Genomic DNA, 104,775 nt, shown 5'->3' on the forward strand with positions numbered 1-104,775 from the left:
CCAACCTTCTGATCAACAAGTCCTAGGCTCTGTGGTTTAACCCACAGCGCCACCCGTGTCCCGCTAACACAGTAAGCGTAGGTAATTAAAAAGGAGGATTTATTGCAAAAACAAACAGATCGCTCCGGATGGCTCTAACGCAGCCGGCGGCATTATCACTCAAGATGACCCTTCTGAAGACTCCTTCCGGTGTCTACAGAATATATTGAACTGTCGCCCTTTGCATCTCGTTTTGCTTCCGATCTAGCAGCCCTCCCATTCGCCGACTCTTCAGACTTATTGGATTAGCTCCAGCCTCTTCCTTTTCTGACCCAACTATCTCTATGCGTATTCACTCCTGTTTGTGCTTCCTGAGAGATTTGACTGCGTTCCAGCCCGCTCTCCGCTACAGCCTTATCATCCTGCCATTCAAGGTCAGAAGGAAGCGAAGCCTGCAGCTGTCGGCTCTCCTCTGCCTGAGTGAAATCCCAGCCTCTCTGTTCCTCGCTGCTTTTTGCAGCCCGCTGCAAAACTTCGCTTGGAGCTGGCGCATTCATGACACTATCCTTTATAGCTTTAAGAGTTCTAAGATGTGGTCAGCTTTTGTAACCAAGCTCCTTCCTAACAGGTGGCTAAGGATTCGTCCTCCAACACAGATCGTTGTAGGCTTGGAACCTCAGATCTCTTGAGCCCTCAAGAAACAGCGTACTCTCCAAGGGTCCCCATTCTCCAGGGAACACCCCAGAATTACTAAAGCCACCCCAGCTTCTGATTTGATCCCAGAATGTCCCTGTTTTCCCTGCCACTGCAGTTGCCACTGAGCTTGATGAGCATGAGTTGGTGCTTATCCCATGTGGCAGTGGTGGCTAACATCCCATGGTGTCTCCCTGGCCACAGCTGCTAGCCTTCTCCCTTGGACAGCTTATAAGCGGCTGATGAGGAGCGTGGGAGGAAGTGGAGATCTATATGTGGGCCGCCTTTCTGCAGTTTTGTTTTGACTGCAACACTTTTTGCTTTTGTGTGTGTGTTATTGGTTTGTTGTGGTTTTGTTCTTGTTTTTTTATTACAGGGAGGTTTTTCTTTGTTTTAAAGTTCTGGGCACCACAGTTCAAGAAGGACACTGACAAACTGGAACGTGTCCAGAGGAGGGCAACCAAAATGGTCAAAGGCCTGGAAACGATGCCTTATGAGGAACGGCTAAGGGAGCTGGGCATGTTTAGCCTGGAGAAGAGGAAGTTAAGGGGTGATATGATAGCCATGTTCAAATATATAAAAGGATGTCACATAGAGGAGGGAGAAAGGTTGTTTTCTGCTGCTCCAGAGAAGCGGACACGGAGCAATGGATCCAAACTACAAGAAAGAGGATTCCACCTAAACATTAGGAAGAACTTCCTGACAGTAAGAGCTGTTCGACAGTGGAATTTGCTGCCAAGGAGTGTGGTGGAGTCTCCTTCTTTGGAGGTCTTTAAGCAGAGGCTTGACAACCATATGTCAGGAGTGCTCTGATGGTGTTTCCTGCTTGGCAGGGGGTTGGACTCGATGGCCCTTGTGGTCTCTTCCAACTCTATGATTCTATGATTCTAAGTTTTGTTGGAAGCTGCCCAGAGTGGCTGGGGCAACCCAGTTAGATGGGCAGCCTATAAATAATAAAATTATTATTATTATTAACTTTATTGAAAGTTCAAAAATACATAATTTTATGTGCGCTAAATATGGTGGGACGTAAATAAGAGAGAGAAAAAGAGAAACAGAACCCGTGTAGAAGGGAAAATAAAGGGGGGTGAACCCAAAACTATATACATTATAGTCATATCTCGGGTTGAAGTAGCTTCGAGATAAGTATTTTTGGGTTGCGCGCTGTTGCAACCCGGAAGTAACGGAGCATGTTATTTCCGGGTTTCGCCACTCACACATGTGCAGACGGTCAAATTGATGTCACGCACATGAACAGAAGCAGCGAATCGCGACCCGCGCAGACGTGGGTTGCGTTCGCTGCTGGATGTGAACGGGGCTCCGGAACGGATCCCATTCGCATCCAGAGGTACCACTGTACAAGGTTGTTATTGTACTTCACCAGATCTTAACCTATTACAGTGGTGCCCCGCAAGACGAATGCCTCGCAAGACGGAAAACCCGCTAGACGAAAGGGTTTTCCATTTTGGAGGTGCTTCGCAAAACGAATTTCCTATGGGCTTGCTTCGCAAGACGAAAATGTCTTGCGAGTTCCTGCAGGGTTCCCCCCCCCTCTTTTCCCAAGCCGCTAAGCCGCTTATCAGCTGATCCGCTAAGCCGCTAAGCAGCTGATCCGCTAAGCCGCTAAGCAGCTGATCGCTAAGCCGCTTAACAGCTGATCTGCTAAGCTGCTTATCAGCTGATCCGCTAAGCCCGCTAATAGCGCTAATCCGCTAATGGGCTTGCTTCGCAAGACGAAAAAACCGCAAGACGAAGAGACTCGCGGAACGGATTCTTTTCGTCTTGCGAGGCACCACTGTACAGTATTTTTAAGAACGGATTCCAAATATCATTGAATTTGTCCATGGCAAGTCTGTGTTTATAGGCAAGTTGTTCATATGTTGTGAGTTTGTATAAGGGATATATATTATTATATTTTTATGTATCTTGTGTTTTATTTTGCATTTTTAAGTTGTGAACCGTCCCAAGATCTGCGGATGACGGACGGCATACAAATTTAATGAACACAATAAAAAACAGCCAAACAGTTGCTTGGTTTTAATGACACCTCCGCTGTACCTTCCAAACCTTCGCTATACCTTCCAAACTCCCCCACCCTAGACACCCTTTCCAGTTCCATCCCCAAACCAGGTATATGTTTATTAAGGACCTTTTCCACTGGACCTGCCCCCCCCACGCCCAAAGAACCTATTCAATACCAGAGATATTGCAGCAACAGGAATCAGAAGTGGGGAGGGGGAGTACTGTTGCCCTCTTGGGTTTCCCATAATGGGCAGCTGTTGAGAGCAGAATGCTGAACCAGATGGGCCACTGGCCTGATCCAGCTCCTCATACGTCCTTTAGGATAAGGAAGTAAGCACAACACAGGAGAGAGAGAGAGAGAGAGAGAGAGAGCGAGCAAAAGTATAAATAGTTTCCTTTTTAATTTCAGCACAAAAAAGAGAACTCTTCCACCAGGTGTTCCACGTGATAGAAAACAGCAGAGGAGACAGGTGTCTGCCAGATGTGGGGAAGGACCAGGAGCCGGGAAATGGGCCTGATGACTGCCAACACCCCTCACACCAAGCCTGTAAAGCAGGCATAGGCAAACTCCGGCCCTCCAGATGTTTTGAGACTACAATTCCCATCATCCCTGACCACTGGTCCTGTTAGCTAGGGATGATGGGAGTTGTAGTCCAAAATAGAGAAAACCTTACTATAAGCTTAGGGAGGCCCGTTTGCCCTTTGCTAAATCCTCCCCTGGATTCCTTTCCTCCCTCCCTATGCTATTAGAAGCTCTGGGCAAGCATGCCCAGATGTACACAGAGGCTGAAAAGAGGAGGCCCCAGTCCTTGGGGGTGAGACAGGCTGCTTCAGGTTGAAGTGGGCACATTGGTTTGGTCCTGCATCTTGTTAAACTGGGTGCTTCTTGCCAAAACGCCACCCGCCCAGCTCACCTGCCCTTCCTGCCCATAAGGGCGTTCCTTCAAGCTGCTTGGGCTCTACTTCTCTTCTGCAGTGGTGGCTGGAGCCCAATGGGCGAAAGGCAGGGAGCCCAACAGTAGGTGGCGCCAAGGCCAGAGCCAGGCAGAGCCAGCTATTTCTAGCTAAGTCTTCCAGCTGAACATAGAGGAGGAAGCTAACACAGACAGGATTGCTTGTAAGAAGGCAGGCAGGGTTTTGTTTTTCCCCAGGGGGGTTGCAGGCTGATATTGGCGGGGCGGCGCCCAATTTGCCCTACCGGACTGGCCTCCACTGTAATCTTCCCTACCGCCAGCTAAACATGCAAACAGGCACAAGGCAGTGTGAGAATTAGGAGTGGGGTGGGGGAGAGAAAGTGGATCCAAACAACCATGAACGAAGGCAGGCTGCTGTTTATAAGGGGTGGGGGAGAAAGACCCTCTGAACCTATCGGGAAGACTCTCCGCCTGGGAGTGGCGGGTGAGGACAAGGGGCTGTACACAAGCCCAGCGGCGCAAGCTCTTCACAGCTGCAGATCCAGAGGGAGGGAGCGCTGCCGCCGCGAGGGCTCCCCACAATCTCAGCCTGGGTGTGAAGGATTTGGGAGGAAGAGAGATCTAAGGGTAAGGGAGCAGGGCTGGGACATTGCTGAGTTGCCAGAGTTTCACAGCTGCGTGGTGAGCTCTTGGCGCAGTGGCTGGATTGGGAAAAGGCCACCCTCACACTGCCCAATTCTGTCAACATGCCTGGTAATGTTAAATCAGGGCGGCTAAGCAGATTCTTATTGAGTCCACCAGCCCTGATCACTGGCCACAGAGATGGGGGTGTCCAGCAGCAACCTGGAGGAGGACCACAGTTCAGTCCCCGCTCCCTTGCTTCACACACAAGTTAAAAACGACAACATTGAGCTGTATGGGAGGTGCGTTGCGACTGTTCCCAGGAAATGCCAGCCAGGGTCTCCAGTCCAGCATTGCTCAGAGCATTTTTTGCACAGCAGGATTGACAAAACGGGGGTGGTAGCGAGTCTTGGAAGGCACAATTGGCAGTAGCTGGGCCAGAGGAAGAAAGCTTGGTCAGAAATGGACACACACACACACACACACACCTCCCAGCCCAGGTCTGTAACAGAGACAGGGACTCCCAGGCAGCTGCCTCTCTCCAATTGTGGGGGACGCCCCTCCTGAAGCCCCAGGGGACCCCAAAGCAATTGTACAGAGCCTATCTGCAGTCCCGTGCGAAGAACCCAAGGTCAGGATGGCGAGAGGAGCGCAAGGCTGAAGAAAGATGAGAATGGCGACAAGGAGGAGACGCCGGGGACACAGCAAAGTGCGGGACTCCACACGCCGGGCGTTTTGGCGTTTGGCTTCACGTCCGCGGTCTCCCAAGGGCAACGGCGCTGGGAGGCTGGCGAGAGCCTGGTGCACAGCAAGGTCCGCAGCACCCAGCGGCAAAGTCACGTCTGCGCCAGGGGCAGCTCCTCCAAGCCTTCCTTCCCCAGGCGATATCGGGCCAGATCCTTCCGTGTGACCAGACCCACCACCTATAGAGAGAAAAAGGCAGAATTTCAGGTCACTCGGGAGCGGCAGAACCAGGCCCTGAGCAGAGGTGCTTCTAGGCAAAAAGGTAAAGGACCCCTAGATGGTTAAGTCCAGTCAAAGGCGACTATGGGGTTGCGGCGCTCATCTCGCTTTCAGGCTGAGGGAGCCGGCGTTTGTCCGCAGACAGCTTTCCGGGTTATGTGGCCAGCAGGACTAAGCCTCAACGGGACACTGTGTTGGAAACCAGAGCACATGGAAACACCGTTTACCTTCCCACCGCAGCGGTACCTATTTATCTACTTGCACTGGTGTGCTTTCGAACTGCTAGGTTGGCAGGAGCTGGGACAGAGCAACAGGAGCTCACCAGTGTCACACGGATTTGAACTGCCGACCTTCTGATAAGCAAGCCCAAGAGGCTCAGTGGTTTAGACCACAGTGCCACCTAAGAGGTGCTTCTAACCCAGAGGTACCCAAATGTGGAGGTGCTTCAGAAGCTGCTAGACTCACATTTTCCCTGACAAGTGACCATGTTTGCTGAGGCTGATGGGAATCTGCTCCCAGACTTTGGAACTCCATCCCTGGAGAAGCTAGACCAGGGGTCAGCAAACCTTTTCAGCAGGGGGCCGGTCCACTGCCCCTTAGATCTTGTGGGGGGCCGGACTATATTTTTTTTTGGGGGGGGGGGGGGAATGAATGAATTCCTATGCCCCACAAATAACCCAGAGATGCATTTTAAATAAAAGGACCGGCCCCCAGGCCTTAGTTTGCCTACCCATGAGCTAGACTGCCTCCCTCCTTGCTGTCTTTCCCCTGGCAGGTAAAGACTGTTATTCCAACAGGCTTTTGGGAACTGACTGCCTTTTAGAAAAGGGCTTTTCGTTTGTCTGTCTGTTTCTGCTATCAGTGTTTTAATAGATTGGCATTTACATTCCATTACAGTTTACCCTTTAGCCATTATCTTTTCTATGTTTCTATGTGTTATATGTGCTTAGCTAGCTGCCCAGATCACTTGGCTAGAGCGCGGCGATGATCATGCCAAGGTCGTGGGTTCAACCCCATACAGGTCCTCCTGCACTGCACGGGGGCTGGACTAGAGGACCTGGATGGGGCTCCCTTCCAACTCTACACTGCTAAGATTCTATCTGCGTTTGTTTTAAACTTCTGTGAGTTGCCTTGAATTTTGGTTCTGAGAAAAGGTGGGATAAAATGAAACTAATACAGTCATACCTCAGGTTACAGACGCTTCAGGTTGCATTTTTTCAGGTTACGGACCGTTGAAACCCGGAAGTACTGAAACGGGTTAATTCCGGGCTTCGGCGATCATGCTTTGCGCATGCACAGAAGCGCTGAATCGCAACCCGCGCATGCGCAGACACACAGCTGCGGGTTGCGAATGTGCTTCCCGCATGGATCACGTTCGCAACCTGAGTATCCACTATAATCAATTCATTAGGAAATAATAATAATAATAACAATAATAACAATAATAAAGTAAAAAATGTAAAGAAGACAAAAGGCTACATTAATGCCTGGGTCAGACTACTGGTCTATCTAGCCCAGCTGTCCAGGATCCCCAACAGAGAGGGTCTTCCCCAACCCTACCTGGAGAGACAGGGACTCAAACCTGGGACCCTCCCCATGCAAAAGGTGAGCTCTGCCACTGGGTGTCAGGCTTCAGGGAATCCGATCCCTCCCCTGCTGGCAGCCAGCAAGGAGATGAACAAGAGTTCTTACCAAGTAATTTATTCCATAGTTCACAGAGAGATACAAAAGAATACAGCCTCCCTAAAATAATGGCGTTGCTCTGAATAAAATCCCACCCGCTCCATCTCTCCTATCCTACGTCATCCCTGTGATGGCTAATCTGAGCTTTCTGCCTCTGAGCCTTCTGTTCTCCTACCCTCAATGCCTGCCTGGTCCTGGGAGGGGGGGGGGGTCAGGAATGCTCTCCAAGAATACTGAGTCTGTCAGCTGCCTCTCCCCAGTGCTTCGTCTTCTTCTTGCCCCTCTCCCAATATTTCCCAGCTTCTCCCCTCTGCAGCCTCTGAACGATGCCCTTCTGCAAACCACTGTTCTAAATCTATACTGTCCTCCTGTTCTTGGGAAGGTTCAGGAGAAGAGGCGGGTGGCCTCCACCATTCCTCCTCTGTCCAGCCACTGACATTGGGCTGCAAGACCACTTCCTTGAGATCTCCTGCCATCTCGAGCAAGATGTTTCTTCCAGCCTTGACTCACCTGGTTATGATTATCCACCACCACGAGGTGGCGCAAGCCCAGGGCCCGGAACAACTTGTAAACCCTCGTTAGGGTGGCTTCCTGCAAACCGGGGAAATCATATTAGACAAGAGAAAGGCAATGAGTTTCCCCCACCCCCACCCCAGTAAAACGAAAACAACCCAGGATGCTGTTACGGGACGAGGAAGCCCTCGTCTCCAGCAGCATCCCTCCCTTGAGATGCCTTCAAAGCAATAGACGTTGCCGCCCTCAACCCGGTCCTACCAAGGGCACGGTGTAAGGTGAGGGGTTCATGAATTCGGTCAGGTCCATCATGCACTCGCGCTCGTCCTGGGAGACGTGGATCGACTGGATGGGGGGGAAGCGGGGGTAGGCGTCCCGGAAGTCCTTCAGCTTCAGCCGCCGCTGCACCAGGGACAGGTTGGCTCTCTCCACGAAGACCTAAAAGGGGGTCAGGCATGGTGGTGGCACAGGGCAAACGGACAGGGATGCCCGCTAGCCCAGGCTTGCTGCCCTCTTCCCTGGGGTTCCCCCAAGTCCTCCTGCTGCCTGGGGAACCCTCCCATCCTGCAGAGAGGGTTGACTCCAACCGCACCACGACTTGAAACCAAATGTTGGATTAGGCGAAAACGTGCCTCTTCAACCAGGCCTCGGGCTGATTTAAAAAGGGGCATCGGATGTCAATGCTTTGCGGGAGGGGAGGGGGGCTTATTCGTTTTTGGTCTTTTTTATTATGCATTTTGTGCTTTTTTAAATTGCGATTTTATGCTGCGAATTTTGTTTTTTTTTATATTGTGATTTTATGCTGCGAACCGCCCCAAGATCTACGGACAAAGTTTGGTATACAATTTTAATAAAATTGTTATTGTTTGTTGTTGCTGCAGTTACGGGACTCTCTCCTGCAGGGAGACAGTGATGGCCACCAACCTGGAATGGGTTTATTACAGTGGTACCTCGGGTTACAGACGCTTCAGGTTACAGACGCTTCAGGTTACAGACTCCGCTAACCCAGAAATAGTTCCTCGGGTTAAGAACTTTGCTTCAGGATGAGAACAGAAATCGTGCGGCGGCAGCAGGAGGCCCCATTAGCTAAAGTGGTACCTCAGGTTAAGAACAGTTTCAGGTTAAGAACGGAACTCTGGAATGAATTAAGTACTTAACCTGAGGTACCCCTGTATTATTATTATTATTATAATTATTATTATTATTATTATTATTATTATTCTAAATTAAACTTGCATACCGTCCTTCATCCATAGATCTTGGGGCTGCGCACTCCATTAAAAGGCAAGATAAAAACACCAAAATTACATAAGAACAAGAACAAACTGGGCCAATCGACGGAAGGCTTCTGCCCATCATTGCTATGCTCTGTTTCCATAATCGGAGGCAGCAATTCTTCTAAAGTTTGCTTGCTGGGAACCGCAGGAGGGGAGAGGGCTCTTGTGCTCGGGGGTTTCCCACAGGCATCTCGTCGACCACAGTGAGAACAGGATGCTGGACTAGGTGAGCTCTTGGGCCAGATCCACAGGGCTCCCCTTACGTCAGCGGTTCTCAACCTGTGGGTCCCCAGATGTTGTTGGACTACAACTCCCATCGTCCCTGAGCTCTGTGGCCTTGCTAGCTAGGGGTGATGGGAGTTGTAGTTCAACAACATCTGGGGACCCACAGGTTGAGAAAGGCTGCCTTATGTTCTTGCGACTTCTGTTTGCACACTGGATATTCCCTTCTGCCTCCTCACACCACACACACCCCAGATCTGTTCTGGAGGGTTGGGGGGAACCCCAGGAGTAGATGGGTTAAGAGGCGTGCAGAGGAAGAGGAGGGGGAGCTCCGCCACCACAACCAGAAGTCGTTTTGCTCACGCAGTGACTTTAAGTCACATACGACCCAGAGAAGCCGACCAGTCTGGCAGCAGAGCAGGAGTGGGGAACCTGCGCCCCAATCCAGATGTTGCTGGACTACAACTCCCATCAACCTGACCACGCTGGCTGGGGCTGATGGGAATTGTAGTCCAACATCCGGAGGAGGACCAGGTTCCCCATTCCCTGCAGTGCTTTGTTTGATTGTTTTTATTTAACCAAATTTATATACCCCTTGATTATAGGGAAGAACTCCAAGCGGCTTCTGAGATATATTCAAATTATCAATAATAGTCGTTCAAAACATTAACAGCGAAAGAAACTGAAACATGCCAGAGGAGATGCTCTGTGACTGAGCCGCGGCCCTCACCTTGTGCTTCAGGAGAACAATCAGCTGGGAGCGCAGGATCAGGCCTCGCAGTCCCGCTGCCTGCAAGGAGAGAGGCTGTCATTGGGGTGCCTCTTGGCCCCAACAATTCCCCACCCATCCTTTCCACATGATTTTAGACACCAGGAAGGACAACCAGGCATTTAAACATCTGGGCTGCTGCTGTTGTTTCCCCTGGAGCTTATTTCAGAATTAGTTTGTTGTCATTTTGCGGTTTTCTTCGCTCAGAATTATAAACCTGCAAGTACACTGTACGAGCGATGGGAATCAATCTGGTAAATTGAAGATCATGGGTTCAAACCCCGCCTGTGCCTCAAAAAATTGAAGAGTTGTTACCTTGCCCTGGTGGGCATGCAAGACAGATACTAAAAGAAGGGGCTTGTTTTCCCAAGGCACTGTAGTGCAGTGGTTAGAGTAATACACTACAACCTGGGAGACCAGGGTTCGAATCCAGCCATCCAGCCATGAAGCTCACTGGGTGTGTGACCTTGGGCCAGTCACCATCTCTCAGCCTGACCTACCACACAGGGCTGTTGGGAGATTTAAACGGGACACTGAGCTCTTTGGGAGACAATAAAAGGGTCCCCTGACCATTAGGTCCAGTCGTGACCGACTTTGGGGTTGCGGCGCTCATCTCGCTTTACTGGCCAAGGGAGCTGGCGTACAGCTTCTGGGTCATGTGGCCAGCATGACTAAGCTGCTTCTGGCAAACCAGAGCAGCGCACGGAAACGCCGTTTACCTTCCCGCAGGAGCGGTACCTATTGATCTACTTGCACATTGACGTGCTTTTGAACTGCTAGGTTGGCAGGAGCAGGGACTGAGCAACGGGAGCTCACCCCGTTGCGGGGATTTGAACCGCCAACCTTCTGATCGGCAAGTCCTAGGCTCTGTGGTTTAACCCACAGCACCACCACACAATGGCAGTGCATAAATGTAATAAATAAGACAATACCTAATACATCTTACGAACACACGTACGCATTTTACTCAAGTTCCGCAAGTGGGCCTTAAAAAATGTAGGAGCCTGCCTTAGCCGGACCTTTGCTCCATCTAGCCCAATACTGTCGACACTGGCAGTCAGAAATGGCCTTCCAAAGGTGTCAAACAGGGTTTTTTCCCAGCCCTACCTGGCGATTGGACCTGGGACGATCTACATGAGAAGCAGGTGCCCTCTGCTGAGGCATGGCCCTTTCCTAACCTTTTCTCCAAGAAACAGGGTTCCGAGCATCAAGGCACCCAAGTCAGTTCCCGCCGCCCTACCTGATCGCTGCCTGGAATGCTCTCCACCACAGGGAACCCGTTGTGGTTGGACGACGTATCACTGAGGATGTCCACAATGACGCCCACTTTCTCAATCCTTCGGAGGGAGGTCACCGGGGTGCTCATCACTTCTCTGCAGAGGGGGGGAAAATGAAACAACACACAGAGATCACGTTAAAAGCCCACAGAGGGAAGGAGTGTGGACTGCGGGGCCTTCTCTGTGGTGGCCCCCTTCGTTGTGGAAATTCCTTCCACACACAAAGAGGAGCACCTGGCTTCTCCGGTACACGGCTTTCGGATAATGCTGAAGACACAGATCTGTTACCCTGGCCTTTTGACTCGGCCCCCTACACTCCCTCTTTAAACAAGCCCCTTTGTTCATTGTCATGGGGACTAGCATCTTGCTTTGCTGTTGCAGGAAGGTCTTAGAGCTCATGCCTTGCACTCATAAGGTCCTAGGTTCAGTTCCCAGCATCCCCAGGCAGGGATGGGAAAACATCCCCCACCTGAAAGCTCAGTGAGTTTGATGGTCCAATGTTCTCACTTGGTATAAGACAACTTCCCAGATTAAAACATACAAAGAATGAGGTCTCCCTGAATTTGTCAGGGTCAGATTTGGGTTGTGTGCTTTCGGGACTCGATTTGTTATTTGTTTCAACGCTGGATTTTAAAACGCTGCAACCCCGCTGCTGATGTAGGGTGGGATGGTATATTTAAGAACAGTAATACCACCAGCAGCATTTTTGGTTTTTTCCATACACCGAGAACCAGTACAAACCCTGCTGTGGCCTGATCCTGTCAGCTTACCTGGCGGTAAACGAGTGGGATGTGACAGGGGCTTCCCAGTGCAGGAAGGGAACACTCTGAAGCTGGATGTGCATGTCATACAAACCCTGGAAAGAGAAGAAATTGTGAGCTGGGGCACACCTGGTGGGCAGGGCCAGATATAGGTTTGGTGAGGCCCTAAACTACTGAAGGTAATGGGGTCCTTTATATGCCCAGCTGTCCTTTGTCAACAACAAATCCTACAGGTACCAGAGAGGACCCGCAAGTGGGATAAACAGTCTTAAACTCGCAAATCGACAATAAAACGTTATTTTGGTTCCATTTTACCGTATGTCTGTTTCAGCAGCGATATTGTAAAAGCCCATTTTTGTAAGTTTGCAAATTTAAGCTGCACTTTTAACTTTTCACGGTCGGAATTTGCGAAAATAGTGTGGCTTATATTCAGGCCAATACGGTAATATGTACAGCAGGGCTGAGGAAGCTTTCGCAGCCTGAAGGCTGCATTGCCTAGTGGGCAGTCTACTGGGGGCATAATGCCCCTGGTTTGCGGAGCTAGAGTTTAAAGGGGCAGAACGATGGCTGTGACCCTTACCCAGGGCTGGATTGAGGTTTGATGAGGCCCTAAGCTACTGAAGGTAATGGGGCCCTTTATATGTCCAGCTCTCCTTTGTCAACAACAAATTGTCGCTGTTTTTTGTGTTGTATATATGCTATATGGTAATTTATTTTTTTAAATCTGAGTCCTCCAAAACAGGGGGTGTCTTATACACGGGGGCTTGTTATACACAAGAAAATACGGTGGCTGGTTCACAGTTTGGCCTTTCTTGGTGCAGAATGTATTTGTTAAGAATTATATCTGGCCTTTCCCCCAGGCTAACCAACCAACCGCTAAACCAAGCAGTGCCATGCAGAATGAAACGTGGAATATGTAAAACCTCCAGGCCTGTCCTGTCCTCTGGGTCACAAGAACAGCCCTGCTGGGTCAGACCAAGGCGGGGAAATCTAGCCCAGAAACCCTCTTTCCACTGTGGCCAGTCACAGGCCTCCACGAAGCCCACCAGCAGGGCACAGAGGCAATTCTGCCCCACCGAATGCTGCACCCCAGCGACTGGCGTTCCGTGGTAGAGTCCCCCTGGAGAGGGAGGTTCTAGGTGGCTGGCACGACCAGCAGCCGCAGGCAGACCCTCACCTCGACAAAATAATCCCCCACAATCTTGGCCGTCATCAGCACCAGCATGATTGGGAAGCCGTAGGTGACGTTGCCTGTCGCCTCCATCATGATAACCGTCAGGCTGAGCGTCATCCTCACAATGCCCCCTAGGAAGACAAGACTGGGTTGGACCTCAAGGATGGCCTCTCCCCATATGAACCAACCCGGACCCTGAGATCATCCTCTGAGACCCTCCTTTGTGTGCCTCCTCCTCGAGAGGTCCAGAGGGTGGCAACATGAGAATGGGCCCAGGACCTCCATAGGCACTGCCTAGGATTGCACCCGCTAACACAGCGGTTTGACTTCACCCCAGGAAGCACACTCCATTGTCTCTCGAGCCAGGTAAAGGTAAAGGGACCCCTGACCGTTAGGTCCAGTCGTGGACGACTCTGGGGTTGCGGCACTCATCTCGCTTTATTGGCCCAGGGAGCCGGCGTACAGCTTCCGGGTCGTGTGGCCAGCATGACTAAGCCGCTTCTGGCGAACCAGAGCAGTGCACGGAAACGCCGTTTACCTTCCCGCCGGAGCGGTACCTATTTATCTACTTGCACTCTGATGTGCTTTCGAACTGCTAGGTTGGCAGGAGCAGGGACTGAGCAATGGGAGCTCACCCCGTCGCGGGGATTCGAACCACCAACCTTCTGATCAGCAAGTCCTAGGCTCTGTGGTTTAACCCACAGCGCCACCCGCGTCCCCTCGAGGCAGGTAGATGCCCACAAATCAGTAATGTGTGCTATTTTAAGAACATGTCTTAATGTGTTTTATGTTTCAACAGGAATATGTTTTGATTTTATGAATCCAATTATTATTTAATTTTTTTGATTTCTAATTTCAAACAGTGAGGAGTGGTTCCTGTTATCTGCTTTAAATTTCATTAACTCCCCTTGTGCTGCTGTGGCCTACCAAATAATGCAATACGTGGTTTTTTTATTCATACTGAGCTACTGTCCTTCCTCAGAGCAAACCTGTAATTAGTGCCATAGCCGTTTTAAAAGAGCAGGACAAAGCTGAACCCCTTTCTGAAAAGGTTCTAAAAAAAAAAAAAGACTGAACGGCTAAACCAGCAGTGAGAAAGCTGGTTGGACTCCAGCTCCCATCGGCCCCAGCCAGTGTGGCCAATGGTCAAGGATGATGGGTGTTGTAGTCCGATAGCTGGAAGGCCAGAGGTTTCTCATCCTTGTGCTACATAGACACAAAGCAGATATAGTTCATTATAATCTAATCTAATCTACTGTATTTTTCTATGTATAAGACTGTTGCCCCCCAAATTTTTTAAGTTTAAAATTGGGGGTCAACTTATACACGGAATGTTGCAATTAAATATATAAATAAATTTATTTCTTAATTTTGGGCTCAAAAAATAGGAGTCGTCTTATACACAGGGATGTCTCATACACAGAAAAATACGGTAGTATAATATAATTTCATTATTAATCTGCCTTGATTGCCTCAGCCACTCTGGGTGGCTCCCAACACAATATTTAAAACACATCAAACATTAAAAACTTCCCTATACAGGGCTGCCTTCAGATGTCTCAAACTACTCTTGGGAATCACAGCTCTGTGAGGAGAACAGAATTCTTTTAACAAAGCATACCTTTATAAGCCATAACTCCCAGGGTTATTATTATTATTTGCAGAAGGAGCCATGATTGTTTAAAGCAAGATGAGGATGCTTAAATGCCTGGTGCAGACGGGGCCCAGGAAAGAAAGTTCGGTTAAAGGGTTAAAGCCTGACCTGCACCGTCCCACTGGGGCAAGACCCACCTTCCCACTTCTGAATAAGCTGCGCCCCTTTCTCCTCCCTGCCCCAGACGTGCATCACTCACCCAGCTGTGCCGCGGCTCCCATCAAGGCATACTTCCCTGGGTCGGCCCAGATCTGAAAGCCCCAAGAGAGAGGAACAGTCAACGCTCAGGATAGCGGGACTAAGCAGGAGGTCGGAGGGTCTCCGCTCCAGGCCCCCTCCCTCCCCAATTCACTGGAGAAATGGACCTTTCACACCGTGAACAGCAGTAACCAACTGGGGCATGGCATCTGCCCCCTACTTGCCTAGACCGGTGGTGGTGGATCTCTAGGCCAAGGGGACGGTTAGGTGTCATGGACTGATGGGTTGCAGGGGAGGGGAAGGGGAGCCACCAGCTGGGGAACCCCCAGGGGAGGAAGGCTGGCTTGCTGCCCATCTGACTGGGTTGCCTCAACCACTCTGGGTGGCTCCCAACAAAATATTAAAAACACAACAAAGCCTCAAGCATTAAAAAAACACTCTGTACAGGGCTGCCTTCAGAATGTCTTCTGAAAGTCAGATAGTTGTTTATCTGCTTGATATCTGACAGGAGGGCGTTTCACGGGGCGGGCACCACTGCTGAAACTGCTTTATTTTGAACTTAAAAACAGAAAGCGTAATGCTGGTGGCCAACAAAAGGGGTTCAAAGACTCTCTCAAAAAATGTAGTATAAACACCGGCAACAGGGAAACACTGGCCTGCGAGCGCTCCGATTGGAGAATAGCCTTTGCCAAAGGTGCTTTGAAGATGCTCAAACTCAGGACGAAAGGGAGAAACGCGCTAAGAAGAAGGCACGCTTGGCAAACCCTCACCGTGATCAACTCCCGCCCGGAAACCTATGTCCCCACTGTGGAAGGACGTGTGGGTCCAGAATCAGCCTCCACAGTCACTTACGGACTCACTTTTAAAACTGTGTTCATGGAAGGCAATCTTACTTGGCTACGAGGGATCGCCAGATAAGAAGACAACGACCACTACTGAGAAGACCCTCTGCCTGGTTCCCTGTAACCTCACTTCTCGCAGTGAGGGAACTGCCAGGAGGCCCTCAGAGCTGAAAAGCTTCCACTTCTTCTTCCTGGCGAAGATCAAACGCCCTCCGTCTCCCCAGCTCCCCTCCCACCCGTGAAAACCAGGGGCTTGTTTTCTGCAAAGGTTCTTCGGACCGTAATGGAGTGGGCGGGTGGGGAGAGAGGATCGAAACCACAAGGTGAGGGCAACTCACCCAGCCGCTGGTCATGTAGGAGAGAGAGATGCCAAAGAGGCGGCCCCAGGCGGCCCCGATCAGCAGGGAGGGGATGAAGACACCTGCCGAAACTGTTAGCCCGTAGGTCCAACAAGCCAGGAAGAAGTACATCAAGGTGAAGAGCCCCAAAGTCATGGGGTCGTACGTGCCTAAGAGGGAGAGCAAAGAGCATCACTCCCCACAACCTGGGACCAGCAGCAAGATTGGCTCAGCAATGCGGCAGGGTGCTCCCACCTTATTACAGGGGGCATGCATTTTAGCCCCTCAAAGAAGCAGGTCTCAAGAGCCATCTTTGGGTTTTTCCTGGTTCCAAAAATTAGGTTGAAGCCACGTTTCCCAAACTTGGGTCTCTAGCTGGTTTTGGACTACAACTCCTATCAGTGAGTTGTAGGACCAGTGGTCAGGGGTTATGGGAACTGTAGTCCCAAAACAGGTTGAGACCCAAGTTTGGGAAACACAACGACATAAACTCTCAAAACATCGACAAATAATACTTATCCACTCTTAACAATTACAATAATTACTGAACTACGATCAATAAAAAATAACTGCAAGTCACAATGCATAAAATACAGTCGTAGCTTGGATTTCAAAGGCCTTGGCTCCCGAACAATCAAAACCCGGAAGTGAGTGTTCCGGTTTTCGAATGATTTTCGCAAGCTGAACGTCCGGCGTGGCTTCTGATTGCAGGAAGCTCCTGCAGCCACTCAGGAGCCGCACTTTGGTTTCTGAATGTTTTTGGAAGTCAAACGGACTTCCGGAACGGATTCCGTTCGACTTGCAAGGTACGACTGTATCACAACACATCTAAAACATGTCCAAATCACCCTAACCTTCCCTGTGATAATACCATAGCTGCCAACTTTTCCCATTTCTTGCAAGGAATCCTATTTGGAATAAGGGAATTTCCCTTTAAAAAGGGGAAACGTTGACAGCTATGGATAATAGCCGCTAGGGCAGCTCTATGTGCCTTTCCTAATTAAAACATTGTGTGCAGCAAAACAAATCATGGACTTGGGAACAAATCCCAAGCTGGGCTCTAGGGTACTGTGAAAAGAAAATTCAATTCCTTCATCCGGCTCCTCTGCCACAGGAACATCAGGTAAAGCCTTTATAGAGGAGGAAAGCCAAGGACTGTTGCAAGCCCCCTGCCGTCCCGTTTTAGATTTCAGGAATGCACATTTAGGCTAAACGTTTGGAGGGGGCGGGAGGAAGGAGAAGAGACTCATTAACTGTGGGAGCAGATTAAGCGATGGAACAAGTTGCATCTCCCACAGAGCTGGAGAGAGCTCTCCTTCTTCGGAGGCATGCAATTTAAAAGCAAATGAAACCCACCTCGAATACAAAAAAAAACCAAACCAAAACAATTCACAGTAATTCAGGTAGATCACATAAATTTCCAGGCCCAATTCAAAGTGCTGGTTTTGACCTATAAAGACTGTAAAAGGGGTGGCTATAGGAATGGACAACAAGAAGTGAAGGATGAAATGGATACAGTGGTGCCCCGCAAGACGAATGCCTCGCAAGACGAAAAACTCGCTAGACGAAAGGGTTTTCCGTTTTTTGAGTCGTTCCGCAAGACGAATTTTCCTATGGGCTTGCTTCGCAAGACGAAATGTCTTGCGAGTTCTTGCGAGTTTGTTTCCTTTTTCTTAAAGCCGCTAAGCCGTTAATAGCCGCTAAGCCGCTAATAGCCATGCTTTGCAAGACGAAAAAACCGCAAGACGAAGAGACTCGCGGAATGGATTAATTTCGTCTTGCGAGGCACCACTGTATTAATGAAGAGTTGATGTGGCTACAAGAGAAAAAGATGGACATATGTTTGCAACTGGAGCCGGAAACCTGATTTTTTAAAAAAAGAAACTATATTAAATTAGGTAATTTGGTTTGATTTGTAAAAATTTGGAAAACCAATAAAAATAATTTGGGGGAAAAGACTGTGCTCAGAAGATAGATAGATGATAGATAGATAGATAATTATTGTTTGTCTGTGTATCCATCTAAACATGCTGTCACCAAAATCAGTGGGGTCTTGTTGGGAGGGGGGAATAACATTTGCTGGTCGTGGAGCTAGATTTAGGCCCTGAGACAGGAACTAGCCAACCCTGCTATAGAATATTAGGAAGAATACATCCCCCCATCGATTGGCGATGGTTGGACGCTGCTAGTTGGGGAGCAACCGACCTGGGGGGTCATGAAAAAGGCGGACGACACTCTTCTCTGGTGTGTTGAAGAAGGCGGCAGCCATAGAGTTGTATTCGCCATCAGGACAGAAGAGCTGGCGGGGAGAGGAGAAGTCGTGTTACTGCAGGCACAGTAAAAAGTAAAAAAGGAAAGGAAAGGAAAAGAAAAGAAAAGAAAAAAGAAGCGGGGGTCCAACACCACAGGCTGCTGTTCCTTACGAGCACTGGATTCAATATTATTATTATTATTATTATTATTATTATTATTATTATTATTATTATTATTATTATCATCATCATCATCATCATCATCATCATTATACCAGCCTATACCTGGAGGTCTCAGGGTAGTTCACAGAAAAGATGACAACGTATATAATCAGAATAAAAACAACAACCCAATAAGAGCCACATTTTAAAAGGGTGTAGGATGTCAAACAGAACAACCAAAGGCCTGGTTGTCTGGTGGGCACCAGGTGAACATCCCTGGGGAAGGCATTCCATGGATGGGGAGCCACTGCAGAGAAGGTCCGTTCTCGTGTTGCCACCCCCCCCCCGGACCTCCTGAGGAAGAGGCACACAAAGAATGGCCTCAGAAGATGACCTCAGGGTCCGGGTAGGTTCATATGGAAAGAGGTGGTCCTTGAGGTATTGCAGTCCTGAGCCGTTTAACATCTGGGGCAGGGAACGGCTCAGAGATTTGGTTTGAGAAGGGCTTGCAAATAAACCCAGGGGTGTTATCAAATCGCAAATGTGTGTACCAGCCTGCTGTCCTCTCGTAAAAGCACTGCTCACTTATGAAAGGAAGAGCCATTCCCCCACACCCCAAACACACACAGACACATTTTCAAAAGCTTCTCTGCATGATGCCAGAGAGTTAATGTCTTGCTTGCCAAAGCTACATGCAAACTTGGGCTCACTGCCGGGGGCAGCGGCTGCGCAACTTTGCCAGCTGGATGCGCCCAGCATCTCACCAACAGCGGCTAGCTCCCATTGGGCTGAAAGCAGGGAGGTGGACAGCAGGGGGAGCCACAGAAAACAACAGCAGCAGATGACTAATTGTCCGCCATCTTCCTCCCTGCCGCGCTCTACAAGGGCAAGGCTGAAGTCGTGTGTACACATTGCGCCTTGAAAACACATCCGGAACACATTTTTGCCTTCAGAGAATTCTGGGCACTGTAGTTTGCCCCTCACAGAGTTACAGCTCTCAGAGACCCTTAACTAGGGCCAGGGCCTTTTCAGTACTGGCCCCGACTTGGCGGAACGCTCTGTCCCAAGAGACTGGGGCCCTGAGGGACGACATCTTTCCGCAGGGCCTGCAAGACAGAGCTGTTCTGCCTGGCCTTTGGTTTGGACTCAGTCTGACCCTTATGTTTCCCTCCCCTTATGGTTTTGATCTATGGGCTACTATTAAAATGAGGCTGCATTTTAAATTGCATTTTAACCTGTATTTTAAATTGCCCCCCCCCCCATTATGTATTTACTGCAATTTTACTGGTGTTAGCCACCCTGAGCCCGGCTCTGGCCAGGGTATAAATAAAATGTATTATTATTATTATTATTATTATTATTATTAAAAAACCCACAATACCCAGAATTCTTTGAGGGAAAGAAAGTGCTTTAAGGGCATAGTGTTGAGACGAAGCTGAAGGAAACTCATTTCCTTTTTGTGAGCGAAGAGAGAGGCGTGTGGGGTCCAGTTGACAGAAGACTGAACTTGGTGAGAAGGTGCCTAACGGACCTGCCTACACTTCTCTCCTGCCTCAAGCCCCCGTTGCCCAAAGGCATCCATTCTGGGAGGCAGCCGGCACCCACAGTCCCCCTCTGCCACTCGTTTCCCACCTGGAGTGAGTAGGCCATGCCGCTGCCTTGCAGGGGCTGGCAGTCTGCCGAGGTGTAGATCATGACAAAGGCCACAGCCGCTGTCACAGCGCCCACCAGCATGGCCTCGATGACCTGCAGGCACGGCCGGTGGATATACCTGGGGAGTTTGAAGAAAAGAAAAAACACAAGGGGTTAGGGAGCAGGGCCGGCTCAACGCATTTTGCCACCTGAAGCAACGGACAAGATGGCAGCCCCTTCTCCCATCATCCAGCCCGGACACTGAGATCCAGCGCTGATGGCCTTCTGGCTGTTCCATTGCTGCGAGAAGTGAGGTTACAGGGAACCAGGGAGAGGGCCTTCTTGGTGGTGGCACCTGCCCTGTGGAACGCCCTCCCGGCAGATGTCAAGGTAATAAACAACTATTTTACTTTTAAAAGACACCTGAAGGCGGCCCTGTTTAGGGAAGTTTTTAATGTCTGATGCTGTATTGTTTTTGATATTTGGTTGGAAGCCGCCCAGAGTGTCTGGGGAGACCCAGTCAGATGGGTGGGGTATAAATATTAAATTATTATTATTATTATTATTATTATTATTATTATTATTATTATTATTATTATATTCCGATTCCAAATATGGAAGCCAACTGGATCTTGCTTTGAGACTGGAGAGACAGGAGCACCCTCCATCAGTCACTGGGCGACCTTGGGGGCCAGTCACTGACGCTCAGCCTAACCAACCTCACAGGGTTGTTCTGGGGATTAAATAAGGAGGGAGAGGTGTGTGCATCTCACCTTGAGCTCCTTGGAGGAGAGGTGAGAGGCAAATGTAATAATAAAAAACTGAGTTAAGGAGATGAGTGGCAGCCTGTGATTCATTCCATCTGTTTCCAACAGGTACACACACACACACACACACACACACACACAAACACACCCCACACAGTCCCAGAACTGTAAGTCCTAAAAAGGAGTTCCTGCCCAGGCACTTCGGTTATTTCCTTTAGCTAAAAATTAAGATGGCCTTTCTCCAGACCTGGTTGCTTTCCAGCAAGGTGGGCGGCTGCAGAGCTGAGCTCATTTGCTCCCGTAAAAGCAACCCTCGCCCCAAAAGGGAAGCCATCTGGGGAAAATAAGCAGAGGCCTGACAAAGGCAGAAGTGTGCCAGACTTTATAAAAAAAAGAAGAACGCAAACAAAAGTACTATCGCAGGTTTCCGGCTCCAACAAACATCCAGGCAGGAATGTGAAGCAGCCTCTGAAATGCTGGTTCAGCCAAATTCTGGGCGGCTCAGCTCAGCGACGCCTGTGAATGGAGCTAAGCTCCGAACCCTGTGTCAAAAGAAAGGGCCCGGCGCTGTCAAAAGCTGAAATGCAAAGCCTTTTAAAGAGGCACCCATTGTTGGACGTGCAGCAGTTGGCTTGAGCCATCCTGCAATGGGTTTTACTCCAGTCCTTGCCCTGGGTCTGAGGTTTGCTGCTTGTTATATTCCGGGTTACCTTCTGCCAGGGTTTTTACCTGATGCGGAACATCGTCAGCCAGTAGTTCAAGGCGTTGAACATGGCTCCAAGAACTCCACCTGCAGGCAGGAGGAAGAAAAACACCTGACAATAGGTCTTGACAGAGTCAGAGCAAAGAACCAGCCGCTCAAAACCACACAAATCAGGACGGAGGAAATTAGCAGTGTAGGTTGCAGAAATCCCATAACTCTCTCTTTGGGGCAGCTGTGTATAAATGATGCATCTGACTGGGATGAAGGCAAGGTGGAGAACAGTTTTGCAAAGGATATCCTCTACATTTCCACTCTGCTGTTAGATCATGAAAATCCTACGCCCACCCCAGACATAGGGTCATGTCTTCCCCCTCCATCTCCCCTTCTTCTGGGGCTCACAGTAAGCCAGCAAATCCCCCCAAGTTCCACAGAGGAAAGTTCTTTATTGTGTGCAGGGGCCGAGGTATTAAGGAATTAAGTTCTTTGCCAGATGCTGGAATCTCTGCAGAAATGCAGAGGATTGTGGAGTCAACAGAGCACAGAGGAGTTTTGCCCTGTGAAAAGACAGGCACAGAGAAAGGACTGCACGCCCCAAAATGGCCTTTGGGCTGATAACAGACACAGCTCCTTTCTAGCTGTTGACCATGACAGATTTGCTGCTGCATTACTGGTGGAACTTATTTCTTTTTTTAAAAAAAGGGGGGGGCCACATGCACACTCCCCCAACCTCGGAGTAACATCTGGGGAAGGGATCGATGCACAAACAGGGAAGTCACATTATCGTATTGCTTAAATAGGAGCGCTTACCCACCACTCCCATGAATATGAAGATTGGGATTTCTTGAAAAGTGTACCCCATCTTCTGCAAAAGGAAGAAAGAAAGCAGGTGTGAGCTCCAGAAACTGTGACAGCAGTAAAGCAGCTCAAGGACGGGACTGCCTTCTACTGCGCCACCATGTTTTCACAATATCATAGAACTGCAGAGCTGGAAGGTACCCCCGAGGGTCATCTAGACCAACCCCCTGCAATGCAGGAATCTTTTTCCCGGAGGATGGGACTCAAACCCACGACCCTGAGGTTAAGAGTCTCGTGCTCTACCAAATGAGCTATTGGGAACATAGGAAGCTGCCTTACGCTGATGCAAGCCCATTGGTGCCACTTAGCCTACACTGACTGGCAGCAGCTCTCCAGAGTTTCAAGAAGGGGACAATACCCCATACACACACACACACACACACACTCACTTTTCAATTTAACAACAATAATCTTCCTTTACGTTTGTATCCCTCATTTCGACTTCTTACAGGGAACCAGACAGAGGGCCTTCTCAGTAGTGGCACCCGCCCTGTGGAACACCCTCCCACCAGATGTCAAAGAGAAAACCAACTACCAGACTTTTAGAAGATATCTGAAGGCAGCCCTGTTTAGGGAAGCTTTTAATGTTTAATAGATTATTGTATTTCAATATTCTGTTGAAAGCACCCCAGAGTGGCTGGGGAAACCCAGCCAGATAGGCGGGGTAAAAATAATAAATTATTATTATTATTATTATTATTATTATTATTATTATTATCCTCCTCCTCCTCCTCCTCCTCTCCACTCCTTCTCTGGTTACGTAGAGAATTCGTGTGTGGAGGCCAGAGGAGGCGGCAGCAGAAGAAGCAAAGCTTCGAACGGGCGTTGCCTTTTACCTCAGAGTCAAACCGGCCGAAGTTGATGAGTCCAGGGCTGGACAGGTCCCAGGGATTCCCTTTGTAAATGCTCAGGATGGAGTTCAGGGTGAAGGTGGAGATCATGGAGGCAAAGAACTGCAGAGAGAGAGAGAGGAGCGGTGAGGAGCATGCCCAGAGTCGGTCTGTCCGCCGAGGACTCACCTTGCAGTCCCCCCTCCCCCCTCGGAAAGCTCTCCCAGCCCCCCAGACTCACAATCCTCCAGGTCAGGAACTGGTTCCAAAAGGAAGCACCTTCTTCCAAGCTGAACAGGACACCACCTGGTGGGAGGGAAAGGCAGAGCCAGTGAGACTTGGCTTGTCCGCCCGGAGGCAAGAGCTGAGCGGCTCAAGGTAGGAACACCAAGCGCTGATTCAGAACGGGTCTTTTCTGCGGTGGCTCCCCGTCTGAGGAATGCTCTCCCCAGGGAGGTCTGCCTGGCGCCTTCACTGCATACCTTTAGGCGCCCCACCCAAACGTTGCTCTTTAACTAGGCCTCTGGCTGATCGACATCTAATGCCCTTTTAAATGGATTACAGTCATACCTCATTTTACGTTTGCTTCAGGTTGCAGGTTTTCAGGTTGCGTACTGTGGAGACCAGGAAGTACCAGAAAGGGTTACTTCTGGGTTTTTCCACTTACACATGCGCAGACGCGCAAAATGACATCACACGCATGAAGCAATGAATCGTGACCCGCGCATGCGCAGACGCGGGTTGCGTTCCTTTCAGGTTGCAAACGGGGCTCCGGAACGGATCCCGTTGGCAACCAGAGGTACCATTGTATTGGTTGTTTCTGCTATTATATTTATTATGTATTTCTTGGTTTTTATATTGTAATTTTATTTTGTGAAACACCCTGTGATCTGCAGGTATAGGGCAGCATACAATTAATGACAACAACGACAACAACAATTTATGGCTGTGTAATCGGAGGGGAAAACCATGGTTTTCCCCGTAGTGATGTATGGAAGTGAGAGCTGGACCATAAAGAAGGCTGATCGCCGAAGAATGGATGCTTTTGAATTATGGTGCTGGAGGAGACTCTTGAGAGTCCCATGGACTGCAAGAAGATCAAACCTATCCATTCTGAAGGAAATCAGCCCTGAGTGCTCACTGGAAGGACAGATCCTGAGGCTGAGGCTCCAATACTTTGGCCACTTCATGAGAAGAGAAGACTCCCTGGAAAAGACCCTGATGCTGGGAAAGATGGAGGGCCCAAGGAGAAGGGGACGACAGAGGACGAGATGGTTGGACAGTGTTCTCAAAGCTACAAAAATGAGTTTGACCAAACTGCGGGAGGCAGTGGAAGACAGGAGTGCCTGGGGTGCTCTGGTCCATGGGGTCACGAAGAGTCAGACACAACTAAACAACAACAACAATCAGAGGGGGGTGCCTTCTTAAACCTAGATAATGAGGTGCTGGGCTTTGGGAAGGAGGCGCGAGGCTCTGGCAGGGTCTTAAGAGTTTCCCCGGCTCTCTATTTATTTATTCATTTCCCCTGCCCACATAAGGTTGCAGTCGAACAAGTAAAGCAAGAGGAAAGCTGCATGCTTACTGAATTAATATAATGAACTTCTCTAGTATTAGCATCATTATCACCACAGTTATCACCATGGCTCATAATGGATTGCAGTAAACGGTTTTGCCAGAAGACACAGACGTTCTGAGACGCTTGGACAAAGCAACCAGTAACAGGAATAACAACGATGCTTATCGTCATCAATAATACTAATGAAGTGCAGCCAACACCTCTCTAGTTCTGCCCGTGGGAAAGAAAAGGCGCTTTACCGACAGGAGCCCCAAAGGCAGCCGAGACGCCAGCAGCAGCTCCGGCGGAGACGAAATCCCGCTTCTCCGTGTCCCTCCGGAAATATTCAAAGATCTAAAAGCAAACACAGCCCGGAATGGATTAGAACTTGGGAATGGGTCTCTTAACACACACGAGCGCAAAAAGCCCTGGATGCTCTGCAACCCCTAAGTAACTCAAGCAATGCCGCCCCCCCCACGAATGAGCCCATCACGAAGACCACCAGCAGCTTCCTTTGTGTACTGTGCAGGATGCTAGCTTGCCAAGACGGCCCAGGACTGCGAAGCAACTTCGGTGAGGGAGGAGGGCAACTGCCTCAAACCCCTTCCTGAAAGGGTTCCAACGGCCATTAGGTCAGCTGTCCAAGGAAATGAGTGGGTAAACAAACCAACCCCTGTGCTGCAAAATATCAGTCAGCAATATCAAAAGCAACACGATGGCCAGAAACAATGTGAAAAATTTATGGAATACAGTAATTCAAAACTTCAAAACAAACCAACTGAAGTCTCTGAAAGTCCTTAAATGACTCACGGTGACAGACTTTTCCCGGCAGATAGCAAGCTGTGAAGCTTTGTATAATCAGCAAATGTCCAATTCTGATGTCCAACTCTGAACTCTGCTGAACAGTGTTTCCAGATAACAACTACTGTTTCGTTGAATTCTTCATCAGCCGATTAGTTCAACACTTGCAAGTAGAAAGATATGTAATTTTTTCATTAACCAATTTGTTTTCGAATAGATATAATGAAAAATACTCTGGAACAGTGCTCATGCGATTATGTAGTCAACTGTAGTCACATAATCACATGAGCACTGTTCCAGAGTATTTTTCATTATATCTATTCAGAAACTTTCAGAGACTTCAGTTTGCTAGTTTTGATGCTTTGAATTATTCCATAAAGTTTTTCACGTTGTTATTGTTTCTGGCCATGAGTGTGGCAGCAACAACTGCCTTCCTCTTGGTCCAGACAATGTCACTTGCTCTGCTCACAGATCTGATGGGAGGCTTGTGTTGGCCTGTTGGTTGCTCTCCCAGGCAGTCAGCATCTGCACAGGCAGAACTAGGCAACTCTGCTGAAAGAACTGTGATGTTAAAATCAGGTGTCTGAACTTGCTACTCCCCTCTTCCCTCCCCATCCCTTTTTCCTCGCATGCTATGTCTGTTTATGCAGTTTCATGCTAGAGGGCAGAGACTCTTCTGCGACGCAGGTTCTGCAACCTGAGTATGCCCATTTGGTTAGCGGGTGGGGTGCAAATGCTTTAAGCTTGAGAAGAGGGAGAGAGGCAGGCCTCATACCTGCCCCCTGGCATCTCCAACATCTGTTACCAGGATCGGGGCTATGAGAGACAGCGGCAGCCGCCACTCAGTGAGGAGGTCCTGGCCTGCGGGGGCTGGAAACCCAGCGCAAGCAACCCACTTGTAGGAAACGAACCTTGAAGTCTCTCTTCAGAGAAGTTGACCGTCCTTGAGATATGCCAGCTGCGATGACAGCTCCAGAGTGAATCATCGGCCCTTCCTGAAACCAAGAGAAGCAGAACTTAGAGGGAGGTAGAAGCTGGCTTGCAAGACTGTGCTCCAAGCAGGGCCGGATTTAGGTTTGATGAGGCCCTAAGCTCCTGAAGGTAATGGGCCCTTTATATGTCCAGCTGTCCTTTGACAACAACAAATTGTTGCTGTTTTTTAGTGTTGAATATATGCTATATGCTAATTTGTGGACCTAATAGGTATCTAAAGCCATTTGCACCCAGTCCATGCAGATTGTAGGCACCCTATATATAGAAAGGAGCAAACCAGTGATATTTTAGTGAGTAAGCTAGCAAGCAGGGGCCTTTACTTACATCATAGGAGCCTACACAACACAAAACACTGTTGCTATATGTAGGTTTTATTTTTTTATTTTTTATCTTACATTAATTTGATTTTTGATTTATTGTTATTCACGTTTTATACTATATTTTATGCTGTTTTTGTTGCATCAATTAAGTGTTTTATATTTGTTGTTAGCCGCCCTGAGCCCAGTTTCCTGAACTGGGAAGGGTGGGGTATAAATAAAATTACTATTATTATTATTATTATACCAGATGAGCTACTGGCCTGACTTGGCAGGTTCTTATGTTGGCGCAACATCTCCCTAAACACCGATTCTGATCGCAGCAAAACAAGCTGCCTGAGGCAAAGTTTTCTTTTCTTTTCTTCCCCTTGTCAAAGCCACGAAGCACGACTCGTTCACCACGATCCTGAGGTGGAAGTTGGGTACAGGCCAGTAACAAATGGCAAGGGCAAAGGCTAACGAAGAAGCGCCGTTGAGAGCAATGGCTGCCAAGCAGAAACCTTCCCAGGATGCAATGCAAAATAGCCGGGAGGTGGAATTGTTAGGTAGGAAAGACAGTAGCAGATGCCTTTGGGGGTGAAGTTTCTGCTTCCTCTCCTCAGTTACCTTTCCGACCGCCAGGCCTCCGACCACAGAGAAAATCACACCACAGACTTTAACCACCAGCGTCTACAAAGAAAGGAGATTTTGTTGTTATTGTTATTATTATTATTATTAAGTTCCCATTTTGGACTGAACTCTGGGCTCCTATGCTCAGTTCCCTCAGCCGCAAAGCGCTGAGCTGACGCAAGAGAGGAGTCCACGTTTAACCTTCAAAGATCTCGCCAGAAAAGAAACAGGCACCGAACCAAAACACGGACTCTCGTTCCAAAGGAAGTGAGGCGAGATAACTACTCCCATCTTTGTCACCAGACAAGTGAACTAGTTCGCTGATCCTTATTTCCCTCACAGAGCTACAATTCCCAGAGCTCCCTGGCAAGAGGGACTGACTCTTAAAACCGCTCGGGAACTGTAGTTCTGTGAGGGAGAAAAGGGCTCTCCTGGAAACTCTCGGCACTCTGAACAAAACACACTTCCCAGAATCCTTTGGGGGAAGCCATAGTTGTTTAAAAGCAGCATGATACTGGCTTCAAATGCGTAGTGCAAATAGGGCGCTAGGTGAAAAGCAGCAGATCCCATAACGGAGACAGACACGTCTAGCAACATATTTGGATGTGTGGCAGAGAAATGGGCCATTTTTCAGGTCCAGTTTTTTACACACACACACACACACACACACACACACAAAATATTCTCACTAAGGAAGTGGAGGGGCAACTTTCCCTCATAAAAGTCTCAGGTGGATCAGGGGAAAGGAGGGACACTCTGAAAATGGCCAGGCACAACCTGTCCTCCCTCTCTCACCTTCAGCCGGACCACGTGGGGGATCTTAACTCCATTGAGGTAGCACTTGATCTGAGGTATTCCACTACCAGCTGCCACAGGCTACAAGAAAAACAACAACAGGGAAAATAAGTTTGCTTGGGTGTATTTCTGTCATTCGAACAGCTCCGAGACTGGGCAGTCGCTACGTATTACCCTCCACATGCAAATCGTAAGAGGCAGTGTGGCGTCACGGTTTGGATGCCGAACTAGGGCCTGGGTTCGAATCCTCCCCTCAGCTGCAAAGCTCCCTGGGTGACCTTGGGCCAGTCACTGCCTCTTGCAGTATTAGCTACCTCACAAGGTGGTTGTGAGAGTTAAAATGGGGTGTGTAAAGCGCGTATGGCTCCTTGAAGGAAAGGCGAGGAAGAAACGGGATCATGAAACTCATTGGGAGCATCACCCTTTGGCAAGGCGCGAATTGCAAAATGGCGGTGCGGGCGAGAGACCCAGGCAGAGGCCTTACCTCAATAAAAGCAACGATAACGGCCCCGACCATCACAATGCTCGCGTTCAGCGTGGCCCAGAGCAGCAGAGAGAAGGACAAGCCGCCTGTCTTGGTGAATTTGTCAATATCTGAGGAAAGCAGGTTAAAAGGGGAAAACAATATCTGGCCATGGATTTGGGGAGAGGGCGGGATGTGTGTAAAATAGGCATGGGTGATATATCGACATATCGCCCAGGACCGGTATGAGGAGCAGACTGCAATACTAAGCGGTATATCGGTGATGAAACCGTTATGCTCCTGAGTCCCTCTGCCAGGGGCGCAGCTTCATCCAGAGGGTGCTGCTAGCAAGGGGATTTGGAAGCACGGCGGTTTCACCAGTGATATACTGCTGAGTGAAATATGTATCACGGTCTGCTCCTCATACGGAGCAGAGGGAGAAACAAGCTGCATCGGTTCCTCCCTCCTATTTGGGGACTTCCCTGGCTTTTTTCTGGCCCACGTAGGACCAGTCTGGATAGTTGGCCTTGGTGAAGATTTTACGTTTTCATCCCCAAAAGTTTTTGATTTGAGTTTACTGAAATGAGGCTGCATTTTAATGTTGTATTTTAATCCTGTTTTTAAGTTGTATTTTAATCAATTGTTTTTATACCTGGTGTTAGCCGCCCTGAGCCCGGTCTTGGCTGGGGAGGGCGGGGTATAAATAAAATTTATTATTATTATTATCTTCAAACTGCTCAGCTGATGGGCGCCCGATTGCTGCTCCCTTCTGCCAAGCATTTAGCGGAGCCCCCAGTCTGGCACTGGCTTGCCCAAGCTGGCAGTGGGGTGGGGGCTCCGTGAAACTGTCCCCCCTCATCTGAGCGACCCCAATCGCTCAGCAGGGGTGGGTGGGAGGCTTCTTCTATGCCCCAGCTGCACAAAGCCTGATGCTGCTGTGGTGTCAGATCGCTCAGATTGGGGGCCGGAAGAAGTCTCCCCCCACCGCATCTGAGCGATCTGATGCTGCAGATGGAGTGGGGGGAACTTCTTCTAGGCTACAACTGAGCAAACCCCGATGTTGCTGAGGTTTCAGGGCTCACTCAGCTGAAGTGGGGGGAGTCCTCCAGCCCCCAGCTGAGCAGCAGCCAGGGCCAACTACATTGGCCCTAGCCTGCGAGGCGCTGGGGTGAAAGGGCCCCAAGTCCGGCAGTGAGAGCAGCGGCCGTTTCACCCTGTATCTAGCCCATGCTTCCTCCAACTTGGCCCTCCAGATGAGACTACAATTCCCATCATCCCTGACCACTGGTCCTGCTAGCTAGGGATCATGGGAGTTGTAGGGCAAAAACATCTGGAGGGCCAAGTTTCAGGAAGCCCGGTCTAGCCGGCTGGAGCCAATGAAGCTTGTTTCAACATTGTGGTATATCGCCAAACCGCGACGTCTGGCTGGCGACATACAGCGCAATGTTGAAATATCTAACGTCGCCCAGCCCTGGTGTAAAAGAAGGCAGGCCTCAGCTGGATACAGTCATGTTAGTATGGGAATGTGTTTTATACTTTTTCACCTACGTCCACCTGGTACACTGCAGATATTCTGAACTCCAACTCCCATCAGCCCCATGCTGGCCATCCAAGCTATTCTACCACCTTCAGGGATGGCGGACGACACAATTCTGTCTGATTCCACAGCACATGGCGAAGGAGCCCTCCTGTCCTTCGCCCGCAGGCAGCAAAACGCCTCATGACGGCCCTGCACCAGGGTTGTAGGAAGGGGGGGGAGGCGGGGGCGGACCGCCCCGGGTGCCCTCACTGAGGGGGGGTGACATTCGGCGCACTGCCCGCCCATGACTCCCAACCCTGCCCCAAGCCCTCGGGGTAAGGGGGCAGAGCTGCGCCACTTTGCCGGCGGCATAACCCCCTTCCCCCTTTGTTCTGACAGCTTGGGGGAGGTTTGGGAGTTGCGGGTGGGCAGTGCACCGAATGTCCGCCATGGGGGGCTCGCTCCACCCCCATGAATGGCTTGCTCTGCCCCCGGCTGCAGGGTGCACGCGCCGCTCCGGGCATCAGAGCAGCTATCCCGTGCCTGGGAGGGCACCCTCCGCGCCATGCCCCCCTCGGGAGCGTGCCCACTGTAGGCAGCGCGGAAATATACTCTGCGGCTGCCCTGCACTCAAAGGATACTGCCCTTCACCACTTTGTATTTCAGGCCAGCAATGTATTCCACCACAATGTCGATGAAGCAAGCAACGAGGCCGGTGAGGATCCCGATCATGGCGCAGATGACCCACCGCCGAATCTCCACCGTCCGGAACGCCTGCGTTCGAAGAAGTTGCAATCAGAGCGGTCTGCCTTATTAGGCTGCTTCTTACTGACACAATTCCATTTATGAGCGGCCTAATATAAATCACTTCTTTATCTGGGGCATAATATTCGACTTTCATCTTGGGAAAGGCTATGGGAAATGGATTTAAAATTTTCGGCGTGCTGTGCGTTGGAAAGAAAATTATATGAAAATGATAAATACCGTTGGTGTTTGACTTACTAGCTAGCAAAAATGTATAAGACAAGTACAAATATCTGCTGGAAATGTAAAGAAAAAGAAGGCAGCTTTTATCATATGTGGTCTTGTAAGGTAATAAAAAGCATTATGGGAAATGATACATAACAAATTGAAAAAAATGCTTAAAATAACTTTTATAAAAGTTATTATGTAGCTGGATGATGGCTTCCATTACTGACATTTTTTGTGGATTTTCGCATGGTTTTTATTGCAATGCATTGCTCTTTCTTCCCGATTTTACGCGATGCTTTAAAATGTTTTGTAAGTCACTTAGAGGCTCTCTGTGTAGCAAGCGACTAATAAGCTGACTAAATAATACTGGGCTGTGTCAAACATGAGTCATATGGAGTAGAAATCAAGGGATATTACATTATTTTCAATGTGTCTACTCTGAGTAGAATTCAGTTGGATATTGCACATCAACAACAGATTAGGTTCCGCTGTATTTTTAAAATGTGGACTTTTGGATGTGGGGAGGGAGGCGTACACATAACGAGATCTGAGATTTTGCAGGAGGAGCCCCACAGCAATCCTTCGGCCCTGGAGATGGACTGACCGTATGTTTGATCCTCTTCTCTTCATCCAAGAACAGCTGGTTCTCACAGTTGTCATAGTCCAAGCTCTTAACCAGCAAAAAAAGAGAGAGAAGGGAAGTGAGAAAATAGAAACAGGAAGCCAGGGGAATGCAGCCTGCTCGGGAAAGGCTCACTTTGCCTCAAAACTTACTAAAAGCAGCACTTTCCAAGATTGCACCATCCCACCAATGCCCTCATGCAGCCTTGTATTCAAGTAGTAGTCGCCTGATCGCCATAGGCGAACAGGAATTCCATGGAGGGCGAATCAGTGGAGGAAGGACAGAATGTTCTTTACCTCCCTTGCGCCTTGCACTGAGCAGAATTGAAGCCTCTTCCCCCTTGCCCAGCCCAGAAAAACAACCAAATGCTGCAGCTTTTTATTAGTTTAACCAGTTGAATTATTAGTTAACAAGATTCGTATACATCCAGAGGGTTACAGGATCCACATCTCTGTGCAAAATAAACAAACAAGGACGAGCAGACCTCTCCATAACCTTTGTGGGTTTATTGTTTGCAAAATCTGCTGGATAGCTCTCCCGGGTGGTGGGTAGATCTCCCAGGTTATAACCAACGTTCCCACCATCGCACGCCAGTTCCTTTCCAGTTGGAACCTTAAGCTGGGTGCCCACCTCGTACTTGAGAGAGAGGACTTTCTCGCTGTGTGGGATCTCATTAGGGTGTGCCCGAGGCGGATCCATTACCTGCAAGAAACAATCGTCACGATTCTTAACGGCGCCTATCAAAAACTGGGTTCGTTTTATTTTTTTATTTCACGAAATCAACACGCCACCTGATCGTAGGAAACCTCAAAATAGCTTGCAAAAATAATAAGAGCAGTGAGATCATTCATAAAAGCAATTAAAACATTCGAAAAATGGAAACCAGCAACAGACCCCCAAAACACCTCAGCATTCTAAATACCTGGCTAGGCCTTAGGTTTCAGGGCTGAGGTGCAGCCTTCTCAAACTTGGTGAGCTCCAGATGTTCTGGAGCCTGCGGCAGATGGGAACCGTAGTCCAGAACATCTGAAGGGCACCAGGGTGGGGTGGGGGTTGTCTTATCAGCCCTCAACTTGGAAGCACAACCTCAGGGCCGGGGGCCAAATCTGGCCCTCCAGGCCTCTCCATGTGAACCTTGGGAGGGGTGTGTGTGAGAGAGAAGAGAAACTATCCTAGTGCATAAATAGGAAAAACTGCATGCGTTGCCACGCCAATTTTTGCTTCTGGCCCCGCCCACCAGCGACATGCAGTCCTCAGGAGGTTGTCCAGGAAGGAAGGTGGCCCTCAGGCTCAACAAAAAGTTTCTCCCTTCTCTAGAGCAGGGGTCAGCAAACCTTTTCAGCAGGGGGCCGGCCCACTGTCCCTCAGACCTTGTGGGGGGCTGGACTATATTTAGGAAAAAAAATAATGAACGAATTCCAATGCCCCACAAACAACCCAGAGGTGCATTTTAAATAAAAGGACACATTCTACTCATGTAAAAACACGCTGAGGGCTGGATTTAGAAGACGATTGGACTGGCCTTAGTTTGCCTATCCATGCTCTAGAGCAGTGTTTCTCAACCTGTGGGTCCCCAGATGTTGGTGGACTACAATTCCCATCATTCCTAGCCAGCATGACCAGTGGTCAGGGATGGTGGGCGTTGTAGTCCAACATCTGGGGACCCACAGGTTGAGAACCGCTGCTCTAGAGGATGCCCGAAATGTCCCCTCCGAGGCAGTTTCTGAGTGCTACCCAGCGGCCTCTTGGCTGCCCCTCTGCAATGCTCACTTACTGGTTCATGTTCGTCGTCGAGGTCCACGTAGCTCATGCGCCCGAGTCGCAAGGAAGAAGAGGATGGGGTGAGCTGAGGGGGCAAAAAAACAGGCATGTCAGTCAGTCAGTCAGAGGAATCAGCTACCAGGCCTCAGGTAAAGCCTCATCCTTAGATGAAATGGCAAGTTATTTTCATGGTCCTGTCCTTCCACAGTTGGTTACCAAACCCTTGCCATTTGGACTGCTGTGTTTGTAAATGGCTGGGTTAGCTGCATATGTGGATAGGAAGGCAACAGGAATACAGTGGTACCTCGGGTTACAGACGCTTCAGGTTACAGATGCTTCAGGTTACAGAGTCTGCTAACCCAGAAATAGTACCTTGGGTTAAGAACTTTGCTTCAGGATGAGAACAGAAATCGCCCGGCGGCAGCAGCGGGAGGCCCCATTAGCTAAAGTGGTGCTTCAGGTTAAGAACAGTTTCAGGTTAAGAGCAGACCTCCGGAACGAATTAAGTAATTAACCTGAGGTACCACTGCATTTAAAATAAATGTTACTACAATTAATTTTATTTCTCACGTACCGTTCCCCCAAGGGGAAGGTCACAAAAGTTTTAAAAATCAATATTAAAAAGAATCTAAAACAAACTGCAAGGACAAGAAAATTGTTGATAGGTTTATTATCTTTTTCGTAAACCACTCTGAGGTTTTTGTTTACAGTTAAGCGGTGTATAAATTCTATTAAATAAATAAAATAAATATGAAGAGGGATGGTCCTGTGAATATATATGTTTGTGTGTGTACATACATACATACATACATACATACGTGTGTGTGCGCGCGCGTGTACAGTGGTACCTCCGGTTAAGTATTTAATTCATTCCGGAGGACCGTACTTAACCTGAAACTGTTCTTAACCTGAAGCACCACTTTAGCTAATGGGGCCTCCTGCTGCTGCCGTACCACCGGAGCACGATTTCTGTTCTCATCCTGAAGAAAAGTTCTTAACCCGAGGTAATATTTCTGGGTTAGCGTAGTCTTTAATCTGAAGCGTATGTAACCCGAGGTACCACTGTATTCAGTTAAACATCTGGCTAGTTCAGATGACAACCATGAGCTAGGGTAAGAACACTGAGAACTTAAAGAATAAAAGTCACTTTATCCAGGGGCAGTCCACATATGTATTGGCCTATTCCAGCCTCTTTTCCTTAATGGTGACTGCTTCCGCTCAGAAAAAGCCTTTTGGTTCCAGAAATGTATTCTGATTGTACAGATAAAATAAACCAATAGAATTCTACAGGATGTGCTGCTAGTGTGTGAAAACAGTCCAGATCCAACGATCCCAAGGCATGCATCTCTAGATTACAGAGATGTCAGGTGCCATACTGGCGCCCAGGCATCTTCACTTGGTTGCAACTGGCTGATAAAAAGGTAAAGGGACCCCTGACAGTTAAGTCCAATCACGAGCGACTCTGGAGTTGCGGCGCTCATCTCGCTTTACTGACTGAGGGAGCCGGCATTTGTCTGCAGACAGCTTCCAGGTCATGTGGCCAGCATGACTAAGCCGCTTCTGGTGAACCAGAGTAGCGCACGGAAACGCCGTTTACCTTCCCGCCGGAGCGGTACCTATTTATCTACTAGCACTTTGACGTGCTTTCAAACTGCTAGGTTGGCAGGAGCAGGGCCCAAGCAACAGGAGCTCACCTCATCGAGGGGATTCAAACCGCCAACCTTCTGATTGGCAAGCCCTAGGCTCTGTGGTTTAGACCACAGCGCCACCCACATCCTAGTGGCCAATACCTAGTGGCCAAAATGCGCCTGGCTAATTTCGAACACTGATCTGCATCCCCTCCCCCAATCTGTGGCTTCTATCCAATGCTAGACCCCTTGAAATTAACAGACATCACTAATTTATTCTATCCATTCCAATGGATCTACTCAGAGTAGGACTTCATCAGATGCACTGCTTTGTGCTGTTGTCCTTTTATATATTATTAACTGCGCGTCAACCTGGATGTTATGAAACCCAAGGGAGGGGCATTGAAATAATTTTAGAAGGGAAAAAACAGAAGGAAAAAACAAAACATGTAACGCTGAAGGAATTTAAGACATCATAGTTCAGATATTCCGTCTCCTTATGCAACGAAAACAAAGCCCACGGAAGTCTTTTTGTCAACCGCTTTGAGGTTTTATTACAATCAAGCAGTATATAATTTTTAAGAAATAAAATGAAAAAGCAACAATCTATGTCAACTGGAAAGGAGTCAACATCAGCAAGTCACAGCTTGCTAGTTTGAAAGACAAGAACTTGAATGAGAGGCGCTGAATTTCCAGTTCTTGGTCATGGGTCACTCAGTTCACTGCTAGCTTAAAAAGGGGGTTAAAGAATTTTTAAAATGCTGGCTGATAACTGCTGGACAGAGGAGTTGCTCTGCACAGCATCAGAGCACTTGGGAAACAAAGAATTCAAGGGAGCACAAACCATCACAATTCCCAGCATCTGATTATGTAGACACACACAGAGACAGCATTTCACCTTTCCAAGTCAAACGCGGCATCCTAAAATGGACGGACTTGGCTCCCAGTTCCCTAGAGAACTTCCTGAGCAGCCAGGAAGAAACTCAAACAATAGCAAAGCTTTGGGGCAGAGGGGCACATCTGGAACAAGACAATCTCCTGGTCTTGGAGGTGTACGATTGGGGTGGGGGGCAGAGGCCCCAAAGCTCAATTTGGGATGCAGAGATGTGCAAACATAATCCCCATATTTAGGCCGTGCGACAGTCTGTTCCGGGAGCGATTCCTCCTCAATTCTTAATTTATTAAGTGGGCTGGCAAACTGCCAAACGAGCAAAATGACGTGCAAACTGTTCACAATCAAGGAGATCTAAGGCAGTGTTCTTCATCCAGGCCTTTTATGATAGATTCCCTGATGCTGGAGCTCTTAGTTCTGATCATTCAAGATCTCAGAGGTAGAAGAAAGCACTCTGTCAAGCTCACTTAGGGGAAAGAGGCAATTCTTGAGCAGCAGGAATAATACTAACATATGCACGTGCTTTCCCCCCCCCCCCGCCATAGTCTTCCAAAAGCAGCTTACAACAATTTTGTTGTTGTAAATACTTCCCAAAAACAAAAAGATCTGCAGAGATAAAAACGGTCTCAGAAGGCCAAAAACAACACATTTATTGTGGGAAATTTCCTCTTTCGAGGTAAGGCACGTGAAGCCTGACTACCAACATGTGACATTCCAAAATATAATGCAACACTTTGACTTGGTTAAGAAGGGAATGTATTTTAGCTAGGGGGGTAAATCACAGCGTTTCATATATTTAACCACACTGCTGCCAGCTTGACCTCATGAGACTCCAAAAGAACAGAGACAACTGCCTTGCACTCAGAGCAAGATTGGGAACGATCAAATCAATTGTTGAGTGTAAAGTCTCCGTGTTTATAATGTCAACACTCAGGGGAAGCTGTGAGCTGCTCCTTCAAAACTCTGAATGGGCTGAAACAAGAGGGTGGTTATTAAAACTTGCAGAGACACAACTCACTAGCTGGGAGCCTGAAATGGGGAAATGCCCAACTTTTGCAAAATTGTCCATCAGCTAATTGCTACGGCTTTGGGTGCTTTGAGACCAGAACTATTCAGTCCCCAACACCCAGCTGATGATTGGTGCTGAGAAAAGGTCACTATCTATCAGTGTTAGAAACTGACATATGAAAACTAGGAGCTAAATGGCACCTTAAACCTAGGTTACGGGCGCAACAACTGAATGTCTAGGCGCAGTTTTTTAATAACAAGAATACAAAATGAATGAACTGCAGCTAAAATCTTATGTTCATTTTTCACATGGTCTAGTCCTTCCCCTGCTCACCCCCCTAATATTCTTAAGAGGGTCTCTTCTCTGGTCTCCAGAGAGTAGCTAGAAGGGGAGACGCAGAAAAAGGCCCTCCTTTCCTTCCACTCTGCAGTTTTAATCTGAAATCTTAGGAGCAGTATTGCGTCCAGAGCTCCCTGGGCCAACCTAATGTAGCTCACAGCATTGGTGTAGTTAGGGGGGACAGGGGAGAGCTGCCCCCCAATCAAGTAAATAAATAAAAATACTTAACTCAAATAGAAACTGCAGAAAGATTTTGACAGATTTTTCTGAACAATCGGGGTCAAAAGAAAATAATTTGAAACCACCGCTGTTGAGACATTTCATTCTGAATCTGCTAGACAAAGCCAGGAAGAGAATTTGGGTGTCCTGCCCCAACCCCAAACATAAATCCTGGCTACACCCATGGCTCACGGGGTTGTATAAATGAGGAGGTGGGGAAAGTAAAGTATGCTGTCTTGAACTGCTTGTTAAATGCAATAAACAAATGAACACAAGAAGCAGGCATAATTGTGGCCAGACCAATGGCCCGTCCAGTTTCAGACAAGAGATGGTCATTGCCATAACATTAAAGTAACAGTCTATTCTTCATGCTTCGGATTAATGGTCTAAATTAAATAAGCACATAGTGAATCTGATCATGGGTCTGCCTATCTGCACCAACTGGAACTCTGGGTTTTTCAACAGGCAAAACCCAGCCCTACCTGGATGCCAGACGTTGAACGTGAGACCTTCTGCATGCAAAGCAGATGCTCTAACCACTGAGCTTAGAGCCCCTTCCCTATAGACAAGCAAGCAGTACGCTTATAACTCACCTCTGAAACCATCTGGGGAATCTGGGGAAATGATTCTCGTCTAGGTCAGGCTAGAGCCAAGTTGTGCCAGGACGAAAGAGGGAGCAAATCCAGGAACCAGACTCAGATGCACCTGAATGTGGAGGCTGCAGACCCCGCTCAAATTCATTACCTGAGAAGTGGCCACCCGTTTCCCCTGACGTGTGAGGGGGAAGCACTTTGCACATGCTCAGAGCACGCTTTATACTTGCTTTTACTTATTTGTGTATTCAGAATGTTTATATGCTGTCCCCTCACCCAAGATGACAAGGCACCCGAGACGTCATGCGTGTCACAGCTGTGCCATGGAACTGAGAATGCACCCTGGGTCCAAGCAAAGGTGACAACGAAGCCACAAAAGAGCAGGTGACACGGGCAGCCCCTATGCTCGTGTCGTAGGATTTTACGGTTGAAAGGGACCCCAAGGGTCATCTAGTCCAACCCCCTGCAATGCAGGAATAATGCAGACAGACTCGTCCCCACCCCACCCCCAGCAGTGTTCAGGTCCAGCTGGATCAGGCCAGAGACCCTTTTCAACCAAGCATCCTGCCTCTAGTAGGGGCAGCGGCCAGTCACACACACACACAAGCAGGCAGACACAGACTGCAGCAGACACACACACCCTGGGCAGTCCAGAGGCAGCCACACAGGGGGATGACTGCCTTAAGAAGGGGCTCCTGGGCTCACTAGCTGCTGAAACAACTCTCCGGCCTGGAGGCGAGCCTTTCAATTCTTCATTCCGGAAAGGCACTCTGGACATGCTCAGGAACACCGCCCCTCCCACTCCCACCAATCGAGCCCTTGGAGGGGTCGACTCCAGGCATCGTCTCACAGCTGTCAGGCGGATGAGCGGAGTTTTACAACCATAACGTCCCGGGGCAGCAGTAAAGTAGACTTCGCCTGCTGCTGGAGGCTCCCCGGCTCGGCGCTCACCTGGCGGGGCGGGGCGGCGGCCCCTCCGCCCGTGCCGTTGAGCAGCGGCGTGGCCTCGCCTTGGCCCTCCGCCTCGCCCTCCCGGCCGGACCACGACACCATCTTGGCCACGTTCGCCATCGCCAGTCCGGCCAGCGGAGACAGGAGGCCGGGGATGCCCCGCGAAGAAACCACGAGCCAGCGGTCATGTGACCCGTCCCCGCAGCCGGCGGAGGGGCACGTGACTCGCCTCCAAAGCCCCGCCCCGACTCCCCTTCCCGCGGCATCATGGGAGTTGTAGTCCTCAGGATTCCCCCAACACATGCACTTTTTGTGTGCTTTCATTCCTGGGCAGTATTAGTATAGGCTTTATTTTCACTTTTAGCGCTTATCATTTTAACAACGTTTTAAATTTTTAATCTGACCAGTCTTGGATCATGCTTATTTTTTTGCTTTTATCCTGAGCATGTGCAGAGCGCGGGAATCGTTGCAGCAGTTCCTGAGCCCCTGTGTCTTTTCTCTCTGAAAATAAATAAAAGCACCCTGTGAGAGACATTGACTCCCAACAAAAAATTATGGCAGTTTATTTAATTTTTTTTAATGCTGTGAACCGCCCTCGGATCTTCGGAGGAAAGGAGGCATACAAAGTTAATAAATAAATAGCGGACTCTCCAAGTGTCCCTATTTTCCAGGGACATCCCTGATTTATAGAAGTCTTCCCGGTTTCTGATTTGATCCCAGAATGTCCAACTTTTCCTTAGGATGTCCCTATTTTCATTGGAGAAATGTTGGAGGGTATCGAGTTATCCAACCCCCGAGCTGTCTGAAGGCAATCTTGTATAGGGCAGTTTTTTAATGTTTTATTATGTTTTTATATATGTTGGAAGCTGCCCAGAGTGGCTGGGGCAACCTAGGAAGAGATGTGGTATATAAATAGTAAAATTACCATTATGGAATGGGACATCCCTAGTTTCACTGGAGAAATGTTGGAGGGTATGAAACAGACAATTTCAATGCAGAAAACCAGCCAGGTGACAACTTTGCATGATTTATTCCTGAATTATGTCTGCTCCCATTATAGATGTGATTAGTTGTGGCTGATACCTTGACAACCTTCGCCAACCGGATGCCCCCCCAAACATCTGGAGGGCACCAGGTTGCCAAAACCTGATTCATAGGAACACCCAAAATAATCCCTGCTTGGAGGATCTGAAACTTTGATATACTTTGGAGGGTTTTGTGAGATTCTGAGTGTCTCCCGCTCCAGCCAGCCACGGGTAATCCCCAGAGCATTTTATTTTACAAATCATAAATGAATTAGGCAGCGCTCAAATGGCACTCATAGGTTTTAAAGCACATTCGAAGCACATTCCCACCTCCCTCAATGACTTCTAGGCAATGTAGTTTACCCCTCAGTTAAAACTCCTGGCAGCCCTTCACAACTACAGTGCACGGAATTATTTGAGGTAAATAATGTGCTTTGAATGTGCTTTAAATGTATAGTATGCATGCACCCACAATCTGAGAGTCTTCACTGTTGCTCGCAAGATCTGCCAGCCATTCTCCTGTCCTGCTGCTGCAGAAGGATGGGTCAATCTATGGGTTTTTCTCCATTTCTTATTCCCCCCCCCATCTCAAATTTAGTTCTCCACATTTGCAATTACTATTTTTCAAAGTCCTCGTGTGTATTCTCCCAACTAACACATTTTTGTATGCACTTGTCACTAATCGCATATCTTTGCAAAGCCGTTTGCCATAATAGAACACACTTTTGCATATTATTTTCGCTCATTTTGGCATGCTTTATCCTAGTCTTATGTGTTTTCTGTACTTTACTTTGTATTTGAGTTCACGTACTGCTATGAATTACGTAGATTTGAATGTGAACTGAATCAATTCCCCCCACCAACCACCTTGTTCCTGTTCAGAAGCGAGAGGCCTCCCTGCTCCCCAGCAACTCCTTTGAACCGACCCATCTGTCTGGGAAAAACCTGGTGAGGGTGGAAAGTCCAATGACTGGACATGAGCCAGCAGGACGAATGATCCTGAGTCACCAAGACACCAACCTGACCTTCCTGCCTCTCGCTTCCATTTTTCTCCTTCCAATCACTTGCTTTCTGCAGACCTTGCTCCGTTCTCAAAGGCGAGGGAAAGAGCACAAGAAGCGGCTTTGGAAACAAGGCTAAGGAAGGAACCTCTGCCTCTCCTGATCTAGTTGTACTCCAGCTCCCATCAGCCTTAGCCAACACGGCCATTGGTTGGGGTTGATGGGAGTTGTAGTCCAGCAACATCTGGAGAGTAGCAGGTTCCCCACTCCTGACCTGAGTGGATGGATCTGTCTTGACAGCTGTTAATTCATATTTACTTAGAAAATGGATGGGAAACCTGTGTCTCACTGTGGAGCCTTCATGCCTAGTAGCCATCAATAGCCCTACTTTCCATGAATTTACCTAATTCATTTTGAAAGCCATCTAGGTTGGTGGCCCTCATTGCCTCCTGCAGGAGTGAGTTCCATAAAAACATAGAATTGTAGAGTTGGAAGGGACCCCGCGGAATCATCTAGTCCAACCCCCGGCAATGTAGGAATCTTTCTCCCCAGTGTGGGGCTCAAACCCACGACCCTGAGATTAAGAGTCCCACACTCTGCAAAGATGTCCTTCCTTTTATCTGTCCCGAATCTTGCAACGTTTGGTGTCATTGGACACCCCTTGAGTATTAGGAGAGATGGCCTTTGGTTTGGACTCAGTCTGGCCCTTATGTTTCCCTCCCCTTATGGTCTTGATTTAGCGGCTACTTTTAAAACGAGGCTGCATTTTAAATTGCATTTTAACCTGTATATTAAATTGGTTCCCCCTCCCCCCCTTATGTTTTTACTGTGATTTTATTGGTGTTAGCCGCCCTGAGCCTGGCTCTGGCCGGGGAGGATGGGGTATAAGTAAAAATCTATTATTATTATTATTTTGTACACCTCTGTCATGTCCCCTCTTCAACACCTTTTCTCCAAACTAAAAAGTCCCAGACGCTGCAAATTTTCTCCATATGGAAAACTCTTCATTCCTACTCTGCTTTTCAAATTCTACAGCATCCTTCCTGAGGTGAGGAGACCAGAAGGGTACACAGTATTCCAAACACAGCTAGATAAAAACCGACAGATAGAAGCCAGAGCAACAATAATGAGAGGAGAATATAGTGGGTCTCTCCAATATGTATTTCACTTTATACAATACAGCGAAATTAAACATGGCTTGGGGCTGTGGAAGCAGAGAGCAGCGGGGCTGGAACCAGACAGAAGTACAAAATGGGTGGAAAACCTCGGAGAAGATTATAATTATCCAGCTGGAGGGAGCTCATTGCAATATTTCTTTCAGGATTATCTTTGCCAGTTATGAAGTCCTAACTTTCCAGTAGACATGGTAGGACTTTACATTAAATTTGCAGCCGATGTTTCCGTTTAGTGGTCCTCTCCAGTACAGATGTGTTTGGAGCAATAAGCAAGAATGTTATCTATTTTTAAAAGGAATGGGGATGAACGCTGGAAGGAAGAGTCAAATTACATGTGATGAGCAGTTCCCCGATTCCTTCCACTATTTTTTTTAAATGAAAAGCAGTCAATGGGAGGCTAAACTAGAGAGAGGAGACTCGGTGTCTGGAGGGCTGGCTTAACCCTTTTATTTACTTACTATCTCCTCCCTGCTCAAACCTGCCTCACCCCAGCTGTTTTTCTGCTCATAAGGGGAGAGAGAGACGGATCCTGTATATTTTCCCCTGCAGCAAAAGGAGAGAGGGAGGCGGGTTAAGCAGCCACTTGCTGCACAAGTCCCCTGTTTCCAACTTGGCCTGCTTTTTTCACAGCTGCTTTTCATTTAACAATATTACTTTTTAAAACCCTAACTGTATCAGGAAGGAAAATCCATGCACTGCACACCATGTGTTGTTGTTTAGTCGTTTAGTAGTGTCCGACTCTTCGTGACCCCATGGATCAGAGCACGCCAGGCACTCCTGTCTTCCACTGCCTCCCGCAGTTTGGTCAAACTCATGCTGGTAGCTTCGAGAACACTGTCCAACCATCTCGTCCTCTGTCCTCCCCTTCTCCTTGTGCCCTCAATCCTTCCCAGCATCAGGGTCTTTTCCAGGGAGTCTTCTCTTCTCATGAGGTGGCCAAAGTATTGGAGCCTCAGCTACAGGATCTGTCCTTCCAGTGAGCACTCAGGGCTGATTTCCTTCAGAATGGATCGGTTTGATCTTCTTGCAGTCCATGGGACTCTCAAGAGTCTCCTCCAGCACCATAATTCAAAAGCATCAATTCTTCAGCGATCAGCCTTCTTTATGGCCCAGCTCTCACTTCCATACATCACTATTGGGGAAACCATAGCTTTAACTATACGGACCTTTGTCGGCAAGGTGATGTCTCTGCTTTTTAAGATGCTGTCTAGGTTTGTCATTGCTCTTCTCCCAAGAAGCAGGTGTCTTTTAATTTTGTGACTGCTGTCACTATCTGCGGTGATCCTGGACCCCCAGAAAGTAAAATCTCTCACTGCCTCCATTTCTTCCCCTTCTATTTGCCAGGAGGTGATGGGCCCAGTGGCCATGATCTTAATTTTTTTGATGTTGAGCTTCAGACCATATTTTGCGCTCTCCTCTTTCACCCTCATTAAAAGGTTCTTTAATTCCTCCTCACTTTCTGCCATCAAGGTTGTGTCATCTGCATATCTGAGGATGTTGATTTTTCTTCACACCGTGTGTACTTTTGAGCCAAATATTCAGCCTTTCTGAGTCATGGGTTGGAAGTTTCTGAGCAGAATACGGCCCTGGAAGGCCATGCCCCCCCCTCCACCCCTATGAAACTGCAGAGTGGCATGACTGCCAAATGTATTTTTTACATAGGGAAAGAAAAGTGCCAACATCACTACACTGTGCCACTGGGAGAGAAATATTGTGGGGTCTTCAAGTCATCCATCTTGCAGTGCTAATACCTGGATAAGAGGAGGCAGAAAACAGGGGCAGGCGTTGAGGTACAGAGGGATGAATGTGTCCTTTTCAGTTTCTCATTTTTCCAATCTTAAATTCAGTTCTCCACGTTTCCACAACAATGTGCAGGTTTTTGCTGTTGAATCCATGAAAATCCACCAGTTTTGCATGCAGTTCTTCTGATTACTATGCCCATTTTGGCAAGCATTCCCCTGCCCCTCAAAGCAATGCAACGTCATATGCTATTTTCACTTACGTATACATCTCTATGCACTCTTTAAGTATATGCATTTTCGGACACGTCGTTTGGTTAAAGAATCACATCGGAAAATTCGGACAAGCATGGAATTCAAAGGATAGCTGTTTCAGTTCGTGTATTGGTTCGAGAAGTTCGAATTGGGCCATTTCTCATCGAAATGCAAGCAAAATCAAATTCCATCCCTGCCCTAGGCTGTGGTGGGGAATCCAAACGCACTGCTCACTTCATTGATAAGATGACACACAGGCAAAACACTGTAGCTCTTGTATAAGGGATTGAAATGAATATTGAAATGTAATTGGATTAAATAAGACGTTGGAAGCAGAATTAAATGAAATTATCTTACCTTGAAATCTAGCATGCGGGGGGCTATCTAGAACGTGTAATTGGCATTTTAATAGATTGATATTTGAATTGGAATGGTAATTTGGTATTGATATAATGTGGCATGTATTGGATTTTTGTAATTGAAAATTATTATTTAAAAAAAAAATTAAAGAAAGAAACATAAGATGATGCACAAGCTACCAGAAAGTCCTCCTGCACAAGCCCCATTCAGCAACTTCAGCAACTGGACAAAAAATGCATTGGCAGTACATAGCCAAAAACTGGACAGGATCTACCCAGCTTTCACTCTCAACACGTCAGTTTGGTTCTCGAAACTTGCTTGCCCATTTTTACAATCAATCCAGAATGGGACTGAAGCGGCAGAAGGCTGAGGGGGAGAAATGGCAAGTCTGTCTTCAGAGGTGAGGCCCAGAGGGCTGGAGGCACTTCCAGCATCTGGACTGCTGCTATTTTCGGGTGGGATTCAATCACATACCAGCAATTAAAGTGGATCTGGTGCTCTTAACAAACCCACTTTAAAAAATAAATCAGACTTTTTAGTAGCAAGGATAGTCAAATGCACTGGAAAACCATGGTATATTGAGTACTTGATGCAACGTGATAAAACAGTTAGAAAGGATGCTGAAAAACTAGCTGACGTTGTCTAATCTGCTGCCAGATTGAGTTTGCTATCCGGACGGACAATGCTTTGTCAAACTAAATGCACCAGGTGTTTGCTTTCAAACCAGGTCAGCTGGAAGTAACCAGAGACTATCAAAGGGGCTGGAGGGAGGAAATTGCAAGGGCAGGTACCGGAGAGCTAAACGGCAGGGAAGGGAACGATCACCAACACTTTGTGGTGTAAACTGCGTTCTGAATAGACAGTGCTGAGTTGAGTTCCCATCCATTGTGCTGTTTGCTGAGAGCTCATTTATCTCTTTCTTGCTGGCTTCTGAACCTGCTGCTGGCGGAGGCGGGAGCTATCTGCCTCCGAGGTGGCCACAGCGTCCTTCAAAAATACCTTTGCCACATTATACTTCAGGAGAAGCGGCGCCCCAACCCCACCCTGCTCCCAAGCTCATCCTAGCTGCCTGGGTTGCAGGTTGCCCTGTGTGGGTATGAAATGGGGAGAATTACAGGCAGTGTTCGAGGCAAGTGCAGTTCACCTTCTGCAGCACTCCGTGGAGGGCAGAGATGTTTGCCAGGGTGAAGATTGTGCCACGGGGCAGGCCTCTCCCGATGGCGATGCCCGAGACCTCTCCAGGTGAGAGCGCACGATCCCATATGGCAAGGCCGGCCAGGTAGCCCACAAAAGACTCCGAGGGTTCGAACCCACCACCCATTGTGTCTTGTTCCTGACCCAGTACAAGAGACCCTTTGAGGGGAATCTCGTAGCCCTTCTGGAACTTGGAGCCCATGGAAGCCAACCTCCTGTCCACATAGAACCAGTATCGCCCCTGGATGGAGGACCAGATGACACAGATGTGGTGCCACTTGCCATCCAAGATCCGTCCCACCGGCAGCTCCCGAAAAGCAGGGTCGCCAATGACAAAGTGGATGGAGTTCCGGGGTGCAGCATCGCGGCCGTGGAGTACCAGCTTATTGTCATTATCCTCAGTGGCATAGGACAGGATGGTGCCCAGGTAGTTGGCACTGGTGCTCACCCAGCTGCAGAGGCTCAGTTCAAGCAGGCCAGCCTGGAAACCTGGTGTGAACGTGGCAAAGTTCTCTGTGGAAGCGTTAGGGAAAAACAGCATGGAATCCACGTTGCAGACTGTGGGGAAAGAGAGAGAAAGAGGCAATCAAGCCTACAAGTTTAACATATGCCAAATCTGGGAACTGTCCCTGCCCGAGACCAATAGCACTGCTCATCTGAGATATAAAGATAAGGACCAACATTTCAATTATTTGTGAAATTTTATCAATATGTTGAAAAATTAGGCTTTGCAAGAGGCAGAAGAATGGCTCAGAGCATAAGTAAATTCATAAAAGTTATTTACATGGTTTAAAAATCAAAAGAATGGGAGCATTTCTTTTTTATGGACACTGAAAAAGCATTTGACCACATTAAATGGCCATTTTAAAAACAATATTGGAACTATGGGGATGTAGTCCAATAGTTAGACAAAGGGTAAGTATAGATTCTGCATACTCTCTCAGCTCATAACTCGGCCAATGGATGCTCATAAGAAAAATTTACCCTCTCTAGAGGTACATGTCATGAATGCCCTTTGTTGCCAGTATTATTTATATTATCTATGGATCATTGGTCTAAACCACTGAGCTTAGGGCTTGCCGATCGGAAGGTAGGCAGTTCGAATCCCCATAATGGGGTGAGCTCCCGTTGCTCGGGCCCTGCTCCTGCCAACCTAGCAGTTCAAAAGCACCTCAAAGTGCAAGTAGATAAATAGGTACCACTCCGGCGGGAAGGTAAACAGCGTTTCCGTGCGCTGCTCTGGTTTTGCTAGAAGCGGCTTAGTCATGCTAGCCACATGACCTGGAAAAACGGTCTGCAGACAAACATCGGCTCCCTCGGCCAGTAAAGCGAGATGAGTGCCGCAACCCCAGAGTCGTTCGCGACTGGACTTAACTGTCAGGGGTCCTTTACCTTTTTTTTAAAGCCGTTAGCTATAGCTTTAATAACGGCATGAAGTGGGCAGATGCCTGGATATGTCCGAATGAATGCTTTAAATGTATGGTGTGGATGGGACCCGAATTGTTCCCTCTCTGGGAAGATACTCCAGGAGAGAGGTTCCAAAGACCAAAGGTGATAAGGGAATAATTGAACTGTCGAGTTGGAAGAGACCATGAGGGTCATCTAATCCAACCCCCTGCAACGCAGGAATCTTTCGCCCAACGTTGGGCTCAAACCCACGGCACTGAGGTTAAGAATCTCATGTTCTACTGACTGAGCCATCTCCCAAGTCTACTTCAAGCTACCAATGGCTATCGACTATACAGCACTGCTGCTATTACCACCTCTGGGTAGCTTAGCAGGGCCATTCCGGCAGGATAAACCTGGTTCAGCTCATCTCCACGTACTTGTCCCTGGTTTCCGAGGCGCCTCTGACTGCGACTGCTCTTCAGGGGCCTTGTCTACGACCGCTTGCTGTTGCCTGAGCGCTTGTGGCTCCGGCGGATGAGGCTGTTCCGCTTCTGCCTCCTGCCGCTGGGGAGCTTCCTGACCCGGAGGGGGTCCACTCTGCAGCCCTCTGGACTGGGCTGCAAGCCGTGTGCTCTCCTGGAGCAGTTTCTTCCTCTGGCGATGCTTCCCATGGAGCTTTTTCACGGTAGGGTTCTGCCCGCCGGCCGCCTCTGGTTCCTGCTCTTGGGGGACCCGGTTCAGCAGCTGAGCCGCAGTTAGGGGGTTCGGCAGAAGGACCTCATTGTGCGTGGGGTTCTTCAGCTGCTGCTCCAGCTCATCTAGCTTGCTCCCCTGGCTTTTGAGGGCATCCTGAAGACTCTCCAGGGCTTTCTGGAGGACCCTGTGGCCAGCGTGCACGGCCTGGGTGTCCTCTCGATGGCTCTCGACTTCTTGGGTTAAGTTGGCCAGGAGCGCTCGCTCCTGCTGCACCTCTGCCTCCTTCTCGCGGTCCCTCTCGCGCAAGGCTTCTTCCAGGGCCCCCAACTTCGAGTCTTGCTTCTTGCCCTTGTTCTGCAGCTTCTTCACCAGAGCTTTCAAGTGGCTCAGCTCCTCTTGCGTAGCTGCGTGGCTCTCGTTGGCAGCGGACTCCAGGCCCTGGTGCTTGCTCAGCAGCTGCTCAAACTTGGTGTCGATGTTGTAGGAGACGTTGTAATTCCCAGCGATCTCCTGAAGGCGCGTCAGGGTGACCTCCTGGAACCGCCGGAACTGGAAAACAGTTAGGGTGAGGGGGGAATGGAGAAAAACCCAGTGTTATGTACTGAGTTGAATAGGATCCAAAATGCAGCAGTCTGATTGGTCCTAGAACAATAGGATTCAGAATGCAGCAGTCTGATTGGTCCTAGAACAATAGGACCCAGAATGCAGCAGTCTGATTGGTCCACAGGAGCCACCCAATCCAGCTCCAGGTAGAAGTGAATCTGCAACCTGACTGGCCTACAGGTGAATCCCAGAATTAGCCAATCACGTGGGGCCCATTGTGTAAATAATGTATATAAAGCAGACATTCTGGGGGAACTTCCATTCCTCCTCACCACTATGAGCTGAATAAAGAGCATGAAATCCATTCTCGACTCCGAGTATATTTCACCCAGTTAGGTTTCTGGAGGACTCCTAGAGAGGCTGAGGAATGTGAGGCACACTGCAGATCCAGACTTGCATCAGCAAAGGGTTGAGGGAAGGGGCAGAGAACGAAAGGTGGCCCTTAAGTACTTTCTATCTGGCCCCCAGCACTATCTCCAGATAGGAACAGGGGAGAAATTTGATGCAGCTTGCATTGAAAGGCAAGCCGACTTAATTTGCAATTTTGGAAGCAAGCTGCAAGCCAAAATGCAGCCCTCCTTCAAAATTCTCCCCATTTTGCAGTGCGGTTGTCCAGCCAAGTACAGTGGTACCTCGGGTTACAGATGCTTCAGGTTACAGACGCTTCAGGTTACAGACTCCACTACCCAGAAATAGTGCTTCAGGTTAAGAACTTTGCTTCAGGATGAGAACAGAAATCGTGCTCCGGCGGCGCGGCAGCAGCGGGAAGCCCCATTAGCTAAAGTGGTGCTTCAGGTTAAGAACAGTTTCAGGTTAAGAATGGACCTCCGGAACAAATTAAGTACTTAACCCAAAGTACCACTGCACAGGCCGCTCCCAGTTTAGGCGCGTCTGAACGATGCACAATTGCACACATGTGCATGGTGCCGAACATAGAAGTAGCTCCAAAATGTCATGAAAAGAGATGGAGCTGGACAGAGCAGACTTATTGAGGTCACTCCCAGTCTGATGCGCGCTTGTGAAATGGGTTGAGCGAGATCTTAGGATCTGGAGGCAGGGTTACATTTTTCCACTGGACTCCTTGGAGCCCATGAATTCACTCAACTCTATTTATATCTCTACAGTAAGGGCTGCCGTTATTTATAGTGTTAACTGGAAACCATTCACGAGTGACTTATACACATTAACGGGCTTGTTTTGCTATTTCTGATCCAAAACGCTTCACGTCATTATTTCCTAGCTGACAAGCTCCCTTGGGGAAGCTTCAAAAGTTCCTCAAAATTTGTGAGTTCCTGATAGGCCAGGAATTGGAATCCTGGTGCCCTGGAGGTGCGGCTGAGCTCTGACTCGCCATCAGCCTCTGGCCAGCATGACCAATGGTCAGGGACGATGGGAGTTGTAGTCCAGCAACATCTGGAGGGCCAAAGGTCCCCCAACCCTCTGGAAATCAATAGGTAAATGGTTATGGAGACTGTAATCGTCACAAGCTTGTGACACCCTTGGGTTAGGTCAATAACTCGGGCTAATGGTCTCCAGTGAGATGAACTTAAAATCATAGAATCAGGAGAGACCACGAGAGTCATCTAGTCCAACAACCTTGCATTGCATGAATATTTTGCCTGACGTGGGGCTCAAATTCAAAACAGCACCTCAGAACAGAGCTTTCTGGGGAAAGCAAGATGGTGGCCGCACACCTTCCAAGTGTCCTGGATTTTCCAGGGACAGTCTGGGAATTTTGAAAGCCTTCCTGGCTTCTGATTTGATCCCAGAATGTCCCGATTTCCCCCACCAAGCTCAGGAAGGAGGATGAGACGGCGTTTGTCCCAGGCAGCAGTAGCGGCTGCAGTGGCAGCGGCTGTGAGATCTTATCCCGTTGCCTCTCCATGGCCTCTGCTACTGGCCTCCTCCCTTGGGCAGCTCATAATGGCAACTCGAGAGCAGGCAAGGAGGAGAGGTTGATGCACCAGCTCTGGGGGGCAGGCAGAGGGCAGGGCCCTGGTCAGGAGGAAACACGGAGAGGAATGGAGCATAGGTGTTATGTACTGATTTTCTCACCCTGGGCCAGCAGGGGGATGCTGTAGATAGTTTTCACTCAGGTCCACCTCAGTTATTTTAGGCGGGGAAACCCTGGGTTGTTGTTGCTACAATGTTGACAGCCGGCTGCCTATAAAAGCAGGCCAGCTGAGCTGTTTGCGGTTCAGTTTCTGTTCCAGCTTACAAAATAAAGAGCTGCTTTGGAGAAATCGCTGTGTCGTCTGCCATGTCTACCCACTATTCAACAATAAGGAATCTTGATTTTTTTTTTAATGCTTTGTGCATCTGCGCAGGGCCATCTTTAGGTTTGACTGTTGGCGGGGATGTGGCTGGCCACTGCAATAATCCCCTGCCTGCCCCCAAGAATTTCACCTTATCCATGTGTCAGAGACTGCCTCCAGGTCCCAGCTCACAGAAGACCAACGCTAGCCAGCAGAACTGTACAAAAGTCTTTATTGAAGTTTAGTTCCCATTTTCAAACCCTAGCGTGCGTCTCTACGTCTAGACCCTAGACCAGCGAAGCCTCGTCTGAGTCTCCGCCCCCTGTACACCAGTTTAAGACTCTAGCCTTACTCCACCTTCTGCGTTTCTCCTTCCGCCTCTGGGTCCTACTACCCCCCGGGGTGCCTTCCTTCCTGGACGCCTCGGATGCGGACCCCTCGGACTCCTCCCCCTCTCTTCGGCGGGCTTTGGGACCCGGCTCCCTCTCCGGGCTGCTCATTGCGCCACCCTCTTGTACATTTGAACTTGGCGCGCGCGCGCTGCCCCTGACCTTCCTTTTGACCGTTTCCTCGCTCTCTGATGCAGGCGTGGCTAACCCTGACTCATGTCCTTCCGCTGACGGAAAGCTGCCTGCTGCCGATGCCTGGGGCTCCTCCCCTCTACTGCTCTCCGGTGGGGAAGCTGGTCCCGATTTCCAGCTGCTGCTCTCTGAGTCCCCTCTGGCCCCTCCTTCCTGAGGTGTTCCCTCTGGCAACCCCCTAGCTCTGATCACGGGAGCCCCTTTCTGTGAATCCTCTGATTCGCTGGAGAGACTTAGAGACCTCGGACGGCTATCATCGCTGACCTCTCCCTCGGATTCCTCTCCCTCGGTCTCTAATTCCTCCCTTTCCTGTCCCTCTGCTCCTGAACCCCTGACACCATGAAATATTGCTGTGGGGAAAACGAAGGGGGTGAAAAGGCAGCTCTTGTTCATTTGCTCCCATTCTAGTAAAAACAATAACAATAGAAATATAATTCTATTATTTGTACCCCACCTATCTGACTGGGTTGCCCCAGCCACTCTGGGCAGTTTCCAACATGTATAAAAACATAAAAAAACATTGCACATTAAAAGGCTTCCCTGTAAAATGCAGACAGGCTGCCATAATCACCACCACCGTCATCAGTGCTTTTTTCTGGGGGTATGTAGGGGTATGCATACTCCTAAACATTTTGTGAATCTTTGTACTTTTGTCCATTAATTTATTTATTTTCCCCAATTTGAACTATAAAATGGTGGTTTTCTTGAGTCAAATGAGAGTACCCCTAAACATTTCTTAAGAAAAAAAGCACTGATCATAATGATGATAATGGTAATAATAATAACAATAATAATAATAATAATAATAATAATAATAATAATTTGTAACCCACCCATCTGCCTGAGTTGCCCCAGCTGCTCTAGGCCATCCACTTAATCACTTAGCTTCCCCCCAGAAAATGCCGGGAACTGCAGTTTACTCCCTCACAAAGCTACAATTCCCAGCACCGCTGACAAACTAAGGTTCCCCCAGATTCTTTATGGGAAACTGTGTGCTTCAACGGATGGTGTGTACGCTGCCTCAGTTTATTATGAATAATAATAAAGCACAATCTAACACACACTTGTGGTTGCTGGCAAGAGGTTATGGGCTAATCCTAGCAGGGCTGCCAAAGGCTGGATAGATATCACAACAGCAGCTACTCCCACTAACTTTTAAAGGGAAACATGACCCCCACGCCTAATGAATCATGGCGACTGGAGTGGCACCCAGACTTCTTTGCCGCCAGCTGCCGATTCCACTATTTTTGGCGGGTGCATTCTCTTGAGCATCACAGAGGCAAGGACTGCAAACAGATGTCTCCTGCTTTGACCACAGCAGCGAGTTATCGCTATTATCTCAGTAGCGCCAGAGGGCCTGCAAGGATGGGTGTTTGCCCCATCTGAAGATAGAACAGCACCTCCCACCCAACAACGCTCCCTTTCATTTCTCTAAATTGGGACTCTTCCCTGCTAGTCCTGGAAAGGGTGCCTCTCAAGAATCAATTGCTTTATTTATCAGCGCCTGTTATAGCTGGTTGCTGGGCAGACAACTCACACCACAACACCCACTGCCTCTCCCCATTTGGACTCCTGGCCTTGTCTTTACTGGTACAGTGGATGCTTGGGTTGCGAACCTGATCCACGCGGGTTTGCAACCCACAGTGCTTTTGTGCATGCGCAAAGCGTGATTTAGCGTTTCTGCGCATGCGCAACCGCCGAAACCCGGAAGTAACCCATTCCAGTACTTCTAGGTTTCGGTGGTCCACAACCCGAAAAAACGCAACCTGAAGTGTCTGTAACCTGAGGTGTGACTGTACTGGTGCTATTTAGCAAGCTCTCTTTCCCCCGTGAACCATAACGGTTTTCATTTCATCTCGGTTCAAATGGATCCATTGGTTTTGTGATACAGTTCTAGAACTTAATAATAATAATAATAATAATAATAATAATAATAATAATAATAATTTATTATTTATACCCCGCCTATCTGGCTGAGTTTCCCCAGCCACTCTGGGCGGCTCCCAATCAAGTATTAAAAACAATACTGCGTTAAATGTTAAAAACTTCACTGAACAGGGCTGCCTTCAGATGTCTTTTAAAGATAGGATAGCTACTTATTTCCTTCAGATCTGAAGGGAGGGTGTTCCACAGGGTGGGTGCCACTACCGAGAAGGCCCTCTGTCTGGTTCCCTGTAACCTTACTTCTCGCAATGAGGGAACTGCCGGAAGGCCCTCGGAGCTGGACCTCAGTGTCCGGGCTGAACGATGGGGGTGGAGACGCTCCTCCAGGTATACAGGACCAAGACCGTTTAGGGCTTTAAATGTCAGCACCAACACTTTGAATTGTGCTCGGAAACGTACTGGGAGCCAATGCAGATCTCTCAGAACCGGTGTTATGTGGTCCCGGCAGCCACTCCCACTCACCAGTCTAGCTGCCGCATTCTGGATTAATTGCAGTTTCCGGGTCACCTTCAAAGGTAGCCCCATGTAGAATGCATTGCAGTAGTCCGTTCTGAGAATCCGTTCGGCTCCCGAAACCGTTCAAAAGGCAAGGTGCGGCTTCCGATTGGCTGCAAGAGCTTCCTGCACTCAATTGGAAGCCACGTCGGATGTTCCGCTTCCAAAAAACATTCGCAAACCAGAACACTTACTTCTGGGTTTGTGGCGTTCGGGAGCTAATTTGCTTGACAACTAAGCTGTTCAGAAACCAAGGCGCTGAAACCCGGAAGTACCGGAACGGGTTACTTCAGGGTTTTGGTGGTCGCGCAGGTGCAGAAGCGCTAAATCATGCTTTGCGCATAAGCGCCAAATTGCAACCAGTGTGTGCGCAGATGCGGCACTGCGGGTTGCGAATGTGCCTCCCGCACAGATCACGTTCACAACCCGAGCGTCTACTGTATTTAGGACTCTGGTCCCATGTGGGAGAAGACTCCCAAGGGGGTTCTCCCAGTCTTCATCCTAGAATCATAGAGTTGTGGAGTTGGAAGGGACCCTGAGGGTCATCTAGTCCAACCCCCTGCAATGCAGGAATCTCAGCTAAAGCACCCCTGACAGATGGCCATCCAACCTCTGCTTAAAAACCTCCAAGGAAGGAGAGTCCACCACTTCCTGAGGGAGATTGTTCCTGATATTGAGTCGGAATCTCCTTTCTTGTAACTTGAAGCCACTGAGTGTCAATGGCAGAGTTCATATAATAAGCTCATATAGTGCACGTATATCTCAGAAGCGACACCTTGTGCCACTATGCTTTGCGTAAATCCTGCACGGTTATTTTCTTAGGTGGTTATTGTTTTAGATCTTCTTTTAAATACAAACTGCCTGGTGTTGCCTGCAGAAGGGTACTGGAGAAACCCAAACAAATATTAGCTAGAAATCTAACTACAAAGTAGCTCTCTTGAGAAATTAACAGGTAAAAAGGCTGAGTCCAACAAGAAGTCATTCTGGGAATATCAAGGCAGAGCAAAAGAGCACCTCAAAGATAACCTGGATATTTTATTAGAGCAATATCTACCAGCGCCAGGAATAATGCTAAGTTCAAATCAAAGGTATAAAATGGGAAAAAATTAATTTCCAGCCTTTGATGAAGAACAAAGACCCTGGTAGCTTGTTTTTATTCTGAGCAACCCGCACAGAACTTACTGTTCTGTTCTGGCTGGAATGATTTCACTAGTTGTTGTTTTTTATAACTGTAATTGTTTTATCTGTTTTCGTAACTGTATATTACCGGTATATATTATTGTCTCCTGCCCTGGGAACTCACTGTGAAGGGATGGTAAGAAACCTAGCATCTTAATTTTGAAAAGCAAACAAACTTTGTATGGAAAAATACCTGATACACGATCTACATGTCCAAAAGGCATGAATACCAATAATTAAGAAGCTGGTTTTTCAAAACGTTGTGCAATTCAACCATTTTAGTTTTACTGAGCTAAAATAAATGTTATGGCGAGATGGGAATAAGGGTAACAAAACCTTGTACATAAAAAAGGGGAAAACTCTTGTGGTTTAATTTGAAGTCTGGAACAAATTAAATATTTGTGGAATTTTGAATGATCAGATTTGGATTTTAGTTTTCGAATGAGTTTAACAGGTTGCATCCACCCCAGATTAGACTGTCAGCAAATTCCAGAGTCCAGAATCAAGAACATTATTTGGTGAATTTATGATAATGACAATCCATGCCAGGCTCACCTGCTCTTCTAGTCGTCTAAACCTTTCGAAGAATAGCTTCCTTCGCTCCGCTGTCCCAGGCTGCTGGACCAAGGTGCCCTGAAGACAGACAGCGGCAAGGATCATGAAGACGGACAACATTTTCCGTGTTCCCAGCATCCCAAGAGCCGCACACATCTTTGGGGTGATGCTCTAGGTGGGAACACAGAAGACAGGGTTCAGCGTCTGTAGAAGAGTCCCCCTCTTAACACTACACTATTCAGAAAGCGACTGCTGAGATCCCTTCCTTTGCTTCTAGAAGCCCAAGGTCCTCCCACCAAGCTAAAAAGAGACCCTAGTTTGTTCTCAGAATAGATGAGTTCCACAGACTTCTCTGGCATTCCCAAGAAGCCAAGTTTAGTCTCAGAGCTTGGCAGCCGCGTGGAGACATTGCCTGGGGGAGGGAGAACCTGGCTTGGTTTTTGGAGTTCCTTCCAGGACCTGGAAATCAGGAGAAGCCTGGTCATTAAGTTGGCTGCTTATGTCATTCATATGTTGTTTAGTTGTGTCCGACTCTTCGTGACCCCATGGACCAGAGCATGCCAGGCACTCCTGTCTTCCACTGCCTCCCACAGTTTGGTCAAACTAATGTTAGTAGCTTTGAGAACACTATCCAACCATCTTGTCCTTTGTCATCCCCTTCTCCTTGTGCCCTCAGTCTTTATATTCTCTCTCTCTCTCTCTCTCTCTCTCTCTCTCACACACACACACACACACACACACAGTCATACCTCGGGTTACAGACGCTTCAGGTTGCGTTTTTTTGGGTTACAGACGGCCGAAACCTGGAAATACTGGAACGGGTTACTTCTGGGTTTCGGCAGTCGCGCATGTGCAGAAGCACTAAATCACGCTTTGCGCATGTGCAGAAGCGCCAAATCACAACCCACACATGCGCAGACACACCACTGCAGGTTGCGGACGCTGTGGGTTGCGAACGTGCATCCCACACAGATCATGTTCGCAACCCGAGCGTCCACTGTATATATATTACCAACTTTTTCTGAAGTAAAACAAGGACATGTGTCTTCCGGGGTGGGCTCCTGGGTGGGTCATGTGACCTGCACCTTGCTCTCCCCTTTTCTCAGGGAAAGATCTTACACAGCACCCAGAAACATATGCTTTGGGGGGGGCTGTGTGATGTTGCAACACCCCCCCGGGAGTTTTTTCAGGGCGATTGCACCGTGTGAGAGCACAGCGCCCAAAATGGCCACTGAGATCTTGTGCGGGGGGAAATGGGATGTCCTGTTTGTTCCTGGGCACCTGGAAGGTATGCATTTACAGTGGTACCTTGGTTCCCGAAAGGCTTGGCTCCTGAACAAATCGGCTCCCAAACGCTGCAAACCCGGAAGTAAGTGTTCGGTTTGAGAACTTTTTTGGAAGCTGAACATCTGACATGGCTTCCGCTTGAGTGCAGGAAGCTCTTGCAGCCAATCGGAAGCCGCGCCTTGGTTTTTGAACGGTTCTGGGAGTCGTAGGTTTGACAACCAAGGTACCACTGCATTCAGTAAATTCAGAGTGTGCCAATAAGGCTGATTCGGAGCTCTTGCAAAACTAACTCCTCTCACCCCCCCGAAGTGGATTTTTCCCACTCAGGAAAGTTGACAGGACAATTTGCCGGAAAGTGTGAGATAACAGCTGCTTGATGCAGCATTATCTAATCTCCCCACAAACAAATCAGGCTGAATACTCATTAAACAGGTCATCTGGGAGAAACGCTTGCCTTTCCAAAGAGGCAAATGCCACCGTCTAATCCAGGGGAGGGGGACCTCAGGTCTGGGGACTAAATGTGGCTCATTAAGGCTTCCCATACAGCCTTTGGGACTCTCCACAGGCCCCGCTCCACAGCTTCCTCCAGCTTGCCTCTTTTGGCCTTGCTGGAATGTGTCCTTGAACTGGATGGAAAAGTGGAGGTGAAGAAACTTCCGATTTTTGTTGTTTGGACTCTACGGCTGAAGGGCTGATCATATAGCCTCCTGTACAAAGATAAGAGTCACCTCTCTTGCCTCCCCACACCAGTGGAATGTGGCCCCCAGAAGTCTGCCTACTGAGGAACATGGCCCTTGGATGGAAAATGGGAATGCTTGGCTTTGAGCACAAGGAATGAGGGCCAGCTTTCAGCAACCTGCTCAGCTGGTCCACAGGTAGCAAAATTGGGCAGAGTTGGCATTTTTGCACGGTTCAGAATGTTGCAATCCTTTGCTATCTGAAACTTGGTTCAATACCTTGTGTTTATCCAGGGGCTACAAAGAGAACAAAATGTGCTCTGAGGCCATAGACATTGTCAACTGGCCTGGACCTCTTCACTTCACAACTGCTGGTGCTGCAGAAATATATGCCCAATAATACCCTGTGGGTTAAGCCTGGATGGCCAATAGAATCCACACAGCAATGGTCTGTGAAACAGGATATTTATTTAGGCACTGCAAGGTCAGTGCGACACAACCTCAACCAGCAAATAATGAGCAGTGGCAACCCAAAAATGAAAAAGACACAAGCATTCATTCACTTTCTGTGGCCTGTTGGCAGACCAACTCTGCATTACAAAGATGTCTGCAAACGTTACCTGAAAGCTGGCAACATCAAACCCTGCCAGGTGGGAATCCCTTGTTTTTTTGCTGTGTCATATTTGTTTTCATAGAATCATAGAATTGCAGAGTTGGAAGGGACCACAAGGGTCATCTAGTCCAACCCCTGCAATGCAGGAAACTTTGTTTTGGTGTGTTTTTCCTGTGTTTGCACATCACTGGTTTTTCTTCTGTAAAATGGGCATTTTGTGGTACCTGCAGCAGATTTTTAGATTTCCAAATGTGCCACCAGGTCTGAAAAGGTTAGGGATTCCAGGAACAACACAATGCCTCCTAGTTTCCTCTTGTGTTTAATTTGCGCTGTCCTCTTCACACTTCTATAGAGGTAAAAGCACAAGGTGTCTGCATGAAAAAAGAGGACAGCAAAAGCATTCAGCTGCATCAACTTTGGTGTGGAGTTTGAGGAGACGACCATTTAATTGGATTTATTTTTGCTGGAGCCAGAGGCAAGACACTGGTTTGTGAGCCTCAGCCCATGCGCAATGTCTAGGGATCACTGGGGTTGTTCTAACCCCTGTATCAGTTGGTGACCTGGAGATCAATAAGACTGCACTGCAGGGCTGTCATAATCCTCTCTCTCTCTCTCTCACCCTCTGCTCACCACCTGCATACCAGGGATGATAATGTGGGTAGTAGTGGGCTGCACTGCAGGGTTATTGTAGTCTACAGTCTTAGCCTCATCCCGTCATTTCCTTGCAACATGAGGAAAGCAACACTGGACTACACTGCAAGGTTGTCAGAAGCTGCTCTGAGCTTGAGGCCCCATCAATACGGTGGTAATTTGACTTGCCAGTATGGTGGTAGTAGTTAAAGCATCAAACTAGGACCAGGGAGACCTGGGTTTGAATCTCCCCTCAGCCTCAATGTCCCCTGCAGGGTCAATCTTTCAAGCTAAACCACCTCAAAGGATTGTTGTGGGGATGTGACGGAAAGGTGAGAGGTAACTTCCCCTGGGTTTCTTGTGTTGTAAACAAAATCTGCCCTTTTTCCCTTATGGGGTATCCAAGAGCCCGTACAGAGTCCTATTGGTAGGAGAAAATAACAGAGGCCAACCAGAGAATATTGAGAAGCAAAGCAGCTAGTAAGCCTGATCTTTATTGATCTGTTGCAACAGGGTGCTCCCCTCACACGCAGGAAAGGAGGAGGACCCAGAACCAAGGTGTGCCTGTCCTTATATAGACATTTTAAATTCCCACCCTGGAGCTCAAGACCACCCCTCCATACATCATACATACATACATCACAGAAGGAGTGTAACTCAAGACCACCCCCATAAACATCATATCTACATCACAGAAAAGGTGGTCTACAACAGAAATTTGAATGCTGTTGTTTTTCCTGTCTGCCAGGTTTTCTGATAATGCCTTATCTGATTGCCTTTCCTGGTAGTCTGATGAAATGGTGATTACCCAATTCCCTCCTTCCTTGCAGAGAAAACATTTGGTCAGCTTGGGAGTCAAAATGGTTTCAGGTCGGTCTTCCTGTGCTGATCTATGTACGTGCTTGGTTGGTACATTTATGAACATTTATTATATCTATAAGACCTTAAATTTTATTATTACACTTGAAAGAAGCAGAAGATACAAATGGGATAAATAAGTAATACCAGTCTACACTGCAGGGCCGTCGTAAACCATTATGCTCCCCCGCCCCCCGAGAAAATGAGCAACAGCAGATGCCTATGGCGCTGCGTCGCGTAAGAGACACGCCCACCCAGCTCCTGTCCAATCGCAAGCTACGCAGAAGTTAGGGCGCCCTCCCTTTGGGGAGCATTCGCCCACTTCAAAGATGGCGCAGGGGGAAAAACCGGAAATCTGATCTCCCGCTCTAGGACTTCCTCCTATCTATGCTCAAGACGCAGGTGAGGACCTTTAGTAAGCCGCGTCGGTCAAAGATGGCCGCCGAGGTGAACCGGAAGTCCCCCCCCCGTTGGTTCCGGGATTTCGACCACGCCCCTCCAGTTGTGTACAGGTCGGCGCTGCACTCTAGGCGACAAAGAGGCGCCCGTGCGTAAGTGATACGTCAGCCCAAGAGGGGCATCGGGCGTCACCGCGCATGCTTGCCCAGAAGCGGATCCCGGCGGGGCTCAGCTGAGGAGACGGAGATGCCGCCGGTGTCAAGCTGGGTGAGGAAGAGGAGGAGGAGGTGGGAGTCGGAGGGGCCCGGACCCCCTTCCCCCCAAAGGGGTCAAGGGGCGGGGGAGGGAAAAGCCGAAGCGGCGTCGCGGCTGCTGCTGCTGCTGCTGTTGTTGTCAGTAGAGGTTGTTTTACTCGGAGTAAACCCGTTGAAAGTAATGGGAGGAGGGACTAAGGTTCGTTCATTTCGACGGGCGTGCGGTGTGTAAGGCCTCCTTGGGCAGAACCCACAAATGATGATGATGATGATATTGTAATATAAAACGTTTCTGGGTTGTAAGTTATACTGGGAGTAGACCCGTTGAAATCAAATCAGCTTGAACTCTACGATTCTACATGGAGATTCCCTTCCAACTCTATAATTCTGTGATTCTAACTTTAAGGAGGACAATGTTGGAGATAACCTAATAATAATGATAATGATGATGATGATGATGATAATAAATAATAATAATAAAAAAATTCCTTTCAGTAGCACCTTAAAGACCAACTAAGTTAGTTCTTGGTATGAGCTTTCGTGTGCATGCACACTTCTTCAGATACGCTGAAACAGAAGTTGCCAGATCCTTCTATATAGTGAGGAGGTGGGGAGGGGTATTACTCAGAAGGGTGGTGGGAATGGGTGATTGGCAGATAGCTGTGAAGAGCCTGTTGACGACTCTTAACGACTGCAATAGGTCTTACAGGAAAAAGCAAGGGGTGAGAAGGTGAAAAATGGCTTTGTCATGTATAATGAGATAAGAATCCAATGTCTTTGTTCAGACCAGGTCTCTCCATGGTTTTAAGTTTGGTATCACAAGACAGAGAAACCAGTAGGAGAACACTTCAATCTCCCAGGACATTCTATACAAGATCTCAAAGTAGCTGTTTTACTACAAAGGAATTTCAGAAATAGACTGGAAAGAGAAGCTGCTGAATTGCAACTTATTACCAAACTTAAAACCATGGAGAGACCTGGTCTGAACAAAGACATTGGATTTGACTATGGCAGACCAACACGGCTACTGGAATAATAATAATGTGTGTGGTGGTGGTGAGATAGCAAACATGGGAGGTTTGCCCCCAAGCAGCCCACCCTCAGGTAGAGTATGGGGAGGAAGTGAGCTTTCCTCTCTCCCTGCAGCTCTTCCCCCCCTCTCTCTGGGCGACCCCTTCAGGCAGGGTGAGAGTTCAGAGGCAGGGAGGAGTAGGAGGAGGAAGAGGATGACGACACAGAGATTTAAAGGTTCCTGCGCAGGTGGAGAGATTCCTCTCAGCCTAAGGGCACGTTGAGGCACAACACGCACGCACAAAATAAGTGGCAACTTGTAAAACAATTAAAACAGTAACCGAGCTCTTTAAAAAGAGGCAGTTTTAAAAATCAGCAAAGCAGGGTGCAAACCAAATTTTTAAAGCGTTTAAACTAAGCAAACAAATAGGTTTGAAGGGTGCCAGAATGACAGCAGTGTTGGTGCCAGACAAGTTTGTAAAGGGAGGGCTGCATACGCACAATAAGTTTAAGGCAACCCCCGAACAAGAAACTTCCCCTCACAAAACTATAGTTCCCTTAAACTACAGGTCCCAGGTTTCATGAGGCAGGATGTGTATGGAAACACTGAAATTTGCTGGGTCAGTCCAAAGCGTGCCTAACCTACCCAGCAAACCGCCTCCAAGAATTGTTGGCAGATTCTTCTGGGATGTTCATGAGGCATGGAAGGCCGCAACCTTCCACTGTTTTTTGTTCCCAGCATTTGGTACTTTTGACTGTCCTTGTGCATGGAGGCTTCATTTGCTATCTTAACTTAATTCAGGATTAGGCCAACTTAATCCTTGTCGGACTCTTGAAATCCCATCAACCCCATGCGGAGTGGCCAGTGGTCAGGGATGATGGGAGTTGCAGTCCAACAGCAGCTGGATTGCTACAGGTTCCCCACCTGTGGCCTAGAAGAGCAAAAAGACTGCCTTGCTAGCTCATAATAAGGTAGGCCTGTGTACAGTAGTTGCGCATTTCATTTCCAAAAGCTGCCTTTCGAGTACCCACAGCCTGAAGGCAACAGCCCCCCTCTGCTGTCCCGTCCCCCCCAGCAAGTGATATCCAGAGGTAGATTGCATTTGTTTTGCAGTAGCCATTGGCAAACAGTTTGTGTGGATTGTGTAACCCTTCTACATGTAAGCAGCATATTTGCTCTCTGCCACGCCCCCATGTGTTACAAGCATGGCATTAAAATATATTTTCCCAATTCTACATAAAGCCCATGGGAGGAAGAAACCAGATTTGTAGTAAACACAACAAACGTTCTGGGGCTTCTGACTTCATTTTCTAAAGGGGATATTAGAGTCTGTTCCTGCAGGAGAATATAGACGTGGGCAACTTTTCTCGGCATGCAGTTGTATTAACTTTTTTATTTGATTTCCCTTGCATGTTCCAAAGTGTGTGAGAGACACTTTTTGCCAGTTTGATCAATATTCTCTACAGCAGCTAAAGAGAAGTTTTTTTGTTTGCTGAAGTGAACAACCTGTTTTATCTCTTCCTTTAGAACCAACGAAATTTTCCTTAGTAGGAATAGAGTTGTGTGAGATGTGGATTCAACCACAGGTACGTAGAGTGATTCTGTATTTCATTAGGAGGAAAGCATGTAGACTTGATGGTAACATTGGCACAACTGGGAATTTATATTGGCCTGCCTTGTTGGCAGTTGAGAAACCTAAGCAGTCCTGTTCAGACATCATATTGTTGGGTAATCTTGATAATCTGATAATGCTTTGGATAGAAATGTTTTAATATGCATATAATTAAATGGTTAGAAACTGCTTGGCTATTGGTAGGAGTTTCTTCTAATTTTTGTTCCCATAAAGCCCTCTAAGTCAACATATCTTCCTTTCTTGCCTCCTCCTTCCCCCACCATAGAGATTATAACTTAATAAAGGATCTAGTCATTATTAACTCATTCCATTGGATAATTAAGAGCCTGTGTCCACTCTTAATTCCTTTGTTGTTGTGAGAACAACATTCCTTTCCCGAGTTACCTAGTACTGGAAGACATCGCCTCTCCCATTACAGCTGTGCTCTTTGGCCCTGTGGAGCCTTCAGTGTGGGGTTCCTCAGTGTTCAATTTTATCCCCCATACTGTTTAACATCTACATGAAACCACTAAGTGGGGTCATCCAGAGCTTCGGAGTACGTGGTCAGCAATAGGCTGATGTCACACTGCTCTGCATCTCCTTTACATCTGCAGGTGAGGCAGCGGAAGTGCTGGACCAGTGTCTTGCCTCCATAATGGACTGGATGAGAGCTAGCAAATTGAAGCTCAATCCAGAGAAGATGGAGGCACAGTTAGTGGGTGGTTCCTTAGACCAGATGGATGGGAGGTTGCCTGCCATTGATGAGGTTGCCCTCCCTCTGAAGGAGCGAGTACGTAGCTTGGGAGTACTTCTGGATTCTTTGCTGTTGCTTGATGCTCAGGTGGCCTCAGTGGTCCAGAGTCCAACAGCTTTGGCTGGTGACCCAGCTGCTCCTCTATCTGGACAGGGATAGCCTAACTTCTGTTGTCTGAACTCTGGTAACCTCTAGGTTAGATTACCACAATGTGTTATACGTGGCACTGCCTCTGAAACCGGTTCAGAAGCTTCAGCTGGTGCAGAATTCAGCGGCCAGGTTGCTCAAGAGGATTTGAGCATATTACACCGATTCTGGCCTGACTGCACTGGCTGCCAGTTAGTTTCTGGACCCAATGCAAAGTGCTGTTTTTGACCTATAATGCTTTAAACTGCTCAATACCACAGTACCTCAAGAACTGCCTCTCCCCTAATGAACTGACCTGGACCCTGCAATTATCATCTGAGGCCCTTTTTTGTGTGCCTCTCCCATGAGAGGTCCAGAGGGTGCCAACATGATGACCGGCCTTTTCTGTAGTGGCTCCCCGTTTTGGGGAACACTCTCCCCAGGGAGGCTCACCCACCACCTTTACTATGCATCTTTACGTGCCAGATGAAAACATTCATCTTCAGCCCAGTGTTTGGCTGATTAATTAATAGTCTATGGCTTTTTAAATGAGCTTGTGAGAATGGGGTTATTGGTTTCTTTTTGTTTTATTATGTGTTCTGTTCTCGTTTTGTATTTTTATGCTGTGAACCACCCTCTGATCTTCGGATGAAGGGCGATACACAGATTTAATCAACGACAACAACAAGCTATCTCATTGCATTAACAATGCATTTTTCTTTACACATTGGATTGTGTTCACGGAGAAACATAACGGGCTCACTCTCTTCCCATAGCTTGTGGCGTGCTTCAAGATCTAGGGCCGTGCGGGTGTTGTGCTGGCTGCTGCAGGTACAAAGAGGACATGGAGGAGGGTTTGACGTGGCCGTCGGAGAGGCTGGAAGTTCAGACAGCTGCTTCTCCCGGGGTCAGCCGGCGGATATCAGTCAGCGAATTCTCTTGCCATTGCTGCTATGATATTCTCGTCAATCCTACCACCTTGAACTGTGGGCACAGCTTCTGCAGGCATTGCTTGGCATTATGGTGGACGTCTTCCAAGAAGAACGAGTGTCCAGAATGCAGGGGGAAATGGGAAGGATTCCCCAAAGTCAACATTCTTCTCAGGTGATTCTAGCAGTCGAGGACTGTGATATGTGGTCTTCATACAATGGTTGAGATGTGTTAGTCTGCCCTCTTTGCTTAGTAAGAACCGTTGGTCCTACGATCTTCATACTTTTAATTTCATTTTTCATTTCACTTTTAATGTATATATTACTATATGCAAGGTGGTCTGCAAGCTGAAGAAATAATAAAGATCATACACCTTATAACAATCTGATCTAATGTAGAAAAGCCATAATAAAAACATGACTTTAAAATAAACAAAGTAATACTCAATAATATATTAGAGTATCATAGTACACAATGAAATTAAATGTCAGCAAACAATCATTGGATAGTAATTCACTCCTAATAATTACAATAAATATTTGCTAAACTATAATTAGTAAAAACAGCAAGTCACAGTGCATAAATACCACAATACATACAAAACCATGTAAAAGGATCAAATTGAGAAACAAAGACACACAACTTGTAAAAATATATATTTAAAAAAAGAAATCCTGGACTCATTTCCCCCTCTTCTCTACTTTTGCTGTTCTTAATGCCATGGTTTGGGAAAGGCTTACTTCTTAAGATCCTCTAAATGCCCTCCACTGTCAGTCTCGGCGTTTCAGTATTGCATGAGTCTTCCCTGGGGTAGAAAGACCACTGTAGAGCTCGCTTGGTGCTCTCCACGGCTGTTTCAGTTCAAACCACTGGAGGAGGAGTTCCAGGCTAATAGCCAGATGTTCTCCTCCAGGCCTCTCCCCACATCACACCCTCTACCCTCTTTGAGACACTTTTGTGTGGCTAGAATGTGTCCTTGAAAGGTGATGGTACCTCTTGCTTCCCTGAACGGAGGGGTGTGTGTGTTTTGCATAGCTGAAATGCAGTCTCCCGTCTGCAGGTGAGATTGACATCAGTTGCACCTCCCCCTTCTGCTTCTAGCTCCGCCCACCACAGGCACCCTGGGAAGCCTGTCCATGAGATAATGTGGTTGTAAAAGATCTCTCCCCCCCCCCCCCCCCGGTTAAAAGGGTTTAGCCAGCAGAACGACTTACCATTATCACCTGCTTGTACCCAACTCATCCTCCACAGAGCTCATGGTAGCTCATTTATCAGTGCTGTAAGGTAGGCCAGGCTGAGAAGAGAGTGCAGCTGGCCTGAGGACAGCTAGCAAACGTCACGACCGATGAGCTAGACTCTGGTCTCCCCAGTCCAGCATTCTAGCCACGTGCCCCAGAGGAGAAGGCCCCTTCTCCAGATTCAGCCTGGCCGCAAACTGCAGGAAGAAGTCTTGCAAAGTAATGCTCTCTTTTTCTAGGGATGCAATCGAAAAACTGTTTCCAGATGCTATTGAGCAGCGGAAGGACGACATCCAGCAGAACAGTGACGCATCCCTCAGCCTCGCTGCCTTTCAGAAATACGGGAGCGATCAGACCTCTGCAGCTCCAACGGCGGGGCGAATTAATCCTCGAGGAGGGGGGTTTTTCTCCGGCGTGCTGACAGCGCTGACTTGTGTGGCTGTAAGTCTCCCCCTTTAAAAAGCCCTGCGCTGGTGGGACATAAAGGGCTTTGCTGAGGATGGGTTTTTGAAGAGCTGATTGTGTAGTTGCAGAAAACTTAACAAGTCTCCTGACTTAATGGGCCCCTTCAGAGAAATTTCAAAGGACATCCTATTGCCCTCCATCTTAGTTCTCTTGAGCAGGAAAGGTGAAGGGAAGCCTATAGAGCAGCCTTTCTCAACCTGTGGGTCCCCAGATGTTGTTGAACTACAACTCCCATCACCCCTAGCTAGCAAGGCCAGAGCTCAGGGATGATGGGAGTTGTAGTCCAACAACATCTCAAGACCCACAGGTTGAGAACCGCTGCTATAGAGGTTCGCAGCTACTAGATTTGGTTTTTGTCTGCCCTTGGAAGTTGCCTTATATTGAGTCAGACCATTGATCCGTGCAGATCAGTTTGTCTACACTGATTGGCCATGAATCTCCAGGGTTTCAGATCGGGGACATGCCCAGCTCTATTTGGAGACCCCGGGAATTGGATCTGGGACCTTCTAGATAAAATGCAGATGCCCTAGCACTGAGCTTTGGCCCTTCCTTCTTCAGTAGCTGGGATGCCTGGCATTTGGCTGTGGCCACCAGGTAGGTTTCCACCTCTTTCCCCCTCCTACAGGCTGATGTCCCCAAAGAAAATGCTGGAGACTAGAAAGTGGAAAGGTACCCCGAGGGAAGAGTAATGTTTGACATGGTGCATGAAGCTTAGTGCTCGCTTCAGCTACAGGGCTCCCATAATATATTCCCTAGCACTTCCACCGTGCTGTTATGGGAGGGTGTTCCTGTCCCAGAGTCACCCAGTGAGTCCTTGGCTATCAGGCTTTCCATCTGTATGTCATCTTTCCCTCCAAGCTGTATTTAAGCCAGGCTCCTTGGAGTGCCAGACCAGAAACTTTACTGTTGGTGAATGTTCATTTTTGCTTTGTATTTATGTACAGTTGTACCTTGGTTCTCGAACTTAATCCATTCCAGGAGTCCATTCGACTCCCAAAACCGTTCAAAAACCAAGGCGTGGCTTCCAATTGGCTGCAGGAGCTTCCTGCATTCGAGCAGAAACTGCGTTGGATATTCAGCTTCCAAAAAACGCTTGCAAACCGGAACACTTACTTCCGGGTTTGTGGCATTTGGGAGCCAAAACGTACGACTACCAAGGCGTTCGAGAACCAAAATACGACTGTACTTAAGCCTACTTTGGGTGGTGTGGGGTGTTGTTTTTTTTAATATTGAAATTATTCTGTGTTTGCTAAATTGTTGATTTTTGTAATTTTGAATTCACTGGCATGTTCCGTATTTAGAATATTTGTATTTCCAGTGCTCTCTATATTGATGCTTTTGAATATTTGCTGCAAGCTGTTTTGGGCACATCTCGTTGTGGAAAAGCGGCATATAATTAAAATCAATTGATCAATCAAGTCCAGCGCTATCCTTTGGGCCACACTGGGTGCTTTGCTCTTGTATTAAACATCTGAAACATGTTTAATATGTTTTATAGTCACCCCAGTCACCGCTGTGCATTACCCGTCATGGACCCTCTTCACTGCTTTCTAGGTAGTTTTGCTCGGCTATCACTGGAGCAGCCGGGAGTCGGAAGATGACCTCCTCGTCCACAAACCCGTTGCGAAATGGACCGCTGGGGAGGTGGTGCACTGGCTGGGGCACCTGGGACCCTGGACTTCCCTCTACAAGGAGAGGTTTTTACTTGAGCGCGTTAATGGGAGGTGAGGAAGATCTCTTTGGTGATGTTCTGAGATTATTGAGAGAGAAACTTCATTGTACCTGGTGCCTTGCTTATAAAAGATTTTGTGCTCCTCAGGTGATGTGAACACAGGGGCAAAACAAAACAAAAGTCTTGTTGTGTTCAAAGTAAGTTTTTTATCTGTAGCGTGGCTGTTAGCAATAGTTCCCTGTTAGTCATCTTGCTAGGACCATGTCTAAATTCTAGAGTAGGCAGACGCGCTTTGCTCTCAGTGCAAATATCCACAGACCCGTCTTGTCTTGATGGTGATATTCGACTTGGTAGTTCAGCGTGATTTGGAGCAGGGCAGAGGGCGTTTCCTTCATGTTACAGTAACTCCTGGTCTTGCAGGCTCCTGCTGACGCTCACGGACGAGGACTTCTCAAAGGCTCCTTACAATGTAGAGAACAGTAGCCACAGGAAGGCCATTATGACGGAACTGGAACGTGTGAAGATGCTGGGCGTCAAACCACCTCAGAACCTTTGGGAGTACAAGGTGAGAGGATGTTACAGGAAGTCCTGCCTCCAGTGGCCTGCACCAAATTACCGTACAGTAGTGCCTCGCAAGACGAAAATAATTCGTTCCGCAAGTTTTTTCTTCTTGCGAGTTTTTCGTCTTGCGAAGCACGGTTTCCCATAGGAATGCATTGAAAATCAATCAATGCGTTCCTATGGAGACCGTCCGGGGACAGAGGGGAAGCGCCGCACCTTCCCCTCTGTCCCCGGACCTGTTTTAAAGCAAGGGGCAGCGGGGAGAAGATTGCTTCTCCCTGTTGCCTGCCCCGCAATCTCCGGGGACAGAGGGGAAGGCGTTTAAAGCCGCCCCTTGGTTCAAAAGGGGTCCGGGGACAGAGGGAAAGGCGCGCGCGCCTTCCCCTACGTCCCCGGAAATTGCGGGGCTGGCAACGGGGAGAAGCAATCTTCTCCCCGCCGCCCCTTGCTTCAAAAGAGGTCCGGGGACAGCGGGGAAGACACGCTGTGCTTCCCCGCTATCCCCGGAGCTTGCAGGGCAAGCTTCGTTTTGCGAAGCAAGCCCATAGGGAAATGCGTCTTGCGAAGCGGCTAAGAAAACGAAAAACTCCTTCGTCTAGCGAGTTTTTCGTCTTCCGAGGCGTTCGTCTTGCGGGGTACCACTGTATTTTTCGCTCCATAAGACGCACCTGACCATAAGGGGCACCTAGTTTTTAGAGGGAGAATGCAAGGGGAAAAAAAATTCTTTAAAGGGAGCGCTGAACAGAGTCTGTATGCATCCCAGGCTCTGCTCAGCGCTCCCTTTCACAAACCACGAGGAGTGTGTGTGCGGCGCTTGCAGGCTTTTCCCCAGGAGGGAGAAGGGCAGCCCCATCACTGACGGGCTGCCCTTCTCCCTCCTCAGGGGAAAAGCCCCCAAGAGCCACACACACACTCTGCACGGCTCTTTAAAGGGAGCACGGCTCTTGGGGGCTTTTCTGGGAGGTGGGGGAAGGGACTGAGGGACTGCTCTCTGTCCCTTTCCCCACTTCCCACAAAAGCCAGCAAAAGCGCTTTTTAAAGGGTGTGCGGCTCCTGCAGGCTTTTCCCCGAGGGATAAGCGGCCAGTCAGTCCCTTCTCCCTCCTCAGGGAAAAGCCCCCAAGAGCCGCACGGAGCATGTGTGTGGCTCTTGGGGGCTTTTCCCGCCTGCCTCTCGCTTGCATTCGCTCCATAAGACGCACACACACTTCCCCTTACTTTTTAGGGGCGGGGAGTGCATCTTATGGAGCGAAAAATACGGTACTCTTCCATCCCTGTGGTGTTTTGATCCTCGGCATCCCTGCTGCAACCCAGCCCTGCTCTTGAGTCTGGTTCCCATCTTGTCTTCAGCCTGTGTCGCCCAAGTGCGGTGTAATGGTTTGAGTGTTGGACTAGGACCTGGGAGACCAGGGTTCAAAGCCCCACTCAGCCATGAAGCTCATTGGGTGACCTTGGGCCAGTCGCCTTCTCTTAGCCTAACCTACCTCACAGAGTTGTTGGGAGGAGGAAATGGGGAGGAGGAAAACCATGAACACCAATGTGAGCTCCTTGGAAGATAAAATTGCCATAGAAATGTAATAAATACATGAATAAAATAAAAGTATCTTAGCCTGGCTTGAAGGAGCAGGGAGTCTCCCCAATTTCTGTGGAATTTCCTGCATCTGAAGGCAAATGCCACAGTGTGCTCCCCACTGTGCAATTTAACGCTGGCAAGTTCCCTCCCCACTGCCTACTCTAATGATGTCTTCCACAGTTACACTCTGGGCTGCTTGATGCAGGGCTGGCCTGAAGGGAGAAATCCACAGAGCAAATCCCCTCCTGCTGATTAATAACGGGGAACTAATTTATAACAGGGATCAGAGGAATGAAAGGCCAGTTAGCTTAATGTCAGTAGTGGGGAAACCCACTAAACAGGTAGAATTGCCAAGCAAGAGGAACAAGCCTTGCTGAAGTAGAATCAGCATGGCTTTTGCCAGGGTAGGTCCTGTCTCAACATCTAGCGGGTTTTTCCCCTCCCCAAGTGTGCTAGCAGAGATGAACCAGTTGACAATGGGCTCTTAGGTTTTCCAAAGGTTTTTGAAAATTTATCCCTGAAAATTTATCCCTGAGTAAGCTGAGTAGTTGTGACATAACTACAAAGATCCTCTTATGGATCAGGACTTACTTAGGAACAGAAACAGGGTACAGTCGTACCTTGGATCTCGAATGCCTTGGTACTCGGACGTTTTGGCTCCTGAACGCTGCAAACCCGGAAGTGACTGTTCCGGTTTGCAAACGTTCTTTGGAACCCGAATGTCTGATGGGGCTTCCGCGGCTTCCGATTGGCTGCAGGAGTTTCCTGCAGCCAATCAGAAGCTGTGCTTTGGTTTCCGAACGTTCTGGAAGTCAAACAAACTTCCGGAATGGATTCCATTCAACTTCCAAGGTACGACTGTATTAATAAATGGACAGTTTTCTCCATGGTGGGATATGGAAAATGGAGGGTTGGTGTTGGGACCTGTTCTTTTTAACTAGATTATTGGTGATCTAGAATTAGGGCTGAGCAGTAAGGGAGCAGGATTGCCCTGGGGGGTCAGGTGGGGGCAGTGATCTCTCATTCTGCTATCTACAATGATGCCTCTGATCTCTGAAGCACCAGAACAGAAGAAGATAGAGCCTCTCCCTCAGTTAGGCAGGGTTCATGTGACCCTTACTTAATATGACTCGGATCTTATGTTACACGCCTGGAGGGTGAAGAGGTTGGTGAGACAAAGCTGCATTTCACAGAAGACCCCTTGCCCTCTCCCTTGCTTCCGTTTGCTCTTTCTCGTGTCTTCATGTGTTCCGGCTAACGGCTGACTCTCCCCCGTTTCTCTCCCTTTCCTCGCATTCCAGGCGGTGCATCCTGGGAAGTCGCTGTTCCTGTTGTACGCCTTGAAGAGCTCCCCTCGGCTCACCATGCTCTACTTGTACCTCTTCGATTACACGGACGTCTTCCTGCCCTTCCTCCACACCATCTGTCCCATGCAGGACGAGGAGCTGGAGGACATTCTTGCAAAGCTACTAGTAAGTAAGAGCAGGAGACGTCCGCCTTGGGAACATGCCCCCCTCCCGAACACCAAAAAAGTGGGAAGGGGTTTTGTGGGGCGGCAGTACAGAATGCTTTGAGGTTGCAGATCAGCCAAAAGCCCTGTGAGCAATGGCCCCAGGAGCGAAAATGGGGGCAAACATCATGGGGGCAGCAAGCCAAAGGCTTTTGTATTTCATTTTATTTAACAATTTTCTGAAGGTTTTTAACACATTGGGCTCTAGAATCCAAACACATTTATAAAAAGATAATAAAAAAGAAATATTTCAATAATAATAATAATAAAGAAAAATATAAAATAGAGTACTCATGAGTCTTACAAAACACTATTACAGTCGTACCTTGGATCTCAAATGCCTTGGTTCCCAAACAAATCGGCTCCCGAACGATCGAAACCCAGAAATGAGAGTTCGAATGATTTTCAGAAGCCGGACGTCGGGTGCGGCTTCCCTGGCTACCGATTGGCTGCAGGAGCTTCCTGCAGCCAATCAGAAGCTGTGCTTTGGTTCCTGAACGTTTTGGAAGTCGAACAGACGGATTCCGTTCAACTTCCAAGGTACGACTGTATAGAGAAGAGAAAAAGGTAACTAAAAATACTGTTTATCACTGGTAGAAAATGTGGGATATCTCTACACATTGGGATTGATTGCTAAATCATTCTTTAGAACCATAGCTCTATGAAGGGAGCAGGTGTCTCTTACAACTCTCAGCCCCCTTAACAGACTAGACTTCCCAGGATCCTTTGGGGGAAGCCAGGACTGTGTAAAGTGGCATGATGCTGCTTGAAATGTATGGTGAAGGCGGGGCCTTAGTGTGAAGCAGATTTCTGTGTTCCTCTGCAGGCTTGGCAGACGCCAAATACATTAATTGCCACTGCATAAAGATATGAGGGATGCGGGTGGCGCTGTGGTGTAAACCACTGAGCCTCTTGGGCTTGCTGATCAGAAGGTCGGCCGATCGAATCCCCACGACAGGGTGAGCTCCCGTTGCTCGGTCCCACCTCCTGCCCACCTAGCAGTTTGAAAGCACACTAAAAAGTGCAAGTAGATAAATAGGTACCGCTCTGGCAGGAAGGTAAAGGGCTTTTCCGTGCGCTGCTCTGGTCTCAGTGTTCTGTTGTGCCAGAAGTGGCTTAGTCATGCTGGCCACATGACCCGGAAAAACTGTCTGTGGACAAACGCCGACTCCCTCGGCCTGTAAAGCGAGATGAGTTCCACAACCCCAGAGTCATCTGCAACTGGACTTAACTGTCAGGGTCCTTTACCTTTTTAAAAAGATATTTGCAGTGATACAGGGTGCCTTTCCTTCATGTTATGCTTCCTTAGAGATACTTGCTTGTCCTTAGCAAAAAAAAGTAACTGTTTTCCAAAGAGGGCATATACCTAATATGGACAAAATGTGCTCGCTCCAGGGATCGCACTGCCAGAAATCTTCCTGGGAAATCCTAGTACAGTGGTACCTCTGGTTACGTACTTAATTTGTTCCGGAGGTCTGTTCTTAACCTGAAACTGTTCTTAACCTGAAGCACCACTTTAGCTAATGGGGCCTCCTGCTGCTGCCACGCCACCGGAGCACGATTTCTGTTCTCATCCTGAAGCAAAGTTCTTAACTCGAGGTAATATTTCTGGGTTAGCGGAGTCTGTAACCTGAAGCGTATGTAACCCGAGGTACCACTGTACAGACTCCTAAGCCCCACTGTAGCATTAAATGCTGAGATAAGAAAATGCTTCCTGCCAAGATTACCAACATCGTCATGTTTAAGAGCAGGGATCAGCAAACTTTTTCAGCAGTGGGCCGGTTCACTGTCCCTCAGATCTTGTGGGGGTCCGGACTATATTTTTGGGGGGGAAATGAACGAATTCCTATGCCCCACAAATAACCCAGAGATGCATTTTAAATAAAAGCACACATTTGGCTCATGTGAAAACACCAGGCAGGACCCAGAAATCACCCAGAGATGCATTTTAAATAAAAGGACCCGTTCTACTCATGTAAAAATACACTGATTCCTGGACCGTCCGCGGGCCTGATTTAGAAGGCAATTGAGCCGGATCCGGCCCCCGGGCCTTAGTTTGCCTACCCATGTTTAAGAGCCATGCCGGTATCTCCAGTGTTGACGGGCATGCTTTTTTAGCCTGCTGTCCATCTGAAATGGCTTTGCTTTGGGCTAAAACTGAACACACACACACACAGATCCTAAGCCACTTATGGGCAGAAATATTTTTATTTGCTTTCAAGGAAAAGCGGTCAATAAATTTTGGGCATGCCAGTAGCAAGAACCAAATTCTGATGGCAACATTTGACCCAGAGATATTTTATTGTGGTGCCCAGCCTGCTTTTCCTGAACACTTTCTGTCTCTTTCAGGATCTGAAGGAGCCTGCTTGGAAGCAGTGGCGAGAATTCTTTGTGAAATACTCTTTCCTGCCCTACCAGCTAATAGCGGAGTTTGCTTGGGACTGGTTAGAGGTGCATTACTGGACGTCCCGCTTCATCATCGTCAATGCCATGCTGCTCTCTGTGCTGGAGCTCTTCTCCTTCTGGAGGCTGTGGTCAAGAAGGGAGCTGAAGTAAGTCCCTCTCGGACCCTTCTGCCTTCCAGAATTAGCAACCCTGGTTTTGTACTTGTAAAATCCCTCTCTCTCTCTCTCTCTCTCTCTCTCTTTATCACCGTCTTTTTGCGGAAATCAAAGAGAGAACTTGCACTGAACAGAGAGATTTCTCCTTCTGTGACTCAGCTTCTTCCTGCTCAGGGGAGGAAAAGCTAGTTGTGCAATGGTGTGCCAGGGATCTTTTATTTTTGGATATCTAAAAGTCCCCAAGGTTAACTTGACATGTCTCGTTTATGAGCTTTTCCAGGGAAAAGCATGTGACTTAGAGTGCTCCAGATAAGCAACCTTCATTTGAAACGAAAAGGAGCGTCGTGAACCATACATTTCCTGTACATGTTGGAGGCCCACCCCCCGTTTTTGGTACTCCCCTCTCTCCTTTCTCTTAGTTTCCTTTTTGAGCCTGTTTAAAACTCTCCTTAAAACTATTACAGTGGTGTTTTCCTGTAAATGATTGAACACGTTTGCTTTCCCTGAACTGTTGTGTGTTGCGCAAGGATGTTTTTACTGCAGCTTCTGCAAGAGTTCCAAAGGTTCATTGGAAATGAGATCTAGGGCTCTAATAATCTGCTCTTTTCCCTCCCCATCTAGGACAATTCCTCACCGGATGTGGGGCCATTTCTGGAAAGTGTCCACCCAGGGACTCCTCATGGCTATTTTCTGGCCAGTTATTCCTCAGTTTGTTTGCAACTGCCTGTTCTACTGGGCTTTGTACTTTAACCCAATTATAAACATTGATCTTGTGGTGAAAGAAATCCGTCGCTTGGAAACTCAAGTGCTTTGATGGCGTGTTCTGGGATCGGCACTGTGCTGTTCAGTCCTGAACCATCTGGTGGCAGGGAGCTGCCAATTTAATTTTCTTTCCACAGTGACAAAACTTGTGATTATTTTTTTTAATGGCACACCTACTTTTGCAGCAAGTCTTCCTTTCCAAAGCTGTGACGGCGGCAACAAGTGAAGGGAGGTGCTTTTCTGCTTTTCCTCGTGGAGAAGGAACAATTAATTTCCCTATAATCAGAACGTTTGCTTTTGGACTAATCGAACCTTTGTATCTGGCCATGCCGCACAAGAAGCCTGATGAGAAATCGAAGCAGTCAGGCTCCTTTTTCGTGCAAAACGAGTCCTGCATTTACACGTTAAGCAGCTGTATACCATTAAGAGACACCTGACCCTTCTAAAAATGGCTCAGATCCTGACAAAGACCCCTTTTCCTTACACACACAGCTCTGGTCGTGTTTGTGAATTTGAAGTAATTTCTGTTGCTGTATTGATTTACTAGATCTACTTGCCAACCGCTGCCACTTTTTCTTTTAGAAAAAAAGGGAAAAGATGTTCTGCAAGTAAATACCAATTGATTGTGAGACGGTGGGCTTTTTCCCTGTACGTAGATGAACGCCTCCTGTTGCCACTCGTTAAATGTATGCCAAAACCAAGATTAGCTTTATTTTAAATGATGTGCCCCTATAAATTAAACTTGACTCTGCGTTTGTAATGATATGATCTTCAGATTTGCCTATGAACATTTTTAAGAATTAAAACGGAAGATTTTTTTTCTAATATTTATTATTAGTATGACATTTTTACCAAAAACCCTTCTTCTTCTCCCTCTCCCCCTTCTTCCCTTCACAACAGCCCTGTGAGGTAGGCTGGTCTGAGGTTTCATGGTCAAGCAAACTTTTGCCTGGGGTATACAAGATAAGGAAATGGTTACTCTGGGGGCTGAGTCCTTTCTGGACGACACTTCAGACTTATAACCCAGAGGAGAATATCACATACTGAATTGAAATGAGATGTACCGAGGTTAGGCAGGCAGCCTTGGGTCACCTGGGCCAAGGAGCTGGGTTGGGGCATGTTATCCCCTTCTGTTTGGGGAAACGTTTCTTGTTTGAAGAATGGCTGAAATTATTTGGAAGTTGGTGTGTGTGTGTCTAGACAACACCCATCCAGAGCTGGGTGAAATCTAGAGCCGCTTTGATTTGTTTTTGAGAAGTGACTCGAGGAGGGGAACGTCCCATGTCCGTGAAGCCTGGCCCAAGTGACGCCCTTTCTTAATCATCTTCACATTGAGGGTTGAACGACCCACATAAAGTATCCGGCCAGAACAAATACTGGGAATTGTAGGGGGCGCTCGCCAGGCACTTGGCTGCTTCGCGGTCGCATTCGCAAGCCATTTTTTGGCACTTGTCTTCTATATCCTCTGTGGAGAGAAAAAGGGAGACCAGGAATCAAGCCCATCATTCGAGGCATTGCAAAATGGGTACCAGAGTGCGCAGATTTTTCTGGCCTTCAGTAGAACGAGAGGGAATGAAATACTTAAAGGTACCCCTGCCCATACGGGCCAGTCTTGACAGACTCTAGGGTTGTGCGCTCATCTCACTCAAGAGGCCGGGAACCAGCGCTGTCCGCAGACACTTCCGGGTAACGTGGCCAGCGTGACAAGCTGCATCTGGCAAGCCAGCACAGCACACGGAAACGCCGTTTACCTTCCCGCTAGTAAGCGGTCCCTATTTATCTACTTGCACCCGAGAGTGCTTTCGAACTGCTAGGTTGGCAGGCGCTGGGACCGAACGACGGGAGCGCACCCCGCCACGGGGATTCGAACCGCCGACCTTTTGATCGGCAAGTCCTAGGCGCTGAGGCTTTAACCCACAGCGCCACCCGCGTCCCATAATGAAATACTTACTTAGATACTAAATATTTTGAATAAAACTGGATGCCCAGGGTCTTGGGAGGGCCAGTGTCTTTAGGAATGACAGAAACACTAATGGGATGAAGCACATCCTATGTGTGGTTACTCAGAAGTAAGTCCCACTGTAAGTGGGTAGGGTAGCCTCCCTTAACCTACTGCCCTAGATTCCCAGTTCCCATCTCGCAGCCATCAACAGCCCTCTGCTCCATGAATTTGGCTAATCTTTTTAAGTCATTAAATTGGTGGGTATCACTGCCTCCTGTGGGAGCAGGTTCCACAATTTAACCATGCAGTGAGTGAAGAAATCCTTTCTTTTTATCTATCCCAAATCTTCCAACATTCATCTTTGATAGATGTCCGCAAGTTCCAGTGTTACGAAAGAGGGAGAAAAGTTTATCTCCACATTCTCCAGGCCATGCGTAATCCTAAAAATTTCTATCTTGTCGCCTCTTACTTGCCTTTCCTCTAAGCTGCCATCTTTCCTCCATCCCATTGGAACATTTCACTTGCCCTTTCTGAACCTTTTCCATATCCTTTTTGAGGCAAGGCAACCAGAACTGTACTCCAAATGCTGTCGCCCCCTAGATTTGTATAACAGCACAGTCATAAATTCCTTTCCTAATGAACCCTGGCATGGAATTTGCCCTTTTTTCACAGCGGTCACACACAAAACCTGCATATTTACTGAACTATCCCACGACATCCCCAACGTCCGAGTTGTCGTTCAGTAGCATCTGGAGGGCTAGAGGTTCGCCACACCTGCTTAATCTGACATGGACACCTCTCTGAAATTCCTTGCCATAGCTGTCAACTTACAGATTTGAAAATAAGGGACCAGCAGCCTCGAAAATAAGGGATCAGCAGCCAAAATAAGGGATTTTAGACAACCAGCTGAAATACGAAGTTAAAAGGGACCAGGTAATTTGGGAGAGCAGCGCCGGTTTTTAGCCCTTCGTTTCCAGAGGTTGCTGTTCAAGACACCAGCTGATGAAACACTACAATTATATAACTACAAGCAGCAACTGCTATTCGCGCAAAACGAAGTCCAAGCTACGAAGATGCTGCTGCAGTTCTGTATCTTTTCTCTCGTGCTCCATCTGCAGCTCTCAGTTCCATCAGGCAGGGTGGGAGGAAGGGGGGGGGGAATAGCGCCCAAAGTGAACCCGCAGATCAGACCATCTATGCTAGTCTACCACTACAAATCTATGGGAGAAATGCTTGCGGTCCTTCCTCCGCTTTCCCCCTCTATGGTTAGCCCTTGGAACACCTGCCTGTGCCTCCGCCTTCTCTCTCTGAACTGCTTTCTCTATGGTTGCCCTCGCTCTCCTCTCAAGGCTCCTCAGCAATTCATAGGCTGTGCCAGGCTGCCCATCTCATCTGGGTCCTTCGGCGGCGCAGCCGCAGTACGGCCTAGCGGGAGCAGCGGTGACGGGCAGAGGGGAGGCCCCAGGCAGAGACGCTCAGTTCGGCGGCTGCGAGGAGGATGGTGGTGGAAGGGCTTGAGGCTCCAGCCAGTCCCAGCGGGGAGGGGCTCCCTGGTGCCAAGGCTGGTGAGAGGAGGCCGGAGGGGGCGGGCCGGGCAGCCAAGCAACACATTTGGAGCCTCCCTCCTCCCTGGTTCGCAGGGAGGGAGGGAGAGGAGCTGTTTCCTTTGAAACCCAGGAAGTTTAAGGGATATCATCAATAAGGGACAGCAGCGGGACATGGCGCTGGGATAAGGGAGTTTCCCGCCAAATAAGGGACGGTCGACAGCTATGTTCCTTGCTTACAGCTAGAATATCTCTTGGGCCTTTGAATCACAGAACTGTAGCGTCAGAAGGGGCCACAAGGGGCATCTAGTCCAACCCCATGCAATGCAGGAATAGCAGCTAAAGAATCCAAGCCGGATCAGGGCCGTGTTGTTTTCCCTGCGGTGCAGGGCCTGGTGTCAGGGTGCTGAGCATTGCATTCAGGTCCTAGGCAAAGAGGGCTGCTGATGCTACTAGCAGATATGGCCACCAGAGTGAATGAAGGGGGCAATTGGGAGCTGCAGTGCTGCCAGTCTCCATGCCAGTGGGGCCAGCTGCTGGAGAAGCTGAAGGAGGCCGGGGTGGGCTCCAGCGATCCAGCTGCAGCATGGGTGCCCTGCCAACTCTACCCAGCTCTGAAGCCATGCCTGCTTGGCCAAGTTGTTCTGAAGCCATGCCTGCTTGGCAGTTTCAAGTGGGCAAGCTTTGCCCTTGGTTCTGAGAAGAAATGGAAAGTGCAAAACGAGTCTCTTAAAAGTGCATCCCTAAGAGAAGGCAGGGACACAGGTGGCGCTGTGGGTTAAATCACAGAGCCTAGGACTTGCTGATCAGAAGGTTGGCAGTTCAAATCCCCGCAATGGGGTGAGCTCCCGTTGCCCGGTCCCTGCTCCTGCCAACCTAGCAGTTCAAAAGCACGTCAAAGTGCAAGTAGATAAATAGGTACCGCTCCGGCGGGAAGGTAAATGGCGTTTCCGTGTGCTGTTCTGGTTCGCCAGAAGCAGCTTAGTCATGCTGGCCACATGACCTGGAAGCTGTACGCCAGCTCCCTTGGCCAATAAAGTGAGATGAGCGCCTCAACCCCAGTCGTCCACGACTGGACCTAATGGTCAGGGGTCCCTTTACCTTTAAGGGAGGGCAGGAGGGGAGGTTGTCAGATACAGCTGCCGTTATGGCAGCAAAGCTCCTCCCCACCAGGGGAATATCCACTCACCACACTTGGCTGAGTTGTTCTCGCACTCCCAGGTGTACTTCTGCAACTTGGGGGAGCATCCCTCCTTCTCAGCTTCTCCGTAGCAGCAGTCATGCTCGAAGCAGCACCTGCCGGCCCAGAAGAGAGGATGGTGGCTTTGTTTTTAGAGCATTTGCACAATGCCCTATAGCCAGAGCGGCTCTCAGGGCGACTTGCATGTGTAGATGCACACACAGTTAAAGCAAGGCAAGGCATTCCCTGCCTGCGTGTATCGACAACTGAAGAGACACAACACAGTCATATCTGAAGGAGCATCTCTGCCCCCATCGTTCTACTTGGACACTGAGGTCCAGCTCCAAGGGCCTTCTGGCGGTTCCCTCACTGCGAGAAGCCAAGTTACAGGGAACCAGGCAGAGGGCCTTCTCGGTGGTGGCACCCGCCCTGTGGAACGCCCTCCCACCAGATGTCAAAGAGAAGAACAACTACCAGACTTTTAGAAGACATTTGAAGGCAGCCCTGTTTAGGGAAGCTTTTAATGTTTGATGCATTACTGTATTTTAATACAGTGGTACCTCGGGTTACATACGCTTCAGGTTACAGACTCCACTAACCCAGAAATAGTACCTCGGGTTAAGAACTTTGCTTCAGGATGAGATCAGAAATCGTGCTCCGGCGGCACGGCAGCAGCAGGAGGCCCCATTAGCTAAAGTGGTGCTTCAGGTTAAGAACAGTTTTAGGTTAAGAACAGACCTCTGGAATGAATTAAGTACTTAACCTGTATTTTGTTGGAAGCCACCCAGAGTGGCTGGGGATTATTATTATTATTAATTATTATTATTATTATTATTCCTAAATTGCAATGTTCAGAGGAGTGTGACTTCTGCAGGACGGCCACATTTCAGTTCCCATAAAGTGCAAACTGGACAGGTTCGTCTTTAAATGCAAACTGAACCCAATGTATTCCCCGCCCCTAGTTACGCATAAGCTCTCTGGGAGCCAGCCAGCAGCTGCCACAAAGCTCTAAGGCAAAGGGAGAGCTTCCAAGTCTATGAAAAGGTCACCTTCCTCTCGACTCCTGGCCCTACGAGTTGTGTAGGAGGACCTTCTTTTGGGGCGGATCAAAGCACCAGCTTGCCATCTCCATGCTTTTGAAACAACAGCAATGGGAAGCTGACCTGCTAGCCTACATTTTAGTCTGGATTTGGGGCTGGGAGAAGTTCTGGGAGAAGTGGAAACAGCTGGAGACATGTGCCCCAAAATCTTCCAGCTGTGCCACGAGCATAGCAATTAAAGCCACATCTTCTCATTTTGCAAGATTGTGGGAAGCAATGGAGGTCTTGTTTTTCAAAAACTTCATTGCAGCAGCCAGATGGTCATAAAATATATCCTGTATAGATGGCTATATTTTGGGTGGTGGTTTTTATTTTCGAACTGCCTAAGGATGTGGGTTATTTCTCCCAAACACAGGAAAAGTGGTTTGGCCTTAGCCAGAGAATCTGGTGCAGTTTCCAAGTTTGCACATTCTGATGTGGCAGTGGCTTTCTCTCTCTGGAATAGGGGTGGCCGAATCCATCAATTTCCGTGTCTCATTCTTCCAACTTTAAGTTCGTTTCACCACCTTTCTTTTACAAAGTCCTCACAATCCCCCCCCCCCAGTATGCAGTTTTTTTGTTATGCAGTTTTTTGTATGCAGTTTTTCAAGCAGTATACATTTTTGCAGGCAATTTTCCTAAACTCTGTGCATTTTTGTCTGTTATTTTCACTAATATACTGTATGTACAGTGGAACCTCGGGTTGCGGACGTAATCCATGATGGAGGCACGACTGCAACACGCAGCGTTCGCATCCTGAAGCGCCGCGTCTGCGCAGGCGTGATTTGGCTTCTGCGCATGCACAAAGCACCATTTAGCGCTTCTGCGCACATGCGTGAGCGGCAAAACCCGGAAGTAACCTGTTCTGGTACTTCCGGGTTTCCCACGGTCCGCAACCTGAAAACACATAACCTGAAGCGTCCATAACATGAGGTATAACTGTACTTTGATGCACACTTTGCCGTAATATCTACATTCTACATACATTAGGTTTGAGAACTGCCTTGCAAAATTTGGAGAAGGGCCCATTTCACAGGATAGCTGTGTTACAGTTTCCGTATAGTTTTGCAAAGTGTGAATTAGGTACAGCATTTATCCCCCATCCTTACCCTTGAATGTCTAATCTTACTCCTCCCCCGTCATCCTAGTCTCTTGTTTAAAATTATTACCACAGGCTTATAATTTAAAAGACATGTCACACAAGGAAAATTACAGGGAGGGTAGAGGAAAAAAGCAAACTCAGGCACCAATACTTACAGCTAAATATAATGTATTGTGGGTGGGGCCACAGCAAAGCTAGACAGCTCCAAACCTTTGGCTGGGAGTGCTTTCTTTCTTTTCAACCAGTTCCTCTTTGCTTATTTAGATTTCTAAATGAGCCTTCCCATCCAGAAGTTTGAAGCTACTTAGCTTTGCTCTGGCCCAAGACATTCTATTTAACTTTAAAGCTCGGCATCTGAGTTTGCTTTTTTCCTCTACCCTCACATCCTTTTTTCCTCATGTGTCATGTCTTTTAAGTTGTAAGCTTGTGGGATGGGCACTCTGTCCCCAAAAAGGTAAACAGGAGAAAGGCTAGAGGCCTTCCTGTTAGGAATAATGAGATCCGAGGTACCAAGTAAACAAACAAATTTGTTTATGTATGCCCACTACAGCAGCGAGAATCCTATATGAACAAAGATGGAGAGAGGAGATAGTCCCTGCCAAGGAGTGGCAGATGAAATTAACGGAATATGCAAAATTAGCAAGCTTAACCGGCAAAATTAGAGAGCAAGAAGAGAAAGGTTTTAAAGAGGAATGGAAGCCATTTGTAGACTACTTAGAAAACCATTGTAAAAGTGTTAGAACTTTAATTGGTTCGGAGTAAGTTCAGCAGTTATAGTTTATAAGGAGAATAATTTGAATGTTTAAATAGTTAGAAAAAATAGAATATGCAGCAGGAATGGGAAACTTTAGGAAGCCATGGAAGGATAGACAGGAAGTCAATGGAATAGAATTATGGATTGATGTAATGCAGTGCTTTTTTTCTGGGGGGGACGCAGGGGTACACATACCCCTAAACATTTTTGTGTATCTTTGTACTTTCGTCCATTAACTGTATTTATTTCCCCCGATTTGAACTATAAAATGGTGGTTTTCTTGAGTCAAAATGACAGTACTCCTAAACATTTTTAAAGAAAAAAAGTACTGATGTAATGCATCTATTTCTTTTCTCTTTTTTCCTTCCTTTTCTTTCACTTATTCTTCAGTTCTGTATTTTGTACTTTTATAAATTCATAAATAAAAATTAAACAAAAAACAAAAAACTTGAACAGGAAAGGCTTTCTAGACTCAAGACTGTGTGTTCCTCCCCATTTAACTTTGGGATGTGGCGTTCCAAGGTGTCCTGAAAAATGACTTGTAGGAGAGAAAAAAGGACACCTCCCTCAAAAGTAAGTGTATCAGAAACCCACAACCTTCGCCTATGGAGATTTCACCCCTTTGATCATTTTCAAGTGCAATTTCTTCAACAGACGCACGTCACATTTCATGTTGTTTCTCTGCACCCAAGTACAGTGGAACCTCAGAAGCTGAACGGAATCCGTTCCTGAAGTCTGTTCAACTTCCAAAACGTTCGGAAACCAAGGCACGGCTTCCGATTGGCTGCAGGAAGGTCCTGCAGCCAATCGGAAGCCGCGTCGGAGGTTCGGGTTCCAAAGGACATTCGCAAACCGGAACACTCACTTCCGGGTTTGCGGCGTCTGGGAGCCAAAACGTTCGACTCGCAAGGCATTCGCCAACCAAGGTACAACTGTAGTGTTAGACAGAGATAGGGGAAGAAATAATGCATTTCTGGAACAGAACGTTTCAGATATTTTGACCTGACGAGTCTCATACTCACCAGTCTGCCTTGTCCCTGGGGTAGCCGGTCCCTCCCAAACCGCAGTAGCACCCATAGCGCATGTAGGCAAACGGCGAGCGCTGTGTGGTGCACAAGATCGCCCCGGCGAGCTGGATGAGTCCCCGGCGGGTCCGCGGCGGAGCATGTCCCAATGGGCTTCCTGTAGCTAGGGAAAGGAAAGCAGATGGGTTAGGATCTGTAGAGCCCTTTCTACACAAGAAGTACTTGTCAGCGGGCTGCCTCTTGTGGCCAGGTGTGGCGTTTGCCCTCCTAGGTGTGTGACATCATACTGGGTTCATAAGGAAAGGGTTAATTAATTGTAAAATGACTAACCCAAGGGGAGGAATTTGAGTTAGTTAGGGGGGTTGAGTTGAGTAGTCTGGAGTTAGAGACAGAGAGAGGATAAGTCTGTGGGTTGGGCTAGTCTGATGTGGGAGAGTGAGAGAATCTGTTAAGAGGAGTCAGTCAAACAGTTGATATAATCAGTCAGAAGGTATTAGGAAGGTAAGGTAAAGGTAAAGGTAAAGGGACCCCTGACCATTAGGTCCAGTCGTGGCCGATTCTGGGGTTGCGGCGCTCATCTCGCTTTATTGGCCGAGGGAGCCGGCGTACATCTTCTGGGTCATGCGGCCATCATGACTAAGCCGCTTCTGGCAAACCAGAGCAGCGCACGGAAACGCCGTTTACCTTCCCGCCAGAGCGGTACCTATTTATCTACTTGCACTTTGACGTGCTTTCAGACTGCTAGATTGGCAGGAGCAGGGACTGAAGAACGGGAGCTCACCCCGTCATGGGGATTCGAACCGCCGACCTTCTGATCGGCAAGTCCTAGGCTCTGTGGTTTAACCCACAGCGCCACCCGTGTCCTTATAGGAAACCCGTATAGGCCGGTAAAGAAACTAAAGTTAAGAAACTGACAGGAAATTTTATCTGAGAAACCATAAACTTGTTAATGCTTATAAAATAAACTTGTTTATTTGGTTCAATTTTAACAACTGTCTGGACTCAGTGTTTTATCCAAGAATAATGGGTTGGTGGCAGCGGGGAAGCGAGCACAGTGATGGCACAGCGATCAATAGACCGTTAAACGTCCGGGGACCCTGTGTGATCGCCATACCAGGGGACCACTGGCGGATGAAGGTGGGGCCAGAGTGAGTAGCCCACACCGGGTGTCATCGGGGGGGTTGACATCGCAGCTGCCACCCCCCCGGGATGCTCAGCACTGGCCGCACACCCCAGGATGCTCGCCGCGCACGCCCCGGGACGCATGCCGCTTGCCACGTAGCCCCCCAATGCGTGTAACACCCCCTGTGGGCGGTATCCCACGCCCCCTGGGACACACGCCAGCCACGCCCCTGGATGTTCACCGCTCCAGGTGATGGAGCAGGTAGTGGGGGTGGTACAAGGAGGAGTATTCAGAGGGAGAAGGAGGAGCAGACTGAGAAGAGGAGGTGTGGGAAGCTGGAGAGGCCACAGGGTTTAGTGAGCAGGGAGAGTCTGTGCCAGAAAACAGTCCAGACTCGGATGCAGAAGCGGAGGCTGGAGAGGAGGGGAGGCCAGGAGACAGAGATGAGCCAGGCTGCTGATGAAGCCAGGCAATCTCCCTGTCCTGCTGCAAGAAGCTGCCCTGGTTTCCCAGAACATGCAGAGAAATGAAGAGGGCAGAGCAATGAGAGACAAGGCAATGGAGCCTCAGATCACTGGGGAAGGAAGATGACTAGGGGAGCTGCGGGAAGGTGGGAACCTTCAGTCTTCACAGCGGCCTCACTGGGGCAAGACCTCCTGGGAAGAATTGCCATGACCACTAGGCCTGAGCTATGATTTGTTTCCTTCAATAAAGAGTTAACTTTGCTAGCCTTGGGCGATTTATTGTTTCAGTGCTGACTTACACCTGATTGCAGTCCTGACATCACGATCGCCTCTCCCAAGCTGCACCCACTGCCAGATCAAAACAAAAAAAAATCCTTCCAGTAGCACCTTAAAGACCAACTAAGTTAGTTCTTGGTATGAGCTTTCGTGTGCATGCACACTTCTTCAGATACACATCTGCCACTGCCAGATGTCACACGTGTTGGCACACACGGTTTGTCGACAATGCATAAAAGACTCCGAAGGGCACAGACGGAGGGGGCTGCCTTTTGCAGAGGGAGAACACCCATCCGTCGAGCTGACTGGCAGAGGCTCTTCAGCGTTCAGGCAGGGGAAAATGCCAGCCCTGTTTGAAGATCCCAGATCTTGAACCTGGCATCTTCCACATGCAAAACATATCCTTCCCCAAGGAGCCATAGACTGTCCACAGGCTATAAGTGCTTTGCCACTGGGAAAGTGAGAGAGAATGACTATTTCCCTTGGCTGGGGCAAACGTAGAAGCGGCCCCTTCTGCAATGCCAAAAAGGATGTCGTGGATCTGCACAAAATGCACATATTTTAAGTGTTCTGTTCAGAGGCACATTTAGAAATAATTACTATGATTTAAAGAGAAGAGTACCTCCCTAAAGGGACGCGGGTGGCGTTGTGGGTTAAACCACAGAGCCTAGGACTTGCTGATCAGAAGGTCAGTGGTTCAAATCCCCACGACGGGGTGAGCTCCCGTTGCTCGGTCCCCGCTCCTGCCAACCTAGCAGTTCGAAAGCACGTCAAAGTGCAAGTAGATAAATAGGTACCGCTCCGGCGGGAAGGTAAACGGCGTTTCCATGCGCTGCTCTGGTTCGCCAGAAGCGGCTTAGTCATGCTGGCCACAGGACCCGGAAGCTGTATGCTGGCTCCCTCAGCCAGTAAAGCGAGATGAGCGCTGCAACCCCAGAGTCAGCCATGACTGGACCTAATGATCAGGGGTCCCTTTACCTTTACCTTACCTCCCTAAAGTTTGGGGGGAGGCAAGCGCTCTGTGACCTTTGTGGGGGACTGCTCAGCCTGGAATTTGAGACTTCATCCTGTCTAGATGGAAGCTGGAACTTGTGGCCTTGTAGGAGAAAGTGGAGGCTCCGTCCAGTCACTCTGTTTTTCCGTAGGGCGTGAGAACCTAACCTGAAGAATGCACCTTTTATTTGCTTACTGTGGGCAAGGTCTACTTTCTGAAACCTGACTTACTCAAAAGGAGGTATGTGTGCTGGCTGCAAGCAGCTGGAAAAACCTCAAAAGTTGTGTGAGTCAGCACAGCTCTCCAGAGCTAAAATAACGAGGGGAAGGGCCCCCGATTCTGAACTCTCTCTCATTCCCACTTACAGCCTTGCGGGACAACTTCAGGAGAAGAAAAGGCCAAGGAGTAAACCCTATACAAATCCAGAGTGGATTTCTCTCTAAGGCGGTTGGCTGGCGCCTTGTATGCCTAATTCCAGCAACTCCTGCAGCCAATCATCTTGCTCTGCTTTCCTTCAGATCACCTCGGGGAGGCGGAGAGGGGGGTCTTGCCATCTGGGCAGCCCAGGTCCTCCATGCACACTCCCATCAGCCCCCAGAAAGCATGGCCAAGGGCCAGGGATGATAGGAGACAACAACAACAACTTATTATTTATACCCTCCCCATCTGGCTGGATTTCCCCAGCCACTCTAAGCGGCTCCCAACATCATCATCATCATAGCGATAAAACTTCAAACATTAAAAACTTCCCTAAACAGGGCTGCCTTCAGATGTCTCCTGAAAGCCAGATAGTTGTTTATTTCCTTGACATCTGATGGAAGGGCGTTCCACTATCGTCTCTAGCCATATGTCAAGCTGGCTGAAGCTGAAAGGACTTCTAATGACAGCAGGAAGGATACGGGTTGCTAGCCTCTGGCTTATCGTGTTGGACATTTTGGTTCAAATCTCCACTCAGCCACAGAGTTTCATGGGTGGCCTGTTCTACTTCACAAGGTTGTTGCAAGGATACGAATAATAATTTATTATTTATACCCTGCCCATCTGACTGGGTTTCCCCAGTTGCTCTGGGCGGCTCCCAACAGAATATTAAAAACACGATAAAACATCAAACATTAAAAGCTTCCCTAAACAGGGCCGCCTTCCGATGTCTTCTAGAAGTCAGAGAGTTGTTTAAGGTATTTCCTTGACATCTGATGGGTGGGCGTTCCACAGGGTGCGAGCCACCACCGAGAAGGCCCTCTGCCTGGTTCCCTGTAGCTTCACTTCTCTCAGTGAGGGAACTGCCAGAAGGCCCTCAGAGCTGGACCTCAGTGTCTGGGCTGAACGATGGGGGTGGAGACGCTCCTTCAGGTCTACTGGTCCAAGGCCGCAGTTCAGCAACACCTGGAGGGCCAAAGGTTCCCCATCCGTGCTTAAAATGAACAATGTGTGGGTGGCCTTACTTAATTTCCGCCCCACCCTTCCTCCCCAAGGAGCCGAGGCTGGCATAAGATCCACCTAAGGCGCATGTTTCATTTCAAGTTTGCCAGGAAAAGCATCTTTGGGCCGTCCGGTACCAAAGGGATTGTTTGGACTCAGTCTGACCCTTATGTTTCCCTCCCCTTATGGTTTTGATCTATGGGCTACTTTTAAAACGAGGCTGCATTTTAAATTGCATTTTAACCTGTATTTTAAATTGGTTTGTTTTTTCCTATTATGTTTTTACTGTAATTTTACTGGTGTTAGCCGCCCTGAGCCTGGCTCTGGCCAGGGAAAGCGGGGTATAAATAATAATAATAATAATAATAATAATAATAATAATAATAATAATAATTTTCATCATCTCTAGCGCCACCTACTGTTGGACTCCCTGAATTCCACCCCACCACCCCCAGTCCCAATGGTCACAAGTCACCACACTGCTAGGTATTTGTCATGTGGCACAGGGAGGATGACATTGCGCTTCACAGAAAGAGAGTCCAAAAAACTACTGGGTGCATGTAGGACCTCTTGGAAGCTCCTCAGGGAAGGCAGCATGGGGTAGTGGTTAGATTGTCAGGCTAGGTCCTGGGAGGCCAGGACTCAGGTCCCCACTCAGCCATGAAGTTCACTGTCTCTCAGCTGGACCTACCTCGCAGGGCTGTTGTGAGGGCAAAATAACCTGCCTCAAATAAAATGGGGGGGGGGGGAGGAATAACTGTGTGTGACGCCTTGAGCTCCAAGGAAGAAAAGTGAGATGCAAATATAATAAGTAAATAAATAAGCAAGCAAGCAAGCTTTTGGGAGCCCAGTCATTGGGCCAGGCACCTAGAGAATTCGCACCCTCTGTCAGGAGTCTTGGGAGAGCCTGATTCCATTTCTGGCTGCTGAATCGCTTCATTTCCTTCTCGCTTTTCCTATCTGCATTTGTTTGCTAGGCATAGACTGTTGGGTCAACAAGAGGCGAAGCACCACCCTGTGTACACTGCTGGCGAATGCAACAGGGTGAAAGGCAAACGGGGAAAGAGCAACGCTCTCCGTCAAGATCCTGGCTCCCGTCTTTCCATGACGACATCAAAGCTGGTTTGCGAAGCAGCCGGATCCCGGACCGTCTGCCACGAATGACACTCTAACCCACAGGGTAGCTAGACCACCTTGCCAGCCCAGCTGCCGGGCGACAGAACAGAGGGGCAGACCGGGCAAGAGGTGTTGTAGTTTAGCATCTGCCTTGCATGCAGAAGGGCCCAGATCCCATCACCGACAGCATCCCTGTACCCCATGTCCACCCGCAAACTGTCCATTTATTTCATCCCTCCTCCTCCCTTTTCCTTTTACAGCCATTCCTTTTTTTAAACAGCTTCTTCCTCTGATCTGCTTCTTTCCCAGTACGTTTCCGAGCACAATTCAAAGTGTTGGCGCTGACCTTGAAAGCCCTAAACGGCCTCGGTCCAGTAGACCTGAAGGAGCGTCTCCACTCCCATCGTTTAGCCCAGACACTGAGGTCCAGCGCTGAGGGCCTTCTGGCGGTTCCCTCACTGCAAGAAGCAAAGCTACAGGGAACCAGGAAGAGGGCCTTCTCGGTAGTGGCGCCTGCCCTGTGGAACGCCCTCCCATCAGATGTCAAAGAGAACAATTACTACCAGACTTTTAGAAGACATCTGAAGGCAGCCCTGTTTAGGGAAGTTTTTAATGTTTGATGTATTACAGTATTTTAATATTTTTTTGGAAGCCGCCCAGAGTGGCTGGGGTATAAATAATAAATTATTATTATTATTATTATTATTATTATTATTATTATTATTATTATTATTCCTATTCCTATTCTCAATTTATTATCATTAGCCTTGGAGTCATAGCCGCTGCCAGCATCCGGCCGGCCAAAATGCTCCTGTACGACTAAGGGGGTGGTTGCAGTGTGGTGGATCCCAGCTGGTCTCATCCAGAAAGGTGATTCTGCTGTCCTTAGCGCTGTTGCATTGCTAAGACCAGGCTACAAGAGGCAAACAGGCCCCATCTGTCCCAACTGGGATACTTTGGGGTCCGATTGATTTCAGCGAGAGAGATGCTCAATGCCATTTCCAGGCAAGTCTGTTCAAAGGCTGCTGCTTTCAATTGAATTTCCCTCCCAAGGACTGAAGCATTAATCGTGGGCTGTAATGGAGGATGGGATGTAACAGGGTTTAACTAGCAAGGGCAGGATTGCACCAGCTGTCATGGGCTCCCCAGCCAAAGGAATGTACATAGCAGGTAGTAAACTCTTCATTGTCAAAGTTGGAACAGTCATATCTGCAGCTCCAAATACAGTGGTACCTCGGGTTAAGTACTTAATTCGTTCTGGAGGTCCGTTCTTAACCTGAAACTGTTCTTAACCTGAAGCACCACTTTAGCTAATGGGGCCTCCTGCTGCTGCCGTGCCGCAGGAGCCCGATTTCTGTCCTCATCCTGAAGCAAAGTTCTTAACCCGAGGTACTATTTCTGGGTTAGCGGAGTCTGTAACCTGAAGCGTATATAACCTGAAGCGTATGTAACCCAAGGTACCACTGTATAAGGGACGCGGGTGGCACTGTGGTCTAAACCACCGAGCTTCTTGGGCAGGGGTCAGCAAACTTTTTCAGCAGGGGGGCTGGTCCACTGTCCCTCAGACCTTGTGGGGGGCCGGACTATATTTTGAAAAAAATATATAAATGAATTCCTATGCCCTACAAATAACCCAGAGATGCATTTTAAATAAAAGGGCACATTCTACTCATGTAAAAACATGCTGATTCCTGGACCATCCATGGGCCGGATTTAGAAGGCAATTGGGCCGGATCAGGGCCCCGGGCCTTACTTTGCCTACCCATGCTCTTGGGCTTGCCGATCGGAAGGTTGGTGGTTTGAATCCCTGCAACAGGGTGAGCTCCCGTTGCTCTGTCCCAGCTCCTGCCAACCTAGCAGTTCGAGAGCATGCCAGTGCAAGTAGATAAATAGGCACCACTCTGGCGGGAAGGTAAACAGTGTTCCTGTGCACTCTGGTTTCTGTCACAGGGTTCCGTTGAGCCAGAAGCAGTTGAGTCATGCTGGCCACATGACCCGGAAAGCGGGCTGCACGCACACAGCTGGAGACTGCGCCTGCATGGAAGTTGCCTCTGCTCATCTCGTTTCACACCCCTCCTGGTTCTGGGAGACAGTGGTGCAGGAGAGGATGGGGAGGCACCCAACTTGCTTCTTCCTCTGATCCCTCCAGTGCTCCAGCTCTGAAGCTCCCCCTGCCTCTGCCTCTTGCCTCCTGGCTAGTGCAGGCCCCCACAAATTACTCTCCTTCCCCCCGGTGCACACTCATCAGATGGGCATGGGATATAAATAAAATCATCCCCATCATCACCTGTGTCCTGCCAGTCCCTGACATTGCCCTTTGGTAGTGGCAGAATCAGGAACAGGGAATCTGCCTTATGTTGAGTTAGTTGGGCTGTTGGTCCATCTAACTCAGCACTGTCAACACTGGCCCGCAGCAGCTCTCTCGTATTTTAGGCAGGGATCCTTTCTCAGCCGAACCCGGAGATGCCACTGGGAGTTGGACCTTGCAAGGCAGATTCACTACCACTGAACTGCGGACATATCCTTACACGCAGAGGCAGCCTTACCTAGAATCAATGATGGCCCACCTAGCCCAGTACTGTCGACTCTGGCTAGCAGAAGCTCTCCAGGGCCTCAGTTTTTCCCATGACTTGCTACTCATCCTTTTAACATGAGATACTGGGTACTGAAACCAGCACCTTCTGCATGAAGGCAGGTGCTCAGCACCAGCGAAGGGCCCCACTGGTATCCGCTGCTTTTCCCAAGTCAAAGTACTTGCCCCTTTAGCTCCAGCAGTGTCAGCTCTGGCAGGCAGCAGCTCACCTGGGCTCAGTAAGAGGTTTTTCCTCCACTACCTGCTACCTGAGAGGCTTTACACAACAAACAACACAAGCAACATGAAGACCAGTATACTAGATAGCACTGTAGTTCTTATTACATAATATACATGATTTAGTACAACAAAAACCAAATGTGTACACTTGTAAATTCTCTAATATATCTGAAAACAAATGAACACACGTCTGTTAATCTTTGAAAGTCCATATACAGTGGTATCTCGGGTTACAGACGCTTCAGGTTACAGACGCTTCAGGTTACAGACTCCACTAACCCAGAAATATTACCTCGGGTTAAGAACTTAGCTTCAGGATGAGAACAGAAATCGTGTGGTGGCAGTTGGAGGCCCCATTAGCTAAAGTGGTACCTCAGGTTAAGAACAGACCTCCGGAACGAATTAAATACTTAACCCGAGGTACCACTGTAATGAGTCTATGGTTGAAACAAAGTAATAGATGCTATCCTGTGGGCTAAGCGGTAAAACTCTTTAGGCGTTCATGGTGCCGAAGTAGTAAGTGAATTATCCCGGATAATCTGACTTTTTCGCTGGAATCTTCTTCAGCACAACACAGAGATTAGAAAAATGCACAAGGAGCAGTGGTCATAAGGATATGTAACGACTAAAAAGTTTTACCGCTTAGCCCACAGGGTAGCATCTATTACTTTGTTTCAACCATAGACTCATTATACAGTGGTACCTCAGGTTACATACGCTTCAGGTTACAGACTCCGCTAACCCAGAAATAGTACCTCAGGTTAAGAACTTTGCTTCAGGATGAGAACAGAAATCGTGCTCCGGCGGCGCAGCAGCAACAACAGGAGGCCCCATTAGCTCAAGTGGTGCTTCAGGTTAAGAACAGTTTCAAGGTTAAGTATGGACCTCTGGAACAAATTAAGTACTTAACCTGAGGTACCACTGTACTTCTACGGACTTTCAAAGATTGACAGACGTGTGTTCATTTGTTTTCAGATATATTAGAGAATTTACAAGTGTACACACTTTGTTTTTGTTGTACTAAATAATGTAATAAGAACTACAGTGCTATCTAGTATACTGGTCTTTGTGTTGCTTGTGTTGTTTGTTGTGTTAAGTTTGCAACACAGGGGTTTGTTGTTCTGTATACCTGAGATGCTTTAAGCTGGAGATGTTGGGGGATTGGACTTGGGACTTTCTGGGGTTTTAACCCTAAGCTACGGACTTTTCCCTGCCCATATATTGAGCTGCCTGGTCCCGCTGACTCCCCTGACTGGCAGCATCTCTCCAAAAGGGACTTGGATAAGCCAAGGATTGAACCCAAGAACATCTCAAAGCAAGTGCTCTACCAATAACATTATGGGCATAGCCAGGGGGGCAGCTGCACCCCTCAATCAAGTAAATAATAATAATAAAAAATATAATTTAAAATAGAAATAATCAGAATATTTGAAAATGAAATAGTAGGCTTGGTAAAATAGGCAGAAATCTTTTATCCTACCATGAAAAGGGCTCTGCCCCTCTCTCTTGCTCAGCAAAGCACCCCTTGAACCTAAAGCCGTGATTCGGTCCCTTTCAGAGAGTAAAGACCTGCCTAAGTTCCAAGATGACAGGGGATCGTCTCCATGGGCTACGCTTACTGAGCATGCACAGAAAAAGTGCCTTGGGGAAAAGGAGGAATTTGAGAAGGAAGTGCTGGAAAGGTTTTCTGCAAACCCAAGAAAACTTGTTTCAGTTTGGATTTTGTTTTAAGAAAACGAGATTTAAAGAAGTTGTGTCCTTTGTAATTTTGCAAAATATTACCGCATGAAAGGTACTCCCCAATGTTGTTTATTATTATTATTATTATTATTATTATTATTATTATTATTATTATTATTCCTAGTTTCCAAATGACTGAAGATTTTGACAGATATTTTTTCCCCTGAGCCTTGGGGGTCAAGAGAAAGTAATTTGAAACAAAATTTGTGGTGGAGACAGTTTGACAAGGACAGTTTGAGAAGGAAGTGCTGGAAAGGTGTTCAGCAAACCCAAGAAAACTTGTTTCAGTTTGGATTTGTTTTAAGAAAACGAGATTTAAAGAAGTTGTGTCCTTTGTAATTTTGCAAAATATAACCGCATGAAAGGCACTCCCCAATGTTTATTAGTAGTATAATTTAACTTCCTATTTTCCAAATGACTGAAGATTTTGACAGAGTTTTTCCTCCCTGAGCACTTGCGGGGGTCAAAAGAAAGTAATTTGAAACAACAACTGTGGTGGAGACATTTCATTCCGAATCTGCTGGGCGGAGCCAGACAGAGGATGGAGACAGGTGAGTGTCAAGATCCCAGATCTTAGTTCTGAATTAAATGGGGAGAGTGGGAGCTGCCTTCTAGCAGATAAGGGCTTCGGTGCGTCAAGCTCCGTCTTACGCACACCGAAAGGCAGCTGCTCTCCGGGGCTCCAGACCGGGTGGGGGGCTCCCTATACCCAAGATTGCACCAAGGACCTATTGCGACCGAGAGCCGGGCTGCATCGCCCTGGGAGCCGACGGGGCGCCCGAGAGCGCCTCTGCAAAGCCTGGAGGCTTTGGTTGCGCGCCTTCAGCCAAGGCGCTCAGCGCAACTGCCGGCGCCCGAGGCGGGCATGTGCCCAGGGAGCACCGGAGCCCGTCGGCTTTCCTGCCCACTCACCCGTCCGCAGCAGGAGCAGCAGGCACAGCAGCAGCAGCGCCGGGCGTCGCCCCGCCGGGCCCATCAAGCAGCGATCGCGGGGAAGGCGTCGAGGCAAGTGGCTGGCGCGCTCCGCCGTGCGTCCCGTCGAGGCGCTGCTGCAGCTCCTGCTGGCCGCGAGCGACGTGGCTGGCACTGCCGCCTCCTCCCGCCGCCGGCTCGGCCTGGACCCATATCCTCTCCCCGCCCGCCCACAGCCAGCCCTGCACGTGTCCGACGGGGCGGCCCACGAGGCGGAGCCGGAGGGCGGCGGGAATGTCCCAAGTTGCTGGGCATTGTTATTCAAATGGTGTGTGTGCACAGCATCATGTAATCGATTACGCGAGCGGGGCTTACCTGCTCCCCCCCCCCCCAATATTTTATTCAAGTTGGCACCCCGTCCAAGGCAGAGGACCACCCAACCTCTGCTTAAAAACCTCCATGGAGAACCCACCATCTTCTGAGGGAGACCCTTCCACTGCTGAACAGCTTATTGTCAGAAAGTTCTTCCTGATGTTTATATGGAATCTCCTTTCTTATAACTTGAAGCCATTGTTTCCAGTCCTACCCTCCAGAGCAGGATAAAGCAAACTTGCTCCCTCTTCCAGGTGACAGCCCTTGAGATATTTGAAGATGGCTATTATGGGAGGGGGGACGCGGGTGGGTAAAAGCCTCAGCGCCTAGGGCTTGCCGATCGAAAGGTCGGCGGTTCGAATCCCCGCGGCGGGGTGCGCTCTCGTTGCTCGGTCCCAGCGCCTGCCAACCTAGCAGTTCGAAAGCACCCCCAGGTGCAAGTAGATAAATAGGGACCGCTTACTGGCGGGAAGGTAAACGGCGTTTCCGTGTGCGGCTCTGGCTTGCCAGAGCAGCGATGTCACGCTGGCCATGTGACCCGGAAGTGTCTCCGGACAGCGCTGGCCCCCGGCCTCTTGAGTGAGATGGGCGCACAACCCTAGAGTCTGTCAAGACTGGCCCGTACGGGCAGGGGTACCTTTACCTTTTATTATGGGAGGGATACGGGTGGTGCTTCGAATCCCCGCGACGGGGTGAACTCCCGTTGCTCAGTCCCTGCTCCTGCCAACCTAGCAGTTCGAAAGCACGTCAAGTCCAAGTAGATAAATAGGTACCGCTCTGGCGGGAAGGTAAATGGCGTTTCGGTGCACTGTTCGGGTTCGCCAGAAGCGGCTTAGTCATGCTGGCCACATGACCCGGAAGCTGTACGCCGGCTCCCTCGGCCAATAAAGCGAGATGAGCGCCGCAACCCCAGAGTCGGTCACGACTGGACCTAATGGTCAGGGGTCCCTTTACTTTTACCTAAGTAAACTGAACAGGCCAATACTATGAATATGTCATAGTATCATCTCTCCTCTCTGTCTCCTCTTTCCCAGGCTAAACATACCCAGCTCCTTCAACCATTCCTCATACGGCTTGGTTTCCTCTGCGTCAGTTCCAGCTTGTCAACATCTTTCTTAAACTGTGGTTCCCAGAGAAGTGGACACAGTATTCCAGTTGTGGTCCGACCAAGCCAGAATAGAGCGGTCCTCTTGTTCTCATTTCATCAAGCCATTCTACTGGTTGTACTTTAGCAAGACATTTGGACGCGTTCCATGATTTTGGCAAGTGAAACCGTAGGAGGAACATGCAACAGGCAGGGCTCCTAGTCTGGATGGCTGAGTGTAGACAACCTCCAGGGTCAAAGACCTTGAGGGTCCACAGAACTCAGTGGGTTTTGTTGTTAGTTTATTCCCCCCCCAACAAAAATCTAAAGGTGCAGCTTCCCACTGCCCAATTCTGCATTCTACATCTTGCCCTCCAGATGTTGTCAGACTCCAGGTAAGACTGATGCTTGCAGTCCAGGAACACCTGGAGTGCCACAGAATCCCTCCCTCCTGGTGTAGGACAACTATGCTTCTCCTTTTTATTGTTTATCCCTCATTTACGATGATGTGTAAATGACTTTCAGGTTTGGTGGGTGTGCGTCAGTAAATGAGGGGAATTAAGACTAAGAGAGCTGAGTGGGGGGTGCTCCTGTAATCTCACTGTACAGTGGTACCTCGGGTTAAGTACTTAATTCATTCCGGAGGTCCGTTCTTAACCTGAAACTGTTCTTAACCTGAAGCACCACTTTAGCTAATGGGGCCTCCTACTGCCGCTGGAGCACGATTTCTGTTCTCATCCTGAAGCAAAGTTCTTAACCCGAGGTACTATTACTGGGTTAGTGGAGTCTAACCTGAAGCGTATGTAACCCGAGGTGCCACTGTATACTAGTTCTACAAAAGGACAATAAAGTATTTCAATTTCAATATTTCAATTTATTCCTCTTCACTTCTCTCTCCTTTTTTTCCTTCTCCCCATCCCCACCAAATGCAGGATTCTACCATCATCATTCAGACACGGGGGTGAGGGAGGGAGAGGCAGATTGGTGAGTTCCGGCACCTCTTTTTCTAGAAAAATAGCCCTGGGCATTGTCCCAGATTCCATCTCCAGCTAGGGCTGGGACAGGCTCCCCGCCTAACAGTAAGGAAGCATAGGATACAGCTCTGGGGTTTACAGTAACAAAACACACTGGGAGGGAAAGGATGTCTGCTCTATGGTTGCAAAGGGTTCTGTGGTCTGAATTAAAACACGAAAAGAAGATGAAGACTAATGTTGAACTGTACTGAATCCAGACTCTCATGTAGACCTTTGGGGTGTGATGCTCCTGAGCCGCTGGGCTAGAGGCACGGCAAAGAAGTACTGGACACTTTTAGGTTATGGGATATATTTTTTTTCCAAGAAGGGCAATTTGCCAAGTCTTGGAATCCCCATAGAGATCAGAGGTCTTCCGAAACTTGGAGATTGCAGCTCAGGCTGCTGTCCAGTCACCTGAGGATGACATAATCGGCTTCTGTTTGCATCATTAAATATATGCTGTGGCAGACATGCAAATTAGGAAGATTAAAACCACTTTGTGAAAGCCACTGCAGCAGTACCTCGGTTTAAGAACAGCCCTGTTTACGAACGATTCGGTTTATGAACTCCGCAAAACTGGAAATAGTGTCCCGGTTTGAGAACTTTGCCTTGGTCTAAGAATGGAATCCGAACGGTGGAAGGGCACCGGCGGCGGGAGGGAAAGCGTGCCTCAGTTTAAGAACGGTTTCGGTTTAAGAATGGACTTGTGGAATGGATTAAGTTCGTAAACCGAGGTACCAGTGTACTATGGTAAGGGGGGGGGGAGAGCTTTGGCTCTCCAGGTGTCGTTGAACTACAACTCCCATCATCCCTGGCCATTGGTCATGCTTGCTGGGTTTCACACCTCCAGTGGGTGGTATCCGTGGTGTCGCCTGCAGTATGAATATCTTCAGCAGTGTGCTTTCAGACATACTAGAATAAGAAATGCTTGAGGGAGAAACTTTTGGAATAACACTAGGATATCAGCTCCGTGCAAGGCATGACGGACAGCAGCAACAGCTGGTAAAGATAGACATAATATTTTACAAGGAGAAACAACATGGACAGAATGTCACAGAACAGGCAGAACAAGGATGTACGAGATCTTCACTTGTAGACTAATAAATCATTAAATGTGTCAATATGAATAGAAGTTATAAATGTTGCAGCTGTTGTATAAGGGATTGCTATTATGACTGGAATGTAATTGAAATCAAGATGATTTTGGAACGCAGAAATAAAGTAAATCATCAAACCATCAATTCTAGCACACGGGGGTAGTACCTAAATTATGTGATTTCGTACTTGAATGGTTGATCTTGGGAATTGTATTGTAATTTGGCATTGATATAATGAGGCTACTATTGGATTATTGTAATTGAAAACTAATAAAAATTATTATAGGGGGAAAATATGAAAGAAATTTAAAGACTATTTACAGAAACATTGTAAAATTAATGAATGTTAGATTGATGTTGGAATGAATCTATGTGATTTTAGCAAAAATGTAACAAAGATTTAAGAAAAATAGACTGTTAATTGGTGAAAAGAGGGAAAGTAAACTTATATTAAGATCAAGATAAATTTTCAGGATAAAAATTTTGAAGAGAGGGAAAGGATTTGCTGAAATGGATAATTGACTTAGAATACAAAAAAGGGGGTGTGAGGTGGTCAGGGAAACAAGCAAATGAAAGATAAGTTATGGGAAGGTTCGATTTGTTTTGTTTTTGTTTTTAATTGTTTCTATTTTTCTGGTTTTTTTATTGTGATGTGTTGTTTTGCTATTGTTTAATTTGGTGCTTTTTCTTTTGCTTTTTTGTAAACTTAAAACCTTAATAAATACTATTTTTTTTAAAAAAAAAATGCTCAAAAATCACCTGCAGGACTACAGGCAGTTTCAGAAAACAAATCACACTTTAACTGAATGCCTGTGATGCTGTTTCATAAAATGGAGGGTGTCCGAAAATCTTGACACCGATAGAAAAATGTGCAGCTTCCTTATGAGAACCTTGCATCAGGGAAAGCTATCTATGTATCATATTTTTGAAGGATAACGAGAGGAACGCCTCTCAGGACGTAAACCAGACTTGGAAGGCTGTTCTCTTTAAAAATGTTTATTTCCCCTCACAGACTCACCAGGAGAACGCCCTAGAGAAGTCTCAGAAGAGGGAGGCTCTGAGCCAGGGGAGCGGTGGTGGGACAGGGAAGACAGATCAGATGACACAGAAGACAGATCAGATTGGTTGGATGCTGAACAAGCAACAGGCTTGAGTGAGAGAGAGGAAGAACAGGCAGAAAGCACTACAGACGTAAGACAGGCAGCTGAGGAGGAGGTGGAGGCTGAGGCTGCAGCAGATTCACAGGAGCCTGCCAGTCCTTCCTTGTCTCCAAGGGCACGGAGGGCTTTGCATGAAGCAGAGCAAAGAGGACAGTGAGCACAGGGGACCCCTTCCCAACCAAGTTTAAGAATGCTGAGAAAACAGCCGGATGGGGAGAAGACTTGAGGGGAAGTGGGAGGCCCAGATCCGTCAGTTCTGACAGCTGCTTTACCGGGTCCAGTCTTGCTTTGTTTGTATTCTGTTTCCGTGAATAAAGAATCAACTTTACCGCTCGTCTCTGAGTCTCTGTGCTGACCTGTAGCTGAACCAGCCCTGACATCACGCTTGCCTTCCAAGGCTGTAAAGGCAGGGACAGGGCGGGGAGTTTCTAATCCTATAAAACATACAACAATAGCAGCCTGAAGGATTTATTTCCAGTAAAGGCTAGTATCCTTCACTCAACAACCCGCAGTCCTGGAGGAGACAGGGTGTGTGCCTAATACTCCCATCAAGGGGCAGAGGGGATAACTTTGGAGTCTTCATCCCCCTCCTGTGCAACAGGGGTAGCAAACTGCTGGTCTTCTGGATGTTGCTGGACTACAAATCCCATCATCCTTGGCTGTGGCTGGAGCTGATGGGAACTGGAGTCTGGCAACTTTTTTGGAGAGTTGCAGATTCCCCACTCCACCCCGCTTCGCTGCCAAGCATTGCCAAAACACCCGTGAGAGTCTATTGCCACTCCCATTTCACAGATGAGGAAATGGAGCACCAAAAAGAGCGGAAAACCCGTGGAGGAGCGGGGAATTTGAACCCAGGCCCAGTGCTCCGCCCACTGGGCTATATAAGCAGCAGCAGAGACACCGAAACTTTCTCCAGGTTTTCACCACGTAGGTATTTATCCAGAGTTTCCACAGGCGGTAGCCTGAGCAGCCACATAATTACAGCTTTGGGCAAACAGTACTTGTACCTTGCTTTGTAAAGATACCGGACTCTGCATCCCTTGCATAAGAGGGATGCTAATGGGCGCTCTAATGTATACGTAAAGAGAGTTTTGGCCACCAGCTGGTTCAAAGCATTTATCCCTGTATCCTCATTCCCGGGTCCCACTGCTGCTATTTCCTCCCCACCCTTAACATTTATTAATATTTATTCAGATCTAGAGTAGAGTAGGTCGATTATTTTCATTTCCAGGTGACCTATTTGTCGAGCATTCACAGGAACACAGGAAGTTGCTGTACTTTAGGCCATTGTGCATCCAGCTCAGTGTTGTTGTTGTTGTTGTTGTTGTTGTTGTTGTCGTCATACCACCCTTCATCCACAAATCTCAGGGCGGTTCACAACATAAAAATACAATATAAAACCACAACATACACGATAAAACAAGAACAACAAACCAACAAACAAACCCCTCCCTCCTCCCACAACCACTGTTAAAAGATGTACAGTGATACCTTGGGTTACAGACACTTCAGGTTACAGACGCTTCAGGTTACAGACACTTCAGGTTACAGGCTCCGCTAACCCAGAAATAGTACCTCAGGTTAAGAACTTTGCTTCAGGTTGAGAACAGAAATCGCACAGCGGTGCCACAGCAACAGTGGGAAGCCCCATTAGCTAAAGTGGTGCTTCAGGTTAAGAACAGTTGCAGGTTAAGAATGAACCTCTGGAACGAATTAAGTACGTAACCAGAGGTACAACTATATAAGATGTTAATGGCCAAAGGGCTGAGGAACCCTACACAGGGCTCCACAGGGCTGAATAGCACGCCCCAAGCATCACCCTCTGGAAATGTCCATCCAAGGAGGACTGGAACCACCGCAAAGCAGTGCCACCCGCCACCCCTAACTCAAGATAGCCACTAGTGACTGGCAGCCCCTCTCCAGCATTTCTGACAAGTGTATTTTCCAGCCCCATCCGGAGACACCAGGGGTCAAACCTGGGACATTCTGCATGCAAAGAAGATGCTCTGCCACTGAGCTACCGCACTTCCAAATCTGTCCTGCACAAAGTTTCAAGGAAGGTTATACAACTGAGCATTCATTCTGCCTTGTTTGCGAGGAGGTTATGCAAAGTCGCACCCAGGACTATTCCACACTTTTCAGTACATTTTGTTCTGGCAGGTGGCTGTTGCACAAGACGGCTACATTCACGTTAATTGTGCAAGCAGAATTTGATGATACTCATGCCTGAATCCCACCCCTAAAATAGGAAACGTCCCAAGGTAAGGTTACCAGGTGTCCCCGTTTCCTGGGGACAGTCCCCGGATTTAAAAATCAGTCCCCATACAAAATCCATTGAAGTTGAAAAGTGTCCCTGGATTCATTGAAAAAAATCTGGTAACCTTACCCTAAGGGATCATGGGGACTGTGGCAAATCTCCAGGACAGGGGAGACCAGCCACTCACACAAGACCTGCCACATTCTCAATATTGCATTGAGCACATTCTAACAGCTGTGGCTGAGACGTCACACGAAAGCATCAGCCACGGCCGCCGTGGGCAGGGTGCTGCCCTCTCTCCTTTCTGTAGGGACACAGCATGATGCAAGTGTCTCTGTGTGCGCTTAGGCAGAGGCCCCGAGGGACTTGGCTGCCGGCCAGAGCAATCGTCAGCTGGAACCTGAGGTTGTTTTGCTAACGCTTCTTTCATGCTCAGGTGTCCTGGTTAGGAATGCAGTGGCTGGTTGACAAAATCTGGGGCATAAATGCAATGTGGCGAGGTCATGCAAGTGCCAGCGTAGAAATGCACTTTGCACTGGAGTGCCACCAAAGCTGATGTGGGAGGAACCCTGAGTTGCAATGTGCAGGCGCAGTCTCCGATTGCTTGGGGGAAACCCTGGAGAATAGGGGAATTAGGAATCCGTGGGGAGGCAGGGACCGTATCTCTCTGCAACTGCTTCAAGACAAAACGGGGATAAGTTGCTGTGCTCATTAGGTCTGACACTCCATGTTTTTGTTAATAAAGAGTTAACTCCAACTTGCGCAGTGTGATTTACTGCAGGCTCACCTCTGGTACACATAAAGATCTCTCAATTCTTCACCAAGGCTAGCAAGAGAGTCACGGTCCCATTTCAAGGGAGGACACATCCCAGCCGCTCAAAGCACTCAAGAGGAGTGTAGAGGGAGGCTGCTGAAGAAGTAGGCCCAGAAGCAGTGGTGTGGCCTAGAGGAAGCATAGCCAAATTTAAGGCTTGGGTTTGAGCTCTGGGATTGCGATTCCCTATCTCTGATCTAACCCTCCCTTCTGCTGACACAATTCCCTAGTTTGATGCCGCAATCCTGCACTCCCTAAATAGACATCGGGCACCACTGAAATCAGCGGGACTCAATGGAGAGTAAGCACAGTGAGGAATCTGCGTCATTAAAACTTTATCTCGAAAATCTGCAAGAAGGTGTTAATGGGGGCTGAAACTCATTTGAATTAATTTCGAGTAGAAAGACAGGGCGGTTAAAAGATCTGGCGCACCATTTCTGAGCTGTCATGCTATTCTTCTTAGCTAAACCACAGGAGTTTTATGAACAGACACAAACTTGTGGATACATACATAAATGTTCATATGGCTAGAACTATTGTTTTGAAAGTGGAACATCCAGCTTCCCCTCCCTTGGTTTTTAAATAGGGCATGTAAACATCACAGCAGGCACTGTCTTAGAAGCAGTGTTCCCCTCCTAAGTGTAATAAAATGGGGGCTTATTGATTTACTTATGCTGACAGTCAGTCTTTCTTCCATCATGGAACCCAAGGAAGCACATATGCTATTCCCTGATGATCAGCCATTCAGGCACTGACCAAACTCAGACCTGCTTAGCTTCAGCATCATGGTGGATTCATATACTTCTCAACCATATGCTACAATGCCTGTTAGGGTGTTTTTTTTGTAATCATAAGTACTTAAAAAAAAACTGCAGAGGGCAAGCACCCTCTTAGTTGCATAAAAAAACTGATTGCTCAGTAAACTGGTGATGCCTCTTGAGTTGATTGGAAAGGCTTTTGATCAATTAACCTAAATGATTTAATCAATTGAAGGGTTGCAGCCTTACACCTTACACTTCAGAACATTACAAGCAATAGGAGAAGTGAGTCATAGCTCAGTTGGTTGAAGTGCGGTGCTAATAACACCGAGGTTGCAGGTTTGATCCCCATAAGGGGCAGCTGCATATTGCATATTGCAGGGGTTTGGACTAGATGATATTCAGGGTACCTTCCAAGCCTATGATTCTACAGTGCAACCCTGTGCAAGTCGACGGAGAAGTACTGGTAACTCCCAGCTAAAGTGTGCCTCGGACCGCAGCCTTAAAAGGTTTTAGTTCAGGAGTATCTAATCTGGCCACATGACCCAGATGCTGTATGCGGACAAACGCCGGCTCCCTCAGCCAGTAATGCGAGATGAGCGCCGCAACCCCAGAGTCGTCCATGACTGGACTTAATGGTCAGGGGTCCCTTTACCTTTATCTAATCTGTAACGTTCCAGATGCGAGACTCTTGACTCTCACCAGTCCCAGCCAGCACGATCAATAGGCTTTGGACACACCATACATTTAAATCACCCCCTGCCACACATACAAAGAATTCTGGGAACTGTAGCCCACCCACCACAGAGCTACAACTCCCAGCACCCTTCCTTATTTAGGCACTTTCATAACAACACAACGAGGCATTGTACGTCATACAAAATTACAGTTAAGAGGAAGAAGAAGATCAGTAAATACTAGTTGGTTAAAAACAAAGGAAACCACATTGCCAAAGCCTGTCAGAATAGGACTATTTTTAGGAGGCGTCTAAAAGAAGGCAAGGATGATTCCTGCTGAACTTCAACTGGCAGGGAGTTCCACAGGGCAGGGCCTACCGAACCACAGGTTCCTTCTCCAATAAAGGCTGACCAGACCTTGGGGTTGTGGAGAACCACCAGAAGTGCCCCATCAGCATAGCTGTCAACATTTCCCCTTTTTAAAGGGAAATTCCCTTATTCCAAATAGGATTCCTCGCAAGAAAAGGGAAAAGTTGACAGCTATGCCCATCAGAGGATCTCAAGGATTGAGGTGAAGCATAAGGGATCAGAGGCTCCTTAAGGTACCCTAAACAAACTACAGTTCCCAGGATTCTTTTTGGGGGCAGGAGGGGTTCAAATGCTTTAAATGTATGGTGCGTGCAGAGCCACAGTCAAGGCTGATGAGCTTTGTGGTTTTGCAAAATCAGGAGGAAGGCGACAGGTGTGTTTCTCGCCCCCCCGTCTGTGCTCTAGATGGCCTTTTGTTTATATTTACATTCATGTATGTCGCATGTATGAGGGACACGGGTGGCGCTGTGGGTTAAACCAGAGCCTAGGACTTGCCAATCAGAAGGTTGGCAGTTCGAATCCCCATGACGGGGTGAGCTCCCATTGCTTGGTCCCAGCTCCTGCCAACCTAGCAGTTCGAAAGCACCTCAAAGTGCAAGTAGATAAATAGGTAC

At 48.2% G+C, this 104,775-nt stretch overlaps 4 protein-coding genes and 1 long non-coding RNA gene across 7 annotated transcripts; 1 reads left to right on the forward strand and 4 right to left on the reverse strand.

Moving 5' to 3' along the window:
* Positions 1-3,071: 3,071 nt before the first annotated feature.
* CLCN7 (chloride voltage-gated channel 7) lies at positions 3,072-39,343 on the reverse strand. Its single transcript, XM_028705886.2, has 25 exons — positions 39,140-39,343; positions 33,522-33,593; positions 32,378-32,449; positions 31,730-31,795; positions 30,795-30,927; positions 28,656-28,765; positions 28,172-28,252; positions 27,374-27,436; positions 26,369-26,452; positions 24,917-25,010; positions 23,343-23,407; positions 23,108-23,224; positions 22,224-22,278; positions 21,443-21,503; positions 19,947-20,085; positions 18,106-18,199; positions 15,901-16,070; positions 14,722-14,773; positions 12,872-12,999; positions 11,704-11,789; positions 10,897-11,029; positions 9,618-9,677; positions 7,650-7,826; positions 7,386-7,466; positions 3,072-5,152 (listed from the first exon to the last, which is right to left on the reverse strand). Exons 1-25 carry the CDS (start codon positions 39,257-39,259, stop codon positions 5,066-5,068), a joined length of 2,400 nt encoding a protein of 799 aa, XP_028561719.2. The 5' UTR covers positions 39,260-39,343; the 3' UTR covers positions 3,072-5,065.
* Positions 39,344-42,312: 2,969 nt separating this feature from the next.
* PTX4 (pentraxin 4) lies at positions 42,313-56,113 on the reverse strand. The gene is made up of 3 exons (XM_028706904.2): positions 55,586-56,113; positions 47,715-48,522; positions 42,313-46,446 (listed from the first exon to the last, which is right to left on the reverse strand). Exons 1-3 carry the CDS (start codon positions 55,739-55,741, stop codon positions 45,806-45,808), a joined length of 1,605 nt encoding a protein of 534 aa, XP_028562737.2. The 5' UTR covers positions 55,742-56,113; the 3' UTR covers positions 42,313-45,805.
* A 4,031-nt stretch (positions 56,114-60,144) lies between these two features.
* On the forward strand, positions 60,145-75,196 carry BFAR (bifunctional apoptosis regulator). 3 transcript variants are annotated; one of them, XM_028706065.2, is made up of 10 exons: positions 60,145-60,316; positions 62,117-62,286; positions 62,843-62,901; positions 64,584-64,911; positions 66,215-66,416; positions 67,995-68,164; positions 68,533-68,677; positions 71,547-71,717; positions 74,105-74,307; positions 74,938-75,196. In XM_028706065.2, exons 4-10 carry the CDS (start codon positions 64,652-64,654, stop codon positions 75,128-75,130), a joined length of 1,344 nt encoding a protein of 447 aa, XP_028561898.1. In that variant the 5' UTR covers positions 60,145-60,316; positions 62,117-62,286; positions 62,843-62,901; positions 64,584-64,651; the 3' UTR covers positions 75,131-75,196. The 3 variants fall into 3 exon arrangements, with proteins under 3 accessions (XP_028561898.1, XP_028561900.1, XP_028561899.1); XM_028706067.2 differs by lacking the exon at positions 62,117-62,286 and having other exon boundaries at positions 60,145-60,336; XM_028706066.2 differs by lacking the exon at positions 62,117-62,286.
* On the reverse strand, positions 64,376-66,219 carry LOC144325443 (uncharacterized). Its single transcript, XR_013390599.1, has 2 exons — positions 65,952-66,219; positions 64,376-65,084 (listed from the first exon to the last, which is right to left on the reverse strand). It is a non-coding gene; the product is annotated as an uncharacterized LOC144325443 (long non-coding RNA).
* On the reverse strand, positions 73,945-94,772 carry PLA2G10 (phospholipase A2 group X). Its single transcript, XM_028706069.2, has 4 exons — positions 94,561-94,772; positions 83,702-83,867; positions 79,754-79,860; positions 73,945-76,543 (listed from the first exon to the last, which is right to left on the reverse strand). Exons 1-4 carry the CDS (start codon positions 94,622-94,624, stop codon positions 76,395-76,397), a joined length of 486 nt encoding a protein of 161 aa, XP_028561902.2. The 5' UTR covers positions 94,625-94,772; the 3' UTR covers positions 73,945-76,394.
* Positions 94,773-104,775: the final 10,003 nt, after the last annotated feature.

This window comes from Podarcis muralis, chromosome 14 (assembly GCF_964188315.1).
Source record: "Podarcis muralis chromosome 14, rPodMur119.hap1.1, whole genome shotgun sequence".
Taxonomy (NCBI): Eukaryota; Metazoa; Chordata; class Lepidosauria; order Squamata; family Lacertidae; genus Podarcis; species Podarcis muralis.

What these genes read in the sequence shown, in the direction of transcription:
- PTX4 (XM_028706904.2), bottom strand. Translation starts at nt 55,741, where the DNA reads ATGTGTGCGGCTCTTGGGATGCTGGGAACACGGAAAATGTTGTCCGTC. An exon ending in TTAGACGACTAGAAGAGCAG is followed by an intron (nt 48,523 to 55,585) that starts GTGAGCCTGGCA and finishes ACTGTTTTCCAG; the next exon opens with TTCCGGCGGTTCCAGGAGGT. An exon ending in GCCTCGGAAACCAGGGACAA is followed by an intron (nt 46,447 to 47,714) that starts GTACGTGGAGAT and finishes CTTTCCCCACAG; the next exon opens with TCTGCAACGTGGATTCCATG.
- CLCN7 (XM_028705886.2), bottom strand. Translation starts at nt 39,259, where the DNA reads ATGGCGAACGTGGCCAAGATGGTGTCGTGGTCCGGCCGGGAGGGCGAG. An exon ending in TCCTCTCTCTCAAGTACGAG is followed by an intron (nt 31,796 to 32,377) that starts GTGGGCACCCAG and finishes TTGCTGGTTAAG; the next exon opens with AGCTTGGACTATGACAACTG. An exon ending in CTGACGATGTTCCGCATCAG is followed by an intron (nt 20,086 to 21,442) that starts GTAAAAACCCTG and finishes CAAACTCCCCAG; the next exon opens with GTATATCCACCGGCCGTGCC.
- PLA2G10 (XM_028706069.2), bottom strand. Translation starts at nt 94,624, where the DNA reads ATGGGCCCGGCGGGGCGACGCCCGGCGCTGCTGCTGCTGTGCCTGCTG. An exon ending in GCTGCTCCTGCTGCGGACGG is followed by an intron (nt 83,868 to 94,560) that starts GTGAGTGGGCAG and finishes TCCTTTCCCTAG; the next exon opens with CTACAGGAAGCCCATTGGGA. An exon ending in GAACAACTCAGCCAAGTGTG is followed by an intron (nt 76,544 to 79,753) that starts GTGAGTGGATAT and finishes TTCTCTCCACAG; the next exon opens with AGGATATAGAAGACAAGTGC.
- BFAR (XM_028706067.2), top strand. Translation starts at nt 64,652, where the DNA reads ATGGAGGAGGGTTTGACGTGGCCGTCGGAGAGGCTGGAAGTTCAGACA. An exon ending in CTTGAGCGCGTTAATGGGAG is followed by an intron (nt 68,165 to 68,532) that starts GTGAGGAAGATC and finishes CTGGTCTTGCAG; the next exon opens with GCTCCTGCTGACGCTCACGG. An exon ending in TGGTCAAGAAGGGAGCTGAA is followed by an intron (nt 74,308 to 74,937) that starts GTAAGTCCCTCT and finishes CTCCCCATCTAG; the next exon opens with GACAATTCCTCACCGGATGT.